Source organism: Dendropsophus ebraccatus, chromosome 8 (assembly GCF_027789765.1).
Source record: "Dendropsophus ebraccatus isolate aDenEbr1 chromosome 8, aDenEbr1.pat, whole genome shotgun sequence".
In the NCBI taxonomy this organism is placed as follows: Eukaryota; Metazoa; Chordata; class Amphibia; order Anura; family Hylidae; genus Dendropsophus; species Dendropsophus ebraccatus.
The window spans coordinates 44,574,798-44,718,976 of NC_091461.1; the positions used below are offsets into that span (position 1 = coordinate 44,574,798).

The 144,179-nt window shown below is 41.7% G+C and overlaps 1 protein-coding gene across 2 annotated transcripts; it reads right to left on the minus strand.

Moving 5' to 3' along the window:
- Positions 1–6,482: 6,482 nt before the first annotated feature.
- Positions 6,483–93,272, minus strand: CABCOCO1 (ciliary associated calcium binding coiled-coil 1). Of its 2 annotated transcripts, none has more exons than XM_069979067.1 (7): positions 93,149–93,272; positions 79,240–79,346; positions 66,720–66,889; positions 65,755–65,899; positions 61,793–61,865; positions 22,131–22,259; positions 6,483–6,758 (listed from the first exon to the last, which is right to left on the minus strand). In XM_069979067.1, exons 1-7 carry the CDS (start codon positions 93,236–93,238, stop codon positions 6,684–6,686), a joined length of 789 nt encoding a protein of 262 aa, XP_069835168.1. In that variant the 5' UTR covers positions 93,239–93,272; the 3' UTR covers positions 6,483–6,683. The 2 variants fall into 2 exon arrangements, with proteins under 2 accessions (XP_069835168.1, XP_069835169.1); XM_069979068.1 differs by lacking the exon at positions 93,149–93,272 and adding an exon at positions 80,816–80,874 and having other exon boundaries at positions 6,484–6,758.
- Positions 93,273–144,179: the final 50,907 nt, after the last annotated feature.

The following is a 144,179-nucleotide window of genomic DNA, read 5'->3' on the forward strand; positions in this document are numbered from 1 at the left end:
TACCTTGAAGCTATTTAACCTTCTTGAAAACTACTGGTCTCCTTGAAATTAAATAAAAAGTTTGCCAGTTCAGAAAAACTTTTTTCAAAAACCATGTTAGGGAATATATATAAATGCTCTGTGGTTGGCGGACTGTGGAGCAAAACGTCATTGGAAGGTTAAAGAGCAGGACTGAAAATAACTTTATTAACCCTAACTGCAACCACTTTCTAAAATGACCGGCAACAGGTGAGTACATGTGTTTTAATTCTCTTCCTTTAGGCTAGGCTCACACTATCTAAAAACAATAGCTGTATTTCATAGCAACGGCCATTGCTGTGCAAACAGCTGCCGTTATTTGTGAAATAACGGCCGCTCTTTGTCCAACAACAACCGTTGTTGTGAAATATGGTTGTTCTATTTACAGTGTATGAACCTAGCCTCAAACATAAAAAAGCACAACCCCTTTAAGGCTCTCTGACTTAAAAGGTACCTACTGTACCAATTTGTCAACGTGGCAGGATACTCTGTGAAAATGCTGAAAGGTAGGCTCTCTCTTTTGACATAAGCGAGGTTCAAGGAAATCCTGGAAGTGCCATAAACTGCAATGTAACACACATACAATGCAGTCTATGTAACTTTCTGGAGTTGCCATAACTTAGGTATCCTGCCATACTGAAAAAGTGGTTCTTACCTTTTAAACCAGGGGTGGGGAACCTTTTCCATGTCGAGGGCCGGTCGGGCATTTATAAAATCATTCGAGGGCCGCATACCGTGCGCAGCATGGTAGCGTGGGTTTGCAGCACCCGGGGCAAGGCAAAGTATTGTTCCCCTAATGCCCCTGCTATTGTAGTTAACCCTCTGTGATGCCCCTTGTACCTGATGTGAATCCTTAGTGATACCCTGTAGCCTGAGTTAACCCCCCAGTCATGTCCCTGGTAGCCTAATTACCCCCCCCCCCCCACACACCCAATGATGCCTCTGGTAGGCCTAGTTAATCCTCCCACTTATGTCCCTGGTAGCCTAGTTAATACCCCCAGTCATGTCCCTGGTAGCCTAGTTAAGCCCCTCTGTGATGTCCGTGGTAGCCTAGTTTAGCCCCTCAGTCATGTGCCTGGTAGCCTAGATAACCCCCCAGTCATGTCCCTGGTAGCCTAGTCAGCCCCCCGTCATGTCCCTGGTAGCCTAGTTAACCCCCCAGTCATGTCCCTGGTAGCCTAGTTAACCCCCAGTCATGTCCCTGGTAGCCTAGTTAACCCCCCAGTCATGTCCCTGGTAGCCTAGTTAAGCCCCTCAGTCATGTCCCTGGTGGCCTTCTTAACCCCCTCAGTCATGTCCCTGGTGGCCTTCTTAACCCCCTCAGTCATGTCCCTGGTGGCCTTCTTAACCCCCTCAGTCATGTCCCTGGTGGCCTAGTTAACCCCTCAGTCATGTCCCTGGTGGCCTAGTTAACCCCCCAGTCATGTCCCTGGTGGCCTAGTTAACCCCCTCAGTCATGTCCCTGGTGGCCTTCTTAACCCCCTCAGTCATGTCCCTGGTGGCCTAGTTAACCCCCCAGTCAGGTCCCTGGTGGCCTTCTTAACCTCCCAGTCAGGTCCCTGGTGGCCTTCTTAACCTCCCAGTCAGGTCCCTGGTGGCCTTCTTAACCCCCCAGTCAGGTCCCCGGTGGCCTTCTTAACCCCTCAGTCAGGTCCCTGGTGGCCTTCTTAACCCCCCAGTCAGGTCCCTGGTGGCCTTCTTAACCCCCCAGTCATGTCCCTGGTGGCCTAGTTAATCCCCAGTGCCTGCCCCAAATAAAAAAAAAATAAACATCCCACTCACCTTTCCTCCGCTCCCACGCTATCCAGGTCCTCTTCTCCCTCCTCTCTTCTGTGCCGGTCTTCTCCTGCAGGCGGCGCGCGGTGAAATGACGTCATCGCGCGCGGCCCGCAGGAGTCACAAGCCGTGCGCCGCTCTGTTGGGGAAGGAGCCGGCACAGACACAGGAAGATGCTGTGTATGCCGGCTCCTGCCTCACCACCGCGGCGCACATGACAGGAGAGCCGCAAACCGCAGAAGACGTGTGCCGCTCTGAAGGAGAAGGAGCCGGCATACACAGCGTCCTCCTGTGTCTGGTAACTGTCACAGACACAGGAGGAAGCTGTGAATGCCGGCCCCTTCTCCTCCAGAGCAGCGCATGTCACAGGGGTGCCGCGGGCCGCATCCGGAGGTGTCAGGGGCCGGATGCGGCCCGCGGGCCGGAGGTTCCCCACCCCTGTTTTAAACAGACAGGTTATGTCCTCCAAAGGAATCTGGATCAAATAAAACTAATCTCTCTCAAATCTCACTGTTATAATCCATAACCTAAGCATAAACTAAGCATTAACCTATGTGGGCTTCCAGTCAGTTCCCTAACCAAAATATAAACCTTTAGGGTGCTTTCACACGTACTGCATTCGCAGCGGATTTCACGCAGCGAGTTTGCAGCGAAATCCGCTGTGGATCCTGGTATAGTGAAGGTCTATGGGGTCACATACCCACAGCAGAATCTTCATTACGCTGCAGATATGTGACCCGGCCCCTTTAACCCCTCGCCGCCCTCAGCCCCCGGCCCGCAGCATACATTACCTGCCCGGCGCGGCTGTGTGAGGCTCCTGGCTCCCCTCGCTTCTCATCAGCCAATCAGTGCTGCCGTGCACTGATCGGCTGATGGGGAGCAAGGGGAGTCGGGAGCCTCACGCAGCCGCAGCGCTGAGCAGGTAATGCATGCTGCGGGCCAGGGCAGGCTGCGGGCGGTTAAAGGGGCCAGGTCACAAACTGTCAGCGGAATGAAAATTCCGCTGCAGGTATGTGACCCATTCAACTTCACACTACCAGGATCCACAGTGGATTTCGCTGCAAACTCGAAGCGTAAAATCCGGTACGTGTGAAGGCACCCTAAGGATGAACCTTAAAACCACAAAAATATGTACAAAATATTCCACAGACTTAGAGTAACCTGATTTCAAAATAACTCCCATAAATGATGTTATATTCTTTTGATTGTTTTATTTGTGATTGATAACTATGCAAATAAATGCAAAATACAAATCGCCTGTTCTTGAGATGTAATACCATAGTGATTATATTATGTAGAATTATGTTTTAGACTTTTATTTTGTCAGGTGATTTTTATTTTTATTAGCCTAAGAGTATTTGCATCCAAAAACAAGAATGCTGGTGGCAGGAGACAGACTTCTAGCAATTACCTGTTTGTGTGCATTCATTAACTAACATCAATTATCTGGGGCTATCAATAATTCAAGAGTAAAACAATGCAGAAGAGTATCCAGGGGTGAAAGAATACAGCATTCATTTACATCCTACTACTGATGCATTGATGGAACAGTTGAAGGCTTAGACAAGTTTTTAGAACACATCTTCTGCCTTCACTTGATTGTACATGATGGACGTGTAATTTTTCAACTGTAACTATAATGCGTCAGTAACTGATCTAGTCTAAATCCTATATACATTTAATGTTCCTACAGTGCAGACACGCTGGGGGAGAAAATGCAAAGTCTGGTAAAGTCTGCTTGCGTAATTCTTATATGGGGGCCTTCCGACTCTTCACTGATAGATGATGTCAGTCAATAGAAGAGTCCGGTATAATGGATTTTCACCGTGAGATCCTTTTGATCTTGAAGGACAAGATGACTTTAGTATAAAATGTGTATGAACATCTTTAGTTGTGCTCCTCAGGTTTGATCCTGCATTTCCTTGTTTGGATATTGGATTTTATTTTGGCTTTGATGTATATTTGTATATTCTGACTTGCCTGTATTGACCCTTGGTTCATTTGTCTCAACTGGAGTCAGAAAGTTGTACAGATTTGTAAATTTAAAAATGTCAAGTCTTCCAGTACATATCAGCTGCTGTGTGTTTTCTTTTTCCCAGTATACCACAGTGCTGTTTGCTGCCACCTCTGTCCATGACAGGAACTGTCCAGAGCAGTAGCAAGTGCCCATGGAAAACCTCTCCTGCTTTGGACAGTTCCTGTCACCTGAGTACCTCATAATAAATTTTAACAGACATAGGTTTTAATCGTTAATATACCTTATAAAGTAATGACATATATCTAAAACCCCTCTCCTGACCCCCACCCGATCAGGAGCCCCCTGCCATTCAGCTGTGCAGGAAACAGTGTCCTACCCCATTCATCTGCTTACACACAAAATAACCGCTACCTTGTAAATGATTGAGTGGAAGGAAACCTTTCTGACAAAATTTATCAGCTTGCTTTTTTCAGAAGGGAGTAGCCCCAGGCCACATCGATAAAATTTTGTGACTAAAAGGGGCTATCTATTCTAAAATTAAAATTCATCACCAACCCACTAAATATTTGAAACTGTGAAAGTGGGATTCCCCAGTGATTGTTCGACACCTTTCCCATTTGTATATGCTGCTCCTAGCCCCAGATTCAAACGTTTACAAATGATCCTGTTTTACACCATGGCACCTGGCGTAAAAACTACATCTCCCAGCATGTATTGCACCTCAGAAGCAACTACCAGATACCCGCCCCTGTCTTGTAGTATCTGCCTACCACTGACTTGATCTGCTTCTTTTTTGCACAGTTGACATAGACAGATAGATAGATAGATAGATAGATAGATAGATAGATAGATACTATTTATCTAGATAGATTAGAGAAAGAGAGATATTAAACAACAGCCTCTCCTTTCCCTTATACTACTCAGGAGAGGCTGATGTTTCCCTGCTCTTGGTCAGGTGATCACTGTGTGATGCCATTGGTGGGCGATTTTAGAGATGAGCTGTTACAGCTTACCTGGCAACAGAAGAGACAGAGATCAGGTGACCTCTGTCTCAGAAGGGTGGGGGAGGACAGAGTATTTGAGACGGAGTGGACCAAGAAGTGAGGATTTTCAGCAGCTTCATAGGGTGAATCAGGATGTGCTGCAGACAAATGGACCAATTCATATAATAGACACCTATTACAAATAAGCTCAGATTATTGGTGGGGACTGAACAGGGTTAAATCTTTATTAACTGGCGTTCCCCTTCAACAAATTTATATTAACATTGGGATAACCCCTTGTCTCAGACTAACTGTTCTCTGTGTTTATACAGACTTCTAGTATTTTTCCTGTACTACTAGCTAGCCATAGTTAGGGCCAATTATTATGGACATTCAAAGCTTTTTCAAGCAAGACTGAATAGGCTTGGCAACATTTTTGAGTTTAGAAATATACTCACAAAAGTTGTCACTTCCCTCATGTTCCTGGCGGGTTGTAACAAGTGGCATTACTAAGAAGGTGGTGATAATGAGCACTGGTGTAGATGATTATAAATTGGTAGTGCATCCTAAAGGCATGATCAAATTGAAATTTGGAAGAACAAAATGTTACTTTTTATTTATTTTTCTCCATTTAACTTTGGAATGTTTACTAGAACCAATGATGTTAATATCAATTGTGGATGTAATTGCTCTTCAAATGAGTTCCTTTGAAATAAAGAAAATTGTGGCAGCTCTTTTTTTCCGACTGCCAAGTTGTTAATCTTGGCATTTAAACCAATATTAAAATCTGTAAACACTTTTATATGCACTTGAAAAAAAATATGCTTTGTGTGCTCAATTAGACTAGAACAGCTTTGTGTTTGACAAATATCGACTTTTTTTTGTTGTTGTTGTTAAGCAGAACAATTTCACTTCTACACGTTTAGGTCCAAAGTGTAGGCCACTTACAATTATGACTGATATGTTCGCTGGGTGATAAGATAGATATGATCATTTGCTACATATGCTTTATTATGAGCCCGGTCTCATTCCTTTAAAGCTAGAAGTCTTTATTCAGCAAAGCAATTAAATGTTTTATTCACTATGGTAATTTAACCTTCAACATTGCAATGTAAAATTGAAAGCGTTCTCCAATTAATGCATGCTAAAAATATATAGCTCATTAAATGCAGCACGCTGAAATGGGTTCCGAAATATATATACATACTTTAAAGTATAAAACGTGTATGTGTGAAATAGAAATTGTTGTTTGGCAGCAGAAACATAAGTATTTGTAAGAATTACATCCTAATAATATCACTGTTCATAGGTTCATTTTTCATGTGCCACCAAGCTCTATAAGCAGTATGTAAATGAACTACAGTTTTAAATATTACAATCTATACCTATTTAACCTAAATAGGCTCAAAATGATTCACAGTTTGTACAGCCAAAGAAAATATAACCTTCTGGCTACTTAAAGTCACCACTAGAGGGAGACGTTTCTACTGCAATGAATCTTGTCACAACATTTTTGTCTTCATCTTCTTCTGTCTATGAGCTATAACTTTTTTTTTTTGCTTTCATAGACATAGATGGAGCCATTTAAAGTTTTATAATGGAACCCTTTAGATTACCATATAATGTTTCAGAAAAGGAAATTAAACTGTTTGATCAAATGGAAAAATAAATGCTCCACAGTTTAGCAAAAGATGAGAAAGCCTGGTATAAATCTATGCATTTATTTATTATCAAAACAATATAAAGCCATTTTACGGAATTCATTTAGCAGACTTTTTCTGCTTATTTATAGATATTTACATTTTTTTTTATTTAGTATGATGGTATTATTCTACATATACAGATATAGTTTTACTTTTTTTGTTGTTTTTTTTCCCCCCATTTCTGATACTGTGATTTTTGAAGTTCCAAACGGCTTGCTGAGAATGTCACGGCTTTTGCAGGATTTCTATTTTTGAAGTGAAGGCCTCTTCCTGAACCCTTAACTTTTCATTTATCTCAGCCTGCAGAGAGAATGAAAAAGGATTTAGGGAAAAGCTGCCCTCTGCTGTACTTTGTCTTTGTAGGTCTGACATATCCATCTAGCCTTTACATTGAGATTACACTTCACATGCCTTCCTGTTTTACAGACATTACAAAATACCAGCCTGCTTTCAAGTGATAACTGTTATCATATTAGTGGACATAATAGGGATAACATTTGTATCATAGCATAAGGCACAATCTCTACTATATTACAAATATTAAGGGAAGATTAACATTTCAATTAATATTAAAAACCTGGACAATATTTCAAATACTTTTTTTAAGTTTTACATGAACTTTTATTGTTTTTAGAGTTCAAAAAATGTAGCTTGCTTGTATATTTTACATCATGTTGACAGATCACTTACCACTTTAAAATAATATTAAAGTGTTTCCTGCCCTGCTATTGTACGTAACAAAAACATCTAATAAGAATCAGCTATATAAATCACATTAATTTTTGAATGTATACTTTGTTCTCCGAAACAATGGAATGAGTATAAATTCATTTTTTACTTTCCACCATCAGGTAATTTCCATTAGTTGCTGTGAATCTTTACATTTCATGCAAGGGCTTAGAAAGTTATTAAATGGAGTTTATACTTATATACTATATTCAAAGCAAATCTGTACCAATGGACATCATCCTAAAAGTCGGTAGCACTCTGTTGTTTTGCAAAATCCATACCTGGTCCTGGGGTCTGTCTGTATCCTGAGCCCCATATTCAGGCAAAAAAACTAGGGCAATAAGGTAGGGCCTAGAGCATCTGTGTCCTAAGGATCCTATTCCATAGGCCGACCAGGGCCCAATCAACAATGTAAACGAGCGCAGATCTGCTAGATCGGCGCTCGTTTACTGGGCCTATTCCACGGTCCGATAATCGTTTAGCGAGGGCTGCAGGGACATTGTTACCGATGTCTTTGCAGCCCTTGTTTAAGCATCATACTTTACCTATCCAGGCAGCAAGGCTTCTTCTGCGCTCCATCTCCCGATCGCGCACGCAGCAGCAGCTTTGGAGCGGCCTGTCTGAACTGGCAGACTGCCCAGCCAATCACTGGCCGCGGCGGTCCCGGCCAGTGATTGGCTGAGAGGTCTGTCAGCTCACACAGGCCGCCCCGAAGCTGCTGCTGCTGCGCGCGGAACCGGGAGAAGGAGCGCAGGAGCCTGGGCAGCCTGGATAGGTAAAATATGATGTTTTTAAATCGTCGATTGTGCGCCGCGCACCTCTATTCCATGTAGCAATGCACAGGTGGCGAACGATGATTTTAGGTTTGCACCTAAATAAACGATCAGCCGATGACACGATCATCATCTGATCATTCTATCTATTCCACGGAGCGATAATCGTACACATTCTCCACGGAGCGATAATCATACACATTCTCTTTAACATTACAATAATCTAAATTACAAGTTGTATTCCATATTAAATTCAGATTTTTAAATACAGATTTGGGCCATATTCACACTATGTATATTATCATTAAATAATGGCCATTGTTGCATTGTGTACAGTAGGTTAACATTATTTTCTGTGAAACAAAGACCACAGTGTATACACTCGGTATACACTGCAACCGCTGTTCTGTGAGGCCACACAGAAAACTCACATGTCTATTTTGTGCAGCCACTCTCGGGCGTACTTTACATTGAATTCTATGGTTAATTGGAGCGTGGGCACACCCAAAAGTGTTCTATTCAAATGACCATGAAGTGCAACAAGTGCCGGGTGAACATCACAGGCAGCGCCGTTCTGTGAAACAGCCGTGTCACAGAATGGCCACTGTTTTTACAGCGTCTAAATGTGGCCTTGTACATATTAGTTATATTTTGGTCAGCCACTGTGATCAAAGTCCCAATAACAATGATAGGAAACAACATAAGGAGTAAACACAAACCAGTAATATTTTTTTGTTGTTGTTTTTTTACTTTTCAGTTTTCTTCCCCTTTAGGTAAAGATTTCGCATGTTTCTACATGAAGCATCAAATGTATAGTTCGGTCCAAAACAATATTGAAGTTTGCTTATTGACACAGTTGTATTTAATTTTTTTAAACCAGCAACATTTAGTTACACCACATAATCTTGGTTGCCTGGTTCCACATCTGGATGGGTGGAGATCGTTAACAATGGAAAGGTGTTGAGCACTAGTAGATGAGAAATGAGGTAATAATACAATAATTGGTGTTCTGGACAATCTTTTTTTTTAGGATCGTTTTACATGTACATACTCTCAAAATGCACTATTTAAGCACCAGCATAGCACTAAGTTTGTTTGGTCTTTAACATCTAAGTTGTGAGACACAACTTGTATTTCCCTGTGCTAGTTTCTGAATATCTACTGTAAAAACATCCTAAGAATATGACTACATTGCAGCAATGTCTTGGCATCTTGTGCCAGTGACACTGGCACACATTGGGGGAAATTTATAAAAGGAAAAAGTTGAATTTTTTGGCGTAAAATGGCTAGATGCAAATAAATTTATTCGCAAGTTGGCGTTTTGTGAATAAATATTCGCATCTGGACATTTTACACCAGCTTGGTAGGTTTCCTGGTGCACACACTGCAGCGTGCGGGATTTATGTACAGGCAGTGCACCTCTACATACATCTCCGTACTGTCAGCCATGGACCATGACTACCGTAATAGGTAATGTATATATTCTTTAACTTCCGGGGGGGGGGGGGGGGTCGGGGGTCGGGGGCCGGAAAGTGGGGGAATGGGGCCAGACCGGGTATTTAGCCACTTTACAAAGTTATATAACTTTGTAATGTGTGTTAAATAAACCAAAAAAATTATTTCGTGGGAGTTGTCCTTTAACCCCTTCCCCCAATATGACGTCCAGGGACGTCATGAAAAGCAGTGCTAGAACGCATCATGACGTCCCTGGACGTCATGATTTCCCTGCCTCCCCCCACTATCCCTATATGAGATCAGGAAGCAGGAGGAGGCTGTGTCACACAGCCTCCTCCTGCTGCCACTGCCCGGAGGGGAGCCGCACTCCCCCCGGGCAGTTAACCCCATAGACGCCGCGGTCGTTGTGACCGCAGCGTCTATGGAGAGATCTGCAGGCTCCCTCGCCGATCGGGCAGCAGGAGGAGGCTGCGGCACATTGCCTCCTCTCCTGCTGCCACTGCCGATGTCCTCCCCGGGCCCCCCTTCCTGCTCCCTCTGCTCCCCCTGTCCTCCCCGTGCTTCCAGCAGCCCACCTTCCCCGCTGCCCGGAACTTGCAGCACCCCCCTCCCCCCCGCACGCGCGCGCACCCGGAGGTTCCAGCACACCTTCTCCCCTGGAGCCGGCCCCCCGTCCAAAGTAAGCCCCCCTCCCGGAGAAGCCACCCGCCCAGAGCTTCCAGCGCCATCCTCCACCGCCCCCACGCCCGGAGCTTCCAGGGCTCCCCCCTCCCCAGAAGCAGCCCCCCGTTCGGAGCTTCCAGCACCCCCCGGGGGTTACCATAGTAACCCAGACGCTACTCGGTGCGTCTGGGTTACTATGGCTAGTAACGATCAGGACCCTGCACTGCAGGGACCTGATCGTTTAAATGAGTGGTCAGCGTGTTACACTGACCACTCATTCAGTAGATAATGCTATAATGCAGTACAGCACAGATCAGGTGCTGTACTGCATTATATATATACCTGTAAAAGTAAAAAAAAACACACACACACACACACAAATAAATGAATAAATAAATAAATACATACATACTTAAATTAATTAAAATAAATAAATACATACTTACATTAATTAAAATAAATAAATAAATTAAATAAATAAATATACACATTCCCCATCCCCCTTTATAAATGATCCCCTATAAATAAGATGCATATGTTTGGTATCACCACGTCCGTAATGACCCCGTCTATTAACCAGTTACATTAATTATCCCGCCAGATTAATGCCTTAAAAAAAATAAATGAATAACTAACCAAAATCCAACATTTTTGTTAATCCCGCCCCCTAAAAAATAAAGAAAACAGCTATCAAAACGTCACATGTACCCAGAAGGTGTACCACTAAAAGCGTCAACTTATGCTGCAATAAAAAGCCCTCACATAACTCCATTGGTGAAAAAAATTAAATATTGCTGCTCTTACATTATGCAAGACACAAACAGTTTTTATAGCATAAATGCCATAAACTATAACAAAAGCTATATAACATCGATATCACTGTAATCGTACTGACCTGACGAATAAAGATAACATGTCATATATAATGTATAGTAAATGGCGTACAAAAAAAATGGTGAAAAACTGTTGCTAAATTGTGTTTTTTATTCATACCAGCTCATAAAAAATTTAATAAAAAATTATCAGGGTGTCATATGTCGTACAGAATGGTACCAATGGAAATGTCAACTCATCTTACACAAATATTTTGGCACCCCAAGGCCTCTGTAACATGGTTTAATGGCTAAAAAAAACCTGAAATAAAAAAAAGGCCCCCAAATTCCCCAGGTCTCTGTCATGTCTGATGCCTGTGGTTGAGTCAGGTGACGCACTGCGGCCACATATGGGGGATTTCTAGAAACACTGGAATAAGGGGAATCAATATTGAGTTGCATTTCTCAGTTAGTATTTGCTGTGTTAGAGGAAAATAATTGATTAAAATAGAATATCTGGCAAAAAATGAAAATTTAAAATTTTCCCTCCAACTTGCTTAAATTTCTGTGAAATACCTAAAGGGTTAATAAACGTATGAAATGTTACTTTGAATACTTTGAAGGGTGCAGTTTTTACAGTAGAGGGATTCATGGGGGTAACTAACTAACAGGCCCCACAAATCCACTTCAGAACTAAACTGGTCCCAAAAAAATTAGAATTTGAAATTTTCCTGAAAATTAGAAAAATCGCTGCAAAATTTCAAAGCCCTCTAACATCCTAAAAAGTAAAAGGACGTTCACCAAATGACGTCACCATAAAGTAGACATGGTGTAGATGTTGCAGTAATAATTAGTTCATGTGGCATGACTATTTTTCTTAGAACAAGAGAATTTTAAATATAAAGAAACGTAAATTTTTCTAACTTTTGCACAAATGTTGTGCTTTTTACAAAAAACTACTGAGTGTATCAACAAAAGTATACCACAAACATAAAGAGGAATATGTCAAGGAAAAACAATCTCAGAATAACCCCAACAGTTAAAAGCATCACAGAGTTACCACTACATAAAGAGAGACAGGTCAGATTTGAAAAATAGGCCCTGGTCATTAAGGCCAAAACAGGCTGCGGAGGCAAGGGGTTAATAAATGTCCCCCATTGTGTATGGAGCAGGCACAGTTCTTGAGCCCACGCTAAGTAGTCCATGTACATTAAATGTCCTCCACTGAGCCTGTATATGCCTACGGAGGACACAGAGGGAGGTCACGTGTTCCTCCATGCTTGACCATATTATGGATGGCAATGCCATTCTGAGCACTGGGCTTCCTATAACATCACTATTGTTTTGTTTTTTTGTTTTTTTTGGGGGGGGCAGGTTCTCTTTATATGGTTTTTCTGAGATCAGAAAAAAAATGGCAAAAAAATAATCTTATAATGTCTTGCGGTTCCAGTACAATTCTCCTCATCAGTCCTTATTTCCTAATGTACTGCCTTCTGATGACCCTGATTGGCTGCAGCATTGGGCTATGTTCACACTTTGTAGTACTGCAAAACCGGCCGGATGATCTTTAGCACCGCTGAATTCTGATGCGGGCGCATCCGTATTGAATAGCAGCTGCAGGAAACTGACATGTCAGTTTCTCGCGGCGCCGCTAGGGATCCTGGCTAGAGCGTACACTACGCCCGGGATTCCCTCAGCCTTCAGCACAACTTAAGTTCTGAACTAATCACGGCCGTTGCAACAGAACTTACGTTGTGTGAACATGGCCTAGTCATGGATGTCATAACTGCGGCACTAGACAAATACAGACGGTATGCACCAAATTGGCAGTATTGGAATGATCGAGCGGGTAAGTAATGGGTCTTTTACCATGTTATGGCATTTCCTCTCCCTAGTCCACTTTCTGCTTGGATCTCGGAAAACCCCATGAAACAAGTTTTATGCTTTGGACAATCTGTTTCTGAATAGTTTCCAGGCAATATGTTTATCACAGGGAGCCTAGCTGGAATACCCAGTGAACAGTTGTAGGGTCTGTTATCACAACGTTTTTTTTTTTTCCGACCATAGTTTTGACCGGTTGTCATTTTGAGGTGAAAATGCCACTTAAGAAAAAAAAAGAAAGAAAGAAAAAAAAGGGCTGTGGGAACAAATCCATAATTTGTTTCAGCCAAAAGTTTTTCTAGCAGGAAAAATCCACTGCAGATTTAGGCTATGTTCACACTGCGTATGATTCCGTCCGTAGTGCGAACCGTGAATATACGCAGGTAGTTTTGAGGTTGAAGCGTTCGCTTGAAAGTATACGACATACGCCCGCACAATGCACACTACGTATGAGCTTACGGCCGGATAGTATACGGCGCCGTGAAAAATGAACAAGACCATTGTTTGAGGATGGAAATGTTGAAACTCACGGCCGTGGATTTCCATGCAGTCCCGTACAAAGTACTTATTTCAACCAAATTGAACTTGATTTTTCGATCCAAAAGGTTCTGTGTGGTTTACGGGGCTGGGCGAAGATTTCCAAGTAAATGACCTGCCTCAGATCGTTTCGAAACAAGCTAGGGAAGCATAACTGTACTACGGGCGTATGTTCGCGGTTCGTACGCATCCGGCCGCATGTCTATTTTTCCCACGCCCGTAGTTTCAGCCGCACATGTACGGCGGCGTACGATCTACGTGTGAACATAGCCTTAAAGGAGATGTCGGATGGACTATAAAAGCTGGAAGCACACAGGGGGAAATTGATTACAAGTACTAACTTACCTCTCCCCGTGCCCGTGGTGAGTGGTGGGACCAACCACAGGACCCCCGCCAGAAGGCATTTCGGGGGGGGGGGGGGAAGGCTTGTCCCGGCTAATGAACTGGCCCGCTTAGCCAATCAGTGACTGGAGCGGTGTCATCAGCCGGATCATGATGTGTCCTGCCACTCACCATTGGCACGGGGAGAGGTAAGTTAGTACTTGTACTTAATTTCCCCCCTGCCTGATGCCAGACTTCTGTTATGTTACTATTAATACTAGTAATTACAGTTACTATTATGTTAGCATTCAGGGTATGATTACTTTAATCCGTAAAAAATTAAAATATATTACTACTGATTAACCTTTGTTCTATCTACTTACTAATAGGGGTCGTAGTTGGGATTTGCAAAAAAAAAAAAAAAAAACACTATATTTGCCTGACTTAAGTCAAAAATACTTTTTGGAAATTGCAGCTGTCTGTTCTAACAAAAACATAACCACACCCCTTAAGGTTCTATATCTAAAACAAACAAACTAATCTACACTTCACAAAATGTCACAGTCCAGTCTGCACACTTCCTTCCAATAACTGCAATAAGCTCGCTTATATATCAAAGCCAATGCTTAGACGAGCTAACACGTTATTCAAAAGATAAATTGGCTTCCTGTAGTGAGAGAACAATACATTTGTGTGTAACCCAAAACCACTGTTTATTTATGTTCAGTATTTCATACATACTAAAATGTTCTTTTATATTCTATGCAGCCCGAGGCTAGGTTTATTCACTGTAATATGGAAACAGAAAACGGACGTAGAGAAGGTATAAGGAGCAGTTGGCTTTTAGGTAATAATGTGTTCTATTGAAGGGATTATCCAAGATTAGAAAAGCATAGCTGCTTTCTTGCTAAAAAAAAAAGATAAGGAAAAAGGAAACAGCACCACACCTGTTTCCAGGATGTTTGTGGTATTACTACTAAACACCATTGATTTCAATGAATCAGAGCTGCAATACCAGACACAAACTGAGGGCAAGAGTGGTGTTGTTTCTGCAATAAAGCAGCTGTGCTTTTGTAATCCTGGATAACCCCATTTAAAGTCTATGTTTTTATTATACAGTGTGAACCAAGTCTAACAGTGTACCATCTGTAATCTGTGGTTACATGATACTATTTTGGTAAAGACATTAAAAACTTTGTCCTATACGAATCCCTATTATATTGCATACACAAGGAATACCCAAACAGATGCCTGCACAGACATCCATGGGCTATGTTTCCACAACACTATTTTTACACGAAAAGGCCCATCTTTTGATAGACAGAGACCAATATTTGTGGGAACATAGCCATGCTTTGGAATACATAGGTATTCCAGTGCATTATAATAATATATGAATGGGTCAAAAATGAATAAATTAATAACCAAAGGCCCAAATTAAATGGTTAAGATTATGTAATATTAAAACTGGTGTTAACTGTGCACAGCAACCAATCACAGCTCGGTTAAATACTGAGCTGTGATTCGTTGCTATGGACAATTCACACAAAACTTGTTTCACACTTCACAAATCTGAAGAGAAATTTGGGCCAATGTTTTCCAAAAGATACAGTAAACAAAAGTGCTCAAAAATAATACAGGGCATATTTATCATTCTTTTTGCACCATTATTCTGGAGTAGTTTGTGGTTTTGCACAGGTATAATTTATAAAGTAGTCTGCACTATTTTTGAGAAGTTTGCATGGGCTGCACCATTTTTGAATGTTTTCACTTGGATGGGGCTACTTTAAAAAAAAAAAAAATTACCCAGATTTATCAAGTGCGATTTTTTTTTTTATTTTGCACAAAAGAAAATTGTGCAGCAGTACTTAAGTGAAACCCTGGTGTAGTTTTCAAGTCACTTTGTGCATAAGCACACAAAATGCACAGATTCACCAAGGCCTGTGTGCCTCATGATACATTTTAACCTAGTCTGTGTTTTTGAACAGCACATAAAAAAATCACTAATTAAAAATAGAGTTAACATACATACAAAAAAACACATTTCACAATCACAAAAACTCACAAAAAATCTAAAAATATAATAATAAAAAAAGTGTTTAGAGAGCTAGAAGGCAAATATTTATATACTGTAAGAGAAAAAAAAAAAAAAGACGAGACATAGTAATATCAGTGAGAAAAAAAGTTACTTTCCCAAGGCCAAAATAAGCATCAGTGGGAGTTATCCAAATAAAAAGGCACACAAATCATAAAAACAAAAAAGTACAAAAGAGTGGAATATGTATGTGACAAAATGATCATGAAGAACTGTGTGTTAGCTGCGACTGCCATTGATTTCTATAGAGAACTTTATACAGTCCTAAGCATTTGGATATAAGTTAGGTGTTCCCCCGAGATGTCCTTTTCAAATGCATTTTCCAAGCCTAGTCTGGATTTTACAACCATATAAACAGATCCAGATCTAATTTATTTTCCAGGCCAAACTGATGCAAGTACTTGTATTTTTCGACTATATAACCTGCATCTGCTTTGAATTGTAAAAACATTAATACAACAATTTCTCCATGAAACCCAAACACTGACTTTTTTTTTTAAACTAAACAGTAATTTAAATGCTTAATAACTCCTATCTAAAATTCACGTCAGGCTAGTTTTACTAGAATAATAAACCTGATATCTAGTTCATGAAGACTGGATGAGTCCACCTTTATCTTCAGCTCTATGACGGCTGTTTGACCTACCTCTGATTAACAGTATTATTATACAAAGTCCTATTGCAGAAAAGTTCCAGTAATCTGGCACCTAGTGGTTCAGAATTCCTATTAATCACTAATAGATTATGTAGTCACAGAGCGTCTCATCCTGCATAATGTAAGATTTACTTTGCCATGAGTAAATGCAGGCCTGAATGTTTACCGTTTCTGTAAAGGCCAAGGCAACAAGGAATGACATATGATATTTTACGTGAATGTGTAATAATGTTATGTTTAGATTCTGCCATCTGTTTTATGTACAATTTCAATATTTTAAAATGGAATTAGGGAATAGTTATTTTTATTCTAGAAGGCTTTAACATCGAAAATAACCTGAGAGAGCGAGCACGCAGCCTGGTAAAAAAGGGGGGTTATTGAAAATAGCAGTCATATTTAATGTCATATTGCATTCCCTTACAGTTGTATTTCTATTTCAGGAAACTATTAGAATAATGGATTCCATCCCATCACCACCTCCAGCGCTACACTGAAATAAGAACAGCTTGGAAGAAAAGATTCTAACAACAATTGACTATTCTGAAAGTATTATTTTTAGAAAGAAAAAAAAAAAGAATACGACTGAGAGATCTTATAATTACTCTGTACTTTAATTTCTTAAAATGTACAATGATGAAGTCAAAGTATGAGTGCCTTAATGATGATAATATGTAGAAAATAACTAGTATACCATACTGTCATCTAAAATATCAGGCATCAGATGATGTGTTATGTGCTGAGGGGCATTCACACGTTCTATGGACAGTCCGTATATACATTGGAATGGGCTTCAGTACTCCCGGCATCATCATTCATCATACACACCGGGGTCCATTTACTTAGGTGTTCCCGGCAGCAAATTGTCACACAATTTGTCCACAAACCCGACAAACCCGCCATTTTTGTCCAAAAACCTGCCAAGTGGGCGTGTGATGGGAGTGTCCTTTAAGGGTATGTGCACACTGAGGAATTCAGACAGAACCTCCATCGCAGAATTTCCAGCGGGCGCGCGCATCTCCGTCCGTGTCATAGACTCCATTCTATGCACGGGCGGATTCCGCCCAAAGAATGATTAAGTTCATTCTTAGGACGGAGGAAGGCATCCGCCCGTGCATAGAATAGAGTCTATGACACGGGCGGAGACGCGCGCACCCGCTGCAGTCTGCGGGAGGGCGCGAGCTGGGAATTCCGCAACGGAGGTTCCATCTGAATTCCTCAGTGTGCATATACCCTAAAACTGGCCAGAACCGACAGATTTACTAAGCAAATTATCATTTTTTGATGGGTTTTAGTCTGTCCTAAAAACCAGATACAAACAACAGCATAATGGCTTAAAATGTACACATTGTTAGTTAATGAGGCCCACTGTGTCATAGTCATCTGCCCTTTCCCTGTGTCCACAAGAAACATGTGCAGCCCGACTCCTGACAATTTAAATGCAAACATGATGCAAATAACCGATGAATGATCTTTTTCATTCATTGGGTGATCGCTGTCCCTTTCACATGGGCCGATTATCGGCAGTGAACGTTCCTGTCTGATTATAATAAGTCCGTGTAAAAGGATCCAAACATATTGTTGCAAGAAATAACAAAGCTGTGAGCTCAGGCCCACTGGAGTATTCCCTGGTGTCCTGGTGGGCAATTACAATGCTAAGCTCTGTACTGGGGTTAAAAATGGGACTACTGGATGACTGTACTACAGAGCCTTATGCTGAGTCAATGAGCATCTGTTCAGAGTACCGGCTGCCTTCCCAGTGCTGCCAGCTATCAGCTGATAACTGTAAGGGTCCTATTACACAGAGCGATTTTTAACGATAAATGACTAACGATAAACGATTGCAAACGAGATTGTTTATTGTCAACTTAAAATCGTTCACCATATTACACAGAGCAATAGTCGTTAGTTACTATGGTTATTGCGATCGTTACTAAGATTGTTTATTCCTTCTGATCGCAGCAAAACAATGAACAATGTGCCATTACACTGAAAGATTAGTGAAAAAATGCGGAAATTGAGCGAACGAATGTGGAATTAAAGCGATTGATTGGCGAACGATTAACGATAATTTTAGGTTCGGATCTAAATCAATGATCAACGACATACGAACGATTTTTGGATCGTTGCCTGCAATTACACAGAACGATTATCATTTAAATTCTAACTATATAGCGATATTTTGCACGATAATCGCCAAGTTTAATAGGGCCCTAACCTGACTGGCAGCTCAGGAAATATATGAAGGGACAACTAAATTAAAACATTTTTGTTCAATTCATACTGTTAATGGGGCTCTCCATTACCAGAAGGAACAGTAATTGGAACTCTCAAAGCCCCAAGGATAATCCAGCACTGGCCATTATGCACTATAGAAAGTGACGTAGAAAGCAAAAGGATGTTGGGAAAGTCATATTGTAATGCATTTCGAACTAAAATTGGCTAATTTACTTTTTTTGTTGTTGTAGCCTAGCAACCAATCAGATTCCCCCTTTCATTCCTCACAGAAGCTTTGGAAAATGAAAGGTAGAATCTGATTGGTTGCCGGGGGCAAGTTTCATTTTGCACCATGTTTGATAAACTCCTATATGATATTTTCTTTGTACACATACACACGTTTATTAAATTAGCCTAGTGCCTGCTAAAGTATTTTGTTCATTTTTACATGCATAAATGACATATCTGTAATTTCCTTTAAATTTCTCTGTTATTCTGCCGGTGTTAACCTTTACCACATAACAGTCCATTCATGAAATATATAGACATCTAAATTGAGGGTAATAAAGGTTCCCTCAATAATTGCATCATTTGACACACTGCTAAATTCTATCTGCCGTACTGCTATGCTGCAACTCATAGAATAATTAGGATTTAATCTCTATATTATAGAAGATTTGATTCACTTTTTCATTTCATTTATTTTAACCATATAAAATCCCCAGTGATTACATTAGGTCTCGGTGAATCAAATGCTCACATATAAATTAATACTTTACTTACATGAAATGCACATTTTTGCAAATTATTGCCAGACAGATGTTTTTTTCCCACTAATATTATTGGAGTAATTGTGAACATTATTTCAATTCATGACTCATTATGGGAAAGAAATAGGAGTGAGAAAGGTGACATTGCAAATCAGGAAGTATTCAACCCAGATTGCAAACTATAGAGATGTTGAATAAGACTGTTAGAGCAGTTTAAAAATATTAACACAATACGGAAGGCAATTTCACTGCCAAAAACATGAATAAGATGCCAGGTAACTGGGGAATTACTATAGTGCTGGCAGAGATTGTGTTCACACCCCAGCCTGAGACGTAAAGGGGGTGCTACAAAGTCTTTTTTCCATGTAAGTAGACCAGCGCTATGAATAATACATTATTGTTTGGGACTCAAATACAGATTTTCCTTTGGGGTAGGTTCACACATAATGAGTTTGCAGGGGATTTCATGCTGCACATATCGCAGCAAATCCGATGCAATACTCTTACTAGAGAAGAGTGAACCTGGAGCATGCTCGAGTCGATCCGAACCCGAACTTTCGGCATTTGATTAGCGGTGGCTGCTGAAGTTGGATAAAGCCCTAAGGCTATGTGGGAAACATGGATATAGTCATTGGCTGTATCCATGTTTTCCAGACAACCTTAGAGCTTTATCCAAGTTCAGCAGCCCCCGCTAATCAAATACCGAACGTTCGGGTTCGGATGGACTCGAACCTGAACCCGGTTCGCTCATTTCTAACTCTTACCATTAGAGTCTATAGCCCTGCATTGTCGCAGTAGATTTTTTTTCTGATGCGAGAACTTAGTGGCAACTTTCTTTAACTAGTTCTATGTCGTGCCGGTAAAAATAATTAAGACACCATGGCTACCTGCTCCTGTTCCTCCAATGCGCTCCAGTCTGCTTCTCCGGGTCCCGGCTTATTGACAGTCCAATCAGCCAATCACATAGTGTCTTTATTATTTTTACCTGCCTGGCATAGAAGTAGATAAAGAAAGTTACCACTATATTCTCGCAGTGGAATTAAAATCCTCTGTGAGAATGCAGGGCTATGGAATTTACTGGTAGTAAGTATTGCAGCGAATTAGCTGTGATATGCGCAGCGTGAAATCCACTGCAAACTCGTTATGTGTAAGGGTAGCTTCACACGTACCGGATCCACAGCGGATTTCACGCTGCGAGTTTGCAGCGAAATCTGCTGCGGATCCTTGTATAGTGAAGTTCTACGGGGTCACATACCCGCTGCGGCGTTGAGCAGGTAATGTATGCTCTCGGCAGCGGGCTTCGGGGGGTTAACTCACATACAGCGGGATGTCAATCCCGCTGCGAGTATGTGTTCTCATAGGGATGAAAGGCACTGGATCCGCAGCTGATTTCATGCTGCGGATCCGTTACGTGTGAAGGTACCCTAAGGGTACGTTAACAATGAGTAAAACAGGTAGAAATTCTGAGTGAAACCACCGCCATGTCAATTCTTTTAGCAGAGAGCGGTGGAGAGCAGAGGCAAGCAACACATAACATTGAGACACTGAGGAAGGTGGGATTCCGAGTTCGCGACAGGGGTTTACGGTCAGAAATTCCACCTGTTTTACTCAGTGTGAACGTACCCTAATGAAGTGTCTGTGACTTCTATTGATGAGTTGGTGCACATTATAAATACCATCTTACAAGACCACTCTCTTTTTTAGACTACTACTCCAATTGGCCACTGACATATAATGGCAAGTTGACATTAGTTTTTGCTTTTGACACTTGATAAAAATTTGTATACATTTTTTGCAGGACTGCTAAATGATACCATTAGTGTGCCCTGTCCTACCATACATCCTGAAAGCTTTTGAGCATTGGAAGCAATGGTTTATTACCCAGGACAAGGCAACTGTCAATGGTAAAGCCTGGTTCTGCTGATCTTTTGACCTGCCAGTGTTGTAACACTTTTCATGTTAGTTCAGTATAATTTATTTTATTTTTTTTACAAAAGCTGGAAGGTGCTCACATGAGGTTTGGTCTGGCGGACTTATGGTGCGTATACACAGACAGATTTATCTGACAGATCTTTGAAGCCAAAACCAGGAACAGACTATAAACAGGGATCAGGTCATAAAGGAAAGACTGGGATCTATCCTCTTTTCAAATCCATTCCTGGCTTTGGCTTCGAAAATCTGTCAGATAAATCTTTCTGTGTAAACGCACCCTTACTCACAGGTATAGGTTACACCTCCATCATCACTCTCCACTGGGGTCTATTTTTTAAATTCGACTTACAAAGTAGACCTCATTGATGATATGTTCTGCATGTCTAATAATCAGGGGAACATATTAACAATATTCAAATGTAAATTCCTATCATACAATATTATGGCATATCACTAGGTGGCGCTCTGCAGGGAACTAACAATTAAGGTAAAATGTGCTGCTTTATAATTTGAGCATGGCTGTATAGGGAAACACTACGAAGAAGCTGAAGTGTGAGGCCTTCAATGTAAGGATCAGTGGAAGCCCTAGCAGTCTTAGATGTATGCTATCACTTACTATTATTGTAACACCTCCTAAAAAGTACACTCTTTTAAATACTGTTTAAATGGAGGATAGCCCTAAGGTCACGTTTAACACATGTTTAAGTGTATGTAAAGAAGAATAGCAAACTTCAGGTAAGAACATCAGAATGTTGTAGAATAAGGCCCCCCAAATGTTCAAAACACTTTCTTATATATACTCAGACAACTCATAGGAAACTTAAATAAAACATACCTCAACTGTTTCTATGTCTTCCCCTGGATCTGATGGTAATAAGAATTTTTCATACATTTCAGAGGGTATCCCTTCTTCAAGTGGTACTGGGAACGGTGCGTCTGTTGGTTTAGCAATCTCTACTTTTTGCTGTAAAAGAAGACAAAGCGTTTAGCAGATTGTAATTGCTCTGATGAATTAAGTAGGTCTCGGTACAAGCTGCCGTCCTAGCACTTCCTCCACCTAACAGACCATGCCCCCCTCACAAACCAGCCAGTAGTAGGCCATCCTACTACTATAGCAACAGTATATACAATAAATAAAGCCAGAAGACATCACCAGATTTTAGATGTGTTACATATTAGTTGCATTGCAAACCTCAAGACAGGGTTCCCACCACTTTGATGGCAAGAAGACCTCACTACATGGGGCTATTCTTTTTTATTTTTATTCTTTGATGTATGCATTATTTCTGTTATTTTTTATAGTTACTATATCTGGTAATATTATAAAGGAACTATTATATCCGGTATTATAGCACCATTATAAGGTCAATATCCTTGGTTCTTCTTTTTTAGATAATATATAGAAGGTTTTGGCATTGATATGGCATTTTGGCATTAATATAACCTTTTGGGGGCGATGAATTAAAAGCAGTGCTTTTGTACACCAGTCCTAAATAAAGTCCTGGCCCCATTTACCCATCTACATTTAATAAGAGGCGCACAACTCTTAGTAAATTTGATGGGACCTGTACCTGATCCACGGTGGGCACAAAAATCTACACCTGTTCCAGAGCTTGTGTAGATTTATGTCATCATTCCAGGTATAAACCATGATAAATCAGGTGCAGGAGAAAGCGTCACCTCCTCCCCGTATTTATGCACCCCTTCCACTCATTAGGCCATACATTTGCTACACCTCATTGAAAAGGGGTAATATCCACTCTTTTTCCGTGTCATACGCAAAGGACACAGATTGAGAAATCTGCCCCTTTGCCCATAGTGTTCTCTATAATACAGATTGTATGTACTACTCCTTAAACGTTTTAGCCAGATGTGGGAAGCGTCTTTTATTCTGCAGCAACACAACAACCCCTAATACAGCCAATGTCATGTAGCACTATCTTGAGCGTAAAGAAGAACAAGGAGTCCTGGAAGTGATGCTGTGGCTATACCTGATCTCCACATTATCCAGTCTGTCTGGAATTACATGAAGAGACATAATATACATATATAAGATATTATACTTTGTGGATGGAAGGCATTATGTAGATATTGCCTCAGTATGTTCTGTATATTTTCATGATATCCTCAAAGCTATAACTCTTAGGAAATCCATTATAGCTAAATCTAACTATTTTAGTGAAAGGAAATATTCTCAGGTTAAATAGGAAGCATGGTAATGCTTGCTTTCACACAGGAACATAATGTACCACATCACTTGCATTAATTGCATTTCCTTGTAGAAATACATTGGAAATAATTGTTGCCCTGAGAATTTGTGAACATCTTAATTTTCTTTCAGAACAGCGCTGGTATCTAAGAGAAACGAAAAGAACATTTTGTCTTATAAGGCATGAAAAAAACACCCAGTATGAAAACAAAGATTCAACTTGATTCTGTGATTTATTGTGTCTCTGCAGAGTTCTTTTGATCCTTGACTTTGCCCTTTGTCCTCTTCCACAATACAATATGTACTTTAATAGCTACAACATCAGTCTAAAGGAAAAACACCGAAAAGCTGCTATTTCACTTAAACTTGTTGCTAGCAGCCAGGTTATGTTGCCTTTTAGATTTGTTTGAAAACATTGCAATTTTAGAGAAGCAACAAACAACTTTTACATTTTATTACCCAATAAGGAGAAGGCAACGTGACGTGAAAGTTGAAAAAATTTTCAGTCAAATTCCATACAATATAGAATATTACTGAAATATTTTCATGACCTACTTGTTCTCTAATTAAACAACTGTAAGACCTTGTATAGATGTGAAAAAAAATATCCGTACCAAAAATACACAGCAGTCCCATTACATTTAAAACTCTATCGTAGTCTCTGAAATTTGTGCAAATTTTCAACTACATTTGAATTCCATTGAAAATCCATAAAAAATTTGAAATTTTTATATGTCACCTAATTCTTTGACAAACATTAAAGGGGTTATCTGGGAACAAGAAAGGTGTTACTAGAGATGAGCGAACCAGGTTCGGGTTCGGGGCACAGAGAGAGTGGAGCACCAGACGTGCGGAGTGAGTGAATGAGGAAAGGTAATACCTTTTTAAAGGGATTGTCCAAGTTTAGAAAAATTTGTCTGCTTTCTTCAAGAAGCAGCACCACTCATCCTCAGTTTGGGTGTGGGTTTGCAGCTCAGTTCTATTGAAGTTAATGGAGCTGAACTTTAATACTATACACAAGCTAAGGACAGGGCTGCTGCTATCTTTGCAGGAAAGTAGCTGTGCTTTTTCTCATCCTTGATAAATCCTTTAAGTGAGAAGTCTGGCCATTTTAAAAATCTTGAAGTCGGCAGTGGGGGTCTTAATAAAAAAACATTACTTACCTTTTGACCTCTGCCAGAAGGGCGGAAAATGCTTATCTGGCTGATGGACAGCCTGTTCAGCCAATTGGTGACTGGAGTGGTGTACCTCCCCAGTCACTGAGTGGCCGAGCAGCTTGTCCATCTACCGGGTTGTGATGTGTGCAGCGCCGGATCTCCCAGAGCGGCCATCTGGCGCTGGAGAGGAACAAGGACAGGAGAGTAAGATGGTTTATTATGTTCCTCCCCTGCCCCTGCCATTAAAAAAAATGGTCCCCAGCGCCAGACTTCTTTTTTAAGCCTGTAAAATGCTAAATGTTCATTTTTTTTTAATGGAAATTATACAGCATCGATCATGATCATTTCACACACAACAATGTTTTTGTGGCATCTTTTCTAACTTGTTTTCATGCTCACAATGCTGTGTCCAGAAGTTAGAAGCCGACAATGAAACATAAAACGCACTACAAATAATGTAGATTTATTTTTTACTTTTTTTTTTTATCTTTGTATCTTTCACACAGCATATCCTAAATATAGTATTAATAGCTGGAGCTTTTCCCATACACTGCTCTATCAAACTAAAAAAAAAGTGGAAAAAATAAAAAGACACAGTGGCAACGGTGTGTGCTTCTGTGTCAGTGCTGCAGTTTAGGGGCTGCATCACTTCATCAATTGCCACTAGCTCCTCATTCTGCTTTGTCCTGAACATTGACAGTTTATCCAAATTCAGGCAATGAATGTAGAATCCTGATGAACTATTTTATTTAATTACATTTTAGAAATTGCCTTCAAAACCTGTAAAATAATTATCTGCTCACATTTTATTGATCAATTCCAAGGTAATAAATCAATGTAAGTATTGTATGACTTCTAAATCATAAAGATACATAATTCAATATCCCGCATCTGACCTGCGTTTAGACTCTTCAATCTATTGGTCGCAGCCTAATGATTTATGAAAGATTACATAATATATAGAGACTTAAAAAAAAAATGTATGAATTTACTCCCTTCAGTCTATCGCTCTCCCATCTTATTATGAAAAATCTCAAATGGAAACTAGGAATTTTATTACCGATTTCTCTTATTTACCATATGGGCTACAAGGGTCAGACATGTAACGTATCCATCACTTTGCCTGAAGGTTTTACAATGTGAGTCAGTTATGAGACAATCTCTCCGGTTTACAGAACGTCACATTACCCCTGTAATCCATGCGTTAATCATAACATCATTCCAATAAAAATCTCTGCTATTTGACAAACCGTGAACTTTTTTAAGGGTAAACAAATATTTATATTAGCCTATAGCCATCAATGACTCTTAAACAGCCTATCTTACTCATTGTGAAAAATAACAGTGGCCGCATGTAACAGCCTCCTACCCTCCATACAAATTTAGTACAATAATATTGTGGGAAAGATCAGGAAACGCTATTTCTTATGGCTTTTTAATATGTTAAAGCTGAAGATATTTGTCTAGGAAATTCCTTTTAGAACAAATTAAAAAAAAAAAGATGAGTAAACTGTTCACTTAAGAAGAAATAGGTTTTTCTGAGAGGATGTTGATCATTCTCAGCTACAATATTACTTATTCGGGTCCTACTATGCAGCGATCTACAGGATACTCTGTGCCCACTTTGTCAAGTTTATGACACTTGAATGGTCTGCAGTGAGAGGCATACTAAAGCATTTAGCAATCTGTGTGAAATACTCCCTCTGCTGGTGAAAAAAGTAGAAAAAATAATTCTATAAAAGTAAAAAATAAATTCCATTTATAAGAATGATAGCAGTTTTTAAACACAAAGTTATTAGCTCTAATTCAACCAAAACCATGAGTCTACTAAACATGTATGTTATAACCGTTGTCCTTTTTTATGTTGCAAAAACACAAATTAGGAAAAACCTACCACATACAAATAAAAAAAAAATAAGTTTTAATGGTGTATGCTTTTTCAGTTTAAAAATATATTGACTCTTTTGTAATTTGTATTTCTACAACAAATAAAAACCCTTCAGGCTATGTTTATAGAACATTTGTTTTTGCCCATAATTTTGGACAGCCATGTTTTAGAGTTTAAAATATGCCCGTATTTTACCCTCAAAATGACGTCCACACCGCCAAAAATATTAAAAAGGCGGCCGATTTTCATATTTCAAAAAACTTCAATTTTTGCCGCAATTTAACTGACTGCCATGGCAATGCATTGAAGTCAAATGGAAGACAGACATCCAATGCCCACAATGTATTGAATGACGGACGTTTTTGCCACAGATGTCAAAATAATGAACATGATCATTATTTTCGGACGTCTTTTGCAAACAGCAGACATTTTAAGGCTGCGTTCACACTACGTATATTTCAGTCAGTGGCTGGGTTCACACTACTTATATTTCAGTCAGTATTGTGGTCCTCATATTGCAACCAAAACCAGGAGTGGATTAAAAACACAGAAAGGATCTGTCCACACAATGGTGAAATTGAGTGAATGGCCGCCATATAACAGTAAATAACTGCCATTATTTCAATATAACAGCCATTGTTTTAAAATAACAGCAAATATTTGCCATTAAATGGCGGCCATCCACTCAATTCCAACATTGTGTGAACCGAGCCTTTCTGTGTTTTTATTCCACTCCTGGTTTTGGTTGCAATATGAGGACCACAATACTGACTGAAATATACGTAGTGTGAACCCAGCCAGTATACGTATATTTCAGTCAGTATTGCAACCAAAACCAGGAGTGGATTAAAAACACAGAAAGGCTATGTTCACACAATGGTGAAATTGAGTGGATGGCCGCCATTTAATGGCAAATATTTGCTGTTATTTTAGAATAACGGCTGTTATATTGAAATAATGGCTGTTATTTACCGTTATATGGCGGCCATCCACTCAATTTCAACATTGTGTGAACAGATTCTTTCTGTGTTTTTAATCCACTCCTGGTTTTGGTTGCAAAACTGACTGAAATATACTGACTGAAATATACGTAGTGTGAACGCAGCCTTAATTAGTTGTCCACACAGTTTTTCTTTTGTCACTGTTCTTTCTCTGTTTTTACTTTAAAATTCAATGGACTTTTCAATTAAGCCACACCCAAAGTCCAATTAGTAATCCCAAACTAGAATAATGTGGAAACACCAGTCATTGCACTAAGGGGAGGTCAGGCTGCAAAAGGACGTCCGTTATTTTAGACTCAAACTAACAGACATCATTTTAAATGGAGTTGAAAAAACGTTGTGTGAACATAGCCTTAAGTTGAAAAGAGTGCAGCAAAAGATGATGGTTGTTCTTACTCATCTATTTGTTAAGTGTCAGAATAAACAACTGAAAATAATAGGCCTTAAAAATAGAAAATTAGGTATTAAAGAGAACTTGTCACCCCCGTGCCGGGGTGACAGGCTCCCGACCCCACCATTGGACTCACTATTCATTCTCTATGGGCATCGGACTCATCTCAGGAGTGCCCGCGCCGGGCTTCGGGCGTTGATACCTCCGTCACTGGACCGGATCAGGAAGCGGGACCCGGCGCGGTCAGGTAAGTATAGGGGCTCTGGCGGGCGGTCGGGAGCCTGTCATCCCGGCATGGGGGGGGGGGGTGACAGGTCCACTTTAAAGTGACTCTGTACCCACAATCTGACCCCCCCCCAAAACCACTTGTACCTTCAGATAGCTGGTTTAATCCAAGATCTATCCTAGGGTCAGTTCGGAAGGTGATGAAGTAATTGTCCTAAAAAACAACTTTTAAACTTGCAGCCCAGTGCCCAACGGGAGTATCTGTGCCCTAACTTTGCACTACCCTCCGTCCCTCCTCCCCACCCTCTTCATCATTAGGAATGCCATTGGAACATTCTCTCCTGGCCTAACATTGCACAGGTGTCTTAACAATCCAGCCCATGTTCAGTATTCACACAGCTGATGAATAGGAGACAATCTGCCTGGGGCATTCCTAATGATGAGGAGGGCGGGGAGGAGGGACAGAGAGGGTGTGCCAGCCGAATGCATACACAATGCCAGTTTAAAAGTAGTTTTTTATGGCAATAACTGCATCATCTGCCGAACGGACCCCAGGACAGATCTTGGATTAAAAGCAGCTATGAGTACAAGTACAAGCAGGTACAAGCAGTTTTGGGGGGTCAGATTGTGGATACAGAGTCGCTTTAACATGATAAATAATAGATGGAAACAGAAGTCAAAATGTGACGGAAATTAATAGGAATGACTTTAAAATAAAATGGTCCATGACACGTCACCAACCATCTTACATCTGTGTCTGAAGAAAGTTAGAAGCAACTTGATGTAGAATATTATTTACCATTAGTGCAATCCAGGCTTTCAAGAATTCAAATTGTCATAAAAGTCAAAGGACATATAACAAATTACTATTTAAAAAAATATATATAATTTAACCCCTTAACAACGCATGACGGGTATACCCATCATGCGGCCGTTAAGGGTAAACAGAGAGGGCTCCCGGCATGAGCCCTCTCTGCAGCCCGCGGTCCCCGGTTGCTATGTGCAGCCAGGGACCGCAGATATTAGCCGCCGCGGCCGGGTAATTCACTATTCAAATGCAGCTGTCAAAGCTGACAGCTGCATTTGGATAGTGACTGTGCCCCTGTCCCTGGTGTCTAGTGGGGGATCTCCCCTCCGCAATGCGATCGCGGAGGGGAGATCCGTTCTAATGACGCTGATCCCGACTCGGCAATCTATTCAGATGGTCTGAAGCAGACCATTATAATAGAGCACCGATCTAATAGATCGGTGCTCTATTATATACACAGCATTGATCTCAATGGGAGATCAGTGCTGTGTATATAGAAGTCCCCCAGGGGGCTTCTAATTACTGTATGAGAAAAAAGAATAAAGTGTTTTTATTAATAAAATAACCCCCTCCCCTAATAAAAGTCCAAATCACCCTCCTTTTCCCATGTTCTAAATAAAAATAAATAAATAAAAATGTTTGGTATCGCCGCGTGCGTAATTGCCCAAAATATAAATTTATTTAATTCATGATCCCTCACGGTAAACGGTGTAAGCACAAACAATTTCCAAAGTGCAAAATTGCGCATTTTTAGTCGCATCAAATTCAGAAAAAATGTAATAAAAAGCAATCAAAAAGTCGCATATGCGCACTCAAGGTACCGATAGAAAGAACAGATGATGGCGCAAAACATGACACCTCACACAGCCCCATAGACCAAAGGATAAAAGCGCTATAAGCCTGGCAATAGAGCGATTTTAAGGAACGTTTATTTTCTGTAAAAGGTTTAAATTTTTTTACGAGCCATCAATTAATATAAAATTTATACATGTTGCATATCGTTTTAATCGTACCGACTTGAGGAACATATATAACAAGTCAGTTTTTCCACAGGACAAACGTAAGGCGTAAGAACAAAGCCCTCCCAAAGAAAAAGAATTCCGTTTTTTTTTTCAATTTCACTGCACATATAATTTTTTTGTGGTTTCCCAGCATATTTTATGCAAAAATTCAGCCTGTCATTGCAAAGTACAATTAGTGACGCAAAAATAAGGGCTTATGTGGGTCCGTAGGTGTAAAAATGCAATTGCTATGGCCTTATATACACAAGGAGGAGAAACGAAAACGCAAAAACGAAAATTAGCCCGGTCCTTAAGGGGTTAAAGGTTTTCCACTATCTGGGAAACATATGCCATTTGTTGCAATCATTGCTTCTTGTTTGCATGATACATGTTTCAGAAAACAAGAACGTTAAACAATATTTTCTGTTGTATCCGTGATTTGTATTTGCTACATAGTAAAAAGCTAGGTGACAATCCTGTAAGTGAGGGGGTTGCATATTTTTATCATTGATGTATTATGCTTAATTATATTGTATTATCAGCTCCTTACGCAGTGCCTGATTAGCTGTATAAATAAATGTATTAGATATGTCTGCCCCTAACATGGCTTTGCAATGTATACATGGCTATGTGTGCTGTATAGCCTGGTGCAACACTGAAATTGTTGTGTTAATGTATTGTTATATTAATAATTTAGCTATACCTATGTAGTCCCCAATAACAGAACATCAGGTATAAGCTAAGTGACTTTTATCCATGTATACCTGCCAGTTTAACAACTGATTTAGTCCAGAGGGAAAGCATTCAGCTTGACAAATGAACTGTTAACCCCCTCCCCCACTTTGGCTAATCTCAGTAACCGCATATAGACTCTGACTCCTGGGCCTGGTTAACCCTGTGATTAGCTACTATAATTTTTTTTTATGGGTCCCATTTGGAGTTTTCGTTTTTAAAAGCATGTGTATCTGTCTTTACAAGTAACTGCTTTTCCAGACTGAATCCAGGAAGATGAATCACTGAAACTTGAAAGCTAAATATGAAACCAATGAAGTAAAAAGGGTATATTTTTGACAATGTTTAGGATAACATAGGAAGCCTAATAATATAGAAGGAAAATGTTAACAGTATTCACGGCAACTCTGTATAATTCTGTTTTTAGGTCCACAGTCACTTGTATCCATGTATTCCTGGACTCCCTTGGGTTGCATCCAGCTTCGTAAGCCACTGATATTCGAATGATGAATTCAAGCACGCTTATCTCTAATAATCATCATTGCTATTAGTAGTAGTAGTAGTAGTACATAAATAGTCCGAAATAGTCCAGGGGAAGCTTTGGATATATAAATCTATTAGTAAACTCAATCAGAGCTGTAAAAATCAGTAATGGGCCCACTCGTACCCTATTCAATAGTAAGTATGCTCCTGATTCTAAAGATCCTCATACACCTTATACCTTTGACAGCTTAAGGAGTATTGGGCTCACACAAAAGACCATTGACAGATGAGGTTTGTGGAGATAGGGGTCAGCCATGATGGAAAATAACTCGCCAACCCCTTTGTTCTGGCCGAGACATTCTGCAGCCAGAGAGCTTTGTTTAAACTAGGCTTAACCTTCCCCTCCCAATCGAGTACACAGAATCACTTGGCTGTGCCGGAAGTTCCTGTGTGTAAGGAGGATGGAGGCCAGACAGGAGAGATAACCAACAGCTCAATGATTGCTTAGCCATCAGTTACTGAAGGTGTAATAATATTCTCAAGCTGTGATTGGTGATGTAACCCATTAAATGCATAAATGTCAGCCGCACATCATCTGTTTACATAATAATTTATATGGCCACACAAAAGATCCTTGGCTGCTTGCTGGGATCCTAGTAACACTCCTTTGCACCATAAAATGGCCCTAATGCTGAATGAGACACATTTTTCATTCAGTCAAAACTTGATTCTGCCTCAAAGTGTCCCTGTCATTTAAAAGAAAAACAAAACTTTAGACGTCACTGTTTTGATCTGTCAGGGTTCAATGGCGAGATGCCCATGATAAGTAGAAGAAGCGAGGAGAAGCTTTGCTCCCTGGCTCATAACAATCTCTGTCCAGCTTCTCTGGGTTGCCTCACAGACCTAGGCTATGTTCACACTATGTAAGTAGTAACAACGGCCGTGATTTCTGCGGTAATTACGTAGTGCTGCAGTCTGAGGAAATCCCGGCCGGAGTGTATACACATAGTATACACTCCGTCCGGGATCCCTCGCGGCGCCGTAGAAAACTGACCTGTCAGTTTTCTGTGGCCGCTATTCAGTGAATAGTGGCCGCAGAAAACCCTGTCAGTGCACACTAGGGAGCGTGCAGTGGAGAGTTTTGATGTGCGCCTGAATCAGAACTCAGCGGTGGTAAAGATGATCTTTTCTGAGACCGGCCGTTCCGTGACCCGTCTCTAACATTGTCTGAATATAGACTTATAATGTCCTAGAGGAGACATAATAAAAATGCTGTAAATGATTTGTATAACTGGACAGAATTGTGATACACATTGGTCAGATTTAGATTTTTGGCCCATGTAATGAATTCAGAGAATAGGACAGATTTATTATGTGCCCCGCATCAGAATAATAAACATGTCTGAAATGAGGACACACAGCCTTAAAGACAGCACAAAGACAGACACAATTGATAAATTGCCTCCATCATGCCGTTTGTCAAAGAAAAGACTGTGCTCACAAAGGCATTTATAACCAGTGTTTCAAGTTCCGTCACTTCTGACAACAATAATAGCCCCGAATGCTACAAGATGCCCAAGAGAAATCTATGTTTTCTTCTAATTCCTTCAGTTCCATGGATGTAGGGCCCGTTTTAGACTAAAGTCCCTTTTACACAGGCTGATTATCGGCAAGGAACATTGCTAGAAACCTTCCTTTGGAAGATAATCAGCCCATGTAAAAGTGTCAATGATAGGCTCATTGGCTGATCACATCTTTTGTGCAGCTACAGTGATCGTTTGTGCAGACCAGCTGTGCAGTTAATTGTACTTTCCATAGGCACTGCAAACTCAGAGTTCCCTTGCGTCTTTGCACAATCCCATCTTGCTGTATATTAACACCCTTAGAGAGAGATAGAGCTGCAGCTCTGTGCAGGTTGAGCGGGCTAAAGATCAGAAGACACAGGAGATGGAGCAGGACCTGCACAGAGAGAGAAAAGGGTAAAGGACCTGATCACATGACCCGAAGTTCCTCAACCTTACAGTGTAAAGATCGGCCTGTCAGAGAAGGAGAAAACTGAGCTTTAAAAGCTGTGTGTGTTAGTCAGTAATGTCTGTGTCAGTAAATGTGTGTGCCAGTATCTGTGTTAGTTATGTGTGTCGCTAATGTGTCTGTGTCGGTAAGTGTGTGTTTGTGTATGTCAGTGGTGTCTCAAGTGATTGTGCATAGTGAATGGGTGGATGAGGGGCCCCTGAAGCTCTGTCTCCAAGGGCCCACAAAAACCTGGAGTCGGCCCTGACAGTACACCCAATAAGTGAAAGTTGATGCATATGCTTCTATATCTTGTCTGATTGTAAGGCTTCACTTTTAACTACTTCATTTACTATCTGAGTGACCATCACTTTCCTAAACTTAGCCATAAAGTAGCGCTTACAGAAGATTTGCCTTTGTCACACGTCACCTCCTCTATGGAAGGGAGACCTGCATTGTTTCCTGCCAGCTAAATGGAATAAGACTGGTTCGTCTCACTCTAAAGACTCCATAAGAACCATCTAGATGCATTTGTGTTTGATGCAGGAATATCATATAAAATATTCTAAAGCCAGGATATGGTTAATCAGGATGCATTTTTGATCATTTCTGCTTTGCATGTTTTTAATTAATTTTAATATATTCAATTTTTTTCAATAAACTCTCAAACATTTTAATTAAACAAAAATCCTTTTTTAACATTTTAAAGTATAGCAATATTTTCATGAACCCAAAATATTATAAGCAACCGTAAAATCATACAAAGCATACAATACACACCCAGCATTTTGTGTTTGAGAATGTTTCTGTTTGCATTGCTGCATATAATTATTCTGCCTTTTGACCAAACCACATAATAAATAATGTAAGAGCAAGAAGAATTATTTCAGAAGATCAGAACAGGAAAACGGGCTGATTGATGACTGCATAATGAATGAAATCCACAGATGTGATTGCTGTAGGAAGAATTGACTTTGCATAAGTAACTCATATACTGTAAAGATTTTCTTTTCCCCTGGCACAGTCTTATCAGAAATTAGCTTTGTGTAAATTGCCAGCACTGTTCATTATATGTACATAGTGGAAAATTACTGTTATTTAAAGCATCATAAAATTAATTCTGGATTATGCTTCCTCCAGCAAATACTAATGTGGGATTTAACATAATTTGTTCATCTCAAAGAGTGGATTTGATGTTTCTTATAGAATTAAAATTTTTTACTATTATTAATTAATGATGAAAAAAACAAGTTCCTTAACTTCTGAGTTATTTTCCAATAGCAAAAAACTAACTACAAAAAAATTATACATATATATATATATATATATATATATATAAATATATATATATATATAACACATACATACACATAGGATGAGATTTATCAAACTGGTGTATCAAAAGGTAGAATTGTTTTAGTTGCCCCTAGCAACCAATCAGATTCCACTTTTCATTCCCCACAGATTTTTTTTTGAAAAATGAAAAGTGGAATCTGATTGGTTGCTAGGGGCAACTGAGACAATTCTACTTTACACCAGTTTGATAGATGTCCCCCATAGTGTTATTTTTGGAAAATCTAATTAATAGTACAGGGCTGAGGGAATACGATCATGTGACTGTAGCCAATCTGCGTAAGCCTTTCTCCCTTTCTTTGCCATCAGTATGGCTCCAATAAAGCTATGAAATAGAGTAACGTCTCACTGTTTAGTCACTATGGTCATACTTCCTAACTTTTTTTTAATTATTTTTTCCCCAGTTGGGTTTTAAGTGTTTATTGCAATCAGTGTACTCAGGTTTTCAGCTCAACACAGAAAAACTACTGCAGTGTAAGAAGGGTTAAATATGCTTGGAAAGCTATAAACCATGTCATCCTCTACTTCTTACTGTCCTATAAATACATTTACAGAAAAATAAAGGGGTTGTCTTATTTAGAAAACCAAAGTCAAGTACTTGCTCGTATTAGGTAGACATGATCCTAAGATCACTTCTCATACTGGAAGACCCAAGAAGCCTTTGCATTAAAGAGGACCTGTCACCCCCCGTGTCGGGGTGACAGGCTCCTGACCCCCCGTTAGAGCCCCCTATACTCACCTAATCCCGCCGGGTCCCGCTTCTGGAGATGGTCGGGTGACGGAGATATCAGCCGCTGCAGCCCGGCGCGCCCTCCTCAGATGAGTCCAACACCCATAGAGAATGACAGGAGAGTCCGACACTCCGTCATTCTCTATGAATGGACTCATCTGAGGAGCGCGCGCGCCGGGCTGCAGCGGCTGATATCTCCGTGACCCGACCATCTCCAGAAGCGGGACCTGGCGGGATTAGGTGAGTATAGGGGGCTGTAACGGGGTTAGGAGCCTGTCACCCCGGCACGGGGGGTCACAGGTTCCCTTTAAATGCACAGCCCATCGATGGCCATCAAGTAATACTTTATTCGCATTGTGCTGATACTGCAGAAAAGTTGTAATATTTGGTTTTCTTCAAAGATTACAGTAGATTTTGTTGCACCCTAACAGCAGGGTACTGTACACTGCGATTATTTTATTCTCAAGATGGACAACATAGACACCTCCTCAAAATTTTTAGGTTCACCTAACTTGTCCAGTTGAAGCATGAAGAGGTATTTCAAACAGAAACATGTATTTGAAATAGTGCTTAGTGTGGTGGGAAAAAAACCCCAAAACAACCCCCCCCCCTCACCATATACTTACCTTCCCTGCTGTTTGCCATTCTCAAAGAAACGGTCTCTGTGAACTCAGCAGTGGTATCCCGCATTGGTCTCTGACTAGTACAATGGGCAAAACCATGCACCAACCCCAAACACAGTGAGTGCTGTGTGAACAAAGACTGGCTATGTGAAAGTTACAGCAGTAGAGAGACAGAGGAAAGTGAGTACTTTTTAAAAAAAATGTTTTCCAAAATGCTGGCTGCATAAAAATTGTATAACGAAGGCAGAGCTCCAGCAGTCTACAAATCGAGACAACAAAACCAGAGAAATACTTGATGATATTCAGCAAAAGTGAAGTTTAAGGGGAACAGTTTCCAAGGTCTGCACTAGATGCAGAATGGTGTAATGCAGACAGTCTGTACACGCAGACAGTCTGGGGGGGGGGTGCTGGACTAAGGGCCCTATTCCACCGGACGATTATCGTTCGCATAATCATTAACGATTAACAATCTCAAACGACCGCTATTGCGAAAGACCTGAAAACGTTCACTCATTTCCATGGAATGATAATCGTTATTTATGATCGTATTTGCGATCGTTTTTTCTTCGCCATTTCTTCGCTATTACGTTTGTATCTACTGCGAACGACTGAACAACGAGCGATAATCGTTCCTTGTAAACGCTGTGAACGATCAAGTGACGAGCGAGAAATCGTTGATTTTGATCTTTCAACATGTTCTTAAATCATCGTTGATCGTTCCCAAAAAATTCGCAGATCGTTCAGTGTAAACAGTCTTTCAACGATTTCCCCTATGTGTGAGATAGGCTTAAGCGATCGCAAAATGATCGCAAAACGATTATTCTGTACGATGTATCGTTCCGTCTAAACGCTGATCGTTATAAAAAAAACATTGTTCATTCAAAATTGTTAATCGTGCGATCGGGCGAATTATCGCTCCATGTAAAAGTACCATTATTCAATGCGAAAGATTTACGAACGTTTTCCGAATGAGCAACGATAAAAATAGGTCCAGGTCTTATAAAGCGATCAACGATTTCTCGTTCGGTCGTTAATCGTTAACTGCATTTCAAACGAACGATTATCGTTTAGATTAAAAACAATTTAACGATAATCTGAACGATAATCGTCCGGTGGAATAGGGCCCTAAGGCTGGGTCCACACTACAATTTTGCAATCCGTTTTTTCATCTGTTTTTGCAAAAAAAAATTATGAAAAACGGATGCAGTTGTGTGCATCCGTTTTGATCCATTTTTTCCATTGGCTTCCGTTATAAAAAAGATGGATCAAAACACATCAGTTTTTTTACGTACACAAAAACGTAGCTGACCTAATTTTTGTGCACGTAAAAAAAACCCCGGATGTTTTTATCTTTTTTTTTTTTTTATAATGGAAATCAATAGAAAAACGGATCAAAATGGATGCACAGAACTGCATCCGTGTTTCATCTGTAAAAAATGGATTGCAAAAACGTAGTGTGGACTTAGTCTTAGAGGCGTGTCTCTCTTGATGAATCAAATGGAGCAAAAACAGGGGGTGTTTTGATTCAAATTAGAGCTGCTTATGAAACACTGCTCTTGATAACCCCCACCCCCTTGCGTTTTAGCATGGAAAATCTTTATGGTGCCAGATATTTTTGCATAAAATAAAAGTCTCCGAAGACTCAAGTATGACAATCCAAAGAATTATGACCATGTTGAAATGACTGAGTTGGGTGAACAACTTTTTCTCATATGGGAAACCACATGCAAGTCATCCCATCAATCTCACTAATTTACAGAGACCCCAAGTCATTATGGAATCCTACTCTTAATCCTTTTACACCAGCCAGCTAAATGCTTGACTATCAATAATACACTACCAATAATATTATAATAATGTCTCCAACTATTTGCAAAAAAAAAAAAAGTAAGGAGACATGAAAAGATACACGTGCTTAGCAAAATATTTTGGCAAATAACACATTATATTGCAGGTATATTGTAGCAGTAAAGATACAAAATACACTATTTAATTACATTCTTTGTTATTTTAATTCAGCTTAAAATCAGACACTTTAAGCCAAATGAGAGACAGTATGAAGCCATGTGTGGGACTCCAAACTTGTATTAATTCATATTCATTAATATTAGTTTAGAATTGAATGCTTTTCTATTTGTTCTCACAATCTGTCTCCAGTACAGTTCATGTGCCAGCATGATTAAAACAGTATTTCACTGCAGGAAGTCTTATTTAAATAAAGAAAGTGCAGACAGGATCAGCATCATTTAAATTCGTGTTGTTTGCTGCCAATGTACTGGGGTTTGGGAATAGCTCAGATAGCCAAATTAAATCAACCATTTGTGTTGCTTTTCCAGAAATTCTGGGTTACAGCTTTCAATTACTTTATTCAACTCAAGCAATCCATTAACAATGTAAAAATACTGAGAGTATGTTAAGAACATAAAAAAATATTGTGCATGTTGCAGATCTGTCACCGGGACAAATCTTTTAAAATAAATTTGAACTAAAAAAAAAAAAAAAAGGCGCAAATGTTCGAGCTAAGCAAATAATATGTCACCTCTCTGAAATACAGAAATTGGGTCAGTATTGAATCATGTCACAAGCAACTTAACCCCTTCGTGCTGCAGCTAGTTTGGGCCTTAATGACCAGGCTAATTTTTCAAAATCTGACCTGTCTCACTTTATGCTCTTATAGCTCAGTGATGCTTTAACGTATGCTAGCTATTATGAGACTGTTTTTTCGTGACATATGGCACTTTATGTTAGTGGCACAATTTAGTCACTACTTTGTGTGTTTTTTGTGAAAAACATCAAAATATCATGAAAAATTTAAAAAATTTGCATTTTATGAACTTTGAAATTCTCTGCTTCTAAAAAAAGAAATTCGTAGCACATAAATTAGTTACTAAGTCACATTACCAATATGTCTTCTTTATTCTGGCATAATTTGGTAAACATATTTTACTTTTTTAGGGTGTTATGGGGCTTAGAAATTTATCAGCAAATTATCACATTTTCGTGAAACTGATTTCTTTAGGGACCAGTTCTTTTTTTAAATGGATTTAGAAGTCTGGTATCCTGAAAACCCCCATAAGTGACATTTTGGAAACGACACACCTTAAAGAATTAATCTAGGGGTATAATGAGCATTTTAACCCTACAGGGGCTGGAGGAAAGTATTCACAATTAGGCAGTAAAAAAATGGAAAATTTAAATTTTCCAATAATATATACGTTTAGATTAAAGGAATATGAGACAAAAAGCACCCCAAAATTTGTAATGCAGGTTCTCTTGAGTACAACGGCACCCCATATGTGGGCGTAAACCACTGTATGGGCACACAGCAGGGCTCAGAAGGAAGGGAGCGCCAATTAGCTTTTCCAATGCAAATTTTGCTGAAGAAGTTTCTGAGCGCCAGGTGCGTTTGCAGTGCCCCTGTAGTGTCAGCAGAGAGAAAACCCCCCATAAGTCACCCCATTTTGGAAATTGCACCCCTCAAAGAATTCATCTTGGTGTGTGGTGACCATTTTGACCCCACAGGTATTACAGGAAAATATTCAAAAGAAGACAGTAAAAATGAAAAACTTGAATTCTTCCAATAATATGTTCGTTTAGTTTGAAATTTCTCAATTTCACGAGGAACAAGAGAAAAAAAGTACCCCAAAATTTGTAACGCAGGTTCTCCTGAGTACAATGGTACCCCATATGTGGGCGTAAACCACTGTATGCGCACACAGGAGGGCTCAGAAGGGAAGGAGCGCCAATTAGCTTTTTCAATGCAGATTTTGCTGCAGAAGTTTACGAGCGACAGGTGCGTTTGCAGCGCCCCTGTAGTGCCAGCGGAGTAAAATCTCGCCATAAGTCACTCCATTTTGGAAAGTGCACCCCTCAAAGTATTCATCTTGGTGTGTGGTGACCATTTTGACCCCACAGGTATTAGAGGAAAGTATTCAAAAGTAGACAGTAAAAATGAAAAACTCGATTTTTTTCCAATAATATGTTCCTTTAGTTTGAAATTTCTCAATTTCACGAGGAACAGGAGAAAAATGTCACCCCAATATATGTAAAGCAGGTTCTCCTGAGTAGAACGGTACCCCATATGTGGGCATAAACCACTGCATGGGCACACAGCCGGGCTCAGAAGGGAAGGAGCGCCAATTAGCATTTTCAGTGCAGATTTTTCTGAAGAAGTTTCTGAGCGCCAGGTGCGTTTGCAGAGCCCCTGTAGTGTCAGCAGAATAGATTCCCCCCAAAAGTAACCCCATTTTGGAAAGTGCACCCCTCAAAGAATTCATCTTGGGGTGTGGTGACCATTTTTACCCCACAGGTATTAGAGGAAAGTATTCAAAATTGGCCAGTAAAAATGAAAAACTCGAATTTTTCCAATAATATGTTGGTTTAGTTTGAAATTTCTCAATTTGACGAGGAACAGGAGAGAAAATGTACCCCAAAATCTGTAACGCAGGTTCTCCTGAGTACAACGGTACCCCATATGTGGGCATAAACCACTGTATGGGCACACAGCTGGGCTCAGAAGGGAAGGAGCGACAATTTACAGGAGCAAAACCGCAGCTAGTAATAGTTATTAGAATAGCGCAGTTACTAAAATAAAATAAAAAAAATGAGATTACAGGTAATGTGGGGTGGTTACGGGCAACCAGGGGTGGTTATGGGCAACATGAGGTGGTTACAGGTAATCTGGGGTGGTTACGGACAACATGGGGTGGTCACGGGCAACCTGCTGTGGTTACGGCAACCTGGGGTGGTTACAGGCAACGTGGGGTGGTTACGGGCAACGTGGGGTGGTTATGGGCAACGTGTTTTGGTTACAGGCAACGTGTGGTGGTCACGGGCAACCTGCTGTGGTTACGGCAACGTGGGGTGGTTACAGGCAACGTGGGCTGGTTACGGGCAACCTGCTGTGCTTACAGACAATCTGGGATGGTTACGGGAAACGTGGGGTGGTCACGGGCAACCTGCAGTGCTTACAGACAATCTGGGGTGGATACGGGCAACGTGGGGTGGTTACGGGCAACCTGCAGTGCTTACAGACAATCTGGGGTGGTTACGGGCAACGTGGGGTGGTTACGGGCAACCTGCAGTGCTTACAGACAATCTGGGGTGGATACGGGCAACATGGGGTGGTTACGGGCAACCTGCAGTGCTTACTGACAATCTGGGGTGGTTACGGGCAACGTGGGGTGGTTACGGGCAATGTGGGGTGGTTACGGGCAACCTGCAGTGCTTACAGACAATCTGGGGTGGTTACGGGCAACGTGGGGTGGTTACGGGCAACCTGCAGTGCTTACAGACAATCTGGGGTGGATACGGGCAACATGGGGTGGTTACGGGCAACCTGCAGTGCTTACTGACAATCTGGGGTGGTTACGGGCAACGTGGGGTGGTTACGGGCAATGTGGGGTGGTTACGGATAAACTGCAGTTCTTATAGGCAATCTGGGGTGGATACCTGTAATCTGGCATGGGCACCGCAATCTGGAGGGGGTAATTGGCAATTTGGGGTGGTCAGAGGCGCCGTGTCGTGGTCAGAGGCGACGTGTGGTGGTCAGAGGCGACGTGTGGTGGTCAGAGGTGACGTGTGGTGGTCAGAGGCAACGTGTGGTGGTCAGAGGCGACGTGTGGTGGTCAGAGGCGACGTGCGGTGGTCAGAGGCAACGTGCGGTGGTCAGAGGCATCGTGGCGTGGTCAGAGGCATCGTGGCACGGTCAGAGGCAACGCGCAGTGGTTACGTGCAATCTGGGGAAGTTACATGTAATCTGGCATGATTACGGGGAACCTGGGGGGGTTATGTGCAACCTGGAAGGGTTACAGACAATCTGGGATTGTTACTGATAAACTGAAGTTCTTATAGGTAATCTGGGGTGGGTACATGTAATTTGGGGTGGTTACGGGCAATCGGGAGGGGGTCACTGGCAATTTGCGGTGGTTACGGGCAACGTGCAGTGGTTACGGGCAACGTGCGGTGGTTACGGGCAACGTGCGGTGGTTACGGGCAACGTGCGGTGGTTACGGGCAACGTGCGGTGGTTACGGGCAACGTGCGGTGGTTACGGGCAACGTGCGGTGGTTACGGGTAATCTGGGGAGGGGTTAGGGGTAATTTGGGAGTAAACTGCAATTATTACTATAATAAAAAGTGTGTGTTTTATTTTTTGTATGTTTGTCACTTTTTGTACTTTACATATTCATTTTCACTGTATTACTAAGATTACTGTGATATTTTCTATCTCAGTAATCATAGTTCAGTGACAGAGACCAAATTGGTCTCTGTCACTTTAAATTTTCAGAGTTGGCTGGTTGTGAAGCGCATGCGCAATTCATAACCACCTAGGACGTCGAGGAGGAAGGAGCTCCAGGAGCAGGTGAGTATATGGGGAAGGGGGGGGGGTGACTGGGGGACGGGGGTGACTGGGGGGGTGGGGGGCGACTTGGGGGGTGGGGGGACATCACTTTTTATCCCCTGTCACCAATCATTCATGGTGACAGGGGATAAAAAGTGCCGGCGGCACATGGTACAAGCGATCAGCGGTATATAGTATATACCGCTGATCGCTTGTACCGGGACCCAACAGGGGGGTCCCCGATGACTGCCCCATGCTCTCCGCTACCTCCGGTGGCGGAGAGCATGGGGCTTTCATTCATTTTAACTCTTCCATTGCTGTGAACCGACATTAGTCAGTTCACAGCGATGGCGGCGGCCATCTTGGAAATGATGGCCGCCGGGGGAGGGGGGTTAGTGATCGCCCTACTAGGGGGGGCTGATCTGAGGTCTGGGGGACACTTATTTCATCTCCCCCCGCCGTAGATTCACGGCGGGGGGAGATGAAAGGCGGCGGCAGCACCGGTAATCCCCTTTACCGGCGGCCGCCGCTATAACGTTAATAGCAGCGATCGTCGGTTAGGGGGGGGCCGGGACGGACCCCACACACTGCCCCAACCCCTCAGCTACCTCCGGTAGCCGGGGGGATGGGGTGGGGGCCGTCCCGGCCCCGCAGCCTTATTCTCTGCCATCGCCGTAAAAATCTGATGGCAGCAGAATAAGGACCCTTAGTGACCGCCGTAAAAAGCCGTATCGGCGGTCACTAAGGGGTTAAGAAGGAGGAAGAATAGCTCGGGGAAATAAAAGCAGAGTGTATCTTCATCCGTCACTTCCTTCTACTGCCTATAGGGGTCCGCAAACTGTTTCCTGCTATGTTTAAAGGGCCAATGTGCACCTTACTGGTTCTTATCCTCGATGGCTATCTTCTCTATACAGAGGATCTTCCCAACACTCTATAGGGGAATGTTGTTACTCTGCACTTACTACTGCATCAAGTCTTCACTTCCTTAAAAAAATGGTGATGTCACGACCCAACTTCCAGAGCTGTGGCTGCTGGAGAGGATGACGGCCGGGGCCGGGGGATGCTCAGTGTCCCTCCAGTGCCCTGTGTTCCTCTGCCATCATCCTCTCCAGCAGCCACAGCCCGCACAGCTCTGGGAGTCGGGCCGTGACATCACCATTTTATCCAGGACGTGACATCCCCATTTTATCCAGGAAGTGAAGCCTTCATGCAGTAGTAAGTGCGGGGAAAAAAGCACTTTATAAGCATTTCCAGTAATAAGTGTATATTGGGGATTTGTATAACTTTTAGGGGGCAATACAATACTTTATTAAAATTGTTTCCCCTTTTTCCTTTAAAGGGGAAGGAAGAGGGCAGTAGGGTAGCCAGATAAGTTGAGAAAGAGAAATTTTGTCTGATTTAGGCCTCTTTGAGGCTGGTCTGCATTGCATACTTTTTTTTTTATAAACATGCAAAGTTTATAAAGTGCAAAGTTCAAATGTATAGTGCACGACTGATGTATACCTCCAACAGGAGACTCTGTTGAGACCTCTGACCAAAAGACTCACTGCAAATATCCTATATTCTACTCGCCATAAAGTGACAAATGTATTTACTAGGTTTCATCCACCTTTGTTACAATCAGGGCAAAAGTTTGAAACCATAAAAAGTCTGTTAATCTATTTTACTTCAGGTTCATGCAGTAAAGCAGCAGGTGTTGTTTTCTAGTGTCTAGATTACTTTTGTGATATTTTACACACATTATTGCTTGATTTACATTTTTATATAACCCATTCAGGAGAATTTCATTTTAGAAGCATTTATTCCTGTGTAGCGACAATGACTAGCATGGTAAACACCATTGTGTAAGCACTTCATTGCCTTATGGGCCTGCGTGCACATGTTTTTCTTTTCAGCTTTGTGTGATCAAAGAAAGATCAGTTGTATTTCTCAAGTTTCATGGCAAAAGACCCTCATAATTCATAGGTCTACACTTCCATAAAGATGAACGCGCCTAACAAAATTACCTAATGGACAGATCACATGATTAAAACACACACAAATTAAAGCTTATTTAATGTCTATAATACATCAAATTCGGGAAATGCACATGCAGGTTCTTGTTAAGAATCAGCATACAGTTCAAAGAACTTATATGCTTCAGACGTCTAAAAGTGGTAACATGGACCTTCCTGTAGAAAGAATCATGACTGAGTTATAAATTATGACTGCCTATAAGTAAATTCAAAGCAAATGTACCATCAAGGCATTAGGGAAGTCACACATTTTACATTATCTGGTTGGCACCGCTGAGGGGATCCTGGAGACACAGACCTTTTTTTCAAAATGCCACCCTATTGCCATGCTCGTGTGCACCAGGCCAACATGCACTGCAGACACCCCAGCCCCCCCCAACGAGACAATTTGTCCTCCCCTTAGTGAGGTGAACCTGTTGGTTCTGATGGAGGCGCGTAACCAAGGGGAGGCGATATTGTCACACTGGGGGGCGCCAGGCAGTGCTTAGAGCTGGACCGGAACAAGAACAAAACAGCACTGAGCGCAGGAACCGGAACCGGGAAAATAATAAACAAAGTAAAGTTACCTATCATTGTGCCCCGTAGCACCGCTCCCGGGTCTTGTTGACGGCCAAGCACCCAGGTCCCGTTGACAGTCCTATTGACAGTGTTCTGCAGCTCTTCCACCAAGGTGGCTGACTGGTTGAGCGCGAGATTGCTCAGCTGAACCATGATACTGCAGCTGAAAGAGCCGGGCACATGTTGTACCTGGCTTACAGCTAAAAATGATATCCGTTGGCGATCAGTGAGACTTGGGAGTGGCGCTACAGAGGCACGAGGAAAGGTGAGTTTACATTACATTGTTTAGTATTTTCACCCCCTGCCTTCCGCTCCTTTTAAAAAATACTGGGGTGTATGGAAGGAAAGAGTCTGGAGGAAAGAAGGGAAAAGGAGGCACATGATCAAAAAAATCAAAGCAACATGAGAAAGTATTACTTTACTGAAAGAGTAGTGGATACTTAGAACAAATTTCCAGCAGATGGGATTTGTAAATCTACTGTAAGTGAATGTAAACATGCCTGGGATAAACATTTAGCTATCCTAAGATAAAATAAATAATATATGGGCAAACCTTCTTTCTATCGATCTATCTATCTAATCTCAGAAAAACAACAGGATTTCCAATAGAGACAATCAAAGAAATTTTTCCTTTATTTACCCAGGACCACTGAAGAAGGAGTAGATGGATAGAAGAAAGATAGATAATACAATATAACATACTTATCAAGATACAGTTTTCTTTTATTTATTTAATAATGACAGAAAACATACACAGAAGAAATGTTATTACGGTCATAATAATCTCACTCTATTAACATTAATGTTAGTAATCTCGTATAAACTGTGTATCATCTGTTTCATTCTTCTTGAAGCCAGTTTTGCCCAGAATAAAGTGGTTTAGTGGTTTGAACTCACATTAGTCATTCTGATCTCATAGCTGGCAGTAGCTTAATATGGCAAAGCCAAAGATCAAATTAAAATACGGCATATTCTACTGTTATCTTGGCGGGGGAAAGAATAAATAATGTCTATTCTGCATATAAAAGTTTTCAAATATGTTCTAGTTTAAATATGTTTTATTCTTGAACTCAAGAACATGTGTAGATAAAATAATCTGCTGTACTGTAACAGTCTGTGCTGGAGTCTTTCTTCTGCAACCAGGTGCCAGCTTAACATTAGAGCAGTGATGGGGAACCTTCAGCCCCCCAGTTGCTGCAAAACTACAACTCCTATCAAGCCTGGGCAGCCAAAGCTAAGCTTTGGCTGTCCAGGCATGATGGGTATTGTAGTTTTGTAACCGTTGGAGAGTCAAAGGGTCCCCATCCCTGCTTTAGAGCTATACAGAACCACATAATACAAAAGAGATGCCAGACATTATCTAAACACAAAGACAGTAAAGGCAAATAAATATGAAATGTTCACACAACTGACAATTATAGCCATGGCTGATCTGTTTGCTGTGGTTATGTTTCCACTTACGCAACAATTTTTGTTGTGTAAAATGTAAGCAAGAAAAATGTGCTCTTCAAATGTATTTAGAAAAAATGGCAAAAGAGCCGCTGCGCTTGCACCTCCTGCTGGTTCTCAGAGGACTGGTCTCAATTAGACAAATTGTCTTTGAAGTGTACAATGGTCCACCAAGTTACAAAACTGATTTGTTCTGGGACGACCATTGAAACTTTAAAATATTGAAACATGAAATTCTAACAAAATAAAAAAACATTAAGATGAAAGAAAAATAAGATCACAACTGACAAAGCAGGTCCAACTTAAAGCGAATGTACCAGTAGTACAACGCTTTGAATTTTTTATTACATGAATAGATGTGGAAAATGTTCCAGGATAATGTAACTTATTGATGTAAATCTCTGCTCCAAGTAGTCATTTGGGCAGTGGCGAAGCTATCATAAAGGAAGGCCACGCCACTGCTACAGGGCCCATGCATTAAGGGGGCCCCTAGGCGCATACTGGCATCTAGCTCTTTTACTGTAAGCATTCATGATGAACAGTCACAGTTAAATACTGCAGCACTCTGACTGGAAGAGCAAGAAACCATTGGCTTCCCACCTTGCCAGTCACTCATCACTTGTGCACTTCAGAGTTGGGAGAAAGAAGGAACACTGAGGGACTGTGTAGGGCCAGGTGGGGGGATTCATGGGGCCTGATAGCAAAACACTGTACAGGAGGAGTACAGTATTTGTTTTGAGGCCCCATGAATCCTAGGTACGCCCCTACATTTGGGTGATCCTTCCCAATGACTGACAGCAATATATAGAGAACTGTCAATCTCTGATTTTGACCACCCACTTGCCTATTTGGCCCAGAATGAGCAGAGATTTACATGAACAAATTACTAGTTATCCTGAAATTTTAGCTACAAATTTATGTATCGATTTTCTCTGCTCCTCCTGCTCTAAAACATGGTGCCTGCAGATTACACTTTCAATGTCACAGGTTCCCTTTAAAGGAGTGCAGAAAACTTTGGGTAAGGCTTTGTTGACATCTAGATATTAGGTTAAAAAAAAAGTTATTAAAGAGTTACAGTTTTTTTTTTTTTTTCACATAGAAAACTGTAAAATGCTGGAGAGTTCCTGTATTCTGCTGGAGCTCCAGCTTAAAGCCATTAATAAAAATGACAGAAACATCTGCTTTCTTACGAGACAACCGCATCTGTTTGTCGGACTATAGCCACGTCGAAAGATTAGTTATATCTATCATGTGATGTCTGCCTTGATAGAATGAACGTTATTAACTTAACCTGCATGGTTATGTTTCCTTCTCTACTTACTAATCTTACTAAAATTTAAGAATGATACATAGAATTTTCTACAGACGGGTTGGTGGGCTCAGAAAGTAATAATGCTGGATAGAGCATTACATAGGAGGCATGTTTCAGCACTGAGGCAATACTTTTCCTGAATACCGAACTGCTTAATGGTTTGTATACGAAATGTGAATATGGGATTAAGTAACACCTGGCACGGCCATTTTAGAGATTTATAAACTCCTGTAATGTTTTTGGCTAAGTGTATACCTTGCTACACTAAATAGTACTGCCAGAGTCCATCTTAGTAACTAAACCTTCGTTCCAGCTATTCATAGCTTATGTTGCATGGAGCTAATTTTCAGGCAAAAAGTATACTCTACAGAGAATCTGTTTCAGGACACAGAAAGCCATAGCTAGGAGCAACTGGGCCTGCACAAGCCATCAATTACCCATATTAGCTACTATCTACAAATATATCTGTAAAAAGGAAGGAGAGAAAGGGGCACTTCCTAGTGTGGTATGCAGGGGATTCCAATGGGTTCCAATGTGAACCTCATTCTGTGGTTGTGCTAGGAGATAGGCACAACACTACTGAACACCATAAGCTTGAACCACCGCTGCTATTGAAGGCTGACAGAAGGATCCTGGCCATATGATTATGGAGTAGAGCTGACCTTGACCTGGTAGGCAAGAATCAAGGACAATGATGTCTACTGGTAAGGGCTGTTTTAGGCCAAGTGTGGCACTGGGCAAATTTTTAAAGCGGTGCCCAAGTGCTCTGATATTGTACTACAACATAGACCACCTTCATATTCAACTATGACTGATAGTAGCGTTGTTAGGGTCTTAATAGATTTAAGAGCACAAGCTCCCTATACATGCACACAAAATATTTCTATTCATTGGTACCAAACAATATTGCTTGTTCTATACTAGATGCACTATACTAAGACCAATTCTACTAATAATACCACTATACAAGGTCCAGATAATACCACCACACCAGGACCTCTAATATTATATAGTATGTGATTTATATAACCATACTGTTACTGAATAAAATCCACTAAAGAAAAGACCGCTATCACCCACCAATCCACCCAGTATAGAAATCATCAAGGAGACCAAGTACGGAGGATGAAGTCCAATTTTCGGCCTGAATTATAAACTGCTAGAGGCTAACAGGCGGCCATTAGGGCTTAAACGGGTACTCTGGGCTGGGGTCATTCTCAGTGTACAGCCGGGGAGGGGGTGGATATAGAACCCGCTGGCTATTTACCTCCCCGGTTCCCTCGCCTGGTTACAAATCGCGCTGTCCTGTTCTCCCGTCCGGCTGCCACTTCCTGGTCTGAGCTGCGGCTTCAGACGTGACGTCTCAAGGCAGTACAGCCATTAAGCGGTTGTAGCTAAGTCCCGTCTTGGCCACTAAATGGCTGAGCTGCCTTGAGACGTCACGTCTCAAGCCGCAGCTCAGACCAGGAAGCGGCAGCCAGAAGGGAGAACAGGGTGGCGAGATCCAAGACCCGATGCTGGAACCGGGGAGGTAAGTGACCCGCGGCTTCTATCCACCCCCTCCCGGCCGTACACTGAAAATGACCCCAGCCCGGAGTACCTCTTTAAGATTCCCTTATAATCTTTGTCCTTGATTCTTGCCTTTCTGGTCCAGGTCAGCTCTACTCCATCCACAAATGTATGATATCATAAGCTTACATAGTAGTCAAAACTGCAAAGAGTCTATGGCAGTCTAAACATATACCTCTTGTCTCATCATTGGCTAATTGGTCTTGATTTTTCTCCAGTGTTTTTATTTGTAGTGTCCAGGCTTCAGGTAGTGTAGTGTTGTAGATGTCTAACATCACGTCTGGCGTGCATGTGTTGACATAACATTATTCAAGCTGGCCATGCACATGTATACACCAACAGCTACAGTATCCTGGCCCTTGCAAGCTCTCTTTTGTACAGCCTGCACATTTATAGAAAGGGTGTAGAAGATTTGGCACTGCCAGACACTATCCTAGACAGTTGTCCTACTCCCGACAATGTTGGTGGAGGGAACACCAAAATTTATCTAATGGGTATGACTAGCTTTATAGCAATGGGCTCTTGTTGAGGTTATCTTGAACAAAAAATCCTTGGGACTACAGCCTATTTTACACTTCTTGCTACACTGGGGTGCAATGTCTAATAGATGCTTTACTAAAGAGGTATGAACTTTGATTAAGAAGGGCCCCCACATTGCAGTCCCAGAATACTGACTATGCCAGAAGCAGGACAACAGTGATAACAGGACATGTACAACAATAGATGTTGAGTTAAGGAACAAGATTACAGACACCAGGAATAGACTAGGAGCTGGGACAAGGAACAAGGAGACCAAGGACACCAGAAAAAGATGAGGAACTGGAGTCGGAAACATGATTGCCAGGAAAAGACCAGGGTCTGGAACTGGAAGCACAGATACTAGGAGTCAGAATCAAGTGTGGTACCACAAGTACCAAGAGGAGAAACTAATTGGCAAGGCAGAAACAGGGAAAAACCAGTAACCAAAGAGTTTGAGACAGAATCAGAGGAACAGTCGATAGACAGAGATGGATCAGGAAGTATTTAGGGCTGATACTCTAGCAGTGAGTGAGATGGTTGGTTCCTCCTGGGAGGAGGTCTGCTTTAACTCCCAACTATGGAATGAGTGAGGAGGTGGAGATATAATATCATAACCTTATAATTACAGGACAATCCAATGCAAAAACAACAAGTCTACTGCTAACTCTCTGTAAAGAGTTTTCAACTCTGACATAAAAAATCTAACTATTACAGCAGCCTTAGATGAACAATGATGTTGCGTAACTGCTGCCAAGCTAATTTCCCCTTATCTGATGTTACTACATTTTTAATACAGCTCTGACCCTTCTTGGTGTCATGTAGACGTGAGTGCTACTCAAGCATGCTCAAGTCTGATCGTTTGGCACTTGAATACTGGCCTAGGGAGTCCTGGAATACATGGAAACAGCCATAGACCAAAGACTGTGTCCATGTTTTCCAGCCTCTTTAGCCAATGGTATGGACCCAACTTGCCATTTTAACTTTTTTTTTTAGGGGGTTAACAACGAACAACCCAATATACCATATACTGTAATCTTTTAGAAAGCTATTGTTCTGATCTGTTCTAGTAAGGGATTTTTACAGAATATAATACACCATGATATACTAACATTTTCCAAGACATGACTGAATATTATTTATTTCCATAAAATGATTATCTATGTTCTCATCATTTTGAAGGAATAAATTTCCCTATCTATGTTGCAGCAGTCTCGGTTTTTATGTTGCTGACAAGAAATTTCACAGAGGCAATATTAAATGTGCTTTCTCCCCTGATTTCCATTATTCTCATTTCCAATATAGTGTTCTCATTAACATTACAGCGGACCGTCATCTATTTTTATAGTAGCCTGTTGTTTGTAAATTAAATAATCCTATTATTTTCATTGTAAAATCCTAGTGTGAGTCTGGAGTATATTTTTTTTCCTCACTGGAGCAGAACGTCAATAAATCCTCTTTTCTAAGTGGAGAGGTGCCCAATGTATTTCACAGCTTGCCTAAATGTTTCCAAAGTACTGAGCCAAGGTAATAAAATGAAAGCGTCCAAGCTATTGCCGATCAGAATTGTTTCAATGCTTGCTAACAGAGAACTGCCACAGGTAACAATGTTCCTTATGGGTTATGACATAGTAATAGCCTATTAAAAATCACAAAAATGTGCACAAAAATTAACAAATAAAAAAAACTCTAGCGGCTCAAAGACGGCAAGATTATTAAACCAAACTACTCAAAGGTTCGGAGAAAGAAAAGGTCAAAGTAAAACGTTCACCTAACACAAAAATCATTAAATGACAAAAGCAGCAGAAATACTGTTAGGATATAAAAGGAACACATTATTGAATGCTTAATAAAGATAGATGCGTTGAAATTATTCAGGCTGTATATAACTCCCCCGAGAGCGCTGAAGTAATTGACTGAATTCATTTCTAAACCAATAAAGAAGTAATCTCTTGAACAAGACAGATATCAAAAGATTAAAGAAGGCCAAATATTGTGCCTGCTGTAAATTAAAAAGAGAGCTACTTTTACCAATTAAACGCTACCGCTATTATAATTCCTGTCATGTTTTAGAAAGAGTTAGGCGCCAAGGTAACGACAGATTTTAAATATCTTTTCCTTATGAGTGATTTAATTAGAGAAGCAAAAGACTAAAGTGTGTACCTACTTAACCCCTGCTACCTACTGAACAAAGATCTAAATCCTCTGTCATCATACCTGATGTTAACGTATGACATAGATTTAACCGAGAGATGAAAGCCGGCACGGCCATATATAGTGACACCACTCTTTGAGAACATCTCTCCTTTCTCTAAGCTTTCCCCTCTTCAGTCTATCCTGAACGCAGCAGCCAGACTCATCTTCCTCTCCAGCCACTACACTGACGTCCCTCCCTGTGCCAGTCACTGCACTGGTTACCTATTAAATACACAAAACAGTTCAAACTCCTCACCCTCACCCATAAAGCTCTCCACAACTCTGCCCCTCCATACATCTCCTCCCTCATCTCCACTTACCATCCTTCCGGTGCTCTGCGTTCTGTTAATGACCTTACACTAACATCTTCTATAATCAGAACCTCTCATTCCTGCCTCCAAGACTTCTCTCGTGCTGCACCAGTTCTCTGGAACTCCCTACCCAAAGACCTCAGACTTATTTCCAAAACCCCCAGTTTCAAGCGTGCCCTGAAGAATCATCTCTTCAGGTGCACTAATAACACTTCCTAATCTCATCTCCCTCTCTGCTATCCCTTCTGCATCCTCTCTATAACCTCTTTGGTGCCATCTACATGGTTCTTGCTACCTTAGCTAAGAAAATGGCTTGTGACTGGCTTGCCCAATTACCTATAGGCACTTTGAGATTCTATGTAGAATGACTGGAACATCGACAAATAAAGCCCTTGTTGTCTCTTGTGTCACCCCCAGTCATCCTAGTCTGTACGCTCTCGAGAGCAGGTCTCTAATTCTGTATTTTTAATTTTATTTTAATTTATTCATTGTATAATTTAATATAAATATAACCTGTATTGTATTTATATATTATTATTATGTTGATTAAAGGGGTTATCCCAGAATCAAACATTTTCCCCAAGTACGGGATACTAGAACGGTGGATGAGCATGCATATTGCTGCTCTGTTTACTTTATAGACATTAAACCTCCATTGATCCCTGTTGTGAGACCACCATCATTCATGAGAAAAAAGGTCAAATGTTCCTCAAATAGATGGAGTGTAGGTACACATGGTTAGTCAGTATTCCATCACCATCTATGGTAATAAGGTAAAAAGACAAAAAAGAGGCACAGTGCCTCACCGGCTGTGCAAGTCTCAACTCCCGAGAATAGTAGGTATAAGGTGTGCTGTCAACTTTTTAGGTTATGTAAGTTGAGTAGTATATAGCAATCAACCAAGGCTGTAGCTCCAGGGTCATTGACCCCTATCGCACAGATCGATACAGTCCAACAAAATTCAACAAGTCGTGGATGACTTTCTGCACTGGCCCCTCAAGTAAAACAGGGTTTATTAAGGGTCTTCATCAGGTTAAAAATTATGTCCTATTAACCTGATTGTTAAATCAGTACTGTTTTTATACACCCTAAATAAACCCCGTTTCACCACTATTTTTTGACTTGTTGAATCAACATCTATGTTGAATGTCTTCCGAACATTACCAAGTGAACAAAATTTTTCAGCATAAACAGTGAATGGTAGATACTGTTAGGCTGGGTTCACACTATGTATATTTGAGGCTGTATTTGGTCCTCATGTCAGGTCCTCATAGCAACCAAAACCAGGAGTGGATTGAAAACACAGAAAGGATCTGTTCACATATTGCTGTAATTGAGTGGATGGCCGCCATATAACGGTAAATAACTATCATTATTTCAATATAACAGCCGTTGTTTTAAAATAACAGCACATATTTGCCATTAAATGACGGCCATCCACTCAATTACAACATTATGTAAACAGATCCTTTCTGTGTTTTCAATCCACTCCTTGTTTTGGTTGCTATACAGCCTCAAACATACAGCCTCAAATATACGTAGTGTGAACATAGCCTAAGTGTGCATGCTGGTCTTCCATTTCACCTCCATTGTCATCATCAGTGGGGGTCTAACCCCTGGTACTCCCATCAAATACAAGAATGGAGGTCAAATAGGGTCCCACTGGTTGGACTCCAATGATCAGCTAGTTATTTCCTATTCAATCAGTAGGGGGTAACCATTAATCATGGCAGAACCTTGGCATAGCCTTTAATTGTTATATCTCTTATGTATACTGGCATCTTCTATCTTATGACCACTCTTTTAAGAGGACATGACAAAAGTTGTAGTGTTGCGACAGCTGGAACGCTACAGGCATTACAAGGCACTGCAGAGTATTATGGGGGAATCACCAGTGTCAACCTGGCACATTATTGTTCTTGTATTATGAATACAAGTTTCTACCTAACTGCGGATGAAATTAACCAAACTGACTACATCATAGCTATCTATTATAGGGATGACGCTGTCAGTTTAAGTCATTACACCTGCACTTATGACACCTACACGAGCTCTACGCTTAAAAATAAACAACCAAAAACCAATACCGTATAGTATATCAATAAAGATATTTATTTATACAACTATTTGTTAAAAACACTATAAACATATAAACTTTGAGGCAGGAGATCACATGGTAAATAAATACACCACAATATACAAGATGTTAGGTATGAGCATAGGTTTGGAAAAAATGCCAGAAAGTAAAATAGTAACAACTAAATATATCTGCTGAATACTTAAAGGGGTTTTCCAGGAAAAATTGATTTTTGGTATTAGGAAAGGGTTAACCAAGGTTAACCCTTTTCTAATATACTTCCCTAACATTACTTGTCAGCTCTAGGAGATCCCCCAGCTGGTCACGTGAGTTGCCTGCTCCTGAGCTTCTGACTTCCTGTCACATCCCGGACCAGAAACACAGTGTTTCCGGTTCGGTGACGTCAGCCGCTGTGCCTGCATGTGTCCTCTGATAGAGCTGGAAGCTGCTGAGTCCTGTGTGAGGAGAGGGGGAGGGACTCGGGTATTGATGCTTTCTGATTGGCTCTCGGCAGCAGCACAGACATCCACAGTGTCTCTCCATCCCCAGAGTGTATCACACTCTACTGCAGCAGGCTGTATCCCTTCCGGAGCAGGAGCAGTGAGAGTCACTGTAGGAGGGAGATGCTGTGTGTCTGTGCTGCTGCCGATCTGATAGCTCTCTCTGTGACACCACAGAAATCATCTCCACATCGTCCTAAGCCACCCCTCCCCCCTCCACATACACACAGGGCTCCTGTGATGTCAGTGTGAACTTTCCTATAGATAGAGCTGCTGCTGGTGTCCTCCTATGTCTGTGTGGAGGGAGGAGGTCGGGACAGGGGTGGAGAGGAGCTCTGTGTGGCAGAACACTGTTATGGTCTATATTCCTCCAGCTTCTCCAGCCTCTGCCTGTGCAGCAATGGTAAGTGTCAGGATTACCGAGCTCACTGATCAGGGTTCAGAACCTGTCAGAGTTTGATTTTTTTTTCCATCTTATTTTCCAGTGATGGCTTGTGCTAAGCATTATGCTGATTGTATTTCCTCTGCAAAGAAGAAACACTGAGGTATTATACAAACAAGATGAATTTTCAAAGAAAATGATGCTCTACTGACAATACCTATTGACCTTCTAAAACTGCCCTGGATATCTGTATACATGTATTACCTAACCAAGTCTATAAATAAATAATAAAACCAAATCTATTTGCCACAATATAATAATAATATTTTATTATTATTATTATTATTATTATTATTATTATTATTATTATTATTATTATTATTATTATTATTATTATATTGTGGCAAATAGATTTGGTTTTATTATTTATTTATAGACTTGGTTAGGTAATACATGTATACAGATATCCAGGGCAGTTTTAGAAGGTATACAGTCAATAGGTATTGTCAGTAGAGCATTATTTTCTTTGAAAATTCATCTTGTTTGTATAATACCTCAGTGTTTCTTCTTTGCAGAGGAAATACAATCACCATAATGCTTAGCACAAGCCATCACTGGAAAATAAGGGCCCAATAACACAGAGTAAGAACGGCGGAATTGTCCTCCGCAGAATGCCGCCAGCCTCCGTGTCATAATGACGCTCTATGGGAGGTGCGCCCTGCATTTGTCGGCGCTGAAAAATGAACATGTTCATTCTTCAGCGCAGGGAGAGGAGCCGTGCGCGCCTCCCATAGAGCGTCATTATGACACGGAGGCTGGCAGCATTCTGCGGAGGACAATTCCGCCGTTCTTACTCTGTGTTAATGGGCCCTAAGACGGGGGAAAAAAAATAAAAAAAACTCTGTCACCAGACCCGAATTCTTCAGTGAGCACAGTAATCCTGACACTTACCATTGCACCATAGGCAGAAGCTGTGGAAGCAGGAAGAAAATAGTCCAAAAAAATAGATCTAATTCTATGCCTAGGCCTGGTTCACACTATGTAAAAACAACGGTCGCATTTCATAACAACTATGGCCATTGTTATGAAATACGGACAATGTTTTTACATAGTGTGAACCTGGCCTGAGGCTGCAGCACATGGTATTTGATTAGCTTGTTATACACTGCAATTCCAACTCTGGCCACTGGGTGTGCTGCATATGTAAACAGACAGAGCAGCTTGTAAACAAACAATACAAGATATAAAAAGAGCTTTTTCATCTCAATAGAAGCTGATAGAGAAGAAAAATGTATATGGGGAGTTTTGTCTTGACTTAGGCAATAATGCTAGATGATTTTTGAAAAAACATTAAAATCCTGGAAAACCTCTTTAAGTGTCAAGTAATAAGCGCAAATATGCAAAAGTAGCTGGAAACTGCAAAGTGCAATAGGAAATCCACAAGAGTGCTGCTAGTCAATAAACAATAGACAATGCACAATTGTAGCCCCAGACATTACATTGTACAGTATTGTTCCAAGTCCACTGACCTTCTTCTCATCTAAGGTATGTTTTGTACATCACTTCTCCTGACTTTTTTTTTTAAAGTATTCCCGGGAAAAGGAGATACCTAGGGTACTATTACACGGGCCGGAAATGGCCGTTCATTTTAGTAAACAAGCCCTGATCTGTTAGACCTATTACATGGCTCTATAATCGGGCAGTAAGGGCTGCATGGACATCGTTAGCGATCCTGTGCTCCGCAGCTTCCCAGTCCTGGCGGCAGGAGCCTCTGACAGGCCCCTAAGACGCTGCAGCCATCGGGACAGTTAAGCTGCGGAGCACAGGAGAGAAGACCGGGAGCGGGGAGAGGTAAGGTATCAGGTGTTTGGGGAATCGAATCTTCAGCCATACACGTAGCGATGTAATAGGATTGTGTGCATGTGTGTGAGTGGGGAGAGATAAGTATCTAATCACTGTTGTCGTCTATGTTCAAAAGTCCCATACATAATAAATGATGCAGTGGGTGAGCAAACGTGCTGCAGCTTTATTCACCTAGGACACAAGGGACTCTTGTGATCAGTGGGTGCCTTAGACAAAAGACCTCTTCCAATCTGCTAGCTATCACCTATCCAATAACTTTAAAAGCTGGAATAATTCCTTTAACTTACTCCTTTCTGCCCAGACACATCAAATTATTAACAATAATTTAATAAATTGTAAAAATACAATGCTTTAGTGGACCTTCAAACATAGCAATGTCTTACTTTGTCAACATAATGTTCTACTGACTGCAGTTTCCAGAAATGATCTCATCAGCATATCTGCTAAAGTCAATGTGGTTTTAATGAACCATAAATCTCATGCAAGATACATGCTCAATTAACCAGGGGTTTGCAGCTTTGATGCATTGATAAATAACCTCAAGGTGACCTAGTGGAGGTCAAAGGGAAATAGGAGCATGAATCTGTTTAAGGGCAAGCCGTGCCATTGTAAGAGAACTGCCCACTTTTTAATTTCTAGCTTTGTTAACTTTTTACCAGACTAATTAATGTTGTGATCTGAGTGCAAAAAGGTGATTTTTATCATTTCGCATAATACTGGAAAAACATCTGTTCAGTAGCAACATCACTCGCTGCCTCAATCTAACATATATATATATATATATATATATATATATATATATATACACACACATACATACACACAGTGGTACCTTGGTTTAAGAGTAACTTGGTTTAAGAGCGTTCTGGTTTAAGAGCTCACAGTTTTTCAAAACTGTGACTTGGTTTAAGAGCATTGCTTTGGTTTAAGAGCTCCCTGTACTGGGTAGGAGTGCCAGTGGGGGGAAGGGCATGGTCTGCATAGCAGGGTCTACAGCACTGTTCTCCAACCCAAGAAGTCTTCCTCACCTTCCAAATCATAGCAGATCCCGTTCAGGCTGGGGCTTGCATCAGGTGACAGAACAGTGGAGGTAATCTCTCCATAGCTGTAACCCCTCTCTCCTCAGACAGAGAGTGCTGCATGTATGTGCCCACATCTGCCCTGCCCATACCTCCATGCTTCCTGCAGTCTCTGTAAGTCCTTGTGTTTCCCATCCTCTCTATTACTGTACAGTAACTTATAATATCACACATTCTGCTGTTTCTGAATGTTTGTTTCATAAGTTTTACATGTTATTCAGAATAATAAATCATTATTTTTAGGGTGTGGAACCAATTGTCAGCATTTCTATGATTTCTTATGGGAAAATTTGCTTTGGTTTAAGAGTGGATTTGGATTACAAGCACAGTCCGGAACGAATTATGCTCGTAATCCAAGGCACCAATATATATATATATATTTATATGTGTTTTTTAATGTATGTATTTATATATGTATATATATATATATATATATATATATATATATATATATATATATATATATATATATATATATATGTGTGTGTTTAAGGTGGATGTATCAGCTAAGCCCATGGCTGCATATAGGCCTTTTTGTTAATATGCGAACAAGTACCCAGGGGGTGTTCCCCAATACAGCAAGAGCCTGGGTAAGTCCAGCCCATGTTCTCTTTAAACCCACCCCCTGGCCCACTTACAGTCGCCTAACATGTTTGACCCAGAAAAAGGACATGGGCTGTACTTGCTTGGGTTCTTGCTGTGCTGAGGAACATCCCTTGAGCACTTGCGCCTTATATTAACAAAAAGCCTTATAGCTCAACTATGGAGGGGACAACTAATATAAAATATGTATGCCCAGAATCATGAAAAGAAGCCCTATCTAGCAACAGGCTTATTTACACATTTATTATCCTGCCAATCCTCTTTAACCTTTTCATGACCCGGTCCAAAATGGCCTAAATGACCAGACCAAGTAAACTTTTTTCCTTTTTTTCCTCCTCGCCTTCTAAGAGCTGTAGCGTTTTTATTTCTCCATCTACAGGGCCATGTAAGGGCTTGTTTTGTTTTTTTCAGGATCAAGTGTACTTTGTAATGGTGTCTTTCAATCTACCATAAATTTTATGACAGAACCTCCAAAATATTATTTATGGGGTGATATTGGAGAAAAATGCAATTTTGTAGCTTTTTTTTTGTGTGTGTGTGGGGGGTCCGGTGTCTACGTATTGCACTTTACGGTAAAACTGACACTATATTTTTATTCTTTATGTCAGTCTGAATACAATAATAGCCATGTTTTAAGAGATTGCCTGATGTTTATTTATTTTATTTTTTTACTAACAGTAAAACTTTTTTGTTAAAAATAATTATGATAAAAATTGCCCTACTGTGACTCTTATAATGGTTTAAATTTTTAATCTACGTGGCTGTATGGGGTGTCATTTTTTGCGCCATGAACTCTAGTTTTTGTTTGTATCATATGTGTGTAGATAGGATGTTTGGATCATGTTTTATTACATTTTTATATATATATATATATATATATATATATATATATATATTGTTATTAAAAAAATCCGCAATCCTGGCAATTACGCACACATGCTTATGTATAACATGTTTATTTATTTACATATTTGTTTTATTGGTTCAATGGAAAAGGGGGTTGAGTTTACCTTTTATTGGGGGAGAAGCTTTGGCATATTTTCAAATACATTTTTTTAATAGCCCTAGGGCACTATTACCTGCAATAATTAGATAGCATATACCGTTTAATGCTATGCCATTTCATAGCATTGATCAGTATAATCGATGCTCTATGACAAGTTCCTTTGGTCAAGCAATCACACTGCAGGGGTCCTGATCGGTAAGTGACAGGAGGTGCTCCTGTCACACTTATATGCTGCATTTAACACTGGTAGCAGTGATCATGCCGCAGCCTGTCATTAACCCCTTAAAGCGACTCTGTACCCACAATCTGACCCCCCCACACCACTTGTACCTTCGCATAGCTGCTTTTAATCCAAGATCTGTCCTGCAGTGCGTTTGGCAGGTTATGCAGTTATTGTCATAAAAAATTACTTTTAAAATTGCAGCTCCGTGCCCTACTGGCGTATCTGTGCCCTAACTTTGCACCACCCCCTCCGTCCCTCCTCCCCGCCCTCCTCATCATAAAGGAATGCTTCAGGCAGATTTCCTCCTATTCCCCACCTGTGTTACCACAGCACATGGGCTGGATCATTAAGCACCTGTGCAATGTTCAGCATGGAGAAAATGTTCCAGTGGCATTCCTAATGATGAACAGGGTGGGGAGGTGGTACGGAGGGGGTGGTGCAAAGTTAGGGCACAGATAAGCCCGTAGGGCATGGGGCTGCAATTTTAAAAGTACTTTTTTAGGACAATAACTGCATCACCTGCCAAACGGACCGCAGGACAGATCTTGGATTAAAACCAGCTATCCGAAGGTACAAGCGGTGTGGGGGGTTTAGATTGTGGGTACAGAGTCGCTTTAAGGGGTTAATGACTGGCTGCGGCATGATCACTGCTACCTGTAATTAGAAGTGACAGCCTGGCTGCTGATAGCAGCCGGTTGTCACCTGCTGTGAAGCGAGCTCAGCTCCCAAGCTTCATAGCTTTATAGGAAATAATGGCATACTGGTATGTCATGGGTTCATGACTTTAACTTACCCCTTTAAAACGGCTTAGTTAAGCAGATAGCAAAAGCGCAGTGTGCACTTAGCCTTACGCTTTGAATGCAATCTGATTATATGGAAGATGTTTACAAGTGAAGCTGTGTTATTTATAAATAAATAATGATGAAATTCGAGTTATATGGCATTTTAATGAGTGTTTTATGTTTTTACTCTATAAAATAGAAAACAATATTTATTTATTTTTTTTAATTTTGCTTCTGACATTTACAACATGTGTTTACATATAGAGGAGTTAATTTATATATGTAGTTTATCAGTCCATTTCCCACACTGCATTTAAAGCCTCTCTGGGGCTACAGAAAAGTGTTCTCCATCCATTATAGCTTCTTAGGTCATTTTATAATAAGCTTTAAAAAAAAGCCAGGATGATGAGAGCTAATGTTCATTGGAACGTAACCCAATTAGCAGGGCACTGGGCCTGTATGGCTCCTATAGTACAGGAACATTCAGCTTGATGGTATTATATTACAGGTACCATCAGACTAGTTGTATACAGTGGTAGGCTATGTTCACACTACGTAAGTTTCGTATTAATCATGGCCGTTGTTGCCTATTTGCAACAATGGTCGTGATTAATACGAAACTTACGTAATGCTGCAGTCTATGGAATCCCAGCCGGAGTGTATACACATGACATGTCAGTTTTCTGCGGCCACAGAGAACCTGTCAGTTCACTCAATGGAGCGTGCGGCTTTGGATGCAAGCTCCATTGTGTACAGCAGCGAATTGGGATGCGGGTGCGCACAGATGCGCCCACATCCCAATTAATCCTAAGTGAATAACATCCGCAGTACGGGCTTAGATGATCTTCTCTGACACCAGCTGTTCTGTGACCCGGGAAGGTCACAGAACTGCCAGAGTCTTAAGCCATGTGAAGATGGCCTCATTGTGCTTTACATATGAGGTCCAATGGAGCATGTTGCGTTTTCATATGGAATCCAATGTAAAAGACATCCATTTAGGATCTGACACATATGGAGAAGAGCTTTTATACTTGTTTGCAGTTAAAACAAAAATGCACAGTATAAAGAAAATCGCATTATTATTATTTAGATGCTGTCGCTTACCTCTGCTCCTATAACCATTTGATCCCTTGGGACAGTGAACATGCATTCATAAAGCTTATAGTGCTGAAATAAACTGAAAAGAGGAGGAGAACAAGGAATTACATCAATATACAAAAAATGATACAATGGCTTAAGAATGGGAAAGTAGTATATGCTGCACATCATGTAAATCTATATTAAAGAGGTTGTCTGGGCAAAGGTAATATGGTGCCTATATACTTGCCTCCTGCTCCCTCCATTAAAATGTCTACATGTCCTATCAGCACACTGGGCAGAAATTCCCCATATGTTGTGCTGCAATAAGGGAAGGGACATTTACGGTATAAAATCCTATGGTCCATTGTCAGAGAAGCCCATTCTGGATGATAACATTACTACTAAATTGGCTGTCCAGGCAAGGATATAGTTTAATATATTGCCCAAGGAAAAGGGGAGTAAAAGAGTAAGCATACACTTCCCTCCTCTGCTGGTGCCAGGTTCACGTAGGTTCAAGTAGAATACAGCCGTAATTTTGATGCAAAATATGGCTGTATTTTTAAATGTAATAATGCACATCATTGAAGTCAATGGGAAATTGCCTTCAATTTGGCAGTGCACAAACGGTATAGAAAACCGTCCGTCATTGTTAATGACTGTTTTATGACATGCTTTTGCAAAATACATTGTTGACACATAACACATTATTTTATTTGCACTCAAAATTATGATTGTAGTTAGCTTTCATGTTACTGTGTGTGACCCCGGCCTAAAGGCTGTTGTAAACCTCTGCATGCAGTTGGCTACGTGTCTGGCATCAAATTTTGTGTTAATGCCAGGGAAATCTCTACATGTGTTCAACAAATTTGATGGCCAATATATGCCACTAAATACAGAAGTGTATGTTGTATGCATCATTTCAACAAATATAATGTGAGAGCATAAATTAAAGCATTACTGTCTCTTCAGACATGTAACACAAACATGTCAAAACTTTTGATTGGTCAGGATTAGAGATAAGCGAATCTTGAGCATGCTCCAGTCCATCCGAACCCGATCGTTCAGCATTTGATTAGCGGTGGCTGCTGAAGTTGGATAAAGCCCTAAGGCTATGTGGAAAACATGGATATAGTTATAGCTGTATCCATGTTTTCCAGACAACGTTAGGGCTTTATCCAACTTCAGCAGCCCCCGCTAATCAAATACCGAACGATCGGGTTCGGATGGACTGGAGCATGCTCGAGGTTCGCTCATCTCTAGTCAGGATGTTCAAACCTCACCAATCACAAGAATGAGCTGAGAGAAGCGGTCTAAGGCCCCCTTCACACGTCCGGAAAATCTGTCCGGATTTCCGGACTCATAGGCTAACATTAGACACGGACACCCTTCCGGATTTTTCCGGAAGGGTGTCCGTTCCGGTAAATAGGACCAGATTTTTTAGATCCTGTCCTATGGGAGCGCCGGAATCACGGACATTTTCCTGATGTATATCAGGAAAGTGCCCGTGATTCTGGAATGGTAGAGAGCCAGGACCTCACCACGGGACTGGCCGCCGGCCGATCACCCGCACCGCACAGTGTGCCTGGTACTACAGGGCTGGCTGGCCGGCCAGAGTGCGGTGCAGCCCCCCCCCCCCCCGGCCGCCCGACCGCCATCATCTGCCCCCTCCATCCCCCCCCCGGAAACTCACCACCGGCCCGCCGCATGCTCCGCACCTCCGACCGCCGCCGCCCGGACCTCTGCACTGCGCTCTGCCCGGACCTCAACCTCGCTGCCCCGTCAGAGCAGGATCCAGGACAGGTGAGATTACCCCTTTAGGACTACTACTCCCACCATGCTCTGCTGGCAGGCCATGATGGGAGTTGTAGTTCTGCAGCCTGTGGCCATCCAGGTACACTAGGGGCTGTGTGGGTACCTGTGATTTATGTTGGCATACTAGACCATCTCATCAGGAAATCCTGAAGGTTTTTCCTGATGGTTTCCTGATGGTAAAAACGGATTACTGTCAGGAAATCCTGATACTTTCCTGATGACATTTGATGTCTCCTGATCAGGATTTCCTGACAGTAAAAACTGACACAGACGTGTGAATGGGTTCTAAGAGCTTCACTTCCGTCTGATTGCTCCATCCTATCAATTGTAAGACATAGGTTCTATAGGAAGTCTATGATGTCCTTCTCCAGCAAGGAGTCGGATAGAGCAGTGAGCCAGGGAGTGAAGCCCTCAGCTAAGCACTTCTCCTGATTCTGTCTAGCAATCATTGGAAGGCTGAATACCAAGACACTCATCAATCAAAACTTCTGACATTTGAAATTTTTTCAAAGTGACAGTAACGCTTTATATTAAAACCTCAAATCCAAATAAGTTGGGACATAGAGTAAAATGTAAATAAATTTATAAATAAATCTACATATATAAATATAATTTTATATTTATAAATAAAATAAAAAATATATATAAATGTATTAAAAAATGCAAAATGCAAAGCACAATGCAATGATTTGATAATCTCATACATCCATATTATATTCACAGAAAATAGAACATATATTATATGAATATAATATATTATACTAACAGAACACATATCAGATGTTAAAAGTGAAACATTTTACTATACATGAAAAAAAAAAAACTTATTTAGAACTTGATGGCAGCAACACAAACTCAACACAAACTCAAAAAAGTGGTATAGGGAGATGTCTATCATTTTGTACCATCCCTGGCAAGTGAAGAGACCAAGTGCTGTAGTTTTGGGAGATTAATGTTGTCCCTTTCTTACCTGATGTTGGATTCTAGCTGCTTAGCAGTCCTTGGTGTTCTTTGGCCAATTTTGTGGAATAAGAGGTGTAAAATTAAAGTGTCACTGTAGTTACAACTTTCAAAATCTAAATCAATAGTAGATGTGAAATAAAGCAAGTTTGCAATTTACATTCATTATGTTTAGTTATCATGCTGTAAAACAAAGCTATACTTACCAGGAATCCAGGTCCAGTCTCCTGAAGGCAGCTTTTTAGTCTTGTGCTGGTTATAAAAAGAGACTAAACGGATGAAGTCTGGCCTTCACGGCTCAGTGTATCCATCAGTCACATGACTGCCTTCTCTGTGAGTGCACATGACCTGGGGAACACGGGACTTCCTGTGTTAAGGCTCTTAGAAAATAAAGAGAGACTAAACACAGGAAGTACCGTGTTTTTCATGTTAACAAAAAAAATGTAAATTGTAAACTTGCTTTATTTCACATCTACTGTTTATTTAGATTTTAAAAGTTGTTATAACAGGTCCACTTTAAGGGGTTCGCCGTGTTTTCCGTCACTGACGATCACAAGGTCTCTACTCATTGCCACTTTCTGATCCCAATTGATCAAACTCCTGGTTAGCAAATCACTGACTGCAGTGGTCATTTAATTCTCCTATACTGACATAGGGCTAGGAACTGGAGATCAGGAACATCAGAAAGGCACCAGTGGGGAACTGGGCAGGTGAGCAATGTAAAAATGCCAGACAACCAGTTCAGAAAATAATTCTACTGCATATCATTTCAGTTATGCCATATACTGACATACAATTACTTCTGATCATAGTGAAATACCCAGTATGTTACCATTAAGGTTTACCCTTAAAAATTAATATAAGTCTCTGAAACGTTTACATAAGTTTTGACTTTTTACATCAGACTAAAAGCTACTGCAAAGCTTTTCTGTTCAGGTGGTCTATTCTGTGCTAAAAGGTACAAAGGACACTAATGTATATTTCATTGTAACGCAGTCTTCACCTGGTACCCAATGATTTCATTCACTTTTTATTAGATGTAATACTGACACAAAGCCTCTCCAGCTGACATGAAACGAGTGCCCCCCAGTGTCAGTCTACTCATAACATGCCTATAGTAGTCTAATAGCTGGTAAGTGATAGCTCAGATCTTATAATGTGGCATTGTATCCGCAGGCCGTGGTAGTATAATGTACAGCAACATAGAAACATACCTGATTTTAAAGTAGTTGATAATATCTTTTGCTTGGTTGACATTAAAAAATGTTAATGTTGCTTTATCCTTAAGCTCGCTATGTCCTATGCCTCTCAAGGCTCTCGCAAGTTCTAATATGTTCTCTTCAAGTGGCATCCTTTTGTCTGAAACATAAAACAGGATTTTAGAGCACTGGTGGTCAATCACATTCACAACCTGAATTTATTGGGGGTCACAAAAGGGGTCCCATTCTCCTGGGTCAATGGGTAGTCATGTAAGGCATCTGCAGCTGCAACTGATAATGCGTAATACTAGGGCTACATGGTTTAAGGGGTCTTCCACTCAAACATAACTTTTCATATGTTTCTGCCCATGGTGAGACTAACAATTTATTCAATACTTCTTAATATCTATTCAGTCTCCTTCCCCCAGTTCTCAGCTGCTGCAATCTGCTGAAGACACAAAAATCTATATGTGAGCTTTTCTCTCTGTCTCCTCCACCCTCCCTCAGACAGCTGATGTAAACAAGTCCCTGGCTAGCTTTATCTGCAACTTTGTAATGCTGGGAGGGATGACCTGAGGTCAAGTTGCTGATGAACTGACAATGATTATCTCTCCAGGCATTACAAAGTTGCAGATAGGGATTTGTTTTCAGCTGTTTTAGAAGGGAGGGTGGGAAGGGGGAGACAGAGACAAAGACTTACACACAGATTTTTGTGTCTTCAGCAGAAAGCAGCAGCTCAGAATTAGGGCAAGGAGACTGAATAGATAATAACAAGAATGGAAGGAATTGTTAGTCTCACCATGGGCCGCAACATATCAAAAGTTATGTTTTTATGTTTGGGTTGAATACCCCTTTAAGAAAAATCTCAAATGAATGCATCCATATGCAGAATAGAATTGCATGTAACATAGAATTTCCTGAAAGATATGCCTTCAATACAGTTGACCCCAGTAAATACAGTGCACCTATTAAGCATGTACCTTGAAGATTTCCCATTAGTAAATATAAAAGCCCCATTAAACCGCTCAGCTGCTGTAAGTTAAAGTTCCTGTCTTTTCCCCAGCAGAATCCAGACACATAATAATCTACCAAGACGGCCTCTTTCAAATCAGTCTCAGGGTCCTGAACATTAAGAAAGCCTTCCATTAGCCTGGAAATGATAAAGACAAAAATTAGTAAAGTTACACAACATTCCAATAAAAAAAACATGAATTGCTAAAAGGAAAAACAACACAATAATGTATTAATAATAACAGAATAATATAATAATGCATTCCCCCTTTAAAAAGGAGCTCTTCTCCCTACACGGCCAATTAGAAACACTTATCTGTTTATTCCAAGAAACTGCCAGGAACACTAGCTATACTTTTAATGTCGGATGCTGTAGTTATGTCCTATCCTGTGCATTTTGTGGAAAGGACATAAGGAATATATATACCCATATGTATAAATGGGAATATGGCTTTTACTGGGTTACACATAATATGTTGTCCACTCTATGGAGACCTAGTAGGATATTGAAAGCACGCTATAAAAACTGTACATGAATTATTTCAGGGTCAGTCAATCACATTATGGGGGCTGCAATTACTGGTTTAAGTCTTACACAGAATAGTCAGTATGTAGGGATGAGGCAGAGATGTAGTTAAATACATGCGGGTGGTTGAGGCAGGTGACATAGGTTCTGGTTACCACTCAGTCAGTAAAAGGAGAGTCAGAACGGTACAGGAGTTGTCAGGCAGAATACCAGTATCGGTAGAGCACACGTTCTCTAGGAACACGAAGAACCAATAACTTTAAAGTGATACTATCACCCCTTCTTATTGTTGCTTCGGGTCATCGGTGGGCAGTGTGACCTACACGGGGCTTCACGGCATGGCAAATGTGTAGCATCTAAGCTTGTGGAAAGTGTGGAGACCCGCACATAGAGTAAGGGAGTGACAGTATCACTTTACGGCACAGGATGTTGGGCGGGACAAAGTTGAATATTACCGATGGGCCAGGATAGGTGGAGGAAGTATTAGACATATGTGTACTGGAATTTAAAACGAGCAAAACTAGGCCGTGTGTAGCCCTGTATGGCAGAATGAGAAGGTACAGCAGAGGAAGCAAGCAAGCGGCTGGGAGAGAAGGGTGCAGTACACTGCTGGGGGAGATGAAAAGACTGGACAGGAAGCATGGAGAACTCGGAACTAGAGGACGGAAATAATCAGTAAGGGTATGTGCACACTACGGAATCCCGACAGGAAATATGTGCGGACTACGCAGCTCTCACCTGCTTACGGACTCTGGCACTCGTCTTCGCCCGTGCCACAGAATCCATTCTATGCAGATTCCATCATCCGTTCAAAGAATGAACAGGCTTAAAATGCATCCACAGAATTATGATGAACTTTCCTTGTGTATTTTTTAATACAGTCATTAATAAGGAATATACAAAACTCTTCAATAGGCCATATTAGGCAAAGAAATTTCCTCCAGCACTCACAAGGCTGTTTTACCTCTGTTTTACATCTTTATAGGACTGATATGTAGGTAAACCTAATATGCAATAGTAGTGTAAAAGGGAAAATGTTACAATACAACCATTCTCAACTGTTTCCATTCACTGGTTGTTAACCACATTACTCTATAAGATATTTCCTGGCCGTGTTGTCAAAGAAAGTAAGAATCTTTTAGAGCCCATCAGTGTGGATCACGAGATGTTTATTTCTGGTAAAAGCAAGCCATTTTGGGAATAGACAGACACTTCGTCAAGTGTTATGTTTCCCGAAGAAAGGGGTCAGTCTGACCCTGAAATGGATATTGAGTATCTAAGATTCTGCACAATCTTTCTTTTATTGTTTTGATCTTCTCATACTTTATATATTGCGCACAGATACATAGGGCAACCACAGGAAACTTAATACTTTCATACTGCAATGATGTATTTGTGGAATACTCCTAGTTCTACTGCTACTGAAATAATGCAAGCAAAGACATATTTGAGGTCCACCAAAAGGTATTTCAAGGGTGTTAAGCATTGAATTCTCACTTAAAGCGATTTTAAAAAGTTTTTTTTTTTTTTTAAGAGCAAATATTATAATTAAACCAATAAAAAAAAAAAATGTGGCTCAGGGAAGAAACAGAGTGCTGCACATCACACCCATGGCTGATACTAGTGCCGCTTGGCTAAATAAAAAACACATCAGAATTTTGTGTATGAATTGATCAAGCCATACTGCCCCATGTACCTCGTGCCGGTATCTGATACACATGGGTCCCTACACTAAGTCCACACCGTGCCAGTCAGTGGCCACCAACCCCGCAGGCGTGCACAGCCAGGGAACGGGGGCCATGGGACGGCCCTGCGACCCCCATGCCACAGGACCAGACCCAAAAACACCACACCAGAACCCGGCCAGCACCGCCGGCGGAGAAGGTCGCCCCCAAGCAGCACAAGTCTGGATAAGATATTGCGCTCACCATAGCTGCAGCAAACAGAATGGGAAAAAAAACAGGAGGGATTAAAACCATGTGCACTCAGGTGTCTCCTGCTAATTGCGGTCATGTGGGTCTCACCAGGAGGAGTGCAATACACGGAGAAAAGAGAGAAACAAAATGTGGCTCAGGGAAGAAACAGAGTGCTGCACATCACACCCATGGCTGATACTAGTGCCGCTTGGCTAAATAAAAAACACATCAGAATTTTGTGTATGAATTGATCAAGCCATACTGCCCCATGTACCTCGTGCCGGTATCTGATACACATGGGTCCCTACACTAAGTCCACACAAATAAGTACTATTCATCCATCAAATCAGCAGTGATGTTGTGGCGATCAATCCGGTAGCACAGTCATTATGTCACATGCATCATTCACGTGACCACTGCAGTCAATCTCTGGCTCTAGCAGTGTTCTGGTACAATCACTGCTGAGGCAAGTGATCACCGACAGTGGTCAGTAATATCACATACATTATTCATATGAAGGACAGGGCCTTGGGGACCACCAGAGCAGTAGTGCTGAAGTACTGGGAGAAAAGTAGTGGTTATTTATTTAATTAATATTATTATTTTGATCAAATTATTTTTTTAAACCCAAAACAACACCTTTAAGAGATTGATGGGATTTCAAAGGGAAAGTAAAGTGAACGACTAAGGGTATGGGCACACTGAGGAATAGGGGCCCTTGAGGAAAGTTTCCTGCTTGAAATTTCTCAATTCAGCTCTGGCAGAATAGGAGCAGAATTCAACCCCCATTGACTTCTATAGGATTCCTATAGTGGATTCAGCCCAAAGAATTGACATGTCCACTCTTTGGGTGCCTTCACAGTACAAAATCCACACAGAGAACTTCCCGTGGATTCTGCCAATCGCCCCCCACTTGACTCTTGACTTGACATGTCAATTCTTTGGGCAGACAGAGGAATCTTCCTGAGCATAGAATGGAGTCTATGGCATGGGCAAAAAGTCAAGTGGGAGCGTGCGGGGGCTAACGGTAGAATTCACAGGAAGTTCTCTGCACGGATTCCGTAGTGTGAGCGCACCCTCTGGGCAAAAAGGAAATCTGTGGCAGAAAATTATGCTCTAAAATGCCACATGAGCAACAGAGCGGAAATCCCATTGAACACATAGGGACATTGCTCTGTTCATATTTTGTCAGAGGAATTTCAAGTGGAAATTAGGAGCCGATTCTGCTTGAAATTCCTCACTTATTCCTCAGTGTGCACATACCCTTAGGGGTATATAACATGTGAGGAAAGGCTGATGATATTGGTATGCTAAGAGAACATTGGGATGCGCTAAAACGGAAAGTACGTTAGTATCTCAGTCCTCTCTGTCAGTTAGCAGAAAGTTTAAGTTTTTTCATTTAATAAGTTAATCTTAAATGAGTGAATGTTCTAGATAGTGTTTCATTTCCTGTACTACATAAGCTAAATTTGCTGTATGTATACTGTATATTTTCTATATGTATATTTTATGCATATCCACAATAAAACACTTTTCTAGAAAAAAAAAAAAAGCAACAAAATATTTTTTTTAAAAAATTGTGCGTTTTTTCCTTTTGTCCATGGAGATAAAAAAAGAAGCAGATTCAAAAGGAATAGGAAAAAGAATAGAAGGTATTATTTTATTATTTATTAGTACTACCTCCTGGATATACTTCTAGATGTGTCAAAAATCTGCCTCATAAGATAAAGAGAATCTGTCAGCAATTTTTAGCCATCAAAACTGCTGACAAGAGAGTTTGAAAAGGTTAGGGTCCCTTTACACAGGGAGATTTATCTGACAGATTTTTGAAGCCAAAGCCAGGAACAGTCTATAAACAGAAAACAGGTCATAAAGGAAAGACAGAGATTTCTCCTCTTTTCAAATCTATCCCTGGCGTATCTTATTGTTTCTTTATTGTTATTGTTTAGGCCAAATGCAGGCCTTGTTGTAATAATGAACAGGCTCCATTAGATATACTTTTATACATACACCAGTAGTATGTGAAGCAGATCCCACACAGTTGCGATGCCGCCCACTGATCCTAAGAATGGATGCCTTGTTCTATTAAATTTATAATACCAAGTAAAATAAGAAATCTGCATTAATAAAATCCGAGCAAGAGATATTATAATAGAGTGCACTGTAAGCAGTCATTAGGATGGTGTTTCATTAACCCTCAGGTCTTGTATTACTTTGCATAATCTCAAGGTTCATTCAAGCGAAAATATCTAAAAATACTAGAGATGTTCTTAACTTCTTATTAGAAAAGAATCCACATTGTGAAGTAGCTGATGGATGATGGGTATGATGGATATGAGGACAAGTAGGTTCTGATTACTATAATGTATGTGTTTTCACTGAATTATTCAGATGAACAACTATTAGTAATGGAAATACGGTAATACAATAGTTAAAGAAAAAACTTCTGACATGTCAAAAGTTCTGATCCGTAGGGGTTTCACTGCAGAGACCCTGCAAATCGGGAGAATGACAGCGAGATGCATGTGGTAGGGCGTTTTATTCCCCAACTCACAGCAATCTCTGTCTAGGCAGCTCCAATATAAGTCTATGGGTTACCTGGATGCAGATAATTGAGAGCAGGGAATTGCAAGGCACTGCCACATGCATCTCCCCACTCGCTCTTCTGTTTAGTTGTGGCTCAGTATTATAATATGTATGCTTTAAGGGATACTCCAGCAAAAAAATAAAAAAATAAAAATTAAATCAACTGGTACCAGAAAGTGTCTGCAAGAAGTGGTGCATTCTTTCCAATTTGGAGAGCAGGAGAGGTTTTCTATGGGGATTTGCTACTGCTCTGGACAGTTCCTGACATGGACAGAGGTGGCAGCAGAGACCATTGTGTCATACTGGTAAGACTACCACTTCCTGCAGGACCTACAGCAGCTGATAAGTACTGGAAGACTGGAGATTTTTAATAAAAGTAAATTACAAATCTCTGGCACTTCCTGACACCAGTTAATTTGAAATAGAAAAAAAAATTCGCTGGACTACCCCTTTAAAAACATACCTGTTGTTTCAAAAAAAATGTTTAAAAACCTTGTTTTGTTTTAGTAACCCTTTAGAGTGGTGAAAAGGTGATGTTAGTGCTCTCCCTGCTGTTATTGAGCCCCACACAGTCCCAATCACAGCACACACGTCTCTCTGCTGTTATATAACCTTATAATGTGTGTTAATTAAGCAGAAAAATAAAAATGCCGCACTGCCCCTTTAACTAATGTCCAAGAGGCAATGAAAGGAACAGGTTCAGTGTGTATGTTAGATTTCCAAACGTACAGGCTAAACATATGGCACAAACATAGTGTGATCCCAGTCAGGTATCATTTACACCATTACACCATATTCAGTGTTTTTACAGGATCAATTTAAAGTGAACCTATGAAACATATTCTAGGTATATGCAACTTTATGCTTCACCGGCACTGGAATAGGAGTTCATTATATTGCTGTTTTTATGTCTGTGTAGTTTTATTACATTAGAAGTCAAATGAATATCTATCTATCTATATCATGCTAAACCATATAGACCAATGATATAAAGCATGATGAGATGAGTAGTGTTGTAACAGCAAAAAGCACAATAAATTGCTCAAAGCTTCAGGCCTTGAAAGCTGCATTATAGCTGCTATAGACACTATATAAATTATGGAGTATGTATTACATGATCATAACCCTCCAGCCGTCACTCCTCTGTCATGAATATAATAGATATTCCTTCACACAGATGTCACCTATATCTAGAAAAGTCGTACTTTGCACCCTCATATCTACTAGTATGTTTAAAGAGGTTCTTATGGCAAGCGGCACACACTTTACTAAGCAATGCGATTGCAAAAGGGATGTGATCCCCTCAATGCTATCTCCGTACAGAACAATGTTGTCAAATGTTATCAAAATAGGTTAATTAAGAAATCAGAAGAAATACTTCATATTGTAGAAAGGTTGGGTGCTTAAAGGGGTATTGACAGCTCCTGATTTATCTGGGTTCAATTTCACCAGCAGGGCCGGCGTCAGCACCCGGCTTACCTGGGCAAGTACTGGGGCCCACAGCATCCCTAGGGGCCCACAGCATCCCTAGGGGCCCAGTCCCGCCAGGGCTGCTTTCTTTCCTCACTGAGACTGGCTGGAGGTAGGGAACATTCACCTCCCTGCCCGGCCAGCCAGCCTCTCCTCCTCAGCCTGATCAGCACTCCCTGCATCTTTCTGTCCCGGCCCAGACCAGAATAGAGGAGGCCAGAGCAGCTCAGCTGCCGGGCCAGGAGATGGGGGAGTGTACGAAGGGGAGGGGGGCAGTGTTTTGTGGAGTGTTTAGAGACCATGGGGGAGATTTATCAAACTGGTGTAAAATAGAATTGTCTTAGTTGCCCCTAGCAATCAATCAGATTCCACTTTTCATTCATCACAGGTCCTTTGGAAAATGAAAGGTTGAATCTGGTTGCTAGGGGCAACTAAGATAATTCCACTTTTACACCAGTTTGATAAATCTCCCCCCATGTGACTCGCCAGTTGCTGCAAAACTCCAACTCCAATCATGCACTGCGGGCAGTTTGTTAACAACTGAAGAGTCACTTGTTGGAAAACAGTGATTTGAGGGACTGTATATTTAGTGTGGTGTTCCCTAACATATAACTTTCCAATTGCAGAAAAACTACAACTCCCACCATGTACTGCTAGCAGGACACAATGGAAGTTGTAGTTGACAACAACTGAAGAGTCACTTGTTGGGAAACAGTGACTTGTGGGACAGTTTATTAGTGCAGTGTTTTCTAGCATGTGACTTTCCAGTTGCTGAAAAACTGCAGCTCCCACCATGCATTGCTGGCTGGGCACAATGGGAGTTGTAGTTTTGCGCACTAAGAGGGGGCTCAACTACAGACGGGATCCTAACCACAGAATAAGGCATAAAGAATGGAAATAACCTAAAAGGCACAAAGAGAGTCCCGATAATGCTTGTATAGAGGAAGGTTTTGAAGTGCCTCAGATGTTTGTGTGGCAGAGGGGGCTTCTATAAGGGGGCTACACAGAGGGGGCATCTCTAAGGGGGCTACACAGAGGGGGCATCTCTAAGGGGGCTACACAGAGGGGGCATCTCTAAGGGGGGTACACAGAGGGGGCATCTATAAGGGGGCTACACAGAGGGGGCATCTATAAGGGGGCTACACAGAGGGGGCATCTATAAGGGGGCTACACAGAGGGGGCATCTATAAGGGGGCTACACAGAGGGGGCATCTATAAGGGGGCTACACAGAGGGGGACCAACTGTTTTACTGTCGCCACGTAAGTAGTCAACAAAGGGGCCCGATGAGGCTCTGTTGCCCAAGGGCCCACAAAACTCTGGTTACCAGACCGGCTCCACTGCTCAAATTGTGGGTGGGATATTTTCTTTTAAGTGACAGACAAAATGAGACCAGTGGCGTAGCTATAGGGGTCGCAGCGGTCGCCATGGCCCCCCCTTGCCACTTGTCTCTGAGCATCCCGAGAAGCTGCGGCCGCGCACTTTAAACCAGCAGCCTATGGGAGGCTGGGACGTGACCTCTCCGGCAGGCGTGATCATGTGATGTCATCACGCCTGCCGGAAGTCCCGTCCCCGCGGCTCGCAAGATGGAGCCGAAGAGGAGGAAGAGCTACTGCCTACAGCCACAGCGCGGATTAGGTGAGTAGGATGTTTGTTTTTTTAGGGGCAGAGCAGGGGGCATTATTAGTATATGGGGGCACCTCTGGGGGCATTATTAGTTCATAGGGGGCACCTCTGGGGGCATTATTCGTATAAGGGGGCACCTCTGGGGGCATTATTAGTATAGGGGGGCACCTCTGGGGGCATTATTAGTTCATAGGGGGCACCTCTGGGGGCATTATTCGTATATGGGGGCACCTCTGGGGGCATTATTAGTATAAGGGGGCACCTCTGGGGGCATTATTAGTTCATAAGGGGCACCTTTGGGGGCATTATTAGTATATGGGGGCACCTCTGGGGGCATTAGTAGTATATGGGGCATTATTAGTATATGGGGGCACCTCTGGGGGCATTATTAGTATATGGGGGAACCTCTGGGGGCATTATTAGTATATGGGGGCACCTCTGGGGGCATTATTAGTTCATGTGGGCACCTCTGGGGACATTTTTAGCTCATGGGAGCACCTCTGGGAGCATTATTAGCTCATGGGGGCACCTCTGGGGGCATTATTAGTTCATGTGGGCACCTCTGGGGCATTATTAGTATATGGGGGCACCTTTGGGGGCATTATTAGTATATGGGGGCACCTCTGGGGCATTATTAGTTCATGGGGGCACCTCTGGGGGCATTATTAGTATATGGGGGCACCTCTGGGATTATTATTAGTTCATAGGGGCACCTCTGGGGGCATTATTAGTTCATAGGGGCACATCTGGGGGCATTATTAGTTCATAGGGGCACCTCTGGGGGCATTATTAGTTCATAGGGGGCACCTCTGGGGCATTATTAGTTCATGGGGGCACCTCTGGGGGCATTATTAGTATATGGGGGCACCTCTGGGAGCATTATTAGTATATGGGGGCACCTCTGGGGGCATTATTAGTTCATGAGGACCACCTCTGGGGGCATTATTAGTATATGGGGGCACCTATGGGGGCATTATTAGTTCATGAGGGCCACCTCTGGGGGCATTATTAGTATATGGGGGCACCTCTGGGGGCATTATTAGTTCATGTGGGCACCTCTGGGGCATTATTAGTATATGGGGGCACCTTTGGGGGCATTATTAGTATATGGGGGCACCTCTGATGCATTATTAGTTCATGGGGGCACCTCTGGGGGCATTATTAGTATATGGGGGCACCTCTGGGATTATTATTAGTTCATAGGGGCACCTCTGGGGGCATTATTAGTTCATAGGGGCACATCTGGGGGCATTATTAGTTCATAGGGGCACCTCTGGGGGCATTATTAGTTCATAGGGGGCACCTCTGGGGCATTATTAGTTCATGGGGGCACCTCTGGGGGCATTATTAGTATATGGGGGCACCTATGGGGGCATTATTAGTATATGGGGGCACCTCTGGGGGCATTATTAGTTCATGAGGACCACCTCTGGGGGCATTATTAGTATATGGGGGCACCTATGGGGGCATTATTAGTTCATGAGGGCCACCTCTGGGGGCATTATTAGTATATGGGGGCACCTATGGGGGCATTATTAGTATATGGGGACACCTCTGGGGGCATTATTAGTTCATGACGGCCACCTCTGGGGGGCATTATTAGTATATGGGGGCACCTCTGGGGGCATTATTAGTATATGTGGGCACCTCTGGGGGCATTATTAGCTCATGGGGCACCTCTGGGGGCATTATTAGTCAATGGGGGCACCTCTGGGGGCATTATTAGCACATGGGGGCATCTCTGGGGGCATTATTAGCTCATGGGGGCACCTCTGGGGGCATTATTAGGTCATGGGGGCACAGCAGGGAATCCTACATACAGGGGGCACAGCAGGGGATCCTACATACAGGGGGCATCCCACATTCCTACTCGCTTTACTGCACATAACACCAAACAGCGCAGTTACTATGGGAGCCTACAGGAGGGAGAAAGGAAAGGAAGTTGCTAGAAATGTGCGGAGCCTAAATTGTTTGTCTCGCAGGTTCTGGTAAGATGAAACGTATCTGGAAGGAATCATCATGGAGGTCTGGGCCGGATGGAGAGGAAAAGGAAAAGTGACGCCTCAGATCAAAGAAGATGTCACCTGTGAGTCCCTGTATGACACTTTTCTTATTTTGTAGAACATCATTTAATAGGGGTGCCCCGAGGTGACAGCTACTACATTATCTGTACTCAGAGATATCACTGTGTTATCTGTGGTGTTACATAGGACTGCAGGTGACAGCTACTACATTATCTGTACTCAGAGATATCACTGTGTTATCTGTGGTGTTACATAGGACTGCAGGTGACATCTACATTATCTGTACTCAGAGATATCACTGTGTTATCTGTGCTGTTACATAGGACTGCAGGTGACTACTACATTATCTGTACTCAGAGGGATATCACTGTTATCTGTGGTGTTACATAGGACTGCAGGTGACATCTACATTATCTGTACTCAGAGATATCACTGTGTTATCTGTGCTGTTACATAGGACTGCAGGTGACTACTACATTATCTGTACTCAGAGGGATATCACTGTGTTATCTGTAGTGTTACATAGGACTGCAGGTGGCATCTACTACATGATCTGTACTCAGAGATATCACTGTGTTATCTGTGCTGTTACATAGGACTGCAGGTGAAATCTACTACATTATCTGTACTCAGAGATACCACTGTGGTATGTGGTGTTACATAGGACTGCAGGTGACTACTACATTATCTGTACTCAGAGGGATATCACTGTTATATGTGGTGTTACATAGGACTGCAGGTGATATCAGGTGACTTCTCCAGGTTGCAGAAGTTCAAACTTCATCATGTCTTGCTGACAGTTTATTATGGGAGTTTTAGTTTTGCAGCATGTGGCTCTTCAGGTTGCAGCACTACAACCCCCATCGTTTCCAACTGGCAGTTTATGATGAGAGTTGTAGTTTTTCAGCTGGAGAGTCAAAGATTGGAATACAATGATTAGACAATGACACAGTACAGTCCATTAATTATAGGGGGCAGTAGTGCCGTACATGAGGTGGAGGCAGTGACAGTGCATTAGAACATGGTGGCACATTAGAGTAGGGCCCCAAGCTAACATTTTGCACCAGGGCCCATCAGCCTTTAGCTACGCCCCTAAATGAGACGTTCCCTGATTATAAGGGACCACACAAACTGCTCATCCACCTCTTAGGGCCCTATTACATGGAGCGATAATCTGCTGAATCAGGCTGATTTGGCAGATTATCGCTCTGTGTAATATAGGCAAAGATCAGCCGATGACAATGATCATCGTCTGATCGTGTTTTTAGGTCCGGACCTAAAATCATCGGCCACCAGACGTGCATCGTTACGTGTAATAGTGATTCCTGGCTGTTTATGGGCTCAGTAAGCGAGTGCTGATCTAGCAGATGGGTGCTCACTTACATCAACTCATCAGGTCGTCCAACACGGCCCTCACTTCTGCTATTTCACAACCCGGGCTCAGGGATACTTACTGAGCCAGTCAGTGACCAGGGCGGGACACCACTGCAGTCTCCCGCTCTGTGGGACAGTACTAGGACTCCTGTGCATGCCCTGAAGCCATTCTATAGCACTCATTTAAGTGCAGCGAGTGCCAGCATGCATACTGCCAAGATCCCAGCCATCCTATATAGACTACACAAGTGCAGCCACTGCTGCTAGATTGGCCACATCTGGCAGCATCGGCCGTTACCTTAGGCAGTAAGCAATAAACAATGACAAGTAGCAAGGCCAAACATTCATGTGTTACCTATAAAGGTGCGAGGTGTAACCGAGTGCACTGGCGCCAGCGGCGAGTTTAGAGGCCTTAAGGAAAAATATTTTCCAATCAACTGGTGTCAGAAAGCTAAACATCTCAAGCCTTCCAGGATTTATGAGCTGCTGTATGTCCTGCAAGAAGGGGTATATTCTTTCCAATTGGACACAGTGCTCTCTGCTGCCATCTCTGTCTGTTACAGGAACTGTCCAGAGCTTGAGAGGTTTTCTATAGGGATTTGCTGCTGCTCTGGACACTTTCTGACACAGACAAAGGTGAGAGCAGCACTGTGTCAGACTGGAAATAATACACTACTTCCTGCAGGGCATACAGCAGCTGATAATTACTGATAAACAAGATTTTTTTTTAAATTAAGTAATTTACAAATCTGTATAACTTTCTGTCACCAGTTGATTTTAAAACATTTTTTTCTCTTGAGAGTACCCCTTTAATTCACTAACTGACTATGTTTGGTCCAATAAACTGAATGGATCTTGTGGAAAAACAATGAGGTATACCTCAGAATCCCTTCTGCCAGGAAGCTGAGGTATACCCATATTGTATTTTCCAGTCATGATAAGAACAGCCCTAATAGAAAATGTTTCTACCTCTGTATTTCGTCCACGTCTTGTACTTCCAAAAGTGCATTTATCTGTGATGAAGACAGGAACTCCGGTAAGGAAAAATCCTCCGTCTGACTTTCAGCCACATCATCCTGTTCATGAAGGAAAAACACCTATTACTTGGATAAAAATCTAAGAGATAAAAAAAGAAAAACACCAGAAAACAACTGAAACCCCACAGGGTACAGTCAAAGTAAACGGAAAAGTGAATGGAGTTTTCCCATTCATAAGCTACAGAAAGGGATTTACACAGATACAAGGGAATGGTATTGGTGTTCAAACCAGAGGCCTTCTTTGGCTGTCCAGGCATGATGGGAAATGTAGTTTTGCCAAGCTGGAGGGCTTCAGGTCCCCAACCCCTGGTGTATCTGAAAGTGGCTACTGGGCATGGGGCTTTCCCTGCCACTAACCATTATAAAGAGAGGGAAGCAGCACGTATCAGTGCACTTTGCTCTGAGACTCCGCACAATATCTGTCCAGTTACAGGAGACTCAGTCTATTATAAGTCTATAGAGCCCGTCTCCTGCAACTGGATGGATATTGCAGCCACCAAGGGAGTGAAGCGCCCAGCTGGGCGCTTCTCCCCACTCGTTCTGTGGTGCTAAGTGTAATATATCAGAGGTTTGCTAGTGAAAGTAGTGGTTAAAAAGTTGTTGTTTTTTTAAAAGTTTAATAAACTGATTCAATCCTAACAGGTACTAAAATGTGCGTGTAAGATATGAAGGTTTCACTGGGGATTCCAGCAAGAGAAGACGTCTGCAGCATGGGAACAGTGTCTTAGAAAAATATAGCTTATACAATGCCCTGCAGCATTGCCTGTTCAGTGGGAAAGCAGTGCTGTGTTATCAGATCACTGCATTTGTGGATTTATCTTTATTTATTTCTTGGAGGTATATATATATATATGTATGTATATATATACAAAGGATGAGAGCAGCACTACTTCAGGTAGTAAATGGTGCCAGTAGGTCAGACCGTAGACTAGGTCCACAGTAGTATATACATGGATAAACCAGCAGCCCTCCGTTCTCTTGAAGTTCAAAAAACATGAATTTATTCCATATATGGTCGCACTTGTATGTATATGGAATAAATTCACGTTTTTTGAACTTCAAGAGAACAGAGCGCTGCTGGTTTATCCGTGTGTGTATGTATATATCCTCTCCCTTGCCTAAAATTTTTTGGTATATATATATATATATATATATATATATATATATATATATATATATACACACAACCTATATTTAATTTATGAATGCAGTGTTCACACTAGAGTCACAACTTTTAGTCAGCTCCCAGTACTCTCTCTGGAATATATAGATTCGACATAACGGCAGCTTTTCAGTCACTGTGTATGAACAGGCACCTATGTGAGTTTAGGGTCCTAGGCTGGGGATAAGCTGCGCCTCCATGTCCTGTCCTCTAATCCTACCATCCCTGGCCAATATTACAGCAATAATACAGAGTTACAGGTAACAGACACATGACATGGACTGTGGGGACAACAGAGTCACTAACACACAGCCCTGCTGAGCACCACCACCTGCAGCTCGCTCACCTTCCTCTCCTGTGTCTCCATGTTGCTAGTAAAGCTTTCTGTTGCCATAGCACACAGTGTTGGCCACTCCTTCTACAATCTAATTGGCCACCCCCTGCCCATGTGTCTAGCAGCAGCAGTGCCTACATTAACCCTGCGCTTACCAGGCTACACATAAGGAAGCATACCCATTTAACCCCTGCATGGCTACTAGCAATATTTGGGCACTGAAATACCAAGATATCTGACAAAGGCTGAAACACTATGATATAAATATCACTGACCCAGCACTCTAAACCCATATACATCATGCATCACTGATACAAGATAGACTTACAATGGTATTGTTCATGTCCCAGACTTACTGAGCGTGCATGATAATGTGAATGTGCCTGACAAATATACCCTCTTAATTTAGACAAGCGAAGAAATCGACACAGCAATATAAGCATGCATGGTAATGTGAGTGTGCACACTGAACGCCTCCCACAAATATATAATAAATACACTATGCTCAGTAGCCGCAGGTATGTGAAGACCCTTCTGTCATTATAACAATGCCAGTAATACACAATAACAGTGATGCACAAGATATGTCACAGATCCAAACACTACACTATGCATAACAAATGAAAAATAGACATATATATATATATTTTTATTTTTTTTTCATGTCCCAGGATTAGTGAGCGTGCATTATAATGTGAGTGTGCAAAGCCAATATATGCCTTAAATTTAGACAAGCATGAGGTGGTTGCAGATACAAGATAGATCTACAGTATGTTTGGCATCTATCAGTTAGACACAGCAATATGAGCGTGCACAGTAATCTGAGCGTGCACGCCGAACATATCTCACAAATATGAAATATATCTAAATTATGAGACCTTAAAGGAGAATTCAGGCCAAATCAAAAACTACAGTGCAGTGCAAGGGGTAGGGTGTTACAATAAAGAACGTATACTTGCCTGTCCCCGTGCCTGTCTCCTGGATGCTACTCAGGGGGAAAGTACCCAACCCAGATGATGGATTGCCTGCTCAGCTAGTCAGTGACTGCAAAGGTGTCCTACCCTAGTAACTGACTGGCTAAGCAGGGCATTCATCAGCCAGGTCGTGACGCTGCAGGGGGGCGAGCGGAAGGATGTGGGCGTCCAAGAGCGGTAGTGTGGCACTGCAGGGGCACTGGGACAGGTAGGTATGCATTGTTTATTATGTTCCCGCACCCCCCTGCCTGCACTGAAGTTTTTTTTATTTCCAGATTTCTCCTTTAAGGGATATGCATGTTGTTTGTTGGTTGATATGTGGTATGTTGTTTGTTGGTATATTTAGCAGGTTATTACATAAATCCCACATGGGATTTATATTGTAATTGTGTTTGACTGCACATTGTTTTCCTGTTTATAATGTATTCATGTTCGTGTTAGCTCTGTGTTATGTTTGTGAGTAATAGGTGGACACATATAGTAGATTTTGGTTTCAGGTTGTGTGTTGCTGATATTGTTGTAATGGCAGAAGGATCCAGTCCTATGTGCAGCTATTTATCAACTGCTTATTGAGCATTGTGGATGTATCACAAGTGGGATGTGTTCAATGTGCATGCACACATTAATATGTATGCTGACATTTGAGGGCTATAGTTGCCATGCACGCTAATATTATCATGCACGCTCACTAAGCCTGGGAGTTTATATTGCTTTTGTTGGTGTAATGTTTAGATATCTAAGGCCACATTTACACATACATAATTTTGCAGACCTTACGGACAGGGAGGGCCTGTAATGGATTGTTTCCCCACCCGGCATCATGTGTCATAGTGCCATGGAGATTGAAACATTTTCCCAACTCCTGGCATGATATTGATACATCATGCCGGGCAGGAAAACTCTCCATGAGAGTACCTTCACACTGTGTAAAACAGGTAGAAATTCTGAGGGAATAGTGGCGTAGCTACCATAGAGGCAGGGAAGGCGGTTGCTATGGGGCCTTTGGAGGGAGGGGGCCAAGGGAAGATAAGAGCCTCCTGTGTCCTTTTGCTTAACCCCTTATTTACTGCAGTGTGTAAGTGACCCAGTGTTCTCTTACATGCTGCAACACAAAAAAAAGGGTTAATACAGAAGACAATTAGCTCTCTGCCTGACTACTCTGATAACCTCTGACCTCTGTTCTCTGAGTTCCTGCAGAGGTCAGGGGTTATCAGTGCAGAAGTAGCAGAGCTAATTGTCTTCTGTATTAACCCTTTTTTGTGTTGCAGCATGTAAGAGAACACTTGGGTCACTTACACACTGCAGTAAATAAAGGGTTAAGCAAAAGGTAGTCTGCTCCTGCACCTATGTATATAAATACAAAAAAGGTTCACCGTAGAGAGACTGAATCACCTTCCGTATAATTATGGTACAGCCCTAAACTGTAGCCCTAGGTGTCACTCTACCATATACACAGAAAAAAACCACCATAAGGATAGATACACGATAAAATTATGGGCATAAGTTCTGAATCATTATCAAAAATATTTTTTATTTACCATGATTGTGTTAATAACATGATAAGAATAATATAAAAAACACTTAAAAAAATATATTTAAAAACAACCAAATCTTAATACAATTCCATATATTACTGACAACAACATAGAATGAATGGATTAACACTGGGTGCCTCTCAAGGGATTGTCTAGTAAAAATGCCACTATATTTATTACCATGGATTAAATAAAGTGAACTACTATTAAAGCAATATTGTAAAAAAGACAAACCACAAACCCTTAGTCTTATCAGCACTCACCCATTCTTTGCTATGAGGGTCACAGCCGTCCCTACGTACGTTTCGCCTCAACCGGGCTTCCTTTTTTGTGTTGCAGCATGTAAGAGAACACTTGGGTCACTTACACACTGCAGTAAATAAAGGGTTAAGCAAAAGGTAGTCTGCTCCTGCACCTATGTATATAACCATAGGATTCTGCCTCTGGCCACAAGAGAACTTTCCTCAGTTTCTCAATGTAAAGTGTTGCGCACTTCTGCTCTCCGCAAATCTCGGCTCAAAGAATTGACATGTCATTTCCTGAGCAGATGTAGATTTCTACCATGATTTATGCCTGCAAGCACACGTCTATTCCCTGCCTTGCTGCGCCCCCCCTCACCCACTCATCATGCGAGCAGGGGATATGGTAGACATATGACAGGCAGAAGGGGCGAATCTACACCTGCTTCCTTGTGTGCGCTATGGGCGCAGGGTTAATAAGTGTCCCCCTATGAGTTCACACATAACCATAATGTAATCATTAGTGGTCACAAGATCTCTACTGGCAATAATCTTTATTAATAATAATGGGGCACTGATTATGTAATCTTCCATTAAAGGGGTAATCTGGTATTAAAAAACTTTATATGTTGCTCCCCATTATAAAACATAACAAGCATCTTATGCTTACTTCTCCGCACCTCCACCGGTGTCTTCCTGCGGCATCTGTGGTGTCCCCTGTTGACAGCAGCCGTCACCTTTTTCAAATTGAACTTGTCTCGGCAGTGACAGCCTGCTCAGCCTATCACTGGCCACGGCGCTGTCCTGTCTCATTCAGTGATTGGCTGAGCAGCGAAATAGCGACAGCTGCGGTCAGCAGGATACCCAGAGATGCCACAGGAAGAGCACTGAGAGGTAAGCATAAGATGTTTGTGTTTTATAATAGGCAAAAAGTTTTTTTAATGCCGGATTACTCCTTTAACATAATGGTTATCTATCTATCTATATATATATATATATATATATATATATATATATATATATAGATAGATAAAAAAAAGAAGTAAAGGTTGCAGGACGGCACTGTGCAGGCTTAAGGCTCAGGTGGGTGCACAACCTCTGGTAGCCAGACCTTGGCTTCCAGATCCACAACAAAGGTAATCCGAGGCGGCACTCCAGGTATAAAGTGAATGCAAAAAAGTTTTATTCACCCATAAATGTGCAACGTTTCGATCTCTCGTTGAGATCTTGAGTTGCTTGAAAAAGATCTCAACGAGAGATCGAAACGTTGCACATTTATGGGTGAATAAAACTTTTTTGCATTCACTTTATACCTGGAGTGCCGCCTCGGATTACCTTTGTTTTATATATATATATATATATATATATATATATATATATATATCCTAGCTGCACTAAGCATCTACAGTGAGGACGTACCGTTCACAAATCGCTTTCAGGCCATTCATGGTATGAAACATTGTCCAACAAAGATCTCGTTCTTCATATGGACAGTCTTTGCTGTTGGTGCATAGGCTTGTTTTTCACTTGTCTCTTCAGATGCCCACAGGAGCCTTGCTATAGGCAGTAATGGTATATGTAAATGTCGCTACTATCAATGAGCCCGCTGTAACAGATCATTTTTATGACAGCACATAATGGGTCATTCTTTAAGACAGCCGAAACATAAAAGATCAGAGAATAAACGATTATTACAGATGACCTCTGACCTCTTTCTCCATTTACACTGGCCAGCCGCCGTTACATATCATAACTGTAATGATAATTTGCCATCGTCATCTGAAAATGTGCTTCAGCAGAAGGAACAAGTGAAGCACTCTTCGTATTTCTCCATTTTACTTTACAGAAACATTTCTTTTTAAAGATTTTTAATATTTAAACATTTCCGGGCATGGGTATGTGGTGGTGTGTATCATGTCAGTGGAGAATACTTTGGAGCAATTTGCCAAATAACCCATATGCCTGATCATAAATATGTATAGCACACCTTTAAATATGTTATATATAATATCACTGAAGAATTTCCCCATCTTTTCCATCGTTTCTGCTTTCAGCTATGTTTTTTGGGGGTATATGTCTCCATAAATGACTATTTAAAGAGGTATTCTGGTGTTCTAAAGTAATTGATATATTGCTTGGGCCTGACTCCTGTTGCAGCTCCGAAGGCCCTATTCCACGGGCATCAGCATCAGCAGCCAAACAGATCCCAGGACAGATCATGGATTAAAGCCAGCTATCCACCAGTACCAGCGGTTTGGGGTGGGTGGGGGTATATAGTATTACTTACTATTACTATTACTTACTGCCTGTTTTACCAAAGAAATAATTTGTTTTGTGGGTGTGTAATCTTCTCCCCTATCATGTCCTCTCATTACTTCTTGATTCAGTAGTTGTCAGTACTACCCAGAATGCATTGCTTTCCCTCAGTTCTGGAGAAGGAACAAGCTGGGGAGCTGCCAAAATATTGAGATATTACAAATAAAAGAACTGCATAACTTCCAGTCGGGTAATTCAAGCAAAAACATGCTAAAGCCAGTGCAATCTGTGATATATATATATATATATATATATATATATATATATATATATATAATTTTATTTTTTTGTAAGGGGTAAGCCTTCCAGCACTTATCAGCTGCTGTATGTCCTACAGGAAGTGGTGTATTCTTTCCAGTCTGACACAGTGTTCTCTGCTGACATCTCTGACCATGACAGGAACTGTCCAAAGCAGAAGAGGTTTTCTATGAGGATTTGCCACTGCTCTGGACAGTTCCTGTCACAGACACAAGGTGGCAGCAGAGAACACCATGCCAGAATGGAAAAAAATATTATATTTCCTGCAGGACATACAGCAGCTGATAAGTACTGAACGGCTTGAGGTTTTTAAATAAAAGTAATTCACACATCTGTCTGATTTCAACATTTTTTTCTCTCTAGCCCTTTAAGGTGATTAAAGGGTCAGAGGGGCCCTATAGATAAATTTGCTGTTTTTCCAGGCACGTATGACAAATGTAGATTTGTTTTGTAAAAAAAAATGTGAAAAAAGCCTAAAATATTTATATGAGATTTTACATTTTTAAGCACACCACGGGGGCCTTCAGTAAGACTCCTCTGCTGGCTCTCCCTTAATTCAGCATGCTCTGTTATTTGAGGGGATTCTTGTTACTGGTGTATTTCTTACCTGTTAATAAAACGATTCAGAACTGCTGTTTTATGCCGTGTGCACTATTGATGAGCTTCTGGTGTGATTGAGTGAACACAATTTAAATTTTATTCTAATCTTTTATTTATAAAGTGCTAACATATTCCAGTACTCTGCTCAACAGGGAGACAAAAAGATCAGAATATCGGTAGCAATAAATCATTTACATATACCGAGACAAGGAAGCAAATGCGCTCTATTATACTATCCCGTTGTGCAATCATTCAGACCTAATAAATCAATGCATATTCATGTATCTCCTAACCTTTATTATTTACTTAGTGACAATTTACTCTCCGATCAAGGGCCCCCTTTAAATCAATAGCTATATTTTCCTATTTTAACAATTATAAGCTTTAATAACATCCCTGCTCTTTGATGTCTCATTTTTTCTACGGATGAGTTTTATAATGTAATTATTGCAAGTAAAATTATTAAAATATTTGTACATTCTCATATGTCGAACAGCAGCATTTCACTGACATCTATACTGCCATCTAGAGGATATTTTGCACAGTGCAAGGCAGCTATAAAATATCCTAATATATCAGCAACATTAAGCAATTATATTGATGTATAGGGCTACAATCTTGAGCCAGTATTTTTATGAATAACTTTATATTTGTTCTAGAGAGTGTGCATGATGTTATTTAGAGATTGATATTAAAAATAAGATATTGGGTCATTTTTAATGTTAAAAAAAATAATAATCCCTTAATGTGATCTGGACCTGTAGTCATATCAGTTAATTTATAATCAATTTTCCACTACCATTATTGTATGCTGTTTATGTGAAATACTGTACCAACAAAAAGCCAATGGGAAAATTCAGTGCTAGTAATATTGCAAATAATAAACAAATAATTTGTAGAATATAATCTGTCGGCCAAATGCAGTAAAATGATTCTTGCTTAGTTATGTACAGATTAAAAGTTTTTTTTTCTACATTTTAAATATTCCAGCATGTCACTACATATTAAAATATTAAATTCAGGGATTGAAACCATTCCTGATCAATTTAAACAAAAAATACAAAATGCTGATCTACCATTATTATGCTTAAAATGGTTAGGTGTAAATACAGTGCCTGTGCTAGTTCATTTCCAGACTAGACAGGGTGTAGACAATACCCCCGAGCTTGCTGGGTGAAGACGAACACGTCCGAAAGAAAGTTTGCAGCAATCCCATAAAATCATGTCCTTTATTCAAACATCAGAAGTAAAATCATGTCCACACAGAACCAGTGTGTAAAGCAATGCGTTTCAACATGTGTCTTTTTTCAAGCTGGTTCCCCATCAATGACTACACCAGAAAATGGGTATAAAAAAGTTGCAAACTTATGAAAAAGAGTTTCTAGCAACTTATGGTTTATACAAAATTTAGCAACTTTTTAAAGGCAGAAAACTGGCACGAAATCCTTAATAAATTCCATTAGTAGTTGTTAAAGTTTTGTATTTTGAGCAATAATCAATCCATATGCCCTCTATCGTGGTTCTGTATAGTGGAACTATATATTTTCCTTTAAAATTAATGTTTCTAGTGACGATAAGTTCTGTGATACAACATTTGATGGCACATGACACAGTTGGACAATCAAGCCTCCATATGCCCTATGCACATATACAGTATATGCATAATACACTTGGGAACATGACCCCTTACTCTGAAATTAGTGGTTTCTTATTTCCAGTGTTATGCTATGTTCACACTAAGTAAAAAAAAAAAAGAAAAAGGCGCCCGCTGTTTATTTTTAAAATGATGTCCGTTATTACCACATTTTGATTGAACTCAATAGGAATGCATTGAGGTCAACGGAATGACGTGGCCCAATGCACACAGTTTATTAAATAATGGATGTTGTCTGCATTGACATCAAAATAATGATCATGACAAATATTTCCGGGTGTCTTTTGCAAACAGCGGACATTCTTTTTAATTGTTCACACACAGTTTTTCTTTTTTTACCGTCCTTTCACCGTCTTTACTATTAAATACAATGGACTTTTCAGTTAAAGACACAGCCAAAGGGTATTTAGTCCACCTGAAGTAGAATAATGTTACAATGACCCTCATTACATTGATGGGCGTCCAAAACGTGTCATTTAAAAAAATAATAAACGGAAAGGAAAAAACATCATGTGAACATAGCCCTGGTCAGGCCAAAAATATCAGTGGTGAAATAGTGCAGCTATTCTTCAGGTGCCAGGGCCCTTTAATTCATAGTAAGAATCCCTTTATATACATCAATTTAATCAATCATTTTTGTTATTGTATTTAATTATAATAAAGAAACTGAATGAAGTTTGACTGATATTAAGAAAATATCTGACTTCGTGTGGAATGAGGAAGGACTTTTTCTTTCTGTGAGGCAAAGCTGGTTAAAGTATGGCAGGGGGTATTGTTTCTTCTTCCTCAAGAGTAAAAAAAAAAAAAAAAAAGTATGTAAATCTCATGGCCATGTGCTTTTTGTAATCAATAATTTAACTACATATTGAAAAGTGGTATCAACATTTTTGATCAATATGCCCCAACATACAGGTGACACTTGTTCCAAACGTGACCTGTATATGAATATTGCAAAATAAATGTATGATAATGTGCTCCAGCCATATAAAATAAGATGTTCATTCATCTTAGATGTTCACATAGTAGTACTAGGCAGGTACTGAGATAATTGATTTCCAAGATTTTCCAAGCAGATAAGAATAATAAGTAGAAAAGCTCAGAAGACTCACAAGTCAGCTTGTAGATCCATACGTTGAGAGGAGTTAGAGTTAGGCAGCTGTCAGGAACTTACCTTTCCGGGCTCCAGCGACGTCTGTCCCCAGCCTGACAACCAGGGACGCTGCGGTCACGTGACTGCCGGCCGGCACTCAGCTGAGCAGCTTCTATGCAGGCTGAGTGACGGATCGCTCTGCCACTCAGCCTGCAGTGCTGCAGCTGAATTGTGTCTGGATTCAGGAGGCCGGACCAATCAGCCTTTGGTCCGGGCTCCTGATCCAGTATAATAGTAAGTCAGAGCCAGCCTCTAATCGCTGGCTATTAGGTTCATTCTGATCCCAGCTCCCCTTGTCCTATTCCTGCGAACCCCGTCCTAATTCCTTCTGCCTGACTTACTCGTGTTCTGACCTCCGCCTGACTTTTGACTATCCCTTGTGTTACTGATTGTGTACTGCGTTGCCCGTGTGGTTTGACCCGGATTGTTTTACTATTCCATATTGTGTTTGTCTGTCCGTCTTGTTCTGTGTTTCACGTACGCAGCTTAGGGAACACCTTCGTGGTTGTCCGCGACCGTTTAGGGTTGACCGAGGCAAGTAGGTAGGGTCAGTGGGTGGGTTCAGATCCAGGGCCCACTGTCTCTGTCCTGTCTGTGCTTGCCTGTCCTGACATCAGCTTTACGTAAGCAGAGCATGTAACTATAAGCGAATCGCTCATCTAAACAAAGTGAAACGCCTCATTTGATCTGCGCTCCACTCATCAAGCCACTGGCCTTTCAATGTTGCCCCGTTCCCTGCCACTTCTCCAAGGATGCCAGGAAAAGCTGGATCCAATTCTGGGAAACTTCTCCCAGTTGCCCAGGATTGGGTCCAGCTTTTCTCCGGTACCCAGGGTGGAGCGCAGGAAAAGGAACAGTGCTGAAAGGCTGGCGGCTTCTTTTAGATGAGTGCTTCACTCCATTTAGATTAGCGATTTGCTCATCTCTACGTGTAACCATAGCCCCACACCCACTTCCTGTGTTCTGTCTTGGTCCGTCTGTTTCTAATGACAATGGACAGTACCACACCAGTGATTGGCTGAGCGGGCTATCACTCTTACTGGATTTTCTTTGCTCATCAGTACCGATTTCCATATCTACCCTAAAAGAAAATATATTTTATTAAAGCAAACACACATATATTAAGAATATTTGTATGCAGATGGTGAGTAGATGTAGGTAATGGTATACATCTCACTCTGCATTACCAGCCCCTTCCTGAACAACCCACAGGTACAGTAAATGCACCTTTAAAATGATATAAAAATAAAAGTGCTGAGTGCTGTCTGTAACTATAAACTGCTGAATGCATTGTAGCAGGGATCACCCTAGGTGTACTAAAATACAAGTAACTGCTAATTTTATAACAGCAAATAAGGTTGTAAATATGGTATATATAAATAAAAATATGATAAAGTTACAAAGATATGGATGGTAAAATACAGAAACGCATGAATACAAATTACAGAATATAAAAACTAAAGTGCTGAGTGATGTCTGTGAAGATAAAGTGCCCGAGGCATCATAGCATGATATACTCTAGGTGTAGTACAAGTGAATGTGATGTATATAAATAGCAATCTGATAAAGTTGCAAAAATATGGCTGGTAAAATATAGAAATGATATAGAGCATAAATGGAGAAGATTGGTAATGGTTATCAGATCAGCGATGTGATACAAATACAAATTAATCCTGACATGACTGCACTTAAGCAAATATTCTCATAGCTGAACACCTACTGTATATAGTATCTATGAAGATTAACATAAGCGAAAAACAAATTGCTTTCATAGATACTAGAGAATATCAGACAAGGAGGCCAGCCATCTTATACAATCCTGGGAAACTTCTCCCAGTTGCCCAGGATTGGGTCCAGCCAGAAGCAACCGAGTGCCGAGACGGGATCAGCGCCATTACGGCGCAGGCCCCAGCCCGAGCTGGACGTGTGGATCGCTCGGAGGAGCGATCCACCCCACTAGAGGGTGGGGAACGGCTGCATAAGGTAATCGGATGCTGCTGATTACCTGATTAGCGGGCACAGCGATCGGACCATGCCCGCTAATAGCCGCGGTCCCGGGGTACATGCGGCACCCGGGACCGCGGCGGTTTAGAGCAGAGTCGCAGCGCGGCCCCGCTCTAAACTCTATTAACGACCACAGGGTGTAAATATACGCCCGCGGTCCTTAAGGGGTTAAAGGGGTTGTGCAGCGAAAATCTTTTTATTTCAAATCAACTGGTGTCAGAAAGTCATATAGATTTGTAATTTACTTCTATGAAAAAATCTCAAGTCTTCCCATACTTATCAGCTGCTGTATGTTATGCAGGAAGTGATGTTATATTTTCAGTCTGACACAGTGCTCTCTGCTGACATCTCCAGAGTGGGAGAGGTTTTCTATGGGGATTCATAGAAAACCGAGACAGAGTTACTGTCTCGGCCAGAGATGTCAGCAGAGAGCAGTGTCAATCTGAAAATAAAAAAAAAACATTTCCTGCATGACATACAGCAACTAATAAATATGGGAAGACTTGAGATTTTTTCATAGCAGTAAATTACAAATCTAAATAACTTTTTGATATCAGTTGATTTGAAAGAAAAAGTTTTTCGCTGGACAACCCCTTTAATGGTCTGGGAAGTGCTTTCACAGGGACTGGAAGTATACTCGGTAAGGAGAGAAGTAGGAGATATGTGATAACACAGGATCTTGTTGATAATAGAGATCACCTCCTTCCAAAAAGGGTGGCACTATAGGGCAATGCACTTCATATGTAAATGACAACAACGTCCTATACTGTTCACGGCTTATTGTGAGCAAAGGCATGGCATTCCCCTCTTCTTGAAGGGCATACCTCAGGTCATTGAGGTTCTGGAGTACAGAGTTATGAGCCTCTATATGGCCACTCAGCTGATCCCATAGGTTTTCTATTGCATTTAGGTCTGTAGTTAGTGCAGGCCACTCCATGTGAGGTCCCCCAGTCTCCAGTGTTGCTCATGCAGAGGCACAATGACTGGATTAATGATGTAATTCCAGTAGTCAGGGCTTGTCACTGTACCATTCACAAAGTGTAGTGCAGCTCTGTATTGACTAATCACACCTGCCCATACGGTAATATCATCACTTCCAAACACCACCTAAAAAATTCCTTGTTAGAGAACAGCAAGCTGTGCAAAGTATTAAACAGTTGGACATGTGCATTCAAACATTTTGGGAAAGTGACATTAAAATCACCTGTAAGGGTAAATTCACACGGGCGCATCCGCCGGGAGTCTCACGCATGAAATCCGCAGCTAATCAGCAATACATGTATTGTTCTTATTATTATCAATACGTGTATTGCGGATTAGCTGCGAATTAGCTGCGGATTTCGTGCGCGAGACTCCCGGCGGATCCGCCCGTCTGAATTTACCCTTAAGGTTACATTACATTCTAGGGTTATCCTGAAATTTTACCCGCAAGCCAAATATCCCTTACTTGTTATGGGTAATATTTATAGTAGTAAATACAGTAATATATAGTAGTATACAGTGGCGTAGCTACCATGAAGGCAGGGAAGGCGACTGCTATGGGGCCCTTGCAGGAAAGGGGCCCCAGAAAGCCTGCTCTGCCCTCATAGTAGATATGCCACAGACAGCCGCCTACCGCATCCCCCAGGGGCCCGGAGAGGAAGAGGGATCCAGCATTGTACTCTTCAGCCCGCTCACTGTAGTTCAGGGTGAGCAGGCTACACATCAGGAGAGGAAAAGAGCAGGAGGACCTGCCAGGTTCTGCACCGCACAGAAGGAGAGGATGAAGGACCTTATCACATGACCCAAAGGTCCTCAATACTTCTGTGTGAAGATCAGCCGACTACAGGAGGAGGATAGGGAAGCCTGGGAGCTGTAAGTGCTGAGTCTGTGTATGTATGTGTATCAGTGAGTGTGTGTATGCATGTATCTGTGGCTGAATATGTATATGTTAATGAGTGTATCTACTGTAGCTATGTATTTTTGTGTGTGTATGTGTCAGTAATGTCTGTAACACTGGTGTATATGTGTGTGTATATGTAAGTAATGTCTGTAACACTGGTGTATATATGTAAGTAATGTCTGTAACACTGGTGTATATGTGTGTATAAGTAAGTAATGTCTGTAACACTGGTGTATATGTGTGTATAAGTAAGTAATGTCTGTAACACTGGTGTATGTGTGTGTATAAGTAAGTAATATCTGTAACACTGGTGTATATGTGTGTATATGTAAGTAATGTCTGTAACACTGGTGTATATGTGTGTGTTTGTGTATGTCAGTTGTGTCTCAAGTGATTGACAGGTTTGCTCCCAAAGATGTTCTGCAGCAGCTTCTATTAATGCTGGGCTCTAATAAAAGAACCCACCATTAAAAGAAAATGCAGCAGATATTATTTCTGGTTGCGTATTTCTTATTACACTGAGATGATTTCCCTGTGTACAGTCTATTCATGCTGTATACATCTGCACTAGTGTAATCACATTCTAGTGTGAATGTGTGTATGTCAGTGGTGTATCAGTATATATGTTAATGGTGCCTCTGTGTGTATATATGTGCGTCGTTGTGTGTGTTTGGGAGTTGGCCTTAAATGGTGGGCGTACAGGATTCATGGGGCCCCATACAGTTTTTTGCTATGGGGCCCCATGAATCCTAGCTACGCCCCTGGTAGTATACGTAGGAAAAGCTAATCGTATGCTGGGCTGTATAGAGGTATAACCAGTATGAAGAGGAGATTGTGATCCCGCTGTATAGAGCTCTAGTGACATCACATCTAGAATACTGTGCCCAGTCCTGGAGGCCTTATCTACAAAAAGATATTGATAAAATGGAACAGTAAACATTTAAGGATTTGAACCTGTATAGTCTGAAGGAAAGAAGAGAAAGGGGGACATGATTGAAATCTTTAAATATGGTAAAAACCTAAATAAGGTTCAAGAGGGAAGTGTGTTTAATAAAAAAAAACCTAAACTTAAGAACAAGGGGACATACTCTGAGGTTAGTTGGAAAGATTAGAAGCAATGTGACAAAATATTTGTCGACTGAAAGAGTAGTAGATGCTCGCAACTAACTTCCAGCTGATGTGGTAGGGAAATCTATATATGAATTTAAGCATGCCTGGTGTAAACATATATCTAGCATAAGATAATAAGAAAGGCTATAAGGGCCTCATTTACTAACAATGTGTCGATTATAAGCCGTTATGCTGTTGTTTGTGTCTGGTTTTTCACGGCAAAGTCATTAATGTGGTGCACATCCTACGTAAATCTGGAAGGTTTTCCACAGGACAAAATTAAACCCTGACACTCCCGCTACACTAGAAGTGGCTGTTTTTTGCAATAAAAAAAACCCATTCAAAAATGACTCGTTGCTTAGTGAATCTGTCGGTTGTGGCGGGTTTTGACGGACAAACTGATGACACACTCATGACAAGTGTGTCACACATCTTTAGTTAATATGTCAGAACACCAAACCGGCAGGGAAAATGGGTGAAAACCTGTTAATTTTCTGACAGGACTGAGCTTTTGAACCTTTAGCTGCGCCACTGCTTAATCCAACCCAACTCATATGTCATGCATTTTTTCCTCATATACATTGAAGTGTCTTTGATTGATCAGGAAAGCAGTCATATAAAATTAATGTATTTAAAATTGTTCTATTCTGATCCTTATAGTGCTTACATTTTTTGTCTATAGGGCTATTTGAGGTGTAATTTTTTATGTCATATTCTGTACTTTTCATTGGTATTTTGTGTATATGTGACTTTTTGATCACTTTATTACAATATTTCTTAATGTGATGTGAAAAAAAATCAGCAATCTTGTGGTTTGGTGGATTTTTGAGCTTAGGCCGTTTACCATGCAAGATCAGGAATGTGATAATTTAATAGTTTGGGCGATTCCGCATGCAGCCATAGAAAATATGTATTTTTTTCCATTTATTTAATTTTTTTTTTAAAATGGCTTGATGTGGGGTGATTTAAACTTTGTTATGGGATGGGATTTTTTTTTTATTAATAAAAAAATATTTTTACACAGTAATTTGTAGTCCCCCAGGAGACTCTTAAGAGCAATAGCATGATTGCTCATACAGTATGTTCTGCATTGATCAATGTTATCCATGCTTGATTTCTAAGGGCTTCTGAAGCCCCTAGTAATCAAGCTGGGACCATTGTCATTACATCACTGAGGCCCAGCCTGGTATGTATGGGGTATCAGCTTCTCACAATCGCATGGTGAGAAGCCAATACCCCTACTAGGCCAACCGCGGATGTCTTTTTAACTGCATTCAAATATCCCTGTCAATTGTAACAAAGGCAAGAGAAGCCTCATGGAGTGAGCCCTCTCTGTACCCCCTAGTGGTGCCATGATATACCAGGTATGTCATGGGTCACTAAAGGGTTAAAGTATATCTTGATGATTAATTGGAGTGGTACCTATTTGTATTGCTCTATATTTGTAGGTCTATGTACAGAACAATGTTTAGAGCAAAGATTACACACGCATATTTCAATTGTTGAGTGCCAACCTTGTTTTTAATTTCTTTCATGTATGTATGTATGTATGTATGTGTGTATGTATGTATGTATGTATGTATGTATGTATGTGTGTGTGTGTGTATGTACAGTATGTATGTTTTCCATATGTTACACTGGTAAAGGCTAATTATCCTGAAAGAGCTGTATAATCCTAACCTGTTTATGGGATCTAGCCATTAAGTCTTGGTGAATAGTGGGGAATAAATTAACCATGTAAATAGCTCCACTACAATTCTTGTGGGAAGATTTGTTCCCTTGTTTTTTGAATATGTAATTGCTAACATTCAGATCTGCAGATACTAAAAAAAAATAATAAGGAAATGGCAAAAAGGAAACAGGAAAGGGCAAACAAGAAGCAAGAGGAGTGACAGAAAAGGAAATAACACTGGAGCCAACAACTATGTAAAGGAAACCTGTCTCTCTCATGTAAGTGATAACTTGATACAAGCCAATGCTTCATATGTAGCACAGAGAGAACCATTTGTTACCTGATTTATGATTAACTCTGAATAAATTCTTCATGAAATGATGTTATTACACTGAATGATACTGGAAGAAAGCTTTTACTACTGACCTCTTCCCTTTGACGTCAAGTAGTCAAATGGTACATTGCTAAGTATTTTTTTCACTCCTAATCCTAACAACATGGTATGAACTTTCTTGGTCTGATGTAAAAATGTTGTTGGTTACAATGATAATGGCTGGAATAATCACAATTGATATAGTTTAACACCAGTATTTAATGGTGACATTTAGGGATGAGCGAACTCTTGAAAAGTTCGGTTCGGTTCGATCCGGCGAACTTTCGTGAATTTCGGATCGGTCCGAACTGAACCGAAAACGAACCTTGCTCTAACGGCTGAATAATTGCAGCTACAATAGTGGGAGTGTGATAGGGTATAGTTTCGTTTAGTTGCAGTTGATATTACAATGAAAAAAAGTGGGAAAATTTTTTCCAAAAATAATGAGAAAAAATAAATAAAAATAATAATAATAGGAATAAAATTAATAAAATATAGTGAATCAAAGGGCCAAAATAGTGAAAAAAAAATATTGGAAAAAAAAGTTTACAAGGAGGATGTGGCAGCACTTGATTGCACCCAGGCCAGTATTGTTGAGAAGAGACAAGTCGAGAACCAGGAGGAGGCAGCAGTAGATTGCTTGCCTCTCAGTCCAGTATTGTTGAGAAGAGACAAGTTGAGCAGCAGGAGGAGGCAGCAGTTGATTGATTCCAGCCCAGTATTATTGAGGAGCGGCTACTTGAGGAGGAGGCAGCAGTTGATCGATTCCAGGCCAGTATTATGGAGGAGAGGCTACTTGAGGAAGATGAGGCAGCAGTTGATTGATTCCAGGCCAGTATTATGGAGGAGAAGCTAATTAAGGAGGAGGAGGCAGCAGTTGATTGATTCCAGGCCAGTATTATCGAGGAGAGGCTATATGAGTCGGCAGCAGTTGATCGATTACAGGCCAGTATTATTAAAACCAGACTACTTTAGGAGCAGGAGGCAGCAGTTGATCGATTCCAGGCCAGGATTATCAAGGAGAGGCTACTTGATGAGGAGCAGGCAGCAGTTGATCGATTCCAGGCCAGTATTATCGAGGAGAGGCTATATGAGGAGGAGGAGGCAGCAGTTGATTGATTCCAGGCCAGTATTATCGATGAGAGGCTACTTGAGGAGGATGAAGCAGCAGTTGATTGATTACAGGCCAGTATAATTAAAAAGAGACTGCTAGAAGAGCAGGAGGAGGTAGCAGTTGATTGATTCCAGGCCAGTATAATCGAGGAGAGGCTACATGAGGAGGATGAGGCAGCAGTTGATCGATTACAGGCCAGTATAATTAAAAAGAGACTACTAGAAGAGCAGGAGGAGGCAGCAGTTGATTGATTCCAGGCCAGTATTATCGAGGAGAGGCTACTTAAGGAGGATGAGACAGCAGTTGATCGATTACAGGCCAGTATAATTAAAAAGAGACTACTAGAAGAGCAGGAGGAGGCAGCAGTTGATTGATTCCAGGCCAGTATAATCGAGGAGAGGCTACTTGAGGAGGATGAGGCAGCAGTTGATCGATTACAGGCCAGTATTATTGAGGAGAGGCTACTTGAGGAGGATGAGGCAGCAGTTTATCGATTACAGGCCAGTATTATTGAGGAGAGGCTACATGAGGAGGATGAGGCAGCAGTTGATCGATTACAGGCCAGTATTATTGAGGAGAGGCTACTTGAGGAGGATGAGGCAGCAGTTGATCGATTACAGGCCAGTATAATTAAAAAGAGACTACTAGAAGAGCAGGAGGAGGTAGCAGTTGATTGATTCCAGGCCAGTATAATCGAGGAGAGGCTACTTGAGGAGGATGAGGCTGCAGTTGATCGATTACAGGCCAGTATTATTGAGGAGAGGCTACTTGAGGAGGATGAGGCAGCAGTTTATCGATTACAGGCCAGTATTATTGAGAAAAGGCTACTTGAGGAGGATGAAGCAGCAGTTGATTGATTACAGGCCAGTATAATTAAAAAGAGACTGCTAGAAGAGCAGGAGGAGGTAGCAGTTGATTGATTCCAGGCCAGTATAATCGAGGAGAGGCTACATGAGGAGGATGAGGCAGCAGTTGATCGATTACAGGCCAGTATAATTAAAAAGAGACTACTAGAAGAGCAGGAGGAGGCAGCAGTTGATTGATTCCAGGCCAGTATTATTGAGGAGAGGCTACTTAAGGAGGATGAGGCAGCAGTTGATCGATTACAGGCCAGTATAATTAAAAATAGACTACTAGAAGAGCAGGAGGAGGCAGCAGTTGATTGATTCCAGGCCAGTATAATCGAGGAGAGGCTACTTGAGGAGGATGAGGCAGCAGTTGATCGATTACAGGCCAGTATTATTGAGGAGAGGCTACTTGAGGAGGATGAGGCAGCAGTTTATCGATTACAGGCCAGTATTATTGAGGAGAGGCTACTTGAGGAGGATGAGGCAGCAGTTTATCGATTACAGGCCAGTATTATTGAGGAGAGGCTACATGAGGAGGATGAGGCAGCAGTTGATCGATTACAGGCCAGTATTATTGAGGAGAGGCTACTTGAGGAGGATGAGGCAGCAGTTGATCGATTACAGGCCAGTATAATTAAAAAGAGACTACTAGAAGAGCAGGAGGAGGTAGCAGTTGATTGATTCCAGGCCAGTATAATCGAGGAGAGGCTACTTGAGGAGGATGAGGCTGCAGTTGATCGATTACAGGCCAGTATTATTGAGGAGAGGCTACTTGAGGAGGATGAGGCAGCAGTTTATCGATTACAGGCCAGTATTATTGAGAGGCTACTTGAGGAGGATGAGGCAGCAGTTGATTGATTACAGGCCAGTATAATCGAGGAGAGGCTACTTGAGGAGGATGAGGCAGCAGTTGATCGATTACAGGCCAGTATAATTAAAAACAGACTACTTGAGCAGCAGGAGGAGGCAGGGGTTGATTGATTCCAGGCCAGTATTATCGAGGAGAGGCTACTTGAGGAGGAGGCAGCAGCAGTTTATCTATTCCAGGCCAGGATTATGGAGGAGAGGCTAATTGAGGACAAGGAGGCAGCAGTTGATCTATTCCAGCCCAGTATAATTAAAAAAAGACTACTTGAGCAGCTGGAGGAGGCAGCAGTTGATCAATTCCAATCTCAGGACCAAGGCTTGGAGGTAAGTGACTCTGCCTGGTAGGTTGTCTTCTACCCCTCCCTCTTGTGCCTCACTTCCTTGGAGCAGTGGGATGTTGCTGCTTCGGTAGCACCTCACTTTCCTCCCCTGATGACACTGAGGATAATGGTGCTTGGGGGCGTCACGTCCGATCGGTGACATCATCATCACCACCACTGCTACTGTCCTCCAGTGGTTGGGACAGGATCTCAGGTGTGGCACAGGATGCCCCTCCAGGGGAAGGGGCAGAGGACTGTCGCTGACCCTCCCATGTAAGGGTGGTGTCAGATGATCCAGCCGACCTCGTTTGGGAGCTTTGGGCGGTGGAAGTGGAGGATTGGGTAAGCCAATCTAGAACCGCTGGCTGTGTGGTTCTTACAGAACAGAACAGGGTGTCTGGGGTAGCTGCACCCTGCTGCCACGCCTGTTGCCCCAGCTACCGCCGGGCCTGGTGCTGCCACTTCTCCTACCCTCACCGCCTGCCGTTGCAGTCCTTGCCTGGGAAGTGCTGGAAGTAGGACGCTTGGACATAGTTCTTTGTTTGGTGTAAATTTTGAAAAAGAAATAATCTATTGGGCAGAAGGCACAAATTTTCAGTGACTATTGCTTTGTGGGTTGGAGGCACCCGGCAAAGCAGAAATTTACAGGTTATCCCAGAAAAACAATTTTTTTTTTTTTTTTTACTTTTTTGGTTGCGGGTAGCTAGAGGGGTTTTACGACAACCAGCAGAGCACAAACGGACAGCTTTTGTGGGGCGATGACTTCGCCTTAAATAAAACAGCTAATCACAAACAAACAAACTTTTTTTTTTTTTAAGGTTTTTTTTAAACTTTTTTGGTTGCGGGTGGCTAGAGGGGTTTGACGGCAACCAGCAGAGCACAAACGGACAGCTTTTGTGGGGCGCTGACTTCGCCTCAAATAGAACAGCTGATCACAAACAAACAAACCAACTTTTTTGTATATTTTTTTAAGGTTTTTTTTTTTACTTTTTTGGTTGCGGGTGGCTAGAGGGGTTTGACGGCAACCAGCAGAGGACAAACGGACAGCTTTTGTGAGGCGCTGAATTAGCGTCATCTAGAACAGCTGATAACAAACAAACCAATTTTTTTTTTTTTTTTTTTAAGGTTTTTTTTTTTTACTTTTTTGGTTGCGGGCAGCTAGTCGGGGTTAACGGCAACCAGCAGATCACAAACGGACAGCTTTTGTGAGGCGCTGACTTAGCGTCACCTACAACAGCTGATCACAAACAAACAAACGTCTAGCGTCTCCTCTCTGTCACGGAACAGTAGCTGGTTCAATGCTACGTGTCCTGACTCCTGAGTGACTCTTCTCACTTTTCTCTCCCTATTTCTTTTTTTTATCTCCCTATCTCTCCCTAGATATCAAGATTTTTGAGTTAGATGGCTATCTCTCCCTCTCTCTACCTAACTCTTGATTTCTCAGCCTCTTTCACTATGTGCTCATAAGCTCATCAAGCTTTCCATGTATCTTGCGATTTTTTTTTTTATCTTCCTCTCTCCTGCTTCTCTCACAAACAATATATACTCCTTCTCTATCTCTTCCTGTACTTATCCAGTTGTTTTGATATGTAATCTATGTGTTTTCCCTCTCTGCCTAACGTACACCTCCTCTCTCTCTGCAGTCTAGACACACAATGAGAAAGAGCATGGACGCTCAGGCACTTCCTGTTCCTGGAGTGACGTCACACACCTTGATATTCACATAATAACAGGATACAAAGGATTATAGGAGTAATAATCCCTTGTATCTTGTTCTATGCTCTGATTAAAGTACAGTTTTGCGACGCCGTTGCTATTTTAACGAACTTCATCACAAACTTTTTGAAAGTTCGGTTCGGTACCGAACCAAACTTTTTGCAAAGTTCGTAACGGTTTGGTTCGCTCATCCCTAGTAACATGTTAAAAATTACTGTGCAGAAATCTTAGGTAGGGGTGGAAAAAATGCTGCCAAGTAAAATACATTCCGCAGCAAAATCTGCCGGGATCCTGTGTCCTGTCATTCTGTATGGGTTTATTTACTCACAGCTATTTTTCATTCTGCTGCGAGTATGTGAAGCCTGTCCTCCTTAACCTATCGCTGCCTGGTGAATACTCTACCCATCTACACTCCAGCCTGCTTCTGTGGCTCCCGATTCCCAGACATCCTACTCAACCAATCAGCGCACTGCCCCGCTGGAGCCAATGAGTCAGGCAGTCAGGAGCCCTAGAAGCAGGCCGGAGCATGGACAGGTAAAGTATTCACTGAGCAGCAGTGCGTTAAGGGGAACGGGGTTTACATTCTCGCAGGGGAATGAAAAAAACGAGTATGGAAACCCATACAAAATGACAGTATGGGAATTGCAGAAGAGTTCCTTGTGGAACTCGCAGCGAAAGTAGAAGTAGAAGGGTTTGTCCAGCAAAAATCTTTACTTCTATTAAATTACTTTCTTTTACTTCTATTAAAAAATCTCAAGTCTTTCCATACGTATAAGCTGCTGTATGTTCTGCAGGAAATGTTTTATTTTCAGTCTGACACAGTGCTCTCTGCTGACATCTCTGGCCGAGACAGGAACTCTGTCTTGGTTTTATATAAATCCCCATAGAAATCCTCTCCTGCTCTGGGCAGTTCCTGTCTTGGGCAGAGATGTCAGCAGAGAACACTGTTACTGAATGTAAATAAAACAACACTTCCTGCAGAACATACAGTAGCTTATAAGCATTGAAAGACTTGAGATTTTTAAATAGAAATTAATTACAAATCTATATAACTGTCTTACAACAGCTGATTTGAAAGAAAAAGATTTTCGCTGGACAACCCCTTTAAAGCCTATTGGTCATCCTGATTCCTCATTCAATCAGTGTGCAGTCATTTTTGGTGTCGGAAGTTCAGGTATGGTATGACCACGTCAGGTCGTTTCCATGTATGAGCTCTACTGAATCAGAATAGGGTTAGTGCATGGAACTGACCCATAGTTATCTGAACTTCTAGCGAATGCACGCCCAACAGATGAGGAATCATAGCAGGTAGCTTTAATAGTTCAGTTATATCAATTAACAAAATGCAAACTGAATAAACAGATCAGAAATGGAAATTCAATCAATATTAGGTGTGACCTCCTTTTGGCTTCAAAAAGCATTCATTCTTCTATGTACAATACACTTGTATACAGTGTATGGTTATGTTCACACAACGTCAAAAATAGAGAAAAGGCGGCTGATTTTGATATTTAAAAAAAAGTTATTGCCGCGATTTAACTGACTGCAATGGCAATGCATTGAAGTCAATGGAAAGACGGATGTCCAATGCACACAGTGTATTGAATAACGGACCTTTTTGCCGCGAACGTCAAAATAATGAACATGATCATTATTTTCGGACGTCTTTTGCAAACAGCGAAAGTTTTTATTAGTTGTTCACACACAGTATTTCCATTGTCACCGTTTAGAGTCTATCCGAACCAGAGCATTCGGCATAGCGGGGGCTGCTGAAGTTGGATAAAGCTCTAAGGTTGTCTGAAAAACATTAATACATGGATATGTTTTCCACATAGCCTTAGGGCTTTATCCAAGTTCAGCAGCCCCCGCAATGCCGAATGCTCGGGTTCGGATAGACTCGAGCATGCTCGAGGTTCGCTCATCTCTATCACCGTTCTTTCTCCGTTTTTACTATTAAATTCAATGGACTTTTCAATTAAAACACACCCAATCTTTCAGGATTCCTCGCTCTTCTTGAGGTCAGAGTTCTTAATAATTTTTAACATATCTCTGTTATATTGACTCATACACATATTGGCAATACATTGGCAATTACCATTCTATTATAGCAAATGAAAATCAGACCACAATGATGTATGTGTCAATTAGAATTTCCTAGCATTTGGATTTTGGAGCAATGCACTTTTCCTAAATTATTAACCCCATCACATCAGCAATCTGTATATATACGTTCCTATTGCACATGCCCTGTGCAGTAGGAATGTACATATACGTTCCTGACTTGAGGGGGCTCTGTGATGAGAACGGGATCGCTGCAGGGATAGCGATCCCACTCTCATCTGACTGCAGCCCCGGAGGTAATGAGAGTCAGCTGCGATCCCGCAGCTGACCCTCATTAACCCCTTAGTGACCGCCGAAAAGGCGGTCACTAATGGGTCGGTGCCGCTGCTATATTTCATCTCCCCCCACCGTGAATCCACGGTGGGGGGAGATGAAATAAGTAAAATCAGACCCCAGACCAGCCCCCCTAGTGCCCCGATTACTATCCCCCCTCCCCGCGGCGGCCATCAGATCCAGAGTATATCTGTTCACAGTGATCTTTTAGTAAAAATGAATGAAAACCCCATGCTCTCCGCAACCGGAGGTAGCGGAAAGCATGGGGCAGTCATCGGGACCCCCCCTGTGGGGTCCCGGTACAAGCCATCAGCGGTATATACTATATACCGCTGATCCCTTGTGCCATGTGCTCCAGGCACTTTTTATCCCCTGTCCACCATGAATGATTGGTGCCAGGGGATAAAAAGTGATGTGTCCCCCCCCGCCCCCCCCCCGGCCCCCCTGTCACCCCCCCTGTCACCCCCGTCCCCCGGTCACCCCCACCCCCCACCCCTTATACATGACCTGATCCTGGAGCTCCTTGCTCTTTGGCGTCCTGGCTGGTTATGAAGTGCGCATGCGCTCCACAACCAGCCAGCACTGAAAATTTAAAGTGACAGAGACCAATTTGGTCTCTGTCACTGAACTATGATTACTGTGATAGAAAATATCACAGTAATCATAGTAATACAGTGAAAATAAATGTGTAAAGTACAAAAAGTGCAAAAAAATAAAACACACACTTTTTATTATAGTAATAATTGCAGTTTACTCCCAAATTACCCCTAACCCCCAAGATTACCCGTAACCACCGCAGGTTGCCCGTAACCACCGCAGGTTGCCTGTAACCACCCCAGGTTGTCCGTAATCACGTAAGATTGCACGTAACCCCACAGATTACCCGTAACCACCGCACGTTGCCCATAACCACCGCACGTTGCCCGTAACCACCGCATGTTGCCCGTAACCACCGCACGTTGCCCGTAACCACCGCACGTTGCCAGTGACCCCCTCCAGATTGTCCATAATCACCCCATATTGCCTGTAACCACCCCAAATTACATGTACCCACCCCAGATTACCTATAAGCACTTCAGTCTATCCGTAACAATTCTAGATTGTCTGTAACCCCCCCAGGTTGCCCGTAACCACCACAGGTTGCGCATAACCACCCCAGGTTGCCCGTAATCATGCCAGATTACATGTAACCCCCCAGATTGCACGCAACCACCGCAGGTTGCCTCTGACCACCGCAGGTTGCCTCTGGCCACCGCACCTTGCCTTTGACCACCGCACGTCGCCTCTGACCACCGCACGTCGCCTCTGACCACAGCACGTCGCCTCTGACCACCGCACCTTGCCTCTGACCACAGCACGTCGCCTCTGACCACCGCACGTCGCCTCTGACCACCGCACCTTGCCTCTGACCACCGCACCTTGCCTCTGACCACAGCACGTTGCCTCTGACCACCGTACGTCGCCTCTGACCACCGCACGTCGCCTCTGACCACCGCACCATGCCTCTGACCACCGCACCTTGCATCTGACCACCGCACCTTGCCTCTAACCACCCCAAATTGCCAGTGACCCCCTCCAGATTGCCTGTAACCACGCCAGATTACAGGTACCCACCTCAGATTACCTATTAGCACTTCAGATTATCCGTAACCACAGCAGGTTGCCTGTAACCACCTCAGATTGTCTGTAACCACCCCAGATTGTCCGTAACCACCCCAGATTGTCCGTAACCACCCCACGTTGCCCGTAACCACAGCAGGTTGCCTGTGACCACCCTAGATTGTCTGTAACCACAGCAGGTTGTCCGTATTCACCCCACGTTGCCTGTAACCACCCCAGGTTGCCTGTAACCACCCCAGGTTGCCTATAACCACCCCAGGTTGCCTGTAACCACCCCAGATTGTCTGTAACCACCCCAGATTGTCTGTAACCACCCCAGATTGTCTGTAACCACCCTAGATTGTCCGTAAGCACCCCAGATTGTTCGTAAGCACCCCAGATTGTCCGTAACCACCCCACGTTGCCTCTAACCACAGCAGGTTGCCTGCAACCACACCAGATTGTCTGTAACCGCAGCAGGTTGTCCGTATCCACCCCACATTGCCCGTAACCACCCCAGGTTGCCTCTAACCACCCCAGGTTGCCTCTAACGACCCCAGGTTGCCGTAACCACAGCAGGTTGCCTGTGACCACCCCATGTTGACCGTATCCACCCCAGATTACCCATAACCACCCCAGATTACCCGTAACCACCTCAGACTGCCCGTAACCACCTCTAGATTACCCGGAACCACCCCAGACTGTCCGTAACCACCACACATTACCTGTAATCTAATTTTTTTATTTTATTTTAGTAACTGTGCTATTCTAATATCTATTACTAGCTGCGGTTTTGCTCCAGCAAATTGGCGCTCCTTCCCTTCTGAGCCCTGCTGCGTGCCCATACAGTGGTTTATGCCCACATATGGGGTACCATTGTACTCAGGATAGCCTGCGTTACAGATTTTGGGGTACATTTTTTCTCCTGTTCCTTGTGAAATTGAGAAATTTCAAACTAAACCAACATATTATTGGAAAAATTAAAGTTTTTCATTTTTACTGGCCAATTTTGAATACTTTCCTCTAATACCTGTGGGGCCAAAATACTCATCCTACCCCAAGATGAATTCTTTGAGGGGTGTACTTTCAGAAATGGGGTGACTTTTTTTTTTTTTTAATTCTGTAGACACTACAGGGGCTCTGCAAATGCACCTGGCGCTCAGAAACTTCTTCAGAAAAATCTGCATGGAAAATGCTAATTAGCGCTCCTTTCCTTCTGAGCCCTCCTGTGTGCCCATACAGGGGTTTATACCCACATATGGGGTACCGTTCTACGCAGGAGAACCTGTGTTACAGATTTTGCGGTGAATTTTCTCTCCTGTTCCTCATGAAATTGAGAAATTTTAAACTAAAGGAACATATTATTGGAAAAATTCGAGTTTTTCATTTTTACTGTCTACTTTTGTATACTTTCCTCTAATACCTGGGGGGTCAAAATGCTCACCACACACCAAGATTAATTCTTTGAGGGGTGCACTTTCCAAAATGGGGTGACTTAGGGCGAGATTTTACTCCGCTGGCACTACAGGGGCACTGCAAACGCACCTGGCGCTCATAAACTTCTTCAGCAAAATCTGCATTAAAATGCTATTTGGCGCTCCTTCCCTTCTGAGCCCTCCTGTGTGCCCATACAGTGGTTTATGCCCACATATGAGGTAGCTTTTTACTCAGGAGAACCTGTGTTACAAATTTTGTGGTACTTTTTTTTCTCTTGTTCGTTGTGAAATTGAGAAATTTCAAACTAAAGGAACATATTATTGAAAAAATTCGAGTTTTTCATTTTTACTGTCTACTTTTGAATACTTTCCTCTAATACCTGTGGGGTCAAAATGCTCATCCTACCCCAAGATGAAATCTTTAAGGGGTGTACTTTCTAAAATGGGGTGACTAGTGGGGTTTTTTGTCTCTGCTGACACTACAGGGGCTCTGCAAATGCACCTGGCGCTGGGAAACTTCTTCAGCAAAATCTGCAATGGAAAAGCTAATTGGCGCTCCCTTCCTTCTGAGCCCTGCTGTGTGCCCATACAGTGGTTTATGCCCACATATGGGATACCGTAGTACTCAAGAGAACCTGCGTTACAAATTTTGTGGTGCTTTTTCTCTCATGTTCCTTTTAAAAATGAGAAACTTTAATCTAAACGTATATATTATCGGAAAATTTTAATTTTTCATTTTTTTACGGCCTAATGGTGAATACTTTCCTCCAGCCCCTGTAGGGTTAAAATGCTCATTATACCCCTAGATTAATTCTTTAAGGTGTCTAGTTTCCAAAATGGGGTCACTTATGGGGGTTTCCAGTATACAAACCTCCTAAATAAACTTAAAAAAAGAACTGGTCCCTAAAAAAATCAGTTTTGGAAACTTTCACGAAAATGTGGCAATTTGCTGATAGATTTCTAAGCCCCGTAACACAAGTAAAATATGTTTATGAAATGAAGCCAGAATAAAGAGATCATATCGATAATGTGACTTAGTAACTAATTTATGTGATACGACTTTCTTTTTTTAGAGGCAGAGAATTTCAAAGTTCATAAAATGCTAATTTTTTCAATCTTTCATGGTATTTTGATGTTTTTCACAAAAAACACACAAAGTAGTGACCAAATTTTGCCACTAATATAAAGTGCCATATGTGACGAAAAAACGCTAGCATACGTTAAAGCATCACTGAGCTATAAGAGCATAAAGTGAGACAGATTTTGAAAAATGAGCCTGGTCTTTTGGGTGCAAATAGGCTTGGTCTTGAAGGGGTTAAAGGAGTTTTCTGGGTTAATACAATTGATGGCCTTCAAGACAGGCCATGAATCATTGACCAGCTGGCAATAGGCCCACACTACACAATGAAAGGGTCAGAAAGCCGATTCTCCAATAAATCTTCGTTCTCTGCTCCACAAGCCGTCTCGGACGACGTCTACATTGTTAAAGACATTCTGGCCATGAAAACTATCAGTGGAAGACGTTTCTTCCGAGTGGACTGGAGAGGTTTTGGTCCTGAGGAGAGATCCTGGGAACCCGAGTCTAATATCCTGGATCGGGACCTTCTCAAGGGATTCTTGCAGGCTAGAAAGAGGGGGAGGCCAAAGGGGGGGTACTGTTAGGGCTGCGGCGGCGTTCCGCGCTCCGGACCGCCGCCGCACCCCCTCACCCTGTCCTGCAGCCGCCTGTGTCCACATGCAGGGACGGGCGCTGCCGCCACTTTGGCCCCTGGGGGCGCCTCACCTTGCCCCGCTCATGTCCGTCGCTGTGTCGGCCGGCACGCGCGTCCATACGTGTTCATACTTGCTTCTAAAATCGTTCATTCCTACCCTTATAGTCTACTTAAAAGGTTTTCACTATATGTTCCATAAATGCTAAAACTAATGATACCCTTGTATCCACCCTACCTCTCACTTCTTACAGCTTTCTGAAATCAGCTACATTACTAGATCCATTCTCCTCATTAGTATGATAGCCAACAGTATAGACTCATTGAAAATACATTGGCAGGCTTCTAATGACACATTGGCAGTCTTTTAAACATATTCTTACAAATGCTATAGATGGTGAGCCTGAACTTTTGGATTCCTCTGGTCCCATAGGGTTATAACTTCACATTATATATCAATCCAGAATATTACATTGGACATAAGCTGCCCTTTTCTGTATACTCACTTGGCAGTATGCTTTGTACTTTACAGCCTTTATATGGTTGTTTGGTTCCTATTGAATGTTCTAGATTATATACTAGTTTTATCTTACAAATGAATTGTGAAAAGCTACCTACTTTCTGTTTTCTAAACATAAATCTCTTCTTTGTACTCAAGTAACAAAAAGGTATTAAAAAAAAAAAACATTAGGCTTCATTTTGTGAATCATAATGGCTATTTACTATCCCAGGATTTTAGAAGGTCGGCCTCTATGTTCCACCATTAAATAAACTATTCACCACTTGGTGCACACCCTGTGCTTTGTATATCTGTATAACTTGTTTATTTACTCCTATAGGCTATTTTCACACTGTGTAAAAAAAGAGAAATGACATTTTTTTTTTCTTTTTAAATAATGACCATTATAACCGGATTATAAAACTAATGGAATGCATTGAAATCAATTGAATGACGGACGCCTAATACAGATAGTGTATTGAATTACGGACATAGTTTACGCAGACGGACATAAAAAAAGACGTCAACATCAAAAAAGACGTCCGTTGTTGTCGTGATGTAACTGACTTCAAAGCAATGCATTAAAGTCAACGGAATGACAGACGTCCAATGCACACAGGGGTACATTTATGAAAGTCCCACCCCAGGCGTACACCCCGTTTGCCTGATGGGTAGGCTGAGGTAGCTTGGGGGGGGGGGGGTGACAAAGCGGGGAGGAGGCGAGGCCTCCCCCCGCACCTCATTTATCATGATTTACGTCTGCTCGCAAGTGTAAATCATGATGCAAATCTACATCTGCTGGCAGCAGGTGTAGATTTAGTAGATTTAGGTTCGGGTGCCCGGCAGGTCGGATTCACTAACAGGCATCCTCATAAATCCCCCCCCCCCCCAGCGTATAAAATAACAGACGTCTGGGCGGATGTCAAAGTAATGATCATGACAATTATTTTCAGACGTCTTTTAAAGCTAATATTATTTTTTAGTTGTTCACACACAGTTTTTCTTTTTTCACTGTCTTTACCATTAAATTCAATGGACTTTTCAGAGATGGGCCATGCTCTGAACTGCTGCAGTCCCGGGTGCAGCATGTAGCCTGGGGCCGCGTGCCCGCTAATCAAGTAATCAGATGCAGCTGTCAAAGTTGACAGCTGCATTCGATTACTTGCTGCAGACAATCCCCCCCCCCGGGACGTTGTCCCAGAGGAGCGACCTCCGTGTCTGTTACCTGCCTGGGTCTCCGCCAAAATGGCGCTGGTCCCGTCTCGGCACTCGGATGCTTTCAGCTGCAAAGTAAAAAAAATAAAAAAAGTGTCATTATTAATAAAAAGCCCCCTCCCCTAATAAAAGTCAGAATCACCCCCCCTTTTTCCATATAATAAATGAAAGTAAACAAACAAATAAATAAACGTGTGCTATCGCCGTGTGCGTAATCGCCCATACTATTTAACATATTCCTGATCTCGTGCGGTAAATGGCGTAAGCGCAAAAAAATACCAAAGTGCAAAATTGTGCATTTTTGGTTGCATTAAATCCAGAAAAATTGTAATAAAAAGCGATCAAAAAGTCGCATATGTGCAATCAAGGAACCGATAGAAAGAACAGATCATGGCGCAAGAAATGACACCTCACACAGCCTCATAGACCAAAGGATAAAAGCATTATAAGCCTGGGAATGGAGCGATTTTAAGGAACATATTTATGTTAACAATGGTTTGAATTTTTTACAGGCCATCAAATACAATAAAAGTTATACATGTTACATATCGTTTTAATCCTAACAACTTGAGGAACATATATAACAAGTTAGTTTTACCCCAGGGCACATGGCTTAAAAACAAATACCCCCCAAACAAACAAAATGTGTCTTGTTTTTTTCAATTTCACCATACGTTTATTTTTTTCTGTTTTTCCAGTGTACTTTATGAAAAAATTCAGCCTTTCATTGCAAAGTACAATTAGTGGTGCAAAAAATAAGGGCTCGTATGGGTTACTAGGTGGAAAAATGCAAGTGCTATGGCCTTTTAAGCACAAGAAGGAAAAAACGAAAACGCAAAAATAGAAATTGGCCCGGTCCTTAAGGGGTTAAAGGCCAATTAATCCAACTAAACTAGAATAATGTAACAACAGCCGTCATTGCAGTGATGGGCGACCAAACAGCAAAATGACGGACGTCATTTTTCCGTTTAAAAATTGGAGAGGGAAAAACATTGAGATTTGTCGAACAAGTTTAAAGTTGAATTGTCTTAGTTGCCCCTAGCAACCAATCAGATTCCACCTTTCATTCCAAACAGACTCTTTGGAAAATTGTGTCTATGCAAGATTAGAAACATTTTATCTTGTAGTCTATTTGCACATTTCACTGTATGTGTGAACACAGCCTAAAGGTGACTTGTAGTACCAGTAATAATAAAGAACATTTAAATTGCCCATTATAGCCAATTTTCCATCTATAAACCACTGTTGTTCAATTGCAAGTTGGAATTTTTCTGGATGAATGCTAATCATAGTATAAGGCTATGTTCACACTACGTATATTTGAAGCTGTATGTTTGAGGCTGTATAGCAACCAAAACCAGGAGTGGATTGAAAACACAGAAAGGCTCTGTTCACATAATGTTGTAATTGAGTGGATGGCCGCCATTTAATGGCAAATATGTGCTGTTATTTTAAAACAACGGCTGTTATATTGAAATAATGGCCATTATTTACGTTATATGGTGGCCATCCACTCAATTTCAATATTGTGTGGACAGAGCCTTTCTGTGTTTTTTTTTAAATCCACTCCTGGTTTTGGTTGCTATGAGGACCTGACATGAGGACCAAATACAGCCTCAAATATACATAGTGTGAACCCAGCCTAAATGTAGTCATTACTACTGGCATAGGCAATATAACTGGAGCTGACCACCGTCTGAAATGATGCAAAATCACAGCAGGGAAGTCAAAGAAAGATCTAGGAATGCAAATCATGATTTGTTTTATAATGTGATGTAAGGTAATGCTACCATTTTGTTATTCATTACAGTAGATATAATTGGCTGATTATTACAATCCCTTACCCTGAAGCTATACACTATATATTATATTATAAAAAGCAAAGAAAAAAATCACCCGCCCCCTTAACCCACATACTGCCGATGCATACATAACCTGTCCTCAATCCGGCTTGCCGTACGGGCTCCCGGCTTCCTGCCCTCCCGCTCAGCTAATCACTGGCTGCGGCTGAGCAACGCACTGATCTGTTGTGTGTGAAGACCTCCTTAAAGGAAACCTGTCACCCCCCTGTGCCAGGATGAAGGCTGCCCGACCCCAGCTAGAGCCCCGGGTACTTACCCTTTCTCGACAACTTCCGTTCCTGGAGCCGGTCCTGGGAGGGAGATATCCCCGTCTGAAGCCTGGCGCTTTTGCTGCTGAGATGCGTCCGACGCCCATAGAGAATGAATGGAGCTGTCATACTCTACGGGCGTCGGACCCAACTCAGCAGCGCGCGAGCGGGCTTTAGACAGGGATATCTCCGTCCCGGGACCGGCTCCAGAAACGGGACTTGGCGAGATGGGGTAAGTATCCAGGGCTCTAGTGGGGGGTCGGGCGGCCTTCACCCCTGCACGGGGGGTGACAGGTTCCCTTTAAGGTAGAAAACTTGGAGTACAAAGAGAGTCAAGGATGCTGGAGGGATGGAGACCCATAGGAGGATACTGGGGAGCATGGTGAGGTAAGCATTGCTTATTCATTGCTTTCTATATTTTTGCAACAATATACAAAAACTTTTCCTGCAACGGGCAACCCCTTTTATAGAAAAGCAACTCTAATTCCCCCAAAAAAAGGTTGTGCACTTATGCCTTGTACGATACTAATTTCATATTGATTTGGGCTTGGATTTAGTTTAAGTTATATTGTAAGAGTGGATAAATTTAGCAAATAACACATAAAAAAGTAATTGAAGAACAGTTGGAGCTTTGCGATTTTTGGATGAAGTATATTGTTGACAGGTTGCATTGTGTATATTCTTCATGAAGAAAATAATTATTTTAGATATTGAAAAAACATTAGAGAGTGGATGACAGCATTCTTTCCATAAATATGATAAATCGAGGCTTCAGCTAATTACCTAAAGAGGGGATTTATTTGCAATACTTGTATTGTACTGTTTCCTTCTCCATATTAAAATAACATCATCTTTTTTTTTTCTTCTCTTGTCATTTTGGATCCCACATATGTTGCTATGGTAAAAATTTGTCTCTAATTACATGCCACGGTTTTAGACAGTAATTAAATAGAGAAAGGAAATATAAATTCTTTTAAAATACTATATAATTCAGTGATATTAATAATAATCACATCCTCCTCATGATCCTAATCCCTGACATTCAAGGCTTTGTGATGCCTGTGTCACCATATCTATTTTTACCCTCTTTCTCTATGTGAATGTGGATGCTGTATGTCTTGTAAACACGTCATCCTCGTAAACATTATTGAAGAGAGGATGTAGTGGTAATAGATATAAAGCACAGTATTATCTGATGGCAGCATTTCCTATTGGTGATTATACACATTGGATTAAAAGGGAAAAAAAGAGATATCAACCATAAAAATCCATGGTACAGTGAAATTAAATAAAGAGGGTCACAGTATATTATAACTAATTAAAGGGTACATTAATATTACAACTAAAGGGGCACAGTATAACAAGTGTACGGTATATTATAACTAGTTAAAGGGCACAGTATATTACAACTAAAGGGGCACAGTATATTATCACTAATTAATTATAATATTAGTATATTATAACTCTTTGCATGATTTACACCTGTCTGAAGATGTAAACTATGATAAACTATGATGCAGCCAGGAGTGTGCATTTTTGATAAATGTGCCCCAAAGAGTTTCAAGTAATTTAGTGATTTCTATGCTTGTGTAACCTACTACTAACAAAGCTATATAAATGAGGTAAGAGGTTATAAGGAGATGGATAAGGTCAGGAGTGGTGAGACCCCTTTTTGTATACTAATCAAATCTCATTTCCTAACCTTCACTCAGACATATTTCAAAGGGATATTCTACTCAAACATTACTTTTGATATGTTGCTTCCCATTGTGAGACTAACAGTTCATTCCATCTCTCCCCTCCTACCCCCTCCCTTCTGAAACGGCTGTTGTAAACGAGTCCCTGACTGGCTGTATCTGCAACATTGCAGCTACTCTGTAATGCTGGGAGGGTTAATTTGAGGTGAAGTTGCTGATGAACTCACTGTGATTATTCATTCCAGCATTACAAAGAAGCTACAATGTTGCAGATAATGCCAATCAGGGACTTGTTTACATCAGCTGTCTCAGAAGGGAGGGTGAGGGGGAGAGGGAGAGTAAAGCTCACACACAGATTTTTGTGTCTTCAGCAGAAAGCTGCAGCTGGGATCTGGGGGAGACTGAATAGATAAGTATGGAATGAACTCTTAGGGGGGCATTTATTAAGTCCGACGTTTTTTACGCCAGACTTAAAAATGTCCCCGCATCTCCGGCGCTATGGAGATTTATGTAGAGGTGGAGTAGGTTTTTGGCGTATCTTTTGCCAGAGCAAAAGATAAATCACGCAGACTCTGAGTCCGCGCCCCCTCCACACCCCCACCCCGACCCCCCCGGCGTACCCGGCGGAAAGTGCCGATATGAGAATATTTAATTCGCAAATCGGCCATTTGCGAATACAATAATACGCAAATTGGCACTTTCCGCCGATATGCACCTTAATACATGTCCCCCTTAGTCTCATTATGGGCAGCAACATATCAAAAGTTATATTTTAGTGGAATAGCCCTTTAAAGGAGAAATCCAACGAAAATTTTTATTAAAGTATTGTATTGCCCCACAAAAGTTATACAAATCACCAATATACACTTATTACGGGAAATGCTTATAAAGTGCTTTTTCCCTGCACTTACTACTACATCAAGGCTTCACTTCCTGGATAAAATGGTAATGTCACGACCCGACTCCCAGAGCTGTGCGGGCTGTGGCTGCTGGAGAGGATGATGGCAAAGAGATGCTCAGTGTCCCTCCAGTGCCCTGTGTCCCTCAGTGTCCCCCTGCCATCATCCTCTCCAGCAGCCACAGCCCGCACAGCTCTGGGAGTCGGGGCGTGACATCACCATGTTATCCAGGAAGTGAATCCTTGATGCAGTAGTAAGTGCAGGGAAAAAAGCACTTTATGTGCTTTTTTTCGTAATAAGTGTATATTGGTGATTTGTATAACTTTTGGGGGGGAATACAATACTTTAATAAAGATTTTTGCCAGACTTCTCCTTTAAGGTTTCCTATCGCAGACCTGGCATTATGTTCCTTCTGACCGATGTCAGTTTTCGTCTTGACTGTATGGCTACGTTGACATGACATTTTTTCTTTCCATTTTTTTTTCAAATGAAGTCCATCATTTTGAGGTCCGCAAATAATTTTCAGGAACAATATTTTGCTGTCCACCCACACAACATCCGTTATTAACTACACTATGTGTATTGGACGGCCATCATTTCATTGACTTCATTGCATTTCATTAATGTCAATCAAAATGCGGTAATAATGGACGTTATTTAAGCCAAAAAAAAGCAGACTCCTTTTCCTTCATTTTTTTTTTTTAATACTCCGTGGGAACATAGCCTATATGTTATCTACCTTTCCAAATATCCAGTGTGGCAGCTGCTGCAAATCATTCATACTCTGCCCACTTAATTAAATTTTTGTACGACCACAATATACCACCCTAGGTGCTACTCCAATGTACTAATTGCAGTTTCAATATCTTGAATTTAGGTAGGAGATGGGTGGTCGCACTTCTGCAATACTCTGCAAGTAGTTTGTATATTCTTCCCATATTTGTGTTGGTTTCCTCTTGGTACTCCAGTTTCCTCCTACACCCAAAACATACAGATAGGCACATTTTAAGCCCCAATGAGGACAGGGAACAAAATTTGACAAATCTAGGTGAAGTGCTGTGGAATCAGTTAGCTTTGTATAAGTAAAGAATAACTATTATTTTTGTAATTATTATTATTACTATTATTATTACTCCGCAGTTGTGACTGGTATAACTGAGATATGTATTTTGCCCCAGATACGAAATGCTGATGTCCAAGAAATACAATTCTCAAAATTGAGAGTGTTCCAAAGGTTAAAGGGGATGGTCACTTCATAGTAAAATAGCTCAGTGTACAGTATTAGTAAATGTACTCCCTGCACTTACTGACAGCAGCTCCCTGTGTACCTCATAGAGCTAAAATCAGACTCCCCTCCTCCAGGCTGTGCTGTCCTGCTCTGTTATCAGTCTGTCCATAAGATGGCTGACATGGAGGAGCATGTGACCATGCCCCGCCCCACAGAGTCCACCACTGAGCCTGTATATGCCTATGGAGGACATTGGGGGTGGGGCACGGTCACATGCTCCTCCATGTCAGCCATCTTCCTGGCAGACTCACTACAGAGCAGGGCAGCCCAGCCTGGAAGAGGGGAGTCTGATTTTAGTTCTATGAGGTACACAGGTTACTAATACTGTACACTGAACTATTTTACTATAAAGTTTCCAACCCGTTTAATAACACAAGCGACCCAAAAGAGTAGATACAAAAGAATGCGACACTCATCAGAGACCAACTGGCGAATGCCGCATTCTTCTGTATCTTTCTTCTCCGTATCTGTCTGTCTGTATTTGTTTTGACTTGTTGCTCTTCTTCTTCTTCTTGTAAAGTTTCCTGTTTTTGCAGATTAGCACCTTAAACCACTTTCATCAACTCCGCATAGACAGAACAGAAAAAAGGCAACACAAATAAAAAAATATACAAAATACATCCATATGAAGTGCAAAATTCAATGACCTTAGCTCAGATGTAATCTAATAGCCAGGGACACAAAGAAAGATATATGGTAAATTATGCATACATTCCTCATGTAAGAAGATGTACATCTAAAGCCATTATACAATTTTACATATAAACCAATATTTCACAGTAAAAAATCTTCAGAGGCTTCCATGCTGTGATGTATTATCCTGTAGTATTATCCAATAGTAGTAATATAAATTGCATTGCTATTATTAATCGAGCTTTAGAAAGACCTAGAACTGTGCGGTAAATAATGGTCAGTTCAGACTTCATGCTGTATTCCAGAAATTAATAACTCCCCTAGATTCTTCTGCATTGAGACAATGTTTATTTTCTATTCTTTTTTTTTTATGTTTCCCAGTGTAACTTTCTCGTGATAGAAGGCTTCATTTTAAATTCATAACACTATGGTCTCACATACCTTTTGAATTATTCACGTTTCATATAGTTTTACAGCCAAACAAAATAGTGTTATTTGATGTTTCAGGCCAAATTGAAAAGAATATTAGACGTGATGTCTCTTTTCTCCATCACATTAGTGGATGCCATATACAATCATAATCATGCAGTCACAGTGAGAGGATACTTTAAAATAGAATTACATAAGAAATATGGATTATAGAACTCTTTTTTTCCCCCATCTTTTTATTTCAACATGCATACGTATTATATAGAAGGATTTAACTGCCAGATTACTCTGATTTGTATACACCAGTGTGTCTGTAGATGTGTTCTGTATACAGTATTTTGATAGCCTTTTTGATATGCATTGATTTGAAACTAAATGCAATTGGACACAGTAGTTTTGCCTATGGCAAGTGAAGATGTTAATATTATTTATGAGAAAACTTAGAGGTTTTATCTCTTCTTTCTAGGGTTTTCTGCATTTTTATTTATTGTGCTAGTGCCGGCATATTTTGCATTGTTGTAGTTAGATTTCATTATCAACCCTGATCTCACTAGGGTTACCATATAACTTCAACTAAGCACTAGGGACAGTAAACTACTTGGTAACAAAGTAAGCAATCTTAATGCACCAAAAACAGGGCAATATGCCTAAAACACCAATAAGATAAAAGCACTGGAAAAAAGTCTCAATAGACTGAATACACTATATAGTATATTATGCACTATATAGATTAAAATACAATGTGGGTCACATATGTTACTGGAACAAATAATCACATAATAGATTGACTCAAGTGTTTATGGAATCAGCTACATGCCATCACATAACCACTGCTCACAGCGCCTCCTATCAATGGCCGAATGGCCCAGATGGCCCAGATGGTGGGCAGTTAGTCAAAATGACCATCCTGCTTCTCTCAGTCCAGTGATGCATCCCCTCTCAAAGTCAACTAAGATAAACGTTTTTGAGTATATTATAGATAAATGTCTATCAGCCAATGATCATTCACCAAGAAGTATACTACCCACAAGTAGTCTCTGAGAGCCTTGTTATAAGGCAGTGGGGGAAGCATTTTTATGCCCTCTTATGGCCAGACCTGATGGCTAGTCAGATATTAAGGTGAGGTTCCATTGGCGGCCATTGCTGTGGTGGCGCAGTGTCTGGGGGTAGTATGGCCAGGAGCCCAGGGGGCTGTGTAATTGAAGGCAACAATCGAAAAATCATTTGTGTGTCATTGATCGTTAATTTAGATCTGACCCTAAAATCATTGTTAGGCTATATTCACACGAACGGACTCGCAGCGAGACTCCGGCGTCCTGCTCTCCCGTCCGGCCAATCAGTGGCTGCGGCTGGGCAACACACTAATTGGCCGGTCGGGAGAGCAGGACGCCGGACCCGTGCAGCAAGGACAGGTAATGTATGCTTACAGCGGGGGAGCCGGGCGGGAGCAGAAGGGGTTAAGGGCGGTAGAATTACATTACATAGAATTACATATAGTGTGTGGGAACTGCCAGGACCTGCCGGACTTGTGAATATATCCTTAATCGTTCTCTAATCATTCACTTTAATTCCACATTTGTTCGCTGTAGTTCTGCATTCATTCACTAATCGTTCAGTGTAATTCCACATCGTTCATTCTTTTGCTGGGATCAGATGGAGGAAATGATTGTAGTAACAATTGTTGTAACAATCGTAACAATCGTTTTGTGTAATATAAGCAACAATTTCAGTTAAATGAAAAAATAATTTGCGGTTATTTAAAAATCGCTTTGTCTAATAGGACCCTAACTCCTGATGTTAGTAGTATATAGTACTGAGAAGTGATCAGTCAGAAATATATGGGTGACCCACAAAAAAAGAAAACAGTCTAGAAAGTATAAGTATATGGGTGTGCAACCATGTCCGGTTTTTTTCTCCAGACAATTACTAGTCAGACATATAATCATCTAACTTTCTGAATGAGGGATTTCTATCTGGGTGAATTATTCTATGTATGTATTATATGTATATATGTATTGAATTGTATGTATTTCCTACTTCTATATGTAAAAGTAGCATTCACTAGTAGAATTTTACTCTGCTGACAGCTCCATAGGCAGCCAAATAACTTAGCTATTCCACAATGAAAATTTGAGCAAGACTCTGTTTAAGGCAAGATCATGTCTAAGGGCTACATATAAAAGATATAACTAGTTAACAAAAAAAAAAAAAGGAATCAAATATATCGAATGCCATGCCTATAATCCCATGCGCCAAGCGTATGTCCAATATTTAAATTTTGGCATACATTTAATAGTGTAACATCTGGTTAATGTTTTTGGGGGGAGCATGCCCAGAAGCTCATGAGTATGGATGCCTAAGCCAGGAGTTTCTAGCTTTGCTCCACCTTTGATACTGGCTTAAATTTATTGGTCCTAATGGGAAAAGAAAAGATCCATTACCTTAAAGTCTCCTGCATCCCAAAGAACATCAGACACTGAACAATTATCTGTGGTGACTGACAGTAACCCTGATGCCATAAGCCATGCAGCATGTACTTTAGATCTATGCTTTGAATGCTTTTACATGGCAGGTTTTCCTTCCTCATTGACCTTTCTGGTGCCCTTTGATTTGGCAGACATCCTTATCTTACCTCATGTCCTATGCCTCCGGCAGCTTAGTTGTGTTTTACCACAGCTCAAGCCCTTCACATTGTACGCTTCTTTCCTCACCCAATAAGGTTAGCACAGGTGGCAGTACATTGAGGGACTACCCATATCCTGCTATCATATCTTTTAAGACCCAAAGACAGTCACCAAGCACAATCCTTTTCAACGCCATATGGTGACCTATAGTAAATCTCAACTTAGTAAATTAGGACTACATGAAGGCTTCTGGAGACCTGTTGGGTAGACCTGTCCAGGGCCGGGACAAAGAGTAGGCAGGGGTAGGCGATGGCCTAGGGCGCCAAACAGCAGGGGGCGCCACCAGGCCGAACCCGGAAGCAGCACACAGGAGGTGATTACATCAGCCCCCTGCAGGGAGATACACAGGTCTGTGAGTCTGCTGCTGCTGCTCCACAGGGCCGGGGGGAGGGGCGGCCTCCGGCTGAAGACACTGCTCTGGCTGAGCTCCCTTTGCCAGGAGGCGTCTGACCTGGTGCAGGAGGCCAGCATGGGGGAATGTGCAGCATTACACATCCTCCAGGCTCTGGGAGCTGCTCAGCTGTCGGGACAGAGAGGAGGAGGTGAGGAACGGCAGCCTGCAGACACAGCACATGATGACCAGGAAGTGTGTGCCTGGGCCTCTCCTGTCAGCTGCTCATCGCTGCATCATCATCATCATCATCATCATCAGCAGCAGCAGCAGCAGCAGCAGCAGACCCCTCCATGACAGTCCCAGGACGGAGAGGAGAGAAAGTGCAAGCAACCTAGCTGAGAGGTAGCTGTTTTGTGCCTGTGTATGTGTACAGCGACAACATGAGTGTGTGTGTATACAAGTGTGTGTGTGTGTGTATATATACATAAGTGTGTGTGTGTGTGTGTGTGTGTCACACTGAGGTAGCTGTTTTGTGTGTGTGTGTGTGTGTACATGTGTGAGAGTGTGTGTGTCACTCAGAGGTAGCTGTTTTGTGTGTGTGTGTTTACATGTGAGAGTGTGAGTGTATACATAAGTGTGTGTGTGTGTTCATAAGAGAGTGTGTGTGTGTATACATAAGTGTGTGTGTGTGTCACACTGAGAGGTAGCTGTTTTGTGTGTGTGTGTACATGTGTGAGAGTGTGTGTGTCACTCAGAGGTAGCTGTTTTGTGTGTGTGTGTGTGTGTGTGTGTGTACATGTGTGAGAGTGTGTGTGTCACTCAGAGGTAGCTGTTTTGTGTCTGTGTGTGTGTGTTTACATGTGTGAGTGTGTGTGTGTTCATAAGAGAGTGTGTGTGTGTATACATAAGTGTGTGTGTGTGTCACACTGAGAGGTAGCTGTTTTGTGTGTGTGTGTACATGTGTGAGAGTGTGTGTGTCACTCAGAGGTAGCTGTTTTGTGTCTGTGTGTGTGTTTACATGTGTGAGAGTGTGAGTATACATAAGAGTGTGTGTGTGTATTCATAAGAGAGTGTGTGTGTGTATATACATAAGTGTATATACTGTACATAAATGTGTGTGTGTGTTTATATGCATAAATGTGTGTCTGTGTGTATATGCATAAATATATATACTTAAAAATATATACAACTGGGGGCAGCACACAGGGGATATATATACAACTGGGGGAAGCACACAGGGGATATATATACAACTGGGGAAGCAAACAGGGGGTCTATATACTACTGGGGGAAGCAAACAGGGGATATATATACATATGGGGGGGGGGCGCCATTTGTCTTCTCTGCCTAGGGCACCAAAATTCCTTGTCCCGGCCCTGGACCTGTCATCCTGTCCCCCCATACCATTGTTCTGACACTAGTGGTACCCCCTGACCTACTATAATAGCAGTAATATCCCCCTAAAAAGTTATGTCAAGGAAGATTCTAAGACTCTTTACTCTACAGTACAAATGGCCTGTTCCAGACTGTTTTTAAAACCTTTTTTTGCTGCACTATATATTTGACAAGTTGCAGTTTTTCAGGCATTCAGGATTTCATTCATTTATGATTGTCCTTTATTCTTCTGGTCAGACGCCAGATTACTTGTTTGGCAAGGCATGGGTCAAGTTATCCATTTGGATCCACTTCCCTGTCTTTTTAACACATTATTAATAGCTTAAAATATTTTTGACAAATCATTTATATTTAAACAGAAAAAAACAGCAGCATAACAACTTTGGCAAGTAGAATACCAGTTTCAGTTGTGTCTTCTACTCACCACCCAGTCCATGCATGTAGTAGCAATAAACAGCATCCAGCAGCATTCTGCTGCCCTCCTGTCTTATTGCACAATTTATTTACCCATTTTATGCAACTAGTAGGGAACAGGAATGAGGAGTGAAAAGTTTTTATTCATCAGGTTCTAGGTGTTCAAACTCCCACAATCACTAGAGCCAGGAGAAGTGTGCCCAGCACTTCACTCCCTGGCTCACTTATATACCCTAATAGTTTTTTTATCCTTCATCCTATATGTCAGAGTTTTTTCCTTCTGGTCCCCCAATCATCTCTCTTCTTCCAGCTTCAGTCAATCACTGGTCGAAATGGGACACTACTGCAGTCAGTGACTGGCTGAGGCAGCAGGTGCTGCAGTGAGCAGTTTTCCAGTGCTACAAAAACATGGCCAGTTTCTTTCAGAGACAACACAACTCTCCAGTTCAGGTGCAGTTCGCAATTAAGCTCCATTCACTTCAATGGAACTGAGCAGCAAAACCTTGCCCAAGCTGGAGACAAGAGTGGTGCTGTCTGTGGAAGAAAGTGGCCGTGTTTTTGTAGTGCTGGATAATCCCTTTAACACTGTAATACTCCTTTAAAGGAGAAGTCCGGCCAAAATTATTTTTTGATATGTTATTACTTATGGAAAGTTATACAAATTTCTAATGTACATTAATTATAGGAAATGCACATATAGGGCTATTTCCCTTAATTTAGTAGATCATGGAGTGTTAGAATTCTCTCAGAAACAGTGACGTCACGACGAACGGTGTAATTCCTATGGAGTGTCCAGCAGCTCTATATGTAGAAGTCTATGGGACTTTATTGTATCTATGGGTGTCTATGTAAAGTAATGTAATGTAGTGTACAGTGTGCTTTATTGAATGGATACATCTATGGAATACTTTGGGGAGCAAGGGTCCTTGCTCCCCAAAGTATTGCATAAATGTATTCAATCAGTACATTAGAAGGGCACCCAGCAGAGAGGGAGTGACATCCAGGTGCATCTACCTCCCCCCTCCCTCCCTCCCTGATCGGTGCTGCTGCTGCCACATATACACAGTACTATTTCACCATCATCTGCTGATGCCGCCGGCATCAGGCCTCCCCCCTCCTCCTTCTTCCGGGTCCGGAAAACTTCCCCCTATCCCATGGCTGACTCCCTGCATGGCCGCCGCTCTCACATACCGGCTCGCGGTGCGTTCTGGTGTCCGCACTGCCTGTCCTCTCCTACACGTGCTGGCCAGGAAACACCGGGAGCCGGTATGTGAGAGAGGCGGCCAGGCGGGGAGTCAGCCGTGGGATAGGGGGAAGTTTGCCGTACCCGGAAGAAGGAAGAGGGGGGAGCGCAGGGGGCATGATCGCTCCTGTGTGATGAGCGGCTCCCCCTGCGCCCGGCGGCATCAGTGTATAAAGTCCAGTCCAGTGCGGCGGCGGATCGCCAGGCGTACAAATGATGGAGATCGGCCCTGGTACTATTACCCCATCATCTGCTCATACTATGAGCAGATGATGGGGGAATAGTACTGTGTATATGTGGCGGCAGCAGCACGGAGCAGGGAGGGAGGGAGGGGGGAGGTAAATGCACTGGGACATCTCTCCCTCCCTGCTCAGTGCCCTCCTAATGTACTGATTGAATACATTTATGCAATACTTTGGGGAGCAAGGACCCAATATGTGCATTTCCTATAATTAATGTACATTAGAAATTTGTCTAACTTTCCATAAGTAATAACATATCAAAAAATAATTTTGGTCGGACTTGTCAATGAGGGATTAGGACTTCTCACTAGACTCTATATATCGATCTCTTCAGCTCTTGCTGCTCTATAACATGATTCATTTTTAATGTGGCAGGTTTGCTTCTCATAATAGTATTGTTTTTTTCAGGATGTTCGAACAGGTAATAAATCTCAAATGCCAAACCACTAGTGGCACTAGTGTTAAGCGAACTTGCTAAATGCTTGGGTTTGGCCAAATTCGAATGCTCAGCATTTGACTCCCAGTGGCTGGAGAAGTTGGATGCAGTTTTAGGGCTCTATATTTTCCACAACTGCCTAGGGCTGCATTCGAATTCTCCAGGCACCGGAAGTCAAATGCTGAGCGTTTGGGTGTTCAGCAAGTTCACTCAACACTAAATGGCACCGTTATTTGACTACTATTTCTTGGGCCATGATACCCTTCAGCCATTGACTGGCTAGGTCAATGAATCACAGGAATCAGCAGTGAGCAGCAGGAATCTGGAGCTATTGAACCAACAGTGGCGGGGATTGGAGATTGTGAGTATGCTTTCTTTTTTTTTTTTTTTTCATAGGACACCAACTTGTTTTTTGTTCTGCATTACCCATTTAAAACATCTTATTTGAGTGAGATAAAGTTTAAGGGGTTGTCCCACGATGAAGACTCATCAAGTATCCACAGGATGGGAGAAAAGTGTATGGGACCTGACTACTGGAACTGTCACAATCTCAAATGGGGTTCCAGGTCTCTAGTCCATGAGCTATGGTCATGTGTGCACAATGCTACTTCATAATGGTCTATGGGAGCTGCCTGAGATAGTCAAGAATATTACTGTTACTATCTTTGGCACCCTCCATAGACAGTAGACATAGGTAGCAGCAAATTCCCAGATTAAACCTTTCCTGCTCTGGACAGTTCCTGACATGGACAGAGGTGGCAGCAGAGAACACTGTGTCAGACTGAAAAGAAAACACCACTCCCTGCAGGACATACAGCAGCTGATAAATATAAATCTAAATAACTTTCTAAAACCAGTTAAAAGGAAAATATTTTTGCTGGATAACCCCTTTAAAATCTTCTTGGTCCACCAAACATTTCAGCTAAAATATAATTTCTTTAAAGTTATTGTTGTGCAGCCAGGAGCTTACTATACTTCTTGAAAAGAAGTGGCTTTTAAATATTGCAGCATATAAAAATTTAGCAGGAGTTTTTACAAACTGTAGCCTACAAGTCCTTAAAGATTGCATTATATGACCATGAAACAATACACTGCACTATATTCTAAGAGAAGATTCTGCTCACATATGGTCCTACAGTACATGTAAATATCCATTGTATTTTTATAGTAGAGTTTAAAGTCATATACTTGGTTTATGTATGTGACAAAAGTGTTCAGATGTTTAGTGAATTGAAGATAAGTATGTAAGTACAAACATATGTCTATGTACATGTGGGAGAATGTTACACGAATCACAAATGTTTTCCCTGGAGCATTTTCACCTTAAATAGACTGATAAACTTGTGTCCTTGAAGTATAAAAATCCCAGAAAAACCAAAGTACAAACAGCTGTATGGTTGGGAGTAAGATATCAAGATACGTTCTCATTATATGTTAAATGGTCTACAATATCTTAACTAAATAGCCAACTTGGGAATGTTTTTGAGGATGTGACTAAATCTTGTGATTTAGAGTTTTCCCTAAACATATCAGAATTCCAGACACAACTACAGTTTTTCTTGACTTTGTTTTCCCTTGGGACATGTTAAGTCGGGCAATTTCTTAAGATGCCTCTAACATGTTTCTTCTAAGTGATTGTAATTCAAAACCTCAAAGATTATTGTCCAGACTTCTGTAAAGAAAAAAAAAAAAAAGCTGGCATGTTGTCATGATGGGAGATCACACATGATACAATGTAATGTTATATTATGTGTTTTAGGCTGTGTAAAAGGTGAGAAAGGGGTATTTAAGCTTTATTAGATGGTGGCATATTACTAAGCTGTAAAGAACCTGATGAACAAAAGAACAAAGGGGCATTGAGCAATTGTGTGATTTAAAAAAAAAAACTTGTGTCATAAAAAAAAACAAAAAAAAACTTTTTACATGTCCTAGGCATGTGCTGTGGACACCAATCAGATGATCGGTAGGGGGGTGCCGGATGTTAGTGTTAGGGCTTCAGCAGCATCCCTTGCTCCGAGCCGTTGCCGCACCCCCTCTCCCTGTCCTCTTAATCCTGCGGACGCTGGTCCCTACGTGGCAAGGCCCGGTGCCGCCTGCTCTTCAGCCCCCTGGGGTTCCCATACTGCTCAATGGTCCTGCTCTCCACTGTCCCGGTCAGTGTGCATCCCTGTCTAGGGCGCGTGCTCACTGCCTGTCACAGTGCTTTCCTAATTGTTTTGAGCATCTATCACCTGCCCTATCAATAAAGCACCTGTCCTGACATTCCCTGTTAGAGCCTCTGCATGCTTTTAATTAGCATGTGGTCCAAGCTCACCCGTGATCGCTGCCTTTGATTTCTCCCGTTCCTGGTTCAAGCTATCTGAGATTCCTGTCTGTGTTTGCTATCCCAGTTCCAGCCATAAGTCCTGCTTTGTTCTTGCCTGCCGCCGCTAGCAAGCCAAGCTTGGGGTAGCGACCTGGGGGTCGCCTGCCGCAGTAAGTCCATCCCGCCTTGTGGTTGGCACTGGTGAAAAATAGCAGATCCACAACTACAATCATTACATTTAGCATCCTGCTGGCCAACTATTATCCTATGGCTATGGGCTTTTATTTGTTTATTTCAGGAAAAAGTTTAACCCCTTAACGACGCATGACGGGTATACCCATCATGCGGCCCTTAAGGGGGATCAGAGAGGGCTACCGGCGTGAGCCCTCTCTGCAGCGCGTGGTCCCCGGTTGCTATGTGCAGCCAGGGACCGCAGGTATTAGCCACCATTGCCGTTCGCCGCGGCCAGCTAATTAACTATTCAAATGCAGCTGTCAAAGCTGACAGCTGCATTTGAATAGTGTATGTGGCCCCTCTCCCAGGTGTCTAGTGGGGAATCTCTCCCCACGATGCCATAGCGGAGGGGTGATCCATTGTAATGAGACGGCCGGGGCTCAGCGTCGGAATGACTCTGATCCTGGCTCAGCAATCCATTTAGATAGTCTGCAGCAGACCATTATAATAGAGCACTGATCTGATGGATCATTGCTCTATTATATACACAGCATTGATCTCAATAGGAGATCAATGCTGTGTATATAGAAGTCCCCCAGGGGGCTTCTAATTACTGTTAAAGAAAATTAAATAAAGTGTTTTTATTAATAAATAGCCCCCTCCCCTAATAAAAGTTGAAATCACCCCTGTTTTCCCATTGTATAAATAAAAATAAATAAATAAACATATTTGGTATCACCGCGTGCGTAATCGCTCAAAATATTAAATGATTAAGGAATTGCACCTTTTTTTTCCAAAAAATTAAGTCTGTATTTGCAAAGTATAATTAGGGCTCATGTGGGTCTGTAGGGGGAAATATGCAAGCACAGTGGCCTTTTAAACATGAGAAGGAAAAAACGAAAGCGCAAAAATGAAAACTGGCTCCATCCTTAAGGGGTTAAAGGGAAACTTTAACGAGAAATCAGAAGGCTAGCCGAATCTAACCTGTTGATGGCTCCCTATAACACACAGGATGCTGAGGATGAAGGTAAGTTTCTGCTTTTCCTTGCAGTTTGTTGTTTAATCCAGCATATAGTAAGGCTGTTTGGACCACTGGGGACTGGACTAATGCCCCCAGAGCACCGATCTGCCCCCTGATGGGCCACCCCTTCTAATAAATATCAGTGAAGGAAGCCGATTGGGGGCTTTCCAGATCAGTTTTCTGGGGGCCGTAGCTCCAAAGGACCTTACTAGACGCGGTATTATACTATAAACTTCTATGCCGAGGATGAAGGTAAGAAACTTAGGACAATTTATATACTTTCAGATATACATAAGTCTTAACAATAAACTATATCATTAAATAAGTCAGAAACTGTTTGATGCCTTAAAGAAAAAAAAAATCTGCTAAGTTATATAAATCTTTACACATATTCATTTGTTATAGACAGTAACAAATGAACAGTGGCACTCTTACTAAACAAGACATAATTACTTAGCTGAAGAATAATGGATTGTCAGCAGCCGCTCAATGACAGTACAAGTCTATTATGTTTTCTTTAACAAAATGTATTAACATTTGAATAGGGGTCAGTAAAATAACTGACGTTGGCAAAGAAGAATCATTTTACTAAAGGAAAGTGCCAGCCTTTAGACCTTACTGCAGTGAATCTTACCTAAAATTAAAATATCTAGCTAGGTTTCCAATAAAACTTAAATTGTGGCCTTTATAAAAATTTCTTTGACTGAAACTTTGTTCCGTACCTCTCGATGGGGTTGTTTCTTCTGCACAGTTAAACCCAATTGAAATCTAGGTCACCACCTTAGAAACTCCTGCAATAAACCTACCATTTGTGAACATACCCTTACAGTAATCCTGGATGTAAACACGTACAGTAGTTTTTCAGGATTGTATATGCTGTCTGCAATAGTCCACAATCCACAAAAAATTAATCCGCAAAAAATTCTTCTGTATTGCATCTGTAATCCGTATGTTTTGCTGATAAGAAAAGAAAAGAAATGTAATAGTTAAATAAATGGGAATGGTTTAAAATTATTTTGACAGATTTCCTGATATTATAGATGCAAAAATGACATACTATCCCATAGACTTCTAAGGGACAATCTGTACCAGAATTATGGTCTGTACTAGAGCTTGTCAGCAATTTTTGTGGATTGCGGACCTGTAATATATACGGACAGTGTGAACAGCCTAATTGAACTCAATGGGCCCTTTAATTTGTCCATAATTGTGGATTTTCAGTTACGGATAAAACTACAGAATGTATGACTGTAACCGTAGGTGGAATCTACTATAGGTTGTATACCAGTTGTCTGGTTCAAATTTTTATACAAATCCCACAAACAATTGACTTTCCAGCAGTTTTAGCCACTGCTCATGAAAAATTTACTATAACTTATACCAAAAGTTGACATAAGTTGTTACTGAAATCTATTTTAGCTGCTATAGATTTCAGTATGTGGCACACGGACACTTACGGACACTGCTCCTCTTAACGAAAATGCACATCTTGGTCCAGCATATTTTCCCTTAAAGGGTTTGTCCGGCATATCCTGAAAATCTACGCTGCTGCCAGGGCTTATGGGGACATAACAGTGTTGTGTACTTACCTGTCCTTCTCTGCCTGGCTGTCAGTTACCAGGCTGCCCACTTTCCAGTGCTATTATTGTTTTGGTAACATCCGCTGATGTGCCGCTCCCACCAGAAATGGCCGCTTAGCATAGACTGCATTTTACTGTGCTTTGCACTATGCTGAGTGCACATTTCCAGTGAGAGCAGCACGTCAGCAAATGTTTTCAAAACAATGACAGCAGCACATGGCTCAGGAACTTGCAGCTGCGGCAGAGTGGGACAGGTAAGTACCAGACGCAGCATATATTTTCAGTTTATACCGGACAACCCATTTACCTTTAGCATGTAAAATTTTGATCTTTATTACACCCCCCACCCCCATTAAAATGCCCATGTTGCACAGTTATTTGAATAGTTTTAATCAAAATGATCTGACTCACCTGATTAAACTTTTGACAAATCTCTGTGATACTAGATATAGCCCAGAGAAACATCTGGTAATGCTCTTCACTTTCTTGGTTGTTGCGATCTCCATCTGACAGCAGCATGATGAAGCTCGTCTTGTGCAGAAAGAAGCTATGTTCACACTTGGTCTAACAGCATCCAGCTGCCGGGCTGCATTTAGGACATGCCTGCATCCGACACCTCTTTATCGGTTGCAGGAACATTCTTTTTTTTACTATTGATTGGCGGGCACCCCTAATCAATTAGCCATTCACATCAATGTAATGTGCGGCCGCCGCCACACTTTACATTGTGTGAACAGCTATTATTTCCGGATGCTATTCGGTGGACAGGCGTCCGAAAATAATAGGCATGCACATTATTTTAACGCCCGTTCTAAAGAACGGGTGTTAAAATAACGGTATGTGCATACATCGGACACCATTGCATTGACTTCAATGCAACACCGCCCCTGCAGTAAAGAACGGACGCTGATTCCATTGCAATCAGCATCCGTTCTTTACTGCAAAACAACGTTGTGTGAATATAGCCAGACAGAGAATGCAGCAGGGAGTTAAGTATATTACAGCTTCTCCTGGCTCATTCTAGAGACCAGTGGGTATCTAAACAATAAGACCCAACCAATCAAAACTTTTGGAAACATCCTCTATCAGCTCAACTGTAAAAGTTGTCGAACTTAACCAACCCCTGTAATGTCTACTTTTAATGTGTTTATTATGAAATTAAAAAAAACTCATTCATTTGTATAATGTCATAGAATAAATCTGCGCCGTCTGGACATTCATAACTGCAGTTTCATTTTGTGCAAATCACTTTGGGAATTCTTTGCCTAAATGTAGTTATATAGTCCTGGAAAGTTGCTGAACTAGCAGCTATTTTTTTAAGCAAGATAGCAATTACCACATGAATCTGTCTCATTAAAACTAATTTAACTTTCTATAAGCTTCAATAAGTCATATTGTATCTGCAATTTTCATCATTAGGCTAAACACAATTTCCCATAATATAGGAACGGGATGGAAATGCCAGCTAGTTCTGATATATCCACAAGGGATGTTTTCATAGCGGGTTATTAATCAAATATTTAACTTGGTTATTGTTTCACATTCTGCAGGTGCAGTTTCCAATACAATATAATTACCTGAATAGCAAACCAGAGGGGGAATATAATGTAACCTCACCAGTAGCATTGAGAAATGTATGTTCCTGTTGAATTATTTGAATATTAAGATTGGCACTGCTCTGGGAACTGCAAGAGAAATGGGTGACCCAAAATGCGCCCATCACTGCTGCTGCGACTAAATAATTGACTATGAGTGGCGATACTGACAGGAAGAAACCCATTTATTTTATATAATTGTTAGGCAGGAAAGTAAACTATTTTACTATTCTAAGAAGAAAATGACCTATAGTTTAAATTAAGTTTTTAATGTTAAACATATTTTGTTTTATAACTTTCCATTTAAATATCTATATTATAAAATAATGCTGAAATCTTGCAGTTTTAAGTCAGTCTATCAGGCCTAATAAAACATTGACACATTCTGCTCTATACAGAACAAAATTTCCGCAGTCTCCTTACTATGATCATAGACAGGATAAGTAAGGCTGCTCATTTGACTCCCAGCAGCAGAAGTTGGATGCCATCCCAGGGAGTCCTTGAAAACATAGATACAGCCATAGGCTGTGTTCACACTACGTATATTTCAGTCAGTATTGTGGTCCTCATATTGCAACCAAAACCAGGAGTGGATTAAAAACACAGAAAGGCTCTGTTAACACAATGTTGAAATTGAGTGGATGGCCGCCATTTAATGGCAAATATTTGCTGTTATTTTAAAACAACGGCTGTTATATTGAAATAATGGCAGCTATTTACTGTTATATGGCGGCCATCCACTCAATTTCAACATTGTGTGAACAGATACTTTCTGTGTTTTTAATCCACTTCTGGTTTTGGTTGCAATATGAGGACCACAGTACTGACTGAAATATACGTAGGGTGAACCCAGCCTTAGGACTGTACAGATATTTTCCTGGTAGCTCTAGGGAAGCATCTAACTTTTCCATCCAGCAGGAGTCAGATGCCAAACGTTCAGAGAACGTTGCCGAACCTAGACTTTTTGGCAAGTCCAGTCAACACTAGTTGTAACCCACAGATGACCACAAACGTGACCAAGCAATTACAATACTGCTTATTGCTGCTGTATAACATTTCCCATGCTACTCCTGCTTCTAAAGGCTACAGAAATAAGGGAAAAGAATGTGTATATATTACGTGAGACATTATAGCACCTCTCCGCTCACTTTAGAGCTGAGTTTAGGGAAACTTGACATTTAGGTTCTGCCCATTGGCCAGCTCCCTGATGAACCTAATGGGGAAAGGTGTTGGGGCAACTTTTACTGATCAATATTCTATTTTTAGGGCTAAATAGGAAGGGAGAATGTTTCTGTGGTATAGGGGTCCCCCTTATTAGGGCAAATGCCTTAAAGAGGTACTCCTGACATTGTGTGGAGCCTGGGGGAGGAGCATGAGGCGGTGCTGAGGTCCGCTTCCGCTTCTGGACCTTGGCGTTCTGACTCGGGACCCGCACATGGAGCCTAAAAATGAATAACGTGGGCTTGGGAGCGCCTACTGTGTGTGGAGCTCTCCCCGACTAACCCGCTTAATCTGAGATGCTGTTGCAGTGCTGAGAGGAAGTGTCCGACCAGGAAGGAGGGCTCGGCGTCTCACGTGTCCCATGCTATCGGAGCTGCTCGGCTCCAGGGACGCATGCCTGCTGGGAGTGGAATCGCGTGGAGGAGAGAGTCGGCAAGCCGGCAGGCTGGGGGTCCGTGAGTGAAGGCTGGTGGAGGGAGCTGAAAGGAGGCGGGTGTCTCGGGGCTGGATACTCCGGGTTCTCCTGCTGCCCAGGAATCAGCATTCAAGGGGGAGAGGGCGTTGCAGTACTCGTTCCGGCAGCGGTGAGAGCGATGTCGGGCCGGGGCTGGCCTTTCCAGGGAATCCCTTCATCAGCCGATTTGTGGCAGCGATGAGAGCTCTGTCAGGGACTGCTGGAGCCTTCCTTCGGAGCATCCATTAAAGGAGGGTAACATTTTCCATATTTGTGTTGGGCCTCTGAGCGGAGGTTATTTTTTAGTGACATTTTGTGCGGCTGCGTTACTAACAGTGACTAATGCTGAAACGCTATTAATCTTTGTTACCATATTCTCCTAGCGTGACACTCACTCTCTATCTCTCAGTTGGATACTAACGTGGTATCAAGTTATATCAGTGGCTAAGGCCACTTTGTTACATTTTGGATACCTTTTTTTTTTTTTTTTTTTTCCCCGTGACTCACTCCAATTTGATACCGTAATTTGAGCTGTGACATTGCCAGTTGGTTATGGTCTGGATGTTAATTTTCTTCAGTGACTAATGCCATTGTGTTATTATCTGGATTTCATCTACTCTCAGTGACTAATGCCACTCTGATATTATCTGGATTTCATCTCCTTTCAGTGGCTAATGCTATTCTGATATAAGCTGGACTTTATCTCCTTTCAGTGACTAACGGCACTCTGATATTATCGGGATATAATTTTTTCACCAGTGACTAAGCCAGTCGGTCATTGGTGTGATATCATTGTCTACCAGTGACTAATACCATTCTGAGTCTATCGGGTTATTAGTGCCTATCAGTGTTTTATGTCATTCTGATTATCATCATTTGCCAGTGTCTAAAATTACTCTGATATGGTTTTCCAGCAGTGTCTAATGCCATTTTGATATTGTGTGGATATCTTTTTTCCATCAGTGTATAAGTTTATTCTTATATTGCCTGGGTATCACTGAGTTGGTGAAACTGGGTGGTATATACACATATATCAGGTTGTATATTCCCGAGAAGTATTAGCACAGTGTCATTAAAATGCTTACAAAGGCAAGCAAGGGGGGAAGTCCATCAAAGGATGGGAAAGAGTCAAAGGCTGCAGCCCGAATGGAAAAAATGTTTGGCTCACCGGTGGTGGGCACCAAGGGGAAAGGTGGTGGTAAATCTGGAAATGAGTCTGGTCAGGAGTGCAGGGAGAAATCAATAGTCATGGAAAGGGAAGATCAGGAACCCCCGGTGTGGTTGGCAGAGGTCCTTGCAGGAATTAAAAAATGTAATAGTGCTATAGAAGATCTAACTGCGCAGGTGGGATCAGTTGGTGCAGAGGACTCATTGGTAAGAGCAGATTTAAACAAAATCAGGGAAAGGATGGATGAGTCCGAGCAGCACATTAGTGACTTGGAAGACGACATGAGGAAGGTTAAAAAAGACTTGGGAGACTTGATTATCGAGAACCGCAATCTCAGGATAAAAATGAATGACAGTGAGGACAGAGCTCGACGCTGTAACCTAAGAATTGTGGGAATTCCCGAAGGCTCAGAAGGAAGGGACACTGTGAAGTTTGTTCGGGATTGGCTGGGGGAATTGGTGGGGAAGGAGAAGTTGTCACCTTTCTTCTGTGTGGAAAGAGCTCATAGGGTTCCGTCTAAACCGATTCCCCCGGGTAATAGTCCCAGAGCAATAATTGTTAAACTTTTGTGCTATTGCGATAGGGATGTGATCCTTAGAAGAGGCAGGGAGATGGAGGAGATTAAATTTAATAATGTTAAGGTGTTCCTGTTTCCTGATTATGGAACTGAGACCCAGAAGAAACGTGCCTCCTTTTTTTTCAGATAAAAAAACGTTTGCAGGCCAAAAATGTAAAATATTCCTTACTGTTCCCTGCTAAATTAAGGGTGATATATGAGGAAAAAAACAGTTTTTTGAGTCTTCTGAGGAGGCATCTTCATGGTTAGAATCAAAGGGTCTGTAATATCTGAATTATTGATTTTGATTTGCCAAGGTCCAGTAAGGGTCATGCTCAAGTAGAAAGGCTACTGGATAAAGGATATCCAGAGTCATCTGGGGGAGGGGTGGAGGGAGGGAGGAGGGGAGTGAGGGGGGGGATGGAAGGGGAAGAGGGGGGATGGAAGGGGAAGAGGGAGGGATGGGGTGGTGTGGGGGGATGGGGGAGGGGTGGGGTCAGGAGGGAGGGAGGGAGGAAGAGGGGGAATGTGTATTACTTGGGGTTTTTTTTGTCTTCCCTGTTCCAGGGCAAATGTGATTATGGGTGGTGGAAGATCTCGTGCCCCTTTTAATGCAGGTTAAATTGTTGGTATGGAATATCCGAGGAGTCTCCGATAAGGTGAAAAGAATGGCAGTTATGAATGTGATCAAGAATTTTCTTCCCTGTGTTGTATGCTTGATGGAAACCCATCTAGTTAAAGATAGAGTTAATGTATTGAATAAAAGGTGTTGGGCCAGTCAATACCACTCGATTTTCTCTGGTTACGCACGTGGGGTGTCAATACTAATCCACAGAAGTGTGGTCTGGGAGCTTTTTGACTGTAAAATTGATAGCGAGGGGCTGTTAGGATCCGGACGGCAGGACAAGACAAGACAGTGAGCCCTAAGCTCAGCCCCGCCCACTGTCCTCTACCTACTTGCCACAATCCGCCCTAAGATGGCGGCAAGCTACTTGGCGGCGGTCCCTGCACTGACTAGGTGGGACACAAAGACAAGACAAACAGACAGACAGACAAACACAATGAAGAATAGTCAACAGTCCGGGTCACAAAAATCGGGCAGCAAAAGTACAAAATCACAATCCAATAAACGTAGTCAAAGTCCAGGCAATATGGTCAAGGGCAGGCGGCAAGCAAGGGAAGTCAAGAAATAAGGCAAAGATCAGGAATAGCAAATACACAGAAGATACAAGCAGGCAGAGACTAAGTCAATAACCAGCAATGATATCCCAGACTGAGGAAGTTATATAGGAGGTCAGGGTTCTGATCCAGAACATCATTGGACCATCCCCCTGATCTCCAAGCACAGACAGCTGAGAACAAAACAGATCCACTGGCAGGAAGACCTGTCAGTCACAGCAGAACCAAAACACAGATTAACCCAGACATGGCCAGACAGAACTCAGCAGGTGAAGTCGGGTGTGTCTCTCAAGGTGAGCAAATAACCAGAGTTCACACACTACAAAACAAAACACAGAAACAGAATGCAAGAAAATCAGCGCCTTCTCGTCCGCACAGCACGAGCCGAGGGGCGCATAATGCTCCGCAAAGATACAGTCCTGACAGTACCCCCCCTTTTATGAGGGGCCTCAGGACCCTCACAGGACTCAACCTCACTTAGAAAATTGCCATCTGACTCCCATTCATCAGAAGACGAGTCCATGGCATGGAGAACAGGCTTACTGACAGGACGAGCAGAAGAACATGATAAATTCACATCAGATACAGGCAAATAAGGTACAACAAAACTAGAAACATTTATTTCGCCGGAGGGTACCTGTGCGCCCAAGTGACTTTCCTGGGAGTCACCTGAACGCTGATGATCTGAGTGCTGGTTTTCTTGCCGCTTGGGACGCTTGTGGCAGAAACTGATGTAATGGCCGCTGTCACCACAGTAATAGCACAGACCGTTGTGTCTCCGGTGTTCTCGCCTGGTCCTGGCGTCCAATTGTCCCAGCTGCATGGGCTCGTCCTCATGAATATCAGGGATAGCAACAGAGTTTTTGACAGAGCAGGGAACAGAGGTCTTAGAAGGGTCAGAGCCTACTCTCTCCCTATGTCTGTCGCGGAGCCTACGGTCTATGCGAATAGCTAAATTCATGGCCTGCTTAAGGGTGGAGGGATCTGGGTGTCCTGTCCAGGCATCCTTAATGCCATCAGATAACCCCTGCTTAAACTTGCACCTAAGCGCAGGATCATTCCATCCGGATGGAACGCACCACTGGCGGAACTCAGCACAATACTCCTCCACCGGTCGCTTGCCCTGTCTCAAAACTGTCAACTGCCTCTTAGCTGCTGCTGCCCTGTCAGGGTCATCATACAGTAACTCCAATGCAGAGAAAAACTGATCCACAGAAGACAATTCCGTGGCATCTGGAGGCAAAGAAAAGGCCCACTCCTGCGGAGGTCCTTGTAAGAGTGACATAATAATGCCCACTCTCTGGCTCTCATCCCCAGAGGACCGGGGACAAAGTCTGAAAAACAACTTACATCCCTCTCTGAAGATTCGAAAGGCCTTTCTCTCACCTTTGAACCTATCAGGAAGCTGCACTGGAGGTTCTGGGGGAACAGCAGCAGATAGCATAGCATTCTGGCCCAGGAAAGACTCTACCTGCTGCACCCGTTGCGTAAGGTCCAGAACAAGCTGGTTGAGACTTTGCATTTGCTCAACCAGAGCTTTCATGGGGTCCATAGCAAGGTGGAGAGAGAGAAAAAAAAAAGTGGAGAGAGAGAAAAAAAAAAGTAAGGCTGGTTATTCTGTTAGGATCCGGACGGCAGGACAAGACAAGACAGTGAGCCCTAAGCTCAGCCCCGCCCACTGTCCTCTACCTACTTGCCACAATCCGCCCTAAGATGGCGGCGAACAACTTGGCGGCGGTCCCTGCACTGACTAGGTGGGACACAAAGACAAGACAAACAGACAGACAGACAAACACAATGAAGAATAGTCAACAGTCCGGGTCACAACAATCGGGCAGCAAAAGTACAAAATCACAATCCAATAAACGTAGTCAAAGTCCAGGCAATATGGTCAAGGGCAGGCGGCAAGCAAGGGAAGTCAAGAAATAAGGCAAAGATCAGGAATAGCAAATACACAGAAGATACAAGCAGGCAGAGACTAAGTCAATAACCAGCAATGATATCCCAGACTGAGGAAGTTATATAGGAGGTCAGGGTTCTGATCCAGAACATCATTGGACCATCCCCCTGATCTCCAAGCACAGACAGCTGAGAACAAAACAGATCCACTGGCAGGAAGACCTGTCAGTCACAGCAGAACCAAAACACAGATTAACCCAGACATGGCCAGACAGAACTCAGCAGGTGAAGTCGGGTATGTCTCTCAAGGTGAGCAAATAACCAGAGTTCACACACTACAAAACAAAACACAGAAACAGAATGCAAGAAAATCAGCGCCTTCTTGTCCGCACAGCACGAGCCGAGGGGCGCATAATGCTCCGCAAAGATACAGTCCTGACAGGGGCGTTTTGTTTTTCTCTATGGTAGACTGGGGTCCACTAGATGTATATTGGTGGCCATATATATCCCCCACGGTTTAACTCAGAGGTTCTTAGAGCACTTTTTGCCTTTTTGCCACCCAAAATAAGTCAGACTGTCCTGTCCTAGTGATGGGAGACTTCAACGCTGTGATGGATGAGAATAAAGACAGGGTTAGGGCGGCTGGAGGTGGGAGGAATTATGGGAGGTCTCCTCTTCCGGTAGTACTTGGGGAGTTAGGGTTGAGGGATCTTTGGAGGGAAAAATATCCGGATAAGAGCTCTTTCTCCTATTGGAATAAGACATCTAATACGATGTCAAGAATTGACATGGCGGTGGTAAATAACCTTATGGCCCCTTTGGTTAAAGACATAAAATATTTGAATAGATGTTTATCAGATCACGCACCTGTATTGGTAGCACTCATCCTTTGAAAATAAAGGAAATATAATACGTATTAATGCAAACTGGATTAATTTAATTCAAGATAAAGGTAAAATTATTGAAGAAATTAGACACATATGGGAAATTAATCAGGGCACTTCTTCAAATAGGTTGGTTTGGGACACGATAAAGGCCGTAATAAGGGGGAGGTATCATGGGGTAATTTGTGGTATGAGAAAGGGATTTCGTAAATTAGAAAAGGAATTAATTTGTAAGGTGGGGGGTATTGAGTAAAAATATAAGTTGGCACCTACACGGGAGTTAAAAGAGGAATTAGTAAAAGCACAGGATGAATTAGAGGTGTATTTGGTGGAGAAAGCTCAGAATCAGTTAGCATTTAGGGGTGAGAAGTCTTTGTTAGAATCAGGGAAGCCAAATAGAGGTTTGATTTCACTGATTAATAATCAACAGGAGATATTACCGCTATTAGGGGTAGGGATGGTAGGGTCCACAATCAGACTGACTCAATATTGGAGGAATTTAGGGCTTACTATGCTGAATTATATACAACAGAGGCCTCATACTCAGAAGGGGAGTTGAGATCTCTTTTGGATAATATTGTGTTCCCCAGGATTACTGACACCCAGAGGGCTGAGTTGGATGCCCCCATAACGGTGTTTGAGTTAAATAAAGCATTGGATGCAACTACTGGTAATTCCGCCCCGGGGAGTGATGGCTTACCTTATGAAATATATAGACTACATAGGGAGGTGTTGTTACCGGGGTTGCAGCAGCTTAAAAGGAGGCAGGAAATGGAGGTAGTCTCCCTGCATCTATGGGAGATGCAATTATTGTATTGTTGCCAAAAGCAGGGAACGATAAGTTAGAGGTTGGGTCTTACAGGCCAATCTCATTGATCAACATAGATGCCAAATTATTGGCTAAGGTCCTGGCCATGCGTCTGGGTAAGATTATAGGAGAGCTCATACATGAGGACCAGTGTGGTTTTGTGCCTGGTCGGATGACTAGGTACAAGATTAGAAGGCTTTTTGAAAACATGCAGGTAGCTGAGAGGGGAGGGCCCCACTCCATCCTGTCCTTAGATGCTGTTAAGGCATTTGACAGGGTGGAGTGGGGCTATTGATGGGAGGTATTAAGGTGTTTTGGGATAGGTGAGGGATATATTGGTATGGTGCGACTCCTGTATTCGGATGTAAGGGCCTCAGTCATGGTCAATGGTGTGATATCGGAGACTTTCAAGCTTAGTAGAGGGACAAGGCAGGGCTGTCCCCTGTCCCCCCTCCTCTTTGCTCTTGGGGTGGAGCCTCTAGCAATAAAAATTAGAGCAGAGTCACAAATTGTGGGTTTTGGGGTAAGAGGAGAGGCAGATAAAATCTCCCTATACGCTGACGATCTGTTACTGTTTCTTAGAGATCCGGATATTTCCATACCGATAGTGATGAGCCTGGTACAAGAAGTAGGTAAATTTTCAGGGTTGAAAATCAATTGGACAAAATCGGTGTTGATGCCGCTGGAACAGGGAAGTCAGTTATCTTTTCCTTTGTTACGGGTTTTGGGGGAGGGGGGGAATTTTACTTATTTGGGAATATGTGTTTCAAGGAAATTGGACGAATTTCACACCCTTAATACCATACACTGTGTAAAGGAGCTGGAGAAAAAAATTAATATGTGGCAATCTCTTCCCATCTCTAGAGCCGACAGAATAGTCCTCTTGAAATCCATCTGTTTGCCTAAGTTCTTATATATTTTTTGTGTTTCTCCGATATGGATAGAGAATAGGCTGTTCAAAAGAATTAGGGCTTTGTTCAATTCTTTAATTTGGGGACGGAAAAGAATTAGGATGAAGTTAGAAGGGTTGTGTGTCCCGTTAGAAAGAGGGGGCTTGAATGTTCCCGATATGAGTATTTTTTAGCTTCGCAAGTGTTCTGGCTGTTGAAGTGGGAGAGTAGCAATTTCTTCAGATCGCTAGGGACGAGTAAAGATGGGGAGGAAAGAATGTAGTATGGTGGTATTATTGGTTAGAGTGTGGAAGGAGTTGAAAAAGGTGTTTGGAATAGATGGTTTTTTTAGGTTTTGCTCCTTTGTGGGAAAATAGTTATCTTGGTGAGGTTAAAAAAATAGGGATATTAAAAGGTTTGAAAGAAGGTGGAATTGTTTGTCTGGAGGATGTTTGGGAGGTGAATGGGATGAAAAGCTGGGTTAGGATAATGAATGAATTTAGGGTGAGTTAGAATGATTGGTTTGAGTATGTAAGGTTGAGACATGCTCTCCAGGGTATGGTGTCTGTCATGATCGCGCCTGAAAAGGCATCAGTGCCACCCTCTGCTGCGAAGATTAGACCTCTGCGTCAAAGACTGCGATTTTCGCCATAATCTTTCATTTATTCTGTGTTTTGTTTGCCTTGTTTTTGCCCTGTCTGAACTGTGTCTTATTCCTTCTGGTCTGCTAATTGTTTTCCCTGCCCCACCCATGTCTGTGCTTCTAGCTTCCCTGGTCATGTAACGGTTAACCTGCCTTTGCCTCAGTGATTGACAGCTGGTCCCTCCTATCATCTTCCGGACTTGGTTCCTGGTGTCCTATTTAAGACTTCAGCTTCTGCCTATGCCTTGCTGGTTATTGACTTAGTCTCTGCCTGCTTGTGGTTCTGTTTATTTGCTTCTCCTGACTCCTGCTTAGTATCTTTTGACCTCGCTTGCTTGCTGCCTGCCCCCGACCATATTGCCTGTTATTTGACTACTCTTTTGGATCCTGATTTTGTACCTTTGCTGCCAGACTGTTGTGACCCAGATTGCTGACCATTCTTTATTGTGTTTTGTCTGTCTGTCTTGTCTTTTTGTCCCACCAAGCCAGTACAGGGACCGCCACCCAGTTGCTGCCCTAGGGTTTAGCCTAGGGGGGCAAGTAGGTAGAGTCAGTGGGCGGGGCTGAGCTCAGGGCTCACTGTCTCTGTGTGTTTGGTGTCACCGATTCCTGACAGTGTCAGTCGGGAAGCTTAAAGTTGGGAATAGTCCCATGATAGACAAAATTAGAAGGGAGCCCTTTTCAAAAAAATGTATTTCCAGGATTTATAAAAGCCTAGTGGATGTGAGTATGTGTATGATAAATAGTAGACAGAAATGGGAAGCGGAGATAGGGGAGCTTGGGGAAGCTCAATGGTCATCGATATGTGGAAATCTGAAGAAAGTCTCTCCCGTTGGTAATCATAGGGTAAAACAGTTTAATATCATACATCGCTTGTACTATATATTTATGTAACATATATTTTTGTAACATATATTTATGTTGGCCAGAATAAAAAGGAGGAAAGAGAATAACTGTCCTAGATGTGGGGTAGGGCAGGCGGGGTTTGGTCACATGATGTGGGGGTGTGCGGAATTGAGTATTTTTTGGGAACAAGTTTTTGTCAGAATCTCGGGGAAGGTTGGGCTTGACTTGACTTCGGGGTAAAGTTATTAGTAGATAAGAGGGGTGTTTGGTTTGGGTGTTTATATTTATTTGATTAAAAGAATTTAATGTTCTTCTTTTTTTTTTTTTTTCTCCTCTTCTTCTCTTTTTCCTTTGAATATCCTCTTGGGGGGGTGAGGTATTAATGGATGTATTATTGATTTGGGATGATAAGGTGTTAAGACGTTTGTAACCCGAAAGGGGTGACCCCGGACGCTCGTCTAAGTAAAAGATGGAGAAAATTATACTATTCTCCTAGAGTATAGGGTTAAAGGGAGTGAAATATAAGGGTTTGTTGAAGAAGTATATCTGGAAGGACGGTTGTCGGGTGGGACACCCCTTGAGGGGGGGGAGATTAAATTTGGTTGTTAATTTGATTTAAAGGGGGTTGGTGGGATTTGGAGGGGGGGAGGGGGGGAGAGACTATGGATGAATTAGCCTATGGTATGTAGCTTCCTACCTGATTGCTTGATTTTATATATATATATATATATATATATATATATATATATAGTTGTAATTGTTATATTGAAGTTTAATGTAAGTAAATAAACAAAATAAAAAAAATAAAAAAAAGAGGTACTCCTGGGGGGGGGGGCTTTTTTCTGATCTGGCCAGGGAGGAGGTGCCTGAGGGCAATGACGTTCACTCACGCTTCAGTCCCCGCTGCCCGGCCAGGCCCTCAGCCACCTCCTCCCCGGCCAGATCGGAAAAAAGCCCCCCCCCCCCCCCGCCGGACTACCCCTTTAAGAATATATACCATTAAAGGGATTAGCAGAATTGGGAAACTAAGATTTGAGAAGTGGCAAGCTGGCATTGCTTTCTTCTTTCTTCTAATATTTAAAATCTGCTTGCCAGTCAAACTGTGGTTTGTGCCTCCTGGTCTATAGTAGACAGTTTGATCAGTGGATTGCGATGCATATTTGTAGCTCCTTGGAGACATAAGTTTAAGGAAATACATTAAGAGTTGTGTTTGATCCTTCGCGATTAACCTTCTCTTAAAGCAACTCTGTACTGGCACCTTGCTGTCACTGAACTGCCACAGTGTAGAGGTACTCACAAGGTTCCCAGAGGGGGGTCGGCCTGTCTCCTGGTGCCAGTATTTACAAGAAAAATGACATATCAATGTGGCGGGGTGGGCAGTCAAACTGGCATCGCCTAGAGAATTAGTGTCCTAGGCCTAAGGTGCATCTCTCCCCGCCTCCAGCCAGCCTAGGGGTGTTCTGAAAGTGAAGTGAGGTGGGCAGAGCCTAGGGCACTGATGCTCCAGGCCACACCAGTGTGACTGCGCACTCTGCCACGCCGCATTGATACAAGTCTTCTAAATACCAGCACCAGGAGACAGACTGACCCCTTAACTTGGCACGGTGTGAGGAGCTCTTTAACACAGTGCTGGTAGTTCAGGGGCAGCAATGTGGTGGTACAGAGTTGCCTTAAATAGTTTTTTTTTTCCTGATTAGTGGAGGTTTTGGGTGTCACCCTACCACACAGTTTCAAACATTAAAGAGTGTTTACATGTTAGGCTCTGGTTATATTTTTTAATGCAAAAATAGAGCAGTGATATCCTTCTCAAATATTGGACAGCATTATAGAACTTGTTGGATCTCAAGCCAGTGGGGTCTTTTGAGCACCACTGGTTATTTTTGACAGTCTGCTATTTGCATTTTGTTTTTGCTCCTATAACATGCGTGTAAGAATAGATCTTATGATGAAGCTTGCAGAGAAATGATAACTGCAGGATGCACTACATTTCTGCTATTTCCCATGTATCCATACATAGCAGCTAAAAATTCACCTGAATCAATAGGTGCATTAGATAAGGTATCAATAAAGAATCAATAAAGAAAACAACTTCATATATATCAGCCATGGTTATATATCATAGGGAAAGATTCAACAATGATCACAGGAACAGGATGCTCACCTCTTCCTCTTCTTGCTGCCTGATTGATAGGAGTCTGCCTGTTCACCTTGTTGAACTCCAATGTCTGCCTTCCTTCCACTATGTCATTGGCATTTATTACAGTGACAATTACACTAACCAGCCATCTATATTGTTTTTCCTGTGTGAACCCATGTGACCAACAGTAGGAAAAGGACGGATTTATTTACAGATTTCTTTCATTTTCAAAGTCTTTACATATTCTGAGAAACAAATAGTATTCTAAAAAAAAAACAACTTTATTTTATGATAAATATCTGAATAGTGCATTTGTTATATGATACATATCTGAATAGTGCATTTATTATAAGAATGTACAGTATGTCATTCAGACATTCAAGCTAGGGCAAGTTTTCTGTAACAAAACAATTTAGTTTGTTAATTGAACTTGTTCCTGAATTCTTAGAATCATTATAATAGCGACTTCAAATGATAACTCTACGGAAAACTAGTAATTGGTTCCAAAGTCCCCAAAGTGTCAACTCATAACAAGAAAAACATATTAAAACTTGTTAACTAATACAGATAGAGCAAGTTGCTATATATTATATTGTAAAAACTTCTGGAAACTGAATCACTGTGATGTACATACAGTGTACGGCTGTAGAAGTAATAAAGCCAATCTCATATGACTTGCAAAGAAGCTACTTGTCTTGGCATAAGTGTGTTTAGGGAGTTCCTCTTAT

What these genes read in the sequence shown, in the direction of transcription:
- CABCOCO1 (XM_069979067.1), bottom strand. Translation starts at nt 93,238, where the DNA reads ATGTGTAGCCTGCTCACCCTGAACTACAGTGAGCGGGCTGAAGAGTAC. An exon ending in CCGGGCCCCTGGGGGATGCG is followed by an intron (nt 79,347 to 93,148) that starts GTAGGCGGCTGT and finishes CTTCATGAACAG; the next exon opens with GATGATGTGGCTGAAAGTCA. An exon ending in AAATGGTTATAGGAGCAGAG is followed by an intron (nt 22,260 to 61,792) that starts GTAAGCGACAGC and finishes CTTCTTTTACAG; the next exon opens with CAAAAAGTAGAGATTGCTAA.